Genomic DNA, 140064 nt, shown 5'->3' with positions numbered 1-140064 from the left:
AACCCTAACCCTAACCCTAACCCTAACCCTAACCCTAACCCTAACCCTAACCCTAACCCTAACCCTAACCCTAACCCTAACCCTAACCCTAACCCTAACCCTAACCCTAACCCTAACCCTAACCCTAACCCTAACCCTAACCCTAACCCTAACCCTAACCCTAACCCTAACCCTAACCCTAACCCTAACCCTAACCCTAACCCTAACCCTAACCCTAACCCTAACCCTAACCCTAACCCTAACCCTAACCCTAACCCTAACCCTAACCCTAACCCTAACCCTAACCCTAACCCTAACCCTAACCCTAACCCTAACCCTAACCCTAACCCTAACCCTAACCCTAACCCTAACCCTAACCCTAACCCTAACCCTAACCCTAACCCTAACCCTAACCCTAACCCTAACCCTAACCCTAACCCTAACCCTAACCCTAACCCTAACCCTAACCCTAACCCTAACCCTAACCCTAACCCTAACCCTAACCCTAACCCTAACCCTAACCCTAACCCTAACCCTAACCCTAACCCTAACCCTAACCCTAACCCTAACCCTAACCCTAACCCTAACCCTAACCCTAACCCTAACCCTAACCCTAACCCTAACCCTAACCCTAACCCTAACCCTAACCCTAACCCTAACCCTAACCCTAACCCTAACCCTAACCCTAACCCTAACCCTAACCCTAACCCTAACCCTAACCCTAACCCTAACCCTAACCCTAACCCTAACCCTAACCCTAACCCTAACCCTAACCCTAACCCTAACCCTAACCCTAACCCTAACCCTAACCCTAACCCTAACCCTAACCCTAACCCTAACCCTAACCCTAACCCTAACCCTAACCCTAACCCTAACCCTAACCCTAACCCTAACCCTAACCCTAACCCTAACCCTAACCCTAACCCTAACCCTAACCCTAACCCTAACCCTAACCCTAACCCTAACCCTAACCCTAACCCTAACCCTAACCCTAACCCTAACCCTAACCCTAACCCTAACCCTAACCCTAACCCTAACCCTAACCCTAACCCTAACCCTAACCCTAACCCTAACCCTAACCCTAACCCTAACCCTAACCCTAACCCTAACCCTAACCCTAACCCTAACCCTAACCCTAACCCTAACCCTAACCCTAACCCTAACCCTAACCCTAACCCTAACCCTAACCCTAACCCTAACCCTAACCCTAACCCTAACCCTAACCCTAACCCTAACCCTAACCCTAACCCTAACCCTAACCCTAACCCTAACCCTAACCCTAACCCTAACCCTAACCCTAACCCTAACCCTAACCCTAACCCTAACCCTAACCCTAACCCTAACCCTAACCCTAACCCTAACCCTAACCCTAACCCTAACCCTAACCCTAACCCTAACCCTAACCCTAACCCTAACCCTAACCCTAACCCTAACCCTAACCCTAACCCTAACCCTAACCCTAACCCTAACCCTAACCCTAACCCTAACCCTAACCCTAACCCTAACCCTAACCCTAACCCTAACCCTAACCCTAACCCTAACCCTAACCCTAACCCTAACCCTAACCCTAACCCTAACCCTAACCCTAACCCTAACCCTAACCCTAACCCTAACCCTAACCCTAACCCTAACCCTAACCCTAACCCTAACCCTAACCCTAACCCTAACCCTAACCCTAACCCTAACCCTAACCCTAACCCTAACCCTAACCCTAACCCTAACCCTAACCCTAACCCTAACCCTAACCCTAACCCTAACCCTAACCCTAACCCTAACCCTAACCCTAACCCTAACCCTAACCCTAACCCTAACCCTAACCCTAACCCTAACCCTAACCCTAACCCTAACCCTAACCCTAACCCTAACCCTAACCCTAACCCTAACCCTAACCCTAACCCTAACCCTAACCCTAACCCTAACCCTAACCCTAACCCTAACCCTAACCCTAACCCTAACCCTAACCCTAACCCTAACCCTAACCCTAACCCTAACCCTAACCCTAACCCTAACCCTAACCCTAACCCTAACCCTAACCCTAACCCTAACCCTAACCCTAACCCTAACCCTAACCCTAACCCTAACCCTAACCCTAACCCTAACCCTAACCCTAACCCTAACCCTAACCCTAACCCTAACCCTAACCCTAACCCTAACCCTAACCCTAACCCTAACCCTAACCCTAACCCTAACCCTAACCCTAACCCTAACCCTAACCCTAACCCTAACCCTAACCCTAACCCTAACCCTAACCCTAACCCTAACCCTAACCCTAACCCTAACCCTAACCCTAACCCTAACCCTAACCCTAACCCTAACCCTAACCCTAACCCTAACCCTAACCCTAACCCTAACCCTAACCCTAACCCTAACCCTAACCCTAACCCTAACCCTAACCCTAACCCTAACCCTAACCCTAACCCTAACCCTAACCCTAACCCTAACCCTAACCCTAACCCTAACCCTAACCCTAACCCTAACCCTAACCCTAACCCTAACCCTAACCCTAACCCTAACCCTAACCCTAACCCTAACCCTAACCCTAACCCTAACCCTAACCCTAACCCTAACCCTAACCCTAACCCTAACCCTAACCCTAACCCTAACCCTAACCCTAACCCTAACCCTAACCCTAACCCTAACCCTAACCCTAACCCTAACCCTAACCCTAACCCTAACCCTAACCCTAACCCTAACCCTAACCCTAACCCTAACCCTAACCCTAACCCTAACCCTAACCCTAACCCTAACCCTAACCCTAACCCTAACCCTAACCCTAACCCTAACCCTAACCCTAACCCTAACCCTAACCCTAACCCTAACCCTAACCCTAACCCTAACCCTAACCCTAACCCTAACCCTAACCCTAACCCTAACCCTAACCCTAACCCTAACCCTAACCCTAACCCTAACCCTAACCCTAACCCTAACCCTAACCCTAACCCTAACCCTAACCCTAACCCTAACCCTAACCCTAACCCTAACCCTAACCCTAACCCTAACCCTAACCCTAACCCTAACCCTAACCCTAACCCTAACCCTAACCCTAACCCTAACCCTAACCCTAACCCTAACCCTAACCCTAACCCTAACCCTAACCCTAACCCTAACCCTAACCCTAACCCTAACCCTAACCCTAACCCTAACCCTAACCCTAACCCTAACCCTAACCCTAACCCTAACCCTAACCCTAACCCTAACCCTAACCCTAACCCTAACCCTAACCCTAACCCTAACCCTAACCCTAACCCTAACCCTAACCCTAACCCTAACCCTAACCCTAACCCTAACCCTAACCCTAACCCTAACCCTAACCCTAACCCTAACCCTAACCCTAACCCTAACCCTAACCCTAACCCTAACCCTAACCCTAACCCTAACCCTAACCCTAACCCTAACCCTAACCCTAACCCTAACCCTAACCCTAACCCTAACCCTAACCCTAACCCTAACCCTAACCCTAACCCTAACCCTAACCCTAACCCTAACCCTAACCCTAACCCTAACCCTAACCCTAACCCTAACCCTAACCCTAACCCTAACCCTAACCCTAACCCTAACCCTAACCCTAACCCTAACCCTAACCCTAACCCTAACCCTAACCCTAACCCTAACCCTAACCCTAACCCTAACCCTAACCCTAACCCTAACCCTAACCCTAACCCTAACCCTAACCCTAACCCTAACCCTAACCCTAACCCTAACCCTAACCCTAACCCTAACCCTAACCCTAACCCTAACCCTAACCCTAACCCTAACCCTAACCCTAACCCTAACCCTAACCCTAACCCTAACCCTAACCCTAACCCTAACCCTAACCCTAACCCTAACCCTAACCCTAACCCTAACCCTAACCCTAACCCTAACCCTAACCCTAACCCTAACCCTAACCCTAACCCTAACCCTAACCCTAACCCTAACCCTAACCCTAACCCTAACCCTAACCCTAACCCTAACCCTAACCCTAACCCTAACCCTAACCCTAACCCTAACCCTAACCCTAACCCTAACCCTAACCCTAACCCTAACCCTAACCCTAACCCTAACCCTAACCCTAACCCTAACCCTAACCCTAACCCTAACCCTAACCCTAACCCTAACCCTAACCCTAACCCTAACCCTAACCCTAACCCTAACCCTAACCCTAACCCTAACCCTAACCCTAACCCTAACCCTAACCCTAACCCTAACCCTAACCCTAACCCTAACCCTAACCCTAACCCTAACCCTAACCCTAACCCTAACCCTAACCCTAACCCTAACCCTAACCCTAACCCTAACCCTAACCCTAACCCTAACCCTAACCCTAACCCTAACCCTAACCCTAACCCTAACCCTAACCCTAACCCTAACCCTAACCCTAACCCTAACCCTAACCCTAACCCTAACCCTAACCCTAACCCTAACCCTAACCCTAACCCTAACCCTAACCCTAACCCTAACCCTAACCCTAACCCTAACCCTAACCCTAACCCTAACCCTAACCCTAACCCTAACCCTAACCCTAACCCTAACCCTAACCCTACCCTAACCCTAACCCTAACCCTAACCCTAACCCTAACCCTAACCCTAACCCTAACCCTAACCCTAACCCTAACCCTAACCCTAACCCTAACCCTAACCCTAACCCTAACCCTAACCCTAACCCTAACCCTAACCCTAACCCTAACCCTAACCCTAACCCTAACCCTAACCCTAACCCTAACCCTAACCCTAACCCTAACCCTAACCCTAACCCTAACCCTAACCCTAACCCTAACCCTAACCCTAACCCTAACCCTAACCCTAACCCTAACCCTAACCCTAACCCTAACCCTAACCCTAACCCTAACCCTAACCCTAACCCTAACCCTAACCCTAACCCTAACCCTAACCCTAACCCTAACCCTAACCCTAACCCTAACCCTAACCCTAACCCTAACCCTAACCCTAACCCTAACCCTAACCCTAACCCTAACCCTAACCCTAACCCTAACCCTAACCCTAACCCTAACCCTAACCCTAACCCTAACCCTAACCCTAACCCTAACCCTAACCCTAACCCTAACCCTAACCCTAACCCTAACCCTAACCCTAACCCTAACCCTAACCCTAACCCTAACCCTAACCCTAACCCTAACCCTAACCCTAACCCTAACCCTAACCCTAACCCTAACCCTAACCCTAACCCTAACCCTAACCCTAACCCTAACCCTAACCCTAACCCTAACCCTAACCCTAACCCTAACCCTAACCCTAACCCTAACCCTAACCCTAACCCTAACCCTAACCCTAACCCTAACCCTAACCCTAACCCTAACCCTAACCCTAACCCTAACCCTAACCCTAACCCTAACCCTAACCCTAACCCTAACCCTAACCCTAACCCTAACCCTAACCCTAACCCTAACCCTAACCCTAACCCTAACCCTAACCCTAACCCTAACCCTAACCCTAACCCTAACCCTAACCCTAACCCTAACCCTAACCCTAACCCTAACCCTAACCCTAACCCTAACCCTAACCCTAACCCTAACCCTAACCCTAACCCTAACCCTAACCCTAACCCTAACCCTAACCCTAACCCTAACCCTAACCCTAACCCTAACCCTAACCCTAACCCTAACCCTAACCCTAACCCTAACCCTAACCCTAACCCTAACCCTAACCCTAACCCTAACCCTAACCCTAACCCTAACCCTAACCCTAACCCTAACCCTAACCCTAACCCTAACCCTAACCCTAACCCTAACCCTAACCCTAACCCTAACCCTAACCCTAACCCTAACCCTAACCCTAACCCTAACCCTAACCCTAACCCTAACCCTAACCCTAACCCTAACCCTAACCCTAACCCTAACCCTAACCCTAACCCTAACCCTAACCCTAACCCTAACCCTAACCCTAACCCTAACCCTAACCCTAACCCTAACCCTAACCCTAACCCTAACCCTAACCCTAACCCTAACCCTAACCCTAACCCTAACCCTAACCCTAACCCTAACCCTAACCCTAACCCTAACCCTAACCCTAACCCTAACCCTAACCCTAACCCTAACCCTAACCCTAACCCTAACCCTAACCCTAACCCTAACCCTAACCCTAACCCTAACCCTAACCCTAACCCTAACCCTAACCCTAACCCTAACCCTAACCCTAACCCTAACCCTAACCCTAACCCTAACCCTAACCCTAACCCTAACCCTAACCCTAACCCTAACCCTAACCCTAACCCTAACCCTAACCCTAACCCTAACCCTAACCCTAACCCTAACCCTAACCCTAACCCTAACCCTAACCCTAACCCTAACCCTAACCCTAACCCTAACCCTAACCCTAACCCTAACCCTAACCCTAACCCTAACCCTAACCCTAACCCTAACCCTAACCCTAACCCTAACCCTAACCCTAACCCTAACCCTAACCCTAACCCTAACCCTAACCCTAACCCTAACCCTAACCCTAACCCTAACCCTAACCCTAACCCTAACCCTAACCCTAACCCTAACCCTAACCCTAACCCTAACCCTAACCCTAACCCTAACCCTAACCCTAACCCTAACCCTAACCCTAACCCTAACCCTAACCCTAACCCTAACCCTAACCCTAACCCTAACCCTAACCCTAACCCTAACCCTAACCCTAACCCTAACCCTAACCCTAACCCTAACCCTAACCCTAACCCTAACCCTAACCCTAACCCTAACCCTAACCCTAACCCTAACCCTAACCCTAACCCTAACCCTAACCCTAACCCTAACCCTAACCCTAACCCTAACCCTAACCCTAACCCTAACCCTAACCCTAACCCTAACCCTAACCCTAACCCTAACCCTAACCCTAACCCTAACCCTAACCCTAACCCTAACCCTAACCCTAACCCTAACCCTAACCCTAACCCTAACCCTAACCCTAACCCTAACCCTAACCCTAACCCTAACCCTAACCCTAACCCTAACCCTAACCCTAACCCTAACCCTAACCCTAACCCTAACCCTAACCCTAACCCTAACCCTAACCCTAACCCTAACCCTAACCCTAACCCTAACCCTAACCCTAACCCTAACCCTAACCCTAACCCTAACCCTAACCCTAACCCTAACCCTAACCCTAACCCTAACCCTAACCCTAACCCTAACCCTAACCCTAACCCTAACCCTAACCCTAACCCTAACCCTAACCCTAACCCTAACCCTAACCCTAACCCTAACCCTAACCCTAACCCTAACCCTAACCCTAACCCTAACCCTAACCCTAACCCTAACCCTAACCCTAACCCTAACCCTAACCCTAACCCTAACCCTAACCCTAACCCTAACCCTAACCCTAACCCTAACCCTAACCCTAACCCTAACCCTAACCCTAACCCTAACCCTAACCCTAACCCTAACCCTAACCCTAACCCTAACCCTAACCCTAACCCTAACCCTAACCCTAACCCTAACCCTAACCCTAACCCTAACCCTAACCCTAACCCTAACCCTAACCCTAACCCTAACCCTAACCCTAACCCTAACCCTAACCCTAACCCTAACCCTAACCCTAACCCTAACCCTAACCCTAACCCTAACCCTAACCCTAACCCTAACCCTAACCCTAACCCTAACCCTAACCCTAACCCTAACCCTAACCCTAACCCTAACCCTAACCCTAACCCTAACCCTAACCCTAACCCTAACCCTAACCCTAACCCTAACCCTAACCCTAACCCTAACCCTAACCCTAACCCTAACCCTAACCCTAACCCTAACCCTAACCCTAACCCTAACCCTAACCCTAACCCTAACCCTAACCCTAACCCTAACCCTAACCCTAACCCTAACCCTAACCCTAACCCTAACCCTAACCCTAACCCTAACCCTAACCCTAACCCTAACCCTAACCCTAACCCTAACCCTAACCCTAACCCTAACCCTAACCCTAACCCTAACCCTAACCCTAACCCTAACCCTAACCCTAACCCTAACCCTAACCCTAACCCTAACCCTAACCCTAACCCTAACCCTAACCCTAACCCTAACCCTAACCCTAACCCTAACCCTAACCCTAACCCTAACCCTAACCCTAACCCTAACCCTAACCCTAACCCTAACCCTAACCCTAACCCTAACCCTAACCCTAACCCTAACCCTAACCCTAACCCTAACCCTAACCCTAACCCTAACCCTAACCCTAACCCTAACCCTAACCCTAACCCTAACCCTAACCCTAACCCTAACCCTAACCCTAACCCTAACCCTAACCCTAACCCTAACCCTAACCCTAACCCTAACCCTAACCCTAACCCTAACCCTAACCCTAACCCTAACCCTAACCCTAACCCTAACCCTAACCCTAACCCTAACCCTAACCCTAACCCTAACCCTAACCCTAACCCTAACCCTAACCCTAACCCTAACCCTAACCCTAACCCTAACCCTAACCCTAACCCTAACCCTAACCCTAACCCTAACCCTAACCCTAACCCTAACCCTAACCCTAACCCTAACCCTAACCCTAACCCTAACCCTAACCCTAACCCTAACCCTAACCCTAACCCTAACCCTAACCCTAACCCTAACCCTAACCCTAACCCTAACCCTAACCCTAACCCTAACCCTAACCCTAACCCTAACCCTAACCCTAACCCTAACCCTAACCCTAACCCTAACCCTAACCCTAACCCTAACCCTAACCCTAACCCTAACCCTAACCCTAACCCTAACCCTAACCCTAACCCTAACCCTAACCCTAACCCTAACCCTAACCCTAACCCTAACCCTAACCCTAACCCTAACCCTAACCCTAACCCTAACCCTAACCCTAACCCTAACCCTAACCCTAACCCTAACCCTAACCCTAACCCTAACCCTAACCCTAACCCTAACCCTAACCCTAACCCTAACCCTAACCCTAACCCTAACCCTAACCCTAACCCTAACCCTAACCCTAACCCTAACCCTAACCCTAACCCTAACCCTAACCCTAACCCTAACCCTAACCCTAACCCTAACCCTAACCCTAACCCTAACCCTAACCCTAACCCTAACCCTAACCCTAACCCTAACCCTAACCCTAACCCTAACCCTAACCCAAACCCTAACCCTAACCCTAACCCTAACCCTAACCCTAACCCTAACCCTAACCCTAACCCTAACCCTAACCCTAACCCTAACCCTAACCCTAACCCTAACCCTAGAAAATGGCGGCCGCCGTGACGTCGTGATGAGTCATCAAGATGGCGGCGCCCATACGGTCACATGGTACAGAGCCAAGATGGCGGCCCCCATAGAGTCATGTGACTCAGGACCAAGATGGCGGCGGTCATGTGACCGGGAACCAAGATGGTGGGCCCTGTGATGTCATCCAAGATGGCGGCGCCCAGTAGGTCATGTGACCATGGATCCAAGATGGCGGGGCCCGTGGAGTCATGTGACCCGGGACCAAGATGGCGGCGGTCACGTGATCGGAGAGATCAAGATGGCGGACCCTGTGATGTCATCCAAGATGGCGGCGCCAATGCAGTCACGTGATCGAGGTTCCAAGATGGCGGCGGTCACGTGATCGGGGAAACCAAGATGGCGGCCTCCTGGTGGTCACGTGGTGTTGTACAAGATGGCGGCCGCCAGGGGTCACGTGACCCGAGAGCCAAGATGGCGGCGAGTGCTCTGTGACGTCATTTACGGCAATATGGCGGCCGCGGGGTGACGTCATTTACGGCAAAATGGCGGCCGCCGGGGTGACGTCATTTACGGCGACAATATGGCGGCCGCGAGGGGGTCACGTGGTGCGGGGGACAACATGGCGGCCGCGGTGGGGGGTCACGTGGTACGGGGGACAAAATGGCGGCCGTGCCGGGTGACGTCATTTGGGACAAAATGGCGGCCGCCGGGACCGGGATTTTTTTTCTCGGTTTTGGGGGGGTTTTGTGGGGTTTTTGTAGGTTGTGTGTGGCCGGAATGGCGTTCCGGTTCGTGCGGGGTCGGCGGCGTCGCGCGCGGGGGTCTGGGGGGCGCGGGGTGGGTGGCGCCGTTTTGATCGGGCGACTGGTGTGGACGCCTGTGCACTGGGGTCCTTTTTGGTGCGGGTCGCGCTGATGACGTCATCGGGGTGCGCCGCGGGTGCAGTGTGGCGCTGGAGACGGCAGGGGGCGCTGTGCATGCAGTACCGGCCGGCAAACACCAGGTGGCGCTGTGCATGCAGTACCGGCCGGCAAACACCAGGTGGCGCTGTGCAGTGCAGTACCGGCCGGCAAACACCAGGTGGCGCTGTGCGTGCAGTACCGGCCGGCAAACACCAGGTGGCGCTGTGAGTGCAGTACCGGCCGGCAAACACCAGGTGGCGCTGTGAGTGCAGTACTCGTGAGCAAACGGCAGGGGGGGGCTCTGAGCGCACTGTCTATGGGTGGGTGGCATGGGGCTGGGGTGCTGGCTTGCAGGGGGCTGGGTCTGGGGAGGGGGGTGGCCACGGGGGCGGGGTTTGGCTGATGGCTACTGATTACTGGCACCTGGGGTGGGATCCCTATATAGTGTATATAGTAAAAAGAAGAAAAACTATATGTCCGGTGCAGCAGTAGGAAATTTCAGGCTCCCGGGGAGTAAATGGTTTGCTTTTTTAAATTAATTTTTTTTCTTTTACTCCCAGGGAGCCTGAAAGTTTCTACTGCTGCTTTTTTAAACTAAACTAAAGCTAGAAAGAGGAGAGAGAAAGAGAGAGAGAGAGAAGGAGAGAGAGAAAAGAGAGAGAGAGGAGGAGAGAGAAAGCAGAGAGAAGAGAGAGAGGAGAGAGAAAGAGAGAGAGAAGAGAGAGAAGGAGAGAGAAAGCAGAGAGAAAAGAGAGAGAAGGAGAGAGAAAGCAGAGAGAAAAGAGACAGAAGGAGAGAGAAAGCAGAGAGAAAAGAGAGAGAAGGAGAGAGAATACAGACAGAAAAGAGAGAAGCAGAGAGAAAAGAGAGAAGCAGAGAGAAAAGAGACAGAAGGAGAATACAGACAGAAAAGAGAGAAGCAGAGAGAAAAGAGAGAAGCAGAGAGAAAAGAGAGAGAAAAGAGAGAGAAGCAAAGAGAAAACACAGAGAGAAGCACAAAGAGAGAGAGAAGCAAGGAGAAAAGACAGAGAAACAAAGAAAAAAGGGAGAGAGAAAAGAGTTGGAAAACAGAGGGAGAGAAGAAAAGACAGAGAGAATAGAGGACAGAACAAGGACAAAGACAGAGAAAGAAGAGAAGAGGAGAGAACAGAGACAGAGGAGACAGCGTGAGACAGAGAGAGGGAGAAGAGACAGAGAGGAAAAGACAGAGAACTGACAAGAAGACGGAGAAGAAAATAAAACAGGAAGACAGAGTGAGACAGGAAAAGGAGGGTGGGAAAACTGAAGAAGGACAGGAGTTAGAGGGAAAAGAAAGTGGTTAGGATTAGAGTGAAAGTGAAAACTGAGGAGTGGGGTGAAAAAAGAAAAGACTAAGAGCAAAAAACACAATCCCAGGAAAAGGAGAACACAGAGAGAAAGAGAAGCGAGAAGACTGACATTGACAGTTACAAACAAAACAGAAACAAAGGGTTAGAGATAGATGGAGGTTAAGTTAGAAATAGAACAGTAAAGTGAGGAGCAAAAGGAAGAAATACAGTGGAAAGAAATGACAAAACCACACCAAAAAAAGGACAGGAGCCACGGTGGGGGAAGGAAGGGCAGGGGGTATCTTTATTAGGGGTGACTCAACTTTATTAAAATAATGTTTTTATTTATACATCAGCAAAATACATGGAAACAGTATATACAAATGCAAGTGCAGATACAATCCAAAGACGCACTGGTAAAAGTCTAGTTTACATACAGGGCAATGCAGCAGCTACAGCAAATGCAATGCAGCAAATGCAATGCAGCAAATGCAATGCAGCAAATGCAATGCAGCAAATGCAATGCAGCAAATGCAATGCAGCAAAATAATGCAAATGCAATACAGAGCAATACAACACATACTAACACAAGACGATAACCTTTTTCTATTTTCACTACAGGTTGATTCATTGTTACAGGACAGCCAAAGCAACAAAAGCACACAGAAAACAACACTCATCTACCATTAACACCCCCTTCACATTACACACAAACTCACCATCACTGCCATCACAACTGCTAAATTACACCCCAGCAATCATTGCTCCTCAGGAACATGGTTCCCGGGAGCCTCCAAAAATATCCTCCTGCCTGACGAAAACCCCGGTCCCTGGAGGGTCCGCGCCCAAACTTTGGCGATGAACGTCGCCTCGCAGACCGACCGGGACCGGGGAAAAAAAAACCCAGCCGGGGGGGAAAAAAAAAAAAAACCCCCCGGCTGGGGATTTTTTATTCTAAATTTAAAAATGAGTTGAAAAACCTGAAAAGCAAAAGTCATACAAGGTTACAACCCTAGAACCCTTCAACACACACACACTTCCTTCAGCTTACACACAAACCCACGCTAAATCACACCTCGACTGCTCTGCTAACCCTCGGCACACGCTCACGCCCCTCCTCGGGAACGTGGTTCCCGGGAGCCTCCAAAAAATCCTCCTGCCTGACAAAAACCCCGGTCCCTGGAGGGTCCGCGTCCAAACTTTGGCGATGAACGTCGCCTCGCAGACCGACCGGGACCGGGGAAAAAAAAAACCCAGCCGGGGGGGGAAAAAAAAAAAACCCCCCCGGCTGGGGATTTTTTATTCTAAATTTAAAAATGAGTTGAAAAACCTGAAAAGCAAAAGTCATACAAGGTTACAACCCTAGAACCTTTCAACACACACACACTTCCTTCAGCTTACACACAAACCCACGCTAAATCACACCTCGACTGCTCTGCTAACCCTCGGCACACGCTCACGCCCCTCCTCGGGAACGTGGTTCCCGGGAGCCTCCAAAAAATCCTCCTGCCTGACAAAAACCCCGGTCCCTGGAGGGTCCGCGTCCAAACTTTGGCGATGAACGTCGCCTCGCAGACCGACCGGGACCGGGGAAAAAAAAACCCAGCCGGGGGGAAAAAAAAAAAACCCCCCCGGCTGGGGATTTTTTATTCTAAATTTAAAAATGAGTTGAAAAACCTGAAAGGCAAAAGTCACACACACAAGGTTAAATCCAGTCAGCATGCACTCACACACACAGACAGACATATGCTGTCACTCACGCTCTTCCCGTTTACGTGCTTGGTGTGGCCCTTACTCGAGACGCTGAAGAACACGCTTCCAACGCTTCTTCTGGCTGCCGCTCCTCGACGTCAAATGGTAGATTCGGGGGAAATCGGTAGCCTCGGGGACCTGTGAGACGACAGGAAGCGGTCAATGAGTGGCTATCTGACAGCTAGGACTTGTCCCTGCTCTGACCGATAAATTTTCTACCCAAAACCCCATTAAAGACAGGTGACCAGTAAAGTTTTTAAAACTCTTCTACCTAACTGTGACTACATGCCAGGGCAGGGCAGCTCCAAGCATAAGTGGTACAGTGTAAGTACATACAGTATAAACCAGCATAGGCACACGCAATATAAGTACATACAGTATAAGCCACCATAGGTACACACAGTGTAAGTACATACAGTATAAGTACATACAGTATAAACCAGCATAGGCACATGCAATATAAGTACATACAGTATAAGCCACCATAGGTACACACAGTGTAAGTACATACAGTACAAGTACATACAGTATAAGCCAGCATAGGTACACACAGTGTAAGTACGTACAGTACAAGTACATACAGTATAAGCCAGCAGAGGCACACACAGTGTAAGTACATACAGTATAAGGACATACAGTATAAACCAGCATAGGCACACACAATATAAGTACATACAGTATAAGCCAACACAGGTACACAAAGTGTAAGTACATACAGTATAAGCCAACACAGGTACACACAGTGTAAGTACATACAGTATAAGCCAACATAGCTACATGCCATGTAAGCCAGGACTTGAGATAGCTCTCTGGAAGATTAATTCTTGAGCCCTATACCCCTCGGGAGGATGGAACCTATCGAACTCCTGCGGTCACGTGAGGAGGGTGTAAGACGCTCCCTCGGGAAGTCCAAGAGAACGGTGTGGAAAAAAAGGCACTACCAAAGCCGGTAGTGAGAAGGAAGACGGATGAGAACATTTTGTCCCTTTGAGGATCTTGTCCCTTCCTGTCTCAAAGAGTAAAGATGTAAAGATGCCGGAATAGGGGATATCCAGAAAGGAACGTGAGTAGAATATAGCCTATGTGGCACAGAATAGTGCCGATAAAGCATCGAGACGTAACAAGGACCTGTGACGTGGAAGATGACGGACACAGACTACATAACACAGACACGGACAACATAACATAGACACAGATGACACAACACAGAGACGAGTGGCAACTGCCTGGCACTGTCCCCTTAGGGACCCGAGATTCCTAGTGCAAGATGAGCCAGAGGCTGATGATGCCAAAGGAAAGGAAGCCCTATGACGATAGCACGTGATGATGAAATGTAACTCGTTAAAAGAAGTTAGTGCCAAAGCAGTTAAGAGGATGCTCGAGAGGCTCGGCGAGCCTAGAGAAGGAAGCCGACTGCCGGGTGACCGTGGCCGCAGCTCCGGAGGTGAAGGCGAGCTCCTCGGGGGAAAGATCCGTGACGACGTCGAGTCGAAGGAGGCGGACGACGCAAAGTACACGAAGATGTGGAGATGGGTCGGAACTGCCCTGCCCGGCAAAGGCTCTGGCGAGGCTGAGGGGAAACCCTCCCCCTTTACTTCCAGAGAGCCCGCCCCGCTTCAGACCTCTCCACTAAGCTGACATCAAATTGCCTCCTGTGAGAGTAAAGGCTATTCCCCTTCTCCCGGCCACTGGCCCCCGACACTTAGCTTTTGGAAGGGGAGCGGACAAAATCCATCCTCGGTTGGACGTGGACGTTGAGATGCTCTCCGTGTGTGCTTCGGTCCTGCCGTTTCCAAGCTTGGGCTACGAGCCTCCTCAGGGTACCTAAGGCAAAACAGAAAACCTGACTATTGCCCTCAAAAACAGTAATCCCCGGGACTCCTCCGCACCGCTGCCACGGCTCACCTCAAATCTTGATTTGACTCCGGAGGGTGCCCGGAAGATACCTGCAAAGAGAAAAGGGACACGCTTAGCATGCTGCTGTGTAACGCTCACCTAGGAGTCAGCCTGCCTAAACTCCGACTCACCTGCCCTCCTCTGATCCAGGGCGTGCCTAGGGCAGCGACAGCACCTGCAAAGAAACAAATCGGAAAAGCATGCTGAGATACTGTGAAAACACAACCTCCCAAATCTGACAAGGATGCCACACCGATACCTTAAGCTCTCACCCACCTGGCATAGGCGTGCTTGGCCAGGAGAGATGGCAAGTGGACCACCTAAAATAAAAAAAAAACAAGAGGAGATGCTTAGAGCTGAACCAAAACTGAGACCTCAGCAATAACAACTGCTTCTGTATGCTATTCAATGCTCACCTCGCCCACTCGGCCTTGACTGCTGCTCTCGGCCTTGACTTCCTAAAAAGAGAGACAAAGAACAATGCTGTAACGGCCACCATTTCTGCTTCCTCTGCAGAGACAAACGGTGACTGACCTGCTCGGGGCAATCCCCGCACCTGGGATGGGGGGCTCTGCCCTGGATTTTATCCTTCCGCATCTGAAAGAAAGTTAGGACAAGAGTCAAACTGTTGCAGGATAACTTAAGAGCTCCAGATATCCTGTGTCCATCTACAAATCCCACCTAGAGTCCAACTACAGCCCACATTACAAACTCCAAGTCCCCGGGACTTCTCCTATTGCACCGGGCTATGTGGCAGGACAGAGCAGCTTCGCCACAAATGTGTGCAGACACCCATGACACGGGACAGGACGTGACAGCCAACGGGGACACAACACAGACAGAAATCTCGAGACAAGAAGCATGACTGCAAGGAGCACAAGGACAGAAAATTAGATGACTGAGGTAAGACCGATGGCGAGCTGATGAGGCTCAGAGAAACCTGGAGGAAGAAGATGCTAAACTGAATGATTTACTCCAAAAACTCCAAAGCTGGATGCCCGAGAATCCTACGGCCAGAAGCCTCTACCTGCCCTCACGTTCTTTCGAGTCCTAGTCCGCCATAATGGATCCTGGCGGGGCAGAGCTGTCCACACAGCTCAGAACAAGACCTGAAAAGACAGCTGACCGGATGCTTCTAAAGAGACAAGAGAGGCTGATGCCTGTCTGAGCTCCTGAGGCAAAAGTTCTATGGCCTGGGTTCCAGGCCAAGAAATGCAGAGATCACAGATGCTAACAATGATGCCAGGGTTTCTGACAGGCCCCTCAAAGGCCTAAGGTAAAGGACATGACATATCCAAACAACACATAACACACAAAAGACAAGTGACACAATACACACCGGGACTGCTCTGCCCTGCGCACCTCAGCACTGTGATCCAAAGTCAGGCTTTGCTTTTATGGGGCCTAAGGGGTCGCCCCATGGACAACCCCCCACCTCCAAAGTGGACTGAAAAACCCCTCCCGGTAATTCCCAAACCAGCCCCCTGCTTTCATCCCCTCTCTGGGTCGTGGCCCTCTACTTATCTCTCGCACAGCTGGAGCTGTCAGTCTCAGGTGTGAAGAAAGGCCACCTCGTCAGCTGGGAAGGTCCTGCTGGCACCGGGCTGGTGTCTCTCAGACAGCTGTATTAAAGAAAACCAAACATCAGTGCCTGATCTTGGCAGCCCCTCGGCCAAAACCCCACAAGTCTGCTACTCACCGTGCTCCTAAGAACGCTCAGCTCCTCGGGCCGCACGCTTCGGGCACGCTCGGAGACCGAGGCCGTCGTCACAGGGGGTGCCTGGGTTAAGAGGAGATGAGGTGATTGGGCATGGCTAAAACCTGAGGGGACCCTCGCTCCTCCTCCCTACATCCCCGACTCACCGCAACTCCTTGGCAGCTGCTGAAGGCCACCTGGATGGCACCTTCAAATAGAAGAGTTCAGGGCTTCCTCACCAGATCCTGTAACGCATCCACAGGGCACACACGGGCAGGGAACCCAGTGCATCGGCTGGCTGGTGACGGGGGCTTGGCAGGCTCCCAGTGGATTGCCTAAAGCACAAAAAAGAGAATGGAAGCTTAGAGCAGCACCAGAAACTGAGACCTGAGCAATAACAGCTACTTCTCTCCACTGCTCACCTTGACTGCTGGTATCCAGATTTACTTCCTAAAAAGAAAGACAAAAAACAGAGCTGTAACAGAGTCACCACATACACTTCTGCTGCAGAGACAAATGGTGCCTCACCTGCTCGGGGGAAACCCCTCACCCGGGATGGGGCCCTCTGGCACACATTTAATCCATCTGAATCTGAAAAAAATGTCAGGACAAGAGTCAAACTGTTGCAGGATAACTTAAGAGCTCCAGATATCTTGTGTCCATCTAGAGTCCAACTACAGCCCACATTACAAACTTCAAGTCCCCGGGACTTCTCCTATTGCACCAGGCTATGCGGCAGGGCAGAGCAGCTCCGGCACAAATGTGTGTGCAGACACCCGTGACACGGGACAGACAGGACATGACAGACAACGGGGACACAACACAGACAGAAAGCTCCTGGCAAGGAAAGTGGCTGCGAGGACTCAGAGAATGCAAAAGGAGATGACCGAGGTGAGACCGACGGTGAGCTGATGAGGCTCAGAGAAACCTGGAGGAACAAGATGCTAACCGAACGATTTATTCCAAGAACTGCAAAGATGGATGCCCGAGAATCCTACGGCCAGAAGCCTCTACCTGCCCTCACGTTCTTTCGAGTCCTAGTCCGCCATAATGGATCCTGGCGGGGCAGAGCTGTCCACACAGCTCAGAACAAGACCTGAAAAGACAGCTGACCGGATGCTTCTAAAGAGACAAGAGAGTCTGATGCCTGTCTGAGCTCCTGAGGCAAAAGTTCTATGGCATTGGTGCCAGGCCGAGGAATGCAGAGAGCACAGATACTAACAATGATGCCAGGGTTGCTGACAGGCCCCTCAAAGGCCTAAGGTAAAGGACATGACATATCCAAACAACACATAACACACAAAAGACAAGTGACACGATACACACCGGGACTGCTCTGCCCTGCGCACCTCAGCACTGTGATCCAAAGTCAGGCTTTGCTTTTATGGGGCCTAAGGGGTCGCCCCATGGACACCCCCCCACCTCCAAAGTGGACTGAAAAACCCCTCCCGGTAATTCCCAAACCAGCCCCCTGCTTTCATCCCCTCTCTGGGTCGTGGCCCTCTACTTATCTCTCGCACAGCTGGAGCTGTCAGTCTCAGGTGTGAAGAAAGGCCACCTCGTCAGCTGGGAAGGTCCTGCTGGCACCGGGCTGGTGTCTCTCAGACAGCTGTATTAAAGAAAACCAAACATCAGTGCCTGATCTTGGCAGCCCCTCGGCCAAAACCCCACAAGTCTGCTACTCACCGTGCTCCTAAGAACGCTCAGCTCCTCGGGCCGCACGCTTCGGGCACGCTCGGAGACCGAGGCCGTCGTCACAGGGGGTGCCTGGGTTAAGAGGAGATGAGGTGATTGGGCATGGCTAAAACCTGAGGGGACCCTCGCTCCTCCTCCCTACTTCTCCGACTCACCGCAACTCCTTGGCAGCTGCTGAAGGCCACCTGGATGGCACCTTCAAATAGAAGAGTTCAGGGCTTCCTCACCAGATCCTGTAACGCATCCACAGGGCGCACACGGGCAGGGAACCCAGTGCATCGGCTGGCTGGTGACGGGGGCTTGGCAGGCTCCCAGTGGATTGCCTAAAGCACAAAAAAGAGAATGGAAGCTTAGAGCAGCACCAGAAACTGAGACCTGAGCAATAACAGCTACTTCTCTCCACTGCTCACCTTGACTGCTGGTATCCAGATTTACTTCCTAAAAAGAAAGACAAAAAACAGAGCTGTAACAGAGTCACCACATACACTTCTGCTGCAGAGACAAATGGTGCCTCACCTGCTCGGGGGAAACCCCTCACCTGGGATGGGGCCCTCTGGCACACATTTAATCCATCTGAATCTGAAAAAAAGTTAGGACAAGAGTCAAGCTGTTGTAGGATAACTTAAGAGCTCCAGATATCCTGTGTCCATCTACAAATCCCACCTAGAGTCCAACTACAGCCCACATTACGAACTTAAAGTCCCCGGGACTTCTCCTATTGCACCAGGCTATGCGGCAGGGCAGAGCAGCTCTGGCACAAATGTGTGTGCAGACACCCGTGACACGGGCAGGACGTGCCAGACAACGGGGACACAACACAGACAGAAAGCTCCTGGCAAGGAAAGTGGCTGCGGGGACTGAGAGAATGCAAAAGGAGATGACCGAGGTGAGACCGATGGTGAGCTGATGAGGCTCAGAGAAACCTGGTGGAACAAGATGCTAACCGAACGATTTATTCCAAGAACTGCAAAGATGGATGCCCGAGAATCCTACGGCCAGAAGCCTCTACCTGCCCTCATGTTCTTTCGAGTCCTAGTCCGCCATAATGGATCCTGGCGGGGCAGAGCTGTCCATACAGCTCAGATCAAGACCTGAAGAGACATCTGACCGGATGCTTCTAAAGAGACAAGAGAGTCTGATGCCTGTCTGAGCTCCTGAGGCAAAAGTTCTATGGCATTGGTGCCAGGCCGAGGAATGCAGAGATCGCAGATGCTAACAATGATGCCAGGGTTTCTGACAGGCCCCTCAAAGGCCTAAGGTAAAGGACATGACATATCCAAGCAACACATAACACAGAAAAGACAAGTGACACGATACACACCGGGACTGCTCTGCCCTGCGCACCTCAGCACTGTGATCACAAGTCAGGCTTTGCTTTTATGGGGCCTAAGGGGCCGCTTCATGGACGCCCCCATCTCCAAAAGAGACTCAAAAATCCCTCCCGGTGGGTCCCTACCCTGCACCCCACTTTCATCCCCTCTGTGGGTTGTAGCCCTCTACTTATCTCTCAGACATCTGGGGATGCAGGTCTGTGTCAGGTGCAACAGAAGGCTGCCTCAACATCTGGGAAGTTCCTGCTGGCACTGTTGTTCAACAACTTCCTGTTGTTTCTTAGTCAGCTACATGAAAGAAATGCAAATATTAATGCATGATCAATGCAGCACACTGGCCAAAACCCAACAATTCTGCCACTCACCGTTCTCCTAAGAATGCCCGGCTCCTGGGGCCGCACCCTTCGGCCGCCCTCCGAGGCTGATGCCATTGTCACGGGGTAAGCCTGGGGTAAAAGGAGACGAGGTGATGTGGAATTGCTGAAACCTGAGCAGACCCTAGCTCCGCCTCCCTACTTCCCCGACTCACTGCGACTCCTCATCCAGTGCCCAAGGCTACCCTGGTGACACTTTTAAATAGAAAAGGCAGAGGCTTCATCGACGAGTCCCATGATTCTTCCGCAGGGCTCGGGAGAGCGGCGCGCCCGGTGCGTAGGCCAGTGGGTGACGGGGGCTCGGCATACTCCAAGTGGATTGCCTAAAGCACAGAAACAGGAATGGATACTTAGAGTTGCACTGGAAAGTGAGACTGGAGCATTAACAACAAGGTGAGCTACTCAATGCTCACCTTGCCCACCTCATCTTGACTGCTGATATCCAGCTTTACCTCCTAAAAAGAAAAAGACCAGAGCTGTAACAAAGTCACACTTTACACTCCCCCTGCAGAGACAAACAGTGACTGACCTGCTCGGGGGAACCTCCTCACTCGAGATGGGTGGATGGATTTTGCCCTGGATTTTATCCTTCTGCGTCTGAAAGAAAGCGAGGAAAAAAGTCAAAGGGCTGCGGGATAACTTCACAGCTCCAAACATCTTGTGTCTATCTATGAATATCATCTAGAGTCTGGCAACACCCCACAAACTGCAACTCCCTGGGACTTGTCCTGTTGCAGCAGGCTATGCGGCAGGGCAGGGCAGAGCAGATCTGGCACAAATATGTGCGGACACCCGTGACACAGAACGTGACAAACAGGGGGACAACAAACACAACACATTATGCTTGTGGTGAGGGTCTTGAGGGGAAAAGGCAAAAGGGACCCCAAAGACACACTAGGTAACACGGTACGCCGGACAACACGACGGGGACCGGAACTGTTCTGTGCTGCCCGCCTGAAAGCTGCCATCAAAAGTAGAACCTCTCCCTTTAGCTGTCCTAAGAGGCCCCTTGGAGGAGATTGCTTTTCCCTCTGCTATTTTTTAAATCTGTCCCAGGAACTCCCAACCCACTACTCTCCCATTGTCCCAACTCCAGGCCATGGCCCTGACTTATCTTTTGGATGATCAGTGACGAGGATCCACGTTGCACCTGAAATGAGTCTGCCTCGGAGGGCCCTGTGATCGCCTGTTAGCCTCTCGGTCAGCTACAATAAAGAAAAACAAAACCAATGTATGAGTACAGAGTTATGTGGGCCAAATCCCAGCGAGTCAGCTACTTGCCCTCTCCTGAGTGTGCCCAGCTCCTTCAGACTCCAGCTTCATCCTGATTCCAAGGCTGCGGTCATTATTATGAGTGGCACCTAGGTTAGAGAAAGGCAAAGTTAAATGGCATTCCTGTGAGTGCAGTGGATGACCTTGTGTGCTGTAAGACGTGTGAATGTCTCTGCTAGGCTTCTGAAAAGTCTTGGGGGAGACCTCAAATAAACACCCTTTCTCACCCTGCTGCCTTCAAAACCACCCCCCCAACAATACCTCCTAACCAGATACCTGCTCAGCCTCCCTCTCCTAGTCACAATCCTCAACTCACCTGAAGCCTCAATCTCAAACACCATCTTGGACACTGGGCAGATCCCTCTTGTGACATGATGAATCTGCTGAAAAAAGTGTTGTAGCTGACACAACCTGGAGCCTCTGGAAGCTGCGCTCCTCCTAAAAAAGATACAAAGCAAAATAAGAACAAAACCAGAAATTACAAATGCACTTTACCACCCTTAAACACAAAACCCAGAATCACGAGCTTAAATACTCCCTGTATTCTATGCTGTTTTCTTCACAGTATCTTCAAAGCTTCTGTTGCTTTAGATGCCCAGAAACACCTGCTGAAAACAAGCTGAGATAAGCTGAAAGAGCCTCTTACCTGAAATCAGAGGAGAGCTCTGATCCCAGCACCTCCCAGAGGGGGAATGAAGGCCCTGAGCAAAGGCTGGGGTTAATATACCCCTGATGGTGCCCGCCTCTCGTTCCCGTGGCACCCGGGAAAACGGAGGGGGTGAATCCCACCGGGTATAAAAGCTTTCAGAACAGCTGAGGCTGTTTGGCTCCTCTGACTCAAATTCAAGGGGAGCAAAGGGCTTGTTATAGAAGAAAACTCTTCTGAAAAATAACAGCACTTTCGTTTTAGCAGCAACTTCTTGGAGTAAATGGGCAGAAAACTGGTAAGAAATAAAAGTTTCTGTTTAGGCAGCATAACTAGATAAACTGGCTAATTTGCTGTTAACTTACATAATTATTCCTTAGTGGCTACTAAGTAGTACTTCGCGTGTGACTAAGTCCAGTGGTGAAGAATGCTTATGATGTGACTTGTCTAAGTCTCCTTGGGACCTCTAATTAGGCCTAACTACTTTATAAGTAAAAATAAGAAAAATAAAAGCTTCCCAGGCAGTGTAAGGGTTAAGCGCGTGCCTGGCTTACCCTGCTCTGAGATACTTGGTCCTACGGCACAGAAAGAAGGGCCGTGAAATGTAGTTTTAAGCCCTTAAAATGCTGAAAAAAGCAGAGCTTCCTTCCAGTGAACCCCTTAAACAGAGGAAATGGGGCAGTTACCTCTACTGAAACTAATACAATAGCAAATAAATAGCTTCTGCCCTTTAATTTACTCTCCTTAAGTACTGGGAAAAGAGCAGTTTTCCTCACTTTAAATCTCTCCGGTGATGAAAAAAGAGGGATTCAAACTCTTAAGATGGAGGGTACAGCTGGGCTTCTCCCTCAATTTAGGCCTCAGGACAACAAAACGGGGGCAGCTACCCTTAGTTCAAACCCATAAGAAACATTGTCAAGATTTTCCCCTTCTACTTAAACTGGAAAATAATTGAAAATGAGGTCTCCCTGTCAATTAACACCCCGAACAGCATAGAATAGGCAGGGATTCTTTCAACTGAGACCATTAAAATTGCAGGGGAAGCAGAGTCCCTCCCAGTTTGAACACAAAAAATAAAGGAAAAGGAAGCTTTTTCCCTTTTTTCTAAACCCTTTTTCTCCTAATAACCCCTCTCCTTTCTGGGAGTACTGTGGAGGGTCTGGGGGCTCCGGGGAGGGACTGGCACAGTAAAAGGGGAAAGTTGAAAGCCCTCTCCTGGAACCCCAAACGCTGCCTGGCCTGCTCAGATGCTGCCCCTTGGCAAAAGGGCTCTTGCCTTGGCATTTTCTCAAAGTGTTGCTCCGTGCCCAGGTGGGTCCGGCTGCTCCCTAGTCCGTGCTGGATGCTCCGACTGTAGTTCCTGGAGGGACCCTTGGGATGCCCCCGTTAGCCCCTCTGGACTAGCAGCTCCCTGTGCAGGTGTGCCCGGGTAACCCTCTGAAAGCAGCTGGGCACACGGGGGGCTGCTAGACCTTGGAGTGGGCTTGAGGTGAAGAAAGGTCCTGTGAGGAGTTCCTTCCCCTGCACAGCCCTTCGTCTGCCCCTTAAACCATGGACTGCCAGACTTTCCTTTCTAAGGAAATTAACCTTTCCTCTTTGTGTACCCGTGGCCGAAACCTCCTCCAAAACAGCAGAGAACGATTTCTCACGGACCGCGGCTGCCGACGCCGAGAACTCTTGCCGCCCTTGGAGTGCCACGTGCCTTCTGCGAACGGACGTCGACGCGCAGCGGGGGTGAGTTTGGCTTTACGGGGAAGAGGGCCGGTGCAGGATTTCTCCGGGAGCAAAGCTGCCCCCGCCGAGAGCTCGGGCTGCCCTGGCAGTGCCGAGCACCTCCTGCAAACTGGCGTCGGGAAACGCGGGGGGTGAGTTTTTCTGTGCAGAAGTTCTCCCAGACCAAAGCTGACAGCATCTAACCCTAACCACAACAGCTTAGCCGGGGCTAAAACTTACAACCTTCGGACTGGCGGCGTGGGACCCGACCCGCTGTGCCACCGCTGGCCCCTTGCTCAAGCATTCCACTGCAGTCCTAAAACTCTGCCTTTTCAGAGGGTGTTTCCTCTGACCCTAACCGTAATCTTCCAAATATGCTAAAGACTCATAAAATGGCTTTGAAAAAGCCCCAACAATACCCTAAGTAGTCCCAGAAAAGTCCCTTCCAAAATCCCCTAAATACCTTTAAAAGTCCTGGAAAGAAACCTCACAAAGACATGCTCAGTCTCCGAACTCTACCTCTTGCTGTCTAGCCCACAGATGTCGTCCCTACCTTTTTGCAGTGGGTCTGTTGTCCTCTGAGGGTTCTGTCATTGTGCTGCTGTGTGAGGGTTGCTGTCTGGTCTCGCTGTTAGGGTTGCTGTGTTGTGCTGCTGTTGGGGGAAAAGGCTGTTTTTAGGGGGGCTGCTTAGGCTGAGGTTAGGGCTGGGGTGAGGGGTGGTACAGCTGTACCCTGTACCCCTGATCTCCACTGGACTGTCCAGCCCTCAAGCCCTCTCCCTTTACCCCTCAACCGGTCCCTCTGCCCCCCAGCCCTCAGCTCCTGTGTGTCACCCTTGACCCCTCTCCTTTGCCCCTCAGCTTCTCTGTGTCACCCTACAGCTGCCCCTGCCACCCTCAGCATCTCTGTGTGTCACCCGCTGTCCCCTCTCCCTCTTCCTCCCTCAACTCCCAGCCTCTGTCACTCTCAAGCCCCCACAGTGCCCCTCAAGCTGGCCCTCAGCCTCCGTGTGTTGTGCCATGAAAAACCCTAAAAAAACCTAAAAATTCCCTGAAAAACTCCTAATCTTCAAAATGTCCTAAAAACCCCATGAAAACCTATAAATAGCCTCAGAATGCTGTTAGAATACACTGGAAATACCCTACTATTAAAAAAACCCTAAAAATCCCCAAAGAACCTTTAGAAATCCCTAAATATACCCTAAATATTCCAAAAAGAGCTCTAAAAGTACCCCAACAATCCTTAAAATGCCCTGATAAGACCCTAAAAAAGCCTAAAAATTCCCTCAAAAACCCTAAAAATACCAAAGCCCTAAAAAGTCCTCCACATACCCTCAATAGTCCTAAAAAAACCCCAAGAACACCCAAATCCCCCCCCAAACAATTCTTAAAAGTACTAAGAAAGCCCTTAAAATACCCTAACAAAATCTCTTAAAAGCCCTGAAAAAGCATCCTAAATGTTCCAAGAAATTTCCTGTAAAACTCCTCCAAAAAAGCCCTAAAATATCCTTTTAAAGCCATGAGAAAAACCCTAAAAAAACCCCTAAAAAACTGCTCAGCCCCCAACTCCTACCTGTCACTCTCTAGACCACAAACATCATTGCTACCTTTTTATTAGGGCTGCTGTCTGCAGCTGCTGGGAGACTTCTGGGGCTGTCCCAGCATTGGGGTTATTGCCTTGTGCTGCTGTTGGGGAAAACTGGGGTCCTAGGGGTGCTCTTTAGGGTGACCTTGGGGTTGGGTTGAGGGCTGCTGCACCTGTACCCTAACCCTACCTGGTACCCTGTGTCTTTGTTGTACCCCTAACCCTCAGTGTGAGCTCTCCATCTGTCAAGCCTCCCCCTCCTTACCCCTCAGCCCGCAATGTCTGCGTGCCACCCCGAGACCTCTGACATTGTCCCTTGGCCCCCTGGCCTCCACCGTGCACTCTCCGCCTGGTTAGGGGTGGTTTTTAGGGTAAGGTTAGGGGCGGTGTGAGTGCTGGCTCACCTGTCACCCTCAAGCAGCCCCCACTTTGCCCCTCAAGGCATCTGCTCCCCCTCACCCTTTTCTTGTCACCCTCAAGTTCCCCACTCCCAGCATCTCTGTGCCACCCTGGAACCCCCCAGTTGCTCCTAACGCCCCCTTCTGCCTCTCAGCTCCCCCCATCCTCTGTGTCACTCTCCAGCCCCCTCCCCTCAGCCCGCAGCCCCTTGTGACACCCTGCAGCCCACAGACGTTGTCCCTGCCTGTCTCGCCTGGGTGTTGTCCTGCTGCGAGAGCTGCGCCGCCCTCCGAGGGTTCGGGCTCCTGCGTGCTGCTGGAGGGGACTCACGGGTGGGCGGTGGGTGAAGTAACAGATGGAGCGGGAAGTGTGGTGAGACGGGTTAAGGGCAGAGTGAGGGATGGAGCAAGGGCGGGCTGGAAAATGGAGTAGGGTTAGGGGCGGAGAAGGGGACACAGCAGCAGGGGGCTGAGGTGGGGAGGTGAGTGTTAGGAGGAGGCATAACTCCGTAACTCCAAGACCGAGTCTGCAGCCAACGAGAACTCTGAGTGACCTGGGAGTGCCGAACGTCTTCGGCAAACTGATGTAAGGAAACTGGGGTGATGAGTTTTGTTTCCTGTGGAAAAGGGGTGGCATTTGTGTCCGTGGGCCTGCACCCTGCCCAGGACCTTTGATCTCCAGTGGGCTGCCACCTCCTAAAATTCCAAACATCGCAGCTGAGACGGGGTCGCAAATTTTACTTGGGGTAGAAACCAATTTTGGATTTAGCTGAAGTCTGCTGGTGAAACTTGTGTAGTCTGTTAATTGGTGTGCTTACAAAAAGGCCTGCAGAGAGAACAAAGGAAGTTCGAGCATTCTGTGGGAAAAAGAGAATCTGGGTTACCACCGAGTGCACAGCCTCGTCCCTGTGTGATTAAAAGTTTGAGGTTTTGCCGGCAGTGCCGCCGAGTGCTATGGGGTCCCCTGGTCGATAGGGCAACTCGGGAGGGTTTGCTTCGGGCTTTGCTTGTGAAAGATGTGACAAAAGCAAGCAGCTCTGAAGCGGATGAGCCCCCTCTTGCCTGTTGAAGTGTTGGATAAATCAAAGATAAACCTCAAGGTCCCTTCCCACCCAAACCATCCCGTGATTCTTTGCCGTGGAGGCAAGGGTGCACCTGTCACCGCATTTCTCTTCACAGAGAAAAGCAAGGCACAATTCTCCCCAAGAATATTTCTGGGATTCACATTCTCTGAACCTCAGAGGAAGTAAAATCAATTCTTATCTCATTTACTGTGCCTGTGTTTGTGCCGAAGTAGAATGCAACATGGAGATTGTTTACCCAAAGTGATGGTGTTTTGTTTCCTTGGCCTGTCGGGGCCAAGTGTGTGTGTGTGTCAGGACCGTTGGGTGACAGTAACGAGTAGTGTGTGGTGTGTGCAGGGTTGAGTACTTGGCAGATTCAGTTTAGATGTAATGTAATATAGTATAATAAAGTAATTAGCCTTCTGATAAGGCAGAATGCAGATTGGAAATATTTGCACATATGATATTAAAGGACACATGAACCATCTTTCTGTGAGACAAAGACACAGGACTTGGCCCATCCCTAACTTAGGACACAGCTAAAAAATAATATATAATTTTTAATCTATTTTTGAATAATAACTCTCTTAAACTAATGGCAGATGATACAGCTATTTTATCTGGCAAGCTTCCGTGCAAAATTTCCTGCTGATGCTGGCTCAGACAGATGGAGATTTGGGAGGAGGGGGAAGAACAAAGTGCCACGGGGCTTTATTGGATAAGCCTTCAAAAGGTTTCTGCAAGCTTCTATTGCAAGGTTGATGAACCTTGTGTTTAACTTCAGTTTTGCTCAGTGTTTTAACCCTGCTTTATCTCCTGTGGTCCAGATGACACATTTACACATCGTTAGAAAATTCAGTGGGATGCTCTTCAAACATGTGACTTTGCAGCAGTGAGGGCAGAAACTTGATGGTTTTACCTCAATCTATAGTTTTTCAATATTGCTATAGAAAGTGCTTTTCTGTGAAATGTCTACTTTGGTTAGATCATGCAAATTGAGTGCTGGCTACTTCCATTAGTTGAAGAGTAAGAATAACTCAGGAATGTTTCATCATTTGTCTCTGCACTGGTCAGAAATGGTAATTTGAACTCCAATCTGTAGAAATTTAGCAAAAGAAGTTGGACACTCGGAGGATAAAAATAGAAAAAATGCTTTGGAAGGATTTTTCCGTGCTAGTGAGTGAGTTTCTAGCTGTAGGAGCATCGGGGGGTAGCACGGTCGGGACGGACGGAGACGAGAGATCTCTGAAGCCGGGTCGTGGAACTTGGGGTTTATTGCAAAGGGCCTGGGGGCAGGGGCCTTTTGGAACTTGGGGTTTATTGCAAAGGTTTATTGCCAGCCACAGCTCAGAGCAGGCCTGAGAGAAGAGAGGGGTTGAGAGGATGAGAGGGTAAGAGCATAAAAAGGTAAGAGAGCAAAAGCATAAGAGAGTAAAAAGGGATAAGCGAGTAAAAGGTCAAGAGAGTGAAGTTCCCATTACAATACAATAAATCATCTTCTGTGTTGAACATTCTACTTCTCACTAACCAATCTAGTACAATACACAAATCCTATAGTATTTCCATACGGCCTATAAGAATCACTACATTACCATGCTGTGTTACATTTTAAACCCTAAAAGCTCCTCTTTGGACCCCTTCTGCCAAGCTGGAAGGGTCTGCTCGGCCCCTTGGAGCTGTCTGCAGGCAGAGGGTGTTGTTTCATCAAAGGGGATTACCTTCAGCTGGCCACACCATTGTTTTCCTGTTGTTCAGTAACTGAGGGATCTCAAAGCTCGCTTTCATTTCAATCTTGCTTATAGAAATATTACCTCATCCATTCCCGTTTGTTCCCCCACTCGTTCGCGGCTGCCCCAGCCCCTGTGCCGGCTCCGGCCCGGTCCGTCTGGCCCGGTCCGTCTGGCCCGGTCCGTCTGGCCCGGTCCCGGCCGCCTGGCCCGCGGCCGCTCCGCTGGCCGTGCCGGCGGAAGGGGCGGGGGGTCCGTCCTGCCGTGTGCACCGTGGGTACCGCGCTGACCGCACCGAGGGGGGGTCCCGTCGGTCCCATCCCCGGCTGCCCTGACTCTGCTCGGCTCCCGCTGCTGCGGCCGGGGTCAGTCCCGGCTTTGTCTCTGCCGGATCAGCCGCCGTGAGCCATGTGGGGCCGATCCACGCTGCAGCTCGGTCTGCACCGGAACAGCCCCTGGGACGATCCCGGCTGCAGACCCCGCCTTTGGAGGACCGAGACCCTGAGCTGTGCCGAGCCCCTGGGACGATCCCGGCTGCAGACCCCGCCTTTGGAGGACCCAGACTCTGAGCTGTGCCGATGCCCTCGGACGATCCCGGCTGCAGACCCCGCCTTTGGAGACCGAGACTCTGAGCTGTGCCGAGCCCCTCGGGCGATCCCGGCTGCAGACCCCGCCTTTGGAGGATCCAGACCCTGAGCTGAGCCGAGTTTCCCCGTCCTGCCCTGAGCTCCGTTCCCTTGTTAACCACAGCTCCGGCTGCTCAGTGGAACTCTCTAAAGGAATCACCTTATCGAAACACTAAAAGTTCAGGCAAAAGAAAGCCCTCTCCTGATTCTTCCTAAAAATACGGGAGAAAAGCTATAGAAGATAAAAATCCAAAAAGAATGGGATAAAGGGATTGGTCTATTTCCATTAAAAGAGGCTCCCATAGGAGGGGGCGGACCAGGATTTGTAAATGCTCCTTTGACTTCGTCTGAGGTCTGAAATTTTAAGAAATAAATAAAAGGGATATTTGGAGGATCCCATAGGCATAGCTGAACAATTAGACCAATTTTTAGGTCCAAACATTTATATTTGAGAAGAGATGAGGTCTGTAATGAAAATAATATTTTTCTCAGGAAGAAAGGCAATTAATCAGAGCAGCTGAAATAAAAGCTTAGGAAAAAAGATAATCTGTGGGGACCCCCAGAGAAGACAAAATGCCAACTGTACCTCCTGAGTGGGGTAAAAATAATAAGGAGGGGAGTAAACATGTGAATAATTATTGTAATTACATAATCAAAGGAATAAATGAGACAGCATATCAAAGGCAAAATGCAGGGAAAAAAAAAGTTTTTAAGGGACAGCTTTTAGAGGGGAAAGAAGAAACTTCAGCTAAATAGATAAACAAACTTAAGAGAAATAGGAAAATGGTCCTAAGTAAGCGGAAGATCTAAAAATCGTTAAAGAGATGGGCACAGAGGAGGAATAGGGAGGTCATAAGCTCTAATTTTTTGGGGGGGACAAATACCATCTGGAGCCTGTGATAACTTTAAAAGTGGGTCCCCAAGAAGAAGAATTGGAATTTGTAATAGACACAGGGGCAGAGAGAACCTGCCTGTTAAATATTCCAAAAAGTGTGAGCAAACATATAGTGAAAGTAACAGGCAAAAAGAGAAAGTTTTACATTTCTGCTCATTAAAGATGTAGTAATTGAGGGAAGAAACTAGAATTTGGATGGGAGATGTCTTATTGGTCCCAGGGGCAGGTAGCAATTTATTGGGAAGAGTCTTACAAGTGCAATTAAGAATAGGATTTATATCAGAAAATGGGAAAATCACAGCTAGAGTTTTAAAATTAGGCCAAGAGGATGAAGAAAAAAAAATCAACAAAGAAGTTTGGGCTGGAGAAGGAAATAGGGGAGGATTAAATATTGACCCCATAAGGGTTACAATTGAGAGAGAAGATTGTCCCATAGGTGTACGTCAGTATCCTGTATCTTTAGAAGGACGGGAAGGTTTAAGCCGGTAATAGAAGGACTAATAAAGGATGGGGCATTAGAACCTTGTATGTCTCCTCATAATATCCCTTTTCCCCCAGTAAACTCTGATGGGAGTTATAGACTAGTATAAGATTAAAGGGAGGTTAATAAAAGAACTCAGACTCACTACCCAGTGGTAAAATATCTTAGACACTTAATAAATAAAAGTAGCTAGAAAACCAACCATGAGAAAATTGCAAGAATTTTATTCATTCTCCCTCCCTCTTCAAAGAGAGAGATCAGAAAATTACCTAGATTATTGAAATATTATAAATTATAGATTGAGGGGTACACACAAGTAGCAAAATTCATGTAGGAAAAAAATTGACAGAAGGAGATGATGTAAAACAGACCAAAGAAGATATTGTTAAATTAAAAGAGTTAAGTTAAAACTAGCCTAAGTACCAGCTTTAAGCTTACCTTTGTTAGAAAAATCCTTTATCATTTATACATAAATACAGAAAATGGAGTAGCTCATAAAATTTTAATTCAAGAGTAATGAAGAGTAAAAAAATATCTAGTAGCTTATATATCAAAGATGTTAGACTCAGTAAGCCACAGCTAGCCAGTAGGTATTTAACAGCTACTGCAATCCTAGTAAAAGAAAGTTGTAAGCCTACTTTTGGAAGTAATTTAGTTAGGTTCACCTTGTACCATCTGAGGTCTGTTGAATTAAAAAAAAAAAACAACACAAAAAAAAACAGGTAAGAAGAGAAGAAAGAGAGAACTTGAAGTAGGGAGGTGGTTAGCAAACTCTGAGATGTTAGAATGTGAAGTGATGACATCTTGGTGCTAGAAGAGAGCAGAAGTGTGAATGTGGGTTTTTTGCATGAAAGGCAGGGAAGTGTCTTAACACACGGTTGTTAGGAGGTTATTCAATGCCAAACTGAGCTCCAGAAAGGGTTTAGCAGAACGGGCCCTCCTTGAAGGGAAAAGAGGAGAAGTTGACTAGAGAAAGGAAAAGAATGTCAGGAGCACCTGGGGACGCCAGGTTTGGGGTTGTCAAGGTTGGGAGGTGTCTGACCGCTCCCTACGAGCGGTGGGGTCTCGGGGGCTGCGGCAGGCACCGATCCATGGAGGTGACCCAGCGGCGGTGCTGGCAGCAGAGGACACACGGGTTTGCCGGCCAGGAGCGGGGCTGGCTCTGCGGCGGAACTGCCAGGGGGGCTCCCAGGCTGCTGGGGTCCCGAGTCGAGGATGGCAGTGTTGGCCCCAGTAAGTGGGCCAAGAGAGAGAAGGAAAGAGAAAGAGAGAGAAGAAGAGAGAGAGAGGGCAAAAGGGACCCAAGGCTGCCCCCAGGGTCCCCATGCCCCTGGCTGTTCTCCCCTGCTCCGGCCCTGCAGCGAAGTGGCAGCACGGCATTGAGAGCAAGGCCGTGAAAAGAGCGGGAGGGGGGCTAGCACTAAAAGATAAAATCAAAGCAGAGATTGCTCACTCTCCAAACCTCACAAAGTGGTGTGTTTTTCTTAAGTAAGAAGGTTTTTGGTCTTTTCTTTTGTGTGTTTTGTTTGCTGTTAAAAAGAAGTTTTTTGTTTTTTGGTTTTTTTCCTGAAGAATGGGTTTGTAAGGCTAAAACAATTAAATGCTGCCCAAAAAGTAAAAAGCAATAGATGTGATACATCTCGTGTTAAAATTGGTCTAGCTTTTCTTATTTAACTAACTGTAACTCACAAAAAGAAGAATTTGCCTCTGCAGCTATTAGCACAGCTGGATAGAAGAAGAAGAGGCTGCTGTGGAAAAAGGTTTTAGCTAAACCCTGAAAGTTTGGAAGTAAAGTGAATGGTAAAAGTTAATGCAGTATTATCTTACTTTTATTACTATGCTATTAAGAAGTCCTATCCAGGTACTACTGAAGCAACAATCAGAATCACGGAAAGAGGGTGAATTCATGCCAGCAGAATCAAAGGACTATCACATTTAAACCGGGTGATACCAAACTGACTTTCCAATGGGGACTGAGTGGTAATAGTTTGGAAACAGCCAAATGATCCAAGAAATGTACAAAGAATAACACTGAATTCAGAAGTAAGACAATGCTTATACCACTGATTTCAAGCACTGCCTGAATAAAACATCTCCTTATGGGAGGAATACTCCAGATAGAAGGATCAAGACTGTTTTTGTGTTCTGACCTTAGCCTGAGAATTGTACAGGGGAGAAGGGGAATTACCATTTCCATCAGTAAACTTTATTCGATTCATTCCAATAATGGACATGCTAGCTGGGTTATAAGTAAATGCTTGAATTGTGAGAATAATTAGTATTGAAGTTCACAACATTTATGCTCTTATTGCAAAAAGTGTTAAAGTAATAACTTAGCTTTGTGGATGGGAATTATTACTGCCTGTTGAATTAGAGATACCTGAAGAATGGTAAGAGACCACAGTTAAAGGGTGTCCAAACCAATTTGCCTGGAAATTAGTTAAGAGAAAGTGACAAGGAAATAGAGGGCAAGACCAGATTGGCCTCTGTATTTTGCCACCGAGAAGATCAAATACACCTGCTGTGGATTGCAACCTCACAGGCCTGGGAGATGGGAGTATAAGGCATACTGGAGCTCTGTTATTCCTGTTTCTGGCACTCATTTGTTCTCTTTTCCCTTTCGGGATACCAGCAAGATTGTGTCACAAATGCTGCAGAAAGCATCACGTGGAAAGAAACCAAAGTTCCTCTTTAATTACACAAACCTATGTCAACAGCCACTGTTATAACCCATCCAAATTAAGAACCTGTAGGCAAAATGGAGTAAAGTATTGGATTACAAGAAACTTAGGAAAAAGTGGTAATAGATTTGGAATTGAATGTCCAAAAGGAGAGAGATGGATTTGTCTTACATTTAATCTTGAAGATATGGTTCGAGATTTGGTAAAAAACAAATAATAAAGGAAAAGGTAAAACCAGCACAGCAACTCAACTCTGTATTGACCCCAAATTATCTATTGAGTCGTATTACAAAACTCCAAGCAGCTATAGAAATGATAGCAAATGGAGCTGCCCAGGCATTGGAGTTAATATCAAGTCAGCTAAGCCAAACAAAAACTGTAGTGTATCAGAATAGGGTGGCTTTAGACTATTTATTGGCCAAAGAAGGGGGTGTTTTTTGGAAAGTTTAATATATCAAATTGTTGAAAATTGATGACCACAGAAAAGTGATTCTAGAAAAAGCAAAAGAAATCAAAGAAGAAAAAAATATATATGCATATAATAACCCAGGTACCGGCCCAAAAATTAGAAAACAATGGTAAAACCTAGCTGGTAGGGTAATGTATTAGAAGAAATTAAGGTCTTTCATTTTATGTGTTGCAACTATTTTTATATTTCTTGTGTAATCCCCTGTTTTATTTTGCCCGCATAGTCCAGAAGATGCAAGTAGATAAGAAATATTGCTCAAGCCAAAGGATTTACAAAGAATAAGAGTGGGGATTGTGAAAAATGCGTGTATTTTATGATTGGCTTTTTGGAAATATTAAAATGAATATTATATGTATTGTGTTAGAAAGGAATGCTGTATTAATTCTCTTAAGTAGTGTGTTAAATATAGTTTTAGGTTACAAAAACTTAAAATACAAATGATACTATGTAAGATACTTTTTTTAAAGAAAGGACTTGCAGTGAGATAGCAGCCACTGGACACCTGAATCTTTCAGAGAAAAAGAATTTATTGCCCTCTTATCAGAAGAAACAAACTTCTTCCTGTCTCCAAGGCACCATTAGGATTAGAAGGAAGAAGTGGATGATGACCAGACAGAATGCTGTATTTGAATGGAATTTATGCATCATGTATGAAGTGTATGACTATGCAACAGGCTATTGCTTTTAGAGGTTAATCCTTTGTTAACGGGCGTCCTTTTTTCGGGCTCATGCTGCCCAGAAAAAGGTACCCGGATGTCCGTAACTCTTTGTTTTGTTGTCTCATATTGTCCTAATTAAAATTGTCCAAATTATTATTATTCTAATTGTATTACTATTTTTATAACCATTTTATTACTATTAAACTTTCAAAAATTTTAAAAGCAAGTGATTGGCGTTTTTCACACCAGTCTGTTAGTTGAAAATTATCAAAAGATTTTTGTGATATGTATCTATTTTCTAATTTTGGTATTAATGCTGGCGAATTTTCAGGGTTTACTGTCTAATTTTGGGTCAAGAAATCTGTCCCAAACACTGAAGGGACTCTGGAGCTATTTGGGAACAGTTCTTTTTGAAATTCTTTTGTGTTGGGATCAAAGGGTTGGCATTTGCAGGGGCAAAATAATTCTCTCTCTGTCCTGTATTTATTAAAGCAGCTGTCATATTCCAACCTCCTCCTCCTCCTCCTCGTCGCACGGTTTGTGTGCATGGATGTGGCTGTGCAGACGAATCGTGACACAAAGTAGTCCCACTGGGTGCTAGGAGTGTGGAAGGCGAAAACGCGGAGGCACACCAGGTATCGGTTGTGCACGGTTACGCGCTGCGCTGCGGAGGGATCTCTCGGTGCCCGGCAGAAGGAGAGACGCGGAAGGATACGTGCAAGGCGCTGCAGTTTTCGCCTGCTGTGGTGCCGTGTACAGACGCAGTGGCGGCAGAAGTGGCGTGACAGGGCACAGGGATGCCGGCTGTGGCCGGACAGCGGCACGCAGCGGCTCGGAACCGGGACCAGGCTGTATCAAAGCTGCGGCGAAAGCAGTGGGGGGTGGCGGCGGGGCGGTGGGGCGGTGGAGATAGACCTGCGCATGCGTGCGGCTGATCCCGGAAGCAGCGCTGTGGTTCGATGAGTCGGCGCGGAGTGATATCACTGGTGCTGGGGTTGTAGCAACTGCGCATGCGTGGGTTCCGTCACTACTGCAGCGCGGGCAGTCATCATGGCGGCGGGCGGGCCGGGGGGTGCGGGAGGCGGCGGAGCTGCGGGAACGGGAACGGGGCTGCGGCTGAGTCCGTGGAAGGGAACGCCGGGACGTCCGTGGTTGCAGGAGGCGGCGGAGCCACGCCATCCAGCAGCTCTGAAGCGGGAGGGTGCGGTGGGGAAGGCGCGGCTCGGCCCGCCATGCAGCGGGGGTGGCTGGAGAGGGGAAGCGACCACGGGCGGCGCTGACGGGAGGCTGGGCTGGAGCGCCGCGGCGCCGGCACGGGGTGCCTTGGGTGGCTGGGGCGCCCCGGTAAGACAGTCATTAAAACACCCTAAAAATTATTTTAAAAGCCCTGAAAAAGCCCTAAAGGTATCCTAAACATTTCCAGAGAATTCCTAAAAAACTCCTGCAAAAAAACCCCTAAAATATCCCTAAAAATCCCTGAAAAATCACCTGAAAGACCCTAAAAAACTGTTTAACCCCTACCTGTAACACTGTGGCCTCCAAACATCATCTCTACCTATTAATCGGGGTAAATGCAAGACCCTCAAACACCACTACAATCACCAGCTTGAGTTGGTCTGGACAGAACCAAATAAAATAAAATAAAAAGCTTTATAAATAGAGAAATTAAAAATAAAAATTAAATAAAATAAAAAAAATAAATGCTTTAAAAATGGGAAAATAAAAAAAAAAATTAAAAAAAAAAAAGCTTTAAAACCAGAAAACTTAAAACTAAAAATTAAAAAAAAATTAAAAAAAAAAAGAAATGCTTTAAAAATAGAAAAATTAAAACTAAAAATGAAATAAAAATGAAATTAAAAAAATAAAATAAATGAAATAAAAATAAAAAAATCAAAACTAAAAATTAAATAAAAAATAAAATTAAAAATAAATGCTTTAAATATAAATCAAAACTAAAAATAAATAAAAAATAGAATTAAAAAAAATAAATAAAATAAATGTTTAAAAATAAAAAAATTAAAACTAAAAATTAAATAAAAAATAAAAAAAGCTTTAAAAATAGAAAGATCACAACTAAAAATTAAATAAAAAAGAAAATTAAAAAAATAAAATAAATGCTTTAAAAATAGAAAAAGCAAAAAATGAAAAGGAAATGAAATATAATATTTGAAAAATAAAATAAATAGTTCAAAAATAAAAAATTAAAACTAAAAATGAAATAAAAAATAAAATTAAAAAAATAAATGTTTAAAAATAAAAAAAATTAAAACTGAAAATTTAAAAAAAATTAAAAAAGCTTTAAAAATAGAAAGATCAAAAATAAAAATTAAATTAAAAAACATTAAAAAATGCTTTAAAAATAAAAAAATCAAAACTAAAAATTAAATAAAAAATAAAAGTAAAAAAATAAAATAAATGCATTAAAAATAGAAAAAGCAAAAAATAAAAATGAAATGAAATATAATATTTGAAAAATAAAATAAATAGTTCAAAAATAAAAAATTAAAACTAAAGATGAAATAAAAAATTAAATAAAAAAATTTAAAAAGCTTTAAAAATAGAAAGATCAAAAATAAAAATTACATATAAAATAAAAAAGCTTTAAAAATAAAAAAATAAAAAGTAAAAATTAAATAAATAATAAATTTTTTTAAAAGCATTAAAAATAGAAAAAGCAAAAAAAAGAAATAAAAAATAAAATTAAAAAAATAAATGATTTAAAAATAAAAAAATTAAAACAAAAAATTAAATAAAAATAAAATTAAAAAATAAAAAAAGCTTTAAAAATAGAAAAAGCAAAAAATAAAATTAAAAAAATAAAATAAATGCTTTAAAAATAAAAAAAATTAAAACAAAAAATTAAATAAAAAATAAAATTAAAAAATAAAAAAAAGCTTTAAAAATAGAAAAATAAAAAATAAAAATTAACTAAAAAGTAAAAAATAAAATAAATGCTTTAAAAATAAAAAAATAAAAACTAAAAATTAAATAAAAACTAAAAAAATAAAGCAAAAAAAAATATGAAATAAAAAATAAAATTTAAAATATAAAATAAATAGTTTAAAAATAAAAAATGAAAACTAAAAAATAAAAAATAAATTTAAAGAAATAAATGCTTTCAAAAAAATAAAACAAAAAAATTAAATTAAAAAAAATTTAAAATAAAATAAAAAGCTTTAAAAATAGATAAATCAAAAATAAAATTAAATAAAAAAAATTAAAAAAAGCTTTAAAAATCAAAAACTCAAAAGTAAAAATTAAAAAAAAAATAAAAATAAAAAAATTTAAAATATGCTTTCGAAATATAAAAATTAAAACTAAAAATTAAATAAAAAGGAAAATTTAAAAATAAAATAAATGCTTTAAAATATAAAAATTAAAACTAAAAAAAAGATTAAAAAAAGCTTTAAAAATCGGAAAATTAAAAAAATATGAAATAAAAATTAAATTTAAAAAATAGAATTAATTAAAAATAATTAAAAAACAAAATAAAATCCGTAAAGTGCTGTAAAGTACTGTAAAAGTTCCATAAAAGGTAGTGTCGTAAAGCGCGACTGTCGAAAAAACGCACCTTTTACAACAGTCGCGCTTTACGGCACCTTTTACGACAGTCGCGCTTTACGGCACCTTTTACGACAGTCGCGCTTTACGGCACCTTTTGCGACAGTCGCGCTTTACGGCAGTTTTACGACAGTCGCGCTTTACGGCAGCTTTTGCGACAGTCGCGCTTTACGGCACCTTTTACGACAGTCGCGCTTTACGGCAGTCTTGCGACAGTCGCGCTTTACGACACCTTTTTACGACAGTCGCGCTTTACGGCACCTTTTACGACAGTTTTGCGACAGTCGCACTTTACGGCAGCTTTTGCGACAGTCGCGCTTTACGGCACCTTTTACGACAGTCGCGCTTTACGGCACCTTTTACGACAGTCGCGCTTTACGGCCCCTTTTACGACAGTCGCGCTTTACGGCAGCTTTTACGACAGTTTTGCGACAGTCGCGCTTTACGGCAGCTTTTGCGACAGTCGCGCTTTACGGCAGCTTTTGCGACAGTCGCGCTTTGCGGCACCTTTTACGGCAGTCGCGCTTTACGGCAGCTTTTGCGACAGTCGCGCTTTACGGCAGCTTTTGCGACAGTCGCGCTTTACGGCACCTTTTACGACAGTTTTGCGACAGTCGCACTTTACGGCAGCTTTTGCGACAGTCGCGCTTTACGGCACCTTTTACGACAGTCGCGCTTTGCGGCACCTTTTACGACAGTCGCGCTTTACGGCCCCTTTTACGACAGTCGCGCTTTACGGCAGCTTTTACGACAGTTTTGCGACAGTCGCGCTTTACGGCAGCTTTTGCGACAGTCGCGCTTTACGGCAGCTTTTGCGACAGTCGCGCTTTGCGGCACCTTTTACGGCAGTCGCGCTTTACGGCACCTTTTACGACAGTCGCGCTTTACGGCACCTTTTACGACAGTTTTGCGACAGTCGCGCTTTACGGCAGCTTTTGCGACAGTCGCGCTTTACGGCACCTTTTACGACAGTTTTGCGACAGTCGCACTTTACGGCAGCTTTTGCGACAGTCGCGCTTTACGGCACCTTTTACGACAGTCGCGCTTTGCGGCACCTTTTACGACAGTCGCGCTTTACGGCCCCTTTTACGACAGTCGCGCTTTACGGCAGCTTTTACGACAGTTTTGCGACAGTCGCGCTTTACGGCAGCTTTTGCGACAGTCGCGCTTTACGGCAGCTTTTGCGACAGTCGCGCTTTGCGGCACCTTTTACGGCAGTCGCGCTTTACGGCACCTTTTACGACGTTTTATGAAAATTTTACGGCACTTTACAGCACTTTAGAGTTTTTATTTTTTTTTTCATGTATTTTTAATTAATTTTATTTTATTAATTTTGGGGTTTTTTTAATTTTTCTATTTTAAAGCTTTTTATTTTATTTTTTAATTTTTTTATTTGTTTTTTTAACTTTCCTATTTTTAAAGCTTTTTATTTTATTTTTAAAATATTTTTAAATTTAATTTTTAAATTTAATTTTTCTTTTTTTAAAGCATTTTTTTTTAATTTTGTTTTTTATTTAATTTTTATTTTTCTATTTTTAAGGCTTTTATTTTTTTAATTTTATTTTTTTATTTATTTTTATTTTTAAACCTTTTTATTTTTTAAATTTTTTTATTATTTTTTTTATTTTTAAAGCATTTATTTTATTTTTTTAAATATTTATCTTTCTTTTTAATTTTTCTATTATTAAAGGTTTTTATTTTTTAAATTTTATTTTTAATTTTTTAATTTTTCTCTTTTTAAAGTATTTTTTAAATTTTTTTTTTTAATTTTTCTATTTTTAAAGCTTTTTATTTTTTTAATTTTTATTTAATTTTTATATTTCATTTTTTTATTTTTAAAGCATTTATTATATTTTTTAATTTTGTTTTTTATTGATGGTTTATTTTTCTATTTTAAAAGCATTTATTTGATTTGTAAATTTTTTAATTTAATTTTTAATTTTTCTATTTTTAAAGCCTTTTTAAAATTTTTTAAATTCGTTTTTATTTTTAATTTTGCTATTTTAAAAGCTTTATATTTTATTAATTTTTTATTTAATTTTTATATTTAATTTTATTATTTTTAAAGCATTTATTATATTTTTTAATCTTGTTTTTTATTGAATGTTTATTTTTAATTTTTCTATTTTTAAAGCTTTTTATTTTTTTAATTTTATTTTAAATTTTTTTATTTTTAAGTTTTCTATTTTTAAAGCATTTTTTTTTTGTTTTTATTTAATTTTTATTTTTTAAATTTTCTATTTTCAAAGTTTTTGAATTTTTAAATTGTATTTTTTATTTATTTTTATTCTTAATTTTTTTATTTTTAAGTTTTCTATTTTTAAAGCATTTATTTTTTTAATTTTGTTTTTAATTTATTTTTCTATTTTTAAATTTTGTATTATTAAAGCATTTATTTTTTAATTTTGTTTTTTTCCTAATTTTTATATTTATTTTTTTCTATTTTTAAAGCATTTCTTTTTTAATTTTGTTTTTTATTTAATTTTTATTTTTTAAATTTTTTATTTTCAAAGTTTTTGAATTTTTAAATTTTATTTTTTATTTATTTTCATTCTTAATTTTTTTATTTTTAAAGCATTTATTTTTTTAATTTTATTTTTTATTTAATTTTTATTTTTAATTTTTCTATTTTCAAAGCTTTTTTATTGTTTAATTTTATTTTTTATTTAATTTTTATTTTTAATTTTATATTTTGAAACCTTTTATTTTTTAATTTAATTTTTTATTTCTATTTTTAATTTTTCTATTTTTTAACCTTTTAATTTTATTAATTTTGATTTAATTTTTATATTTAATTTTTATATTTTTAAAGCATTTATTATATTTTTTAATTTTGTTTTGTATTAAATTTTTATTTTTAATTTTTCTATTTTTAAAGCATTTATTTTATTTATTTAATTTTATTTTTATTTAATTGTTATTTTTAATTTTTCTATTTTTAAAGCATTTTTTAAATTTTCTTTTTTATTTAATTTTTATTTTTAATTTTTCTCTTTTTAAAGCATTTTATTTTTTTAATTTTCTTATTATTTTTTATTTCTAATTTTTCTATTTTTAAAGCATTTATTTTTTTAATTTTGTTTTTTATTTAATTTTTTTTTAATTTGTCTATTTTTAAAGCTTTTTATTTTATTTGGTGTTGCCCAGACCAATTTAAGCTGGTGATTGTGGTGGTGTTTGAGGGTCTTGCATTACGGCAGTACATTTTATGGAACTTGTACCGCACTTTACAGCACTTTACAGTTTGGTTTTTTTATTATTTATTTTTAATTAATTTTGGTTTTTTTTTTTAATTTTTCTATTTTTAAAGCATTTTATTTGGTGCTGCCCAAACCTGCTGTAGTGCATTTTTATACTTTGTAATACTTTGAAGTAATTTTTCCCAAATGGTTTATCCCAAACTGTACCCCCCTCCCTTTACCTGTGTTATCCCTCTCCCGGGATGAGATCATCCCCAAACCCCCACCCTGGCTCTCTGTCAATCACTCAGCCTCCCATCCCCCCCCATGCAGAAGTTTCAGTCCAAGTTGTCGAGTGATTAGCCAGAGGCTCGGGGTCAGCCCCCAAGCCTTGCCCCATACGCTGTCCTATATGTCTATCCCCCAGCATCCATCCCTTAGGGTCACTTAATGGTTGGTAGGATGTTATCTACTTTCGGTTTCCACCTCCCTTTAAATGTAACCTTGGCACATCTCCCAGGGCTCTTGGCAGGAGGCACCCTGAGGTGCAGGAGCTCCTTTGGGACTCCTAATAAAACTTTGGATTAACCCCTGCTAAGAGTCAGCCCTTTCTCTTCTACTGCTGTCTCTGGTGTCTCTTCTGCTGCAAAGGCGACCAGGCCAGGTGCCCTCAGCACCCTCGGGGCACACACAGAGCGTGTCTCCCCCCAGCCCAGGTGCCCTCAGTACCCTCGGGGCACAGAGAGTGTCTCCCTGCCAGCCCAGGTGCCCTCAGCACCCTCGGGGCACACACAGAGCGTGTCTCCCCCCAGCCCAGGTGCCCTCAGTACCCTCGGGGCACAGAGAGTGTCTCCCCCCAGCCCAGGTGCCCTCAGTACCCTCCGGGCACACACAGAGAGTGTCTCCCCCCAGCCCAGGTGCCCTCAGTACCCTCCGGGCACACACAGAGAGTGTCTCCCCCCAGCCCAGGTGCCCTCAGCACCCTCGGGGCACACACAGAGAGTGTCTCCCCCCAGCCCAGGTGCCCTCAGCACCCTCGGGGCACACACAGAGAGTGTCTCCCCCCAGCCCAGGTGCCCTCAGCACCCTCGGGGCACACACAGAGAGTGTCTCCCCCCAGCCCAGGTGCCCTCAGCACCCTCGGGGCACACACAGAGAGTGTCTCCCCCCAGCCCAGGTGCCCTCAGCACCCTCGGGGCACACACAGAGAGTGTCTCCCCCCAGCCCAGGTGCCCTCAGCACCCTCGGGGCACAGACAGTGTCTCCCTGCTGTTGGCCGTGTCGGGGCTGCCCCCCCGGTGTCTGCCAACTCGGGACCGGACGAGGGTTACTGAGAGGCTCGCACAAACCCGCTCGGCCGCTGATTGTGGTGGTGTTTGAGGGTCCTCCAGGACAAGGGAGGAGATGAGAATCTTGACTCCCCCTTTCAGAAGGCTGAAATATTATTTTATGATCTCTATTATATTAAAAGAAAATGAGATATTAGAACTACACTAAAAGAGCAAGGAGACATCAGAAAGCTGGAAAGGAATGAATAATAAAAACCTGGGACTGATCACAGCCCCGACACCGCTGGACCATGATTGGTCATCAAGTAGAAACAATGCACAGGAGACCAACCCAAGATGCCCCTGTTGCTAAACCATCTCCAGCCCACACTCCACAGCCAGCAGATTGTTATTGGTTCCATTTCTGTTCTGAGGCTTCTCAGGAGAAAAAACCCAGCAAAAGGATTTTCATCAAACACATCAGTGCCAGGTGATGGCACAGGCAACATGGGCTGGCAGAGGTCACTGTGTCATCCCTGCCAGCCCAGATGTCACAGCAAGGAGGCGAGAGTTCACCCTGTGCTCACACTGCAATACAGAGCAATACAACACAACACACACATTAACACAAGATTATAACCTTTTTCTATTTTCATTACTTGTGGATTTATTGTTACAGGACACCCAAAACAACAAAAGCACACAAAAAACAGCATTCATCTACCATTAACACCCCCTTCAAATGACACACAAACTCACCATCCCTCTCACCACAACTGCTAAATTACACCCCAGCAATCATTGGTCCTCGGGAACGTGGTTCCCTGGAGCCTCCAAAAATTCCTCCTGCCTGACGAAATACCCAGTCCCTGGACGGTGCGCGCCCAAACTTTGGCGATGAACGTCGCCTCACAGACCGACCGGGACCGGGGAAAAAAAACCCAGCCGGGGGGCAAAAAAAAAAGAAAAAAAAAAACCCAGCCGGGGGTGGCAGTGGGGAACCAGGCTAGGGATTTTTTACTCTAAATTTACAAATGAGTTGAAAAACCTGAAAAGCAAAACTCACACGGTTAAATCCAGTCAGCATGAGCTCACACACTCAGAGATGAGCAGACACAGACAGACACAGACACATGCTCACGCACTCCTCCCATTTAAACGTTCCCTGTGGCTCTTACTCGAGACGCTGAAGAACGCGCTTCCACGCTTCTTCTGGCTGCCGCTCCTCAACGGCAAATGGTAGATTCGGGGGAAATCGGCAGCCTCGGGGACCTGTGAGATGACAGGAAGCGGTCAACAAGTGGCTGACAGCTAGGACTTGTCCCCGCTCTGACCAATAAATTTTCTACCCTAAACCCCACTAAAGACAGATGAACAGTAAAGTTTTTATAACTCTGCTACCTAACTGTGACTACATGCCAGGGCAGGGCAGCTCCGACCATAAGTGGTACAACATGAGTACACACAATAAAAACAGACGCATACAGTGCAAGTGTGCATGGAGTGTAAGTCCATACAATATAAGCCAGCATAGGTACACACAATGTAAGTACATACAGTGTAAGCCAACATAGGTAAACGCAATGTAAGTACATACAGTATAAGTACATACAGTATAAACCAGCATAGGTACAAACAATGTAAGTACATACAGTATAAGCCAGGACTTGAGATAGCTCTCTGGAAGATTAATTCTTGAGCCCTGTACCCTTTGAGAAGATGGAACCTATAGAACTCCTGCAGTCACGTGAGGAGGGTGTAAGACGCTCCCTCGGGAAGTCCAAGAGAATGGCGTGGAAAAAAAGGCACTACCAAAGCTGGTAGTGAGAAGGAAGATGGATGAGAACATCTTGTCCCTTTGAGACATTCCTGTCTCAAAGAATAAAAATGTAAAGATGCCGGAATAAGGGATATCCAGAAAGGAACGTGAGTAGAATATGGCCTACGTGGCACGGAATAGTGCCGATAAAGCGTTGAGACGTAACAAAGGCCTGTGACATGTAAGACGATGGACACGGACGACATAACACGGACACGGACGACATAACACGGACACCGTAACACGGACACGGACGACATAACACGGAGATGAGTGACAACTGCCTGGCACTGTCCCCGTAGGGACCCGAGATTCCTAGTGCAAGGTGAGCCAGAGGCTGATGATGCCAAAGGAAAGGAAGCCCTAGGACGAGAGCACGTGATGATGAAACGGAACTCGTCAAAAGAAGTTAGTGCCGAAGCAGTTAAGAGGATGCTCGAGAGGGGCGGCGAGCCTAGAGAAGGAAGCGGACTGCCGGGTGACCGTGGCCGTAGCTCCGGAGGTGAAGGCGAGCTCCTCGGGGGAAAGATCCGTGACGACGTCAAGGCGAGGGAGGCGGACGACGCAAAGTACGCGAAGATGTGGAGATGGGTCAGAACTGCCCTGCCCGGCAAAGGCTCTGGCGAGGCTGAGGGGAAACCCTCTCCCTTTACTTCCAGAGAGCCTGCCCCGCTACAGACCTCTCCGCTAAGCTGACATCAAATTGCCTCCTGTGATAGTAAAGGCTATTCCCCTTCTCCCAACCGCTGGCCCCAACACTTAGCTTTTGGAAGATGAGAGGACAAAATCCATCCTCGGTCAGACGTGGATGTTGAAATGCTCTCCGTGTGTGCTTCGGTGCTGCCGTTTCCAAGCTTGGGCTACGAGCCTCCTCAGGGTACCTAAGACAAAACAGAAAACCTGACTATTGCCCTCAAAAACAGTAATTCCCGGGACTCCTCTGCACCACTGCCCCAGCTCACCTCAAATCTTGATTTGGCTCTGGAGGGTGCCCAGAAGATACCTGCAAAGAGAAAAGGGACACGCTTAGCATGCTGCTGTGTAACGCTCACCTATGGGTCAGCCTGCCTAAACTCCAACTCACCTGCCCTCCTCGGTTCCTTGGCATGCCTAGGGCAGCGACAGCACCTGCAATGAAACAAATCGGAAAAGCATGCTGAGATACTGTGAAAACACAACCTCCCTAATCTGACAAGGATGCCACACCGATACCTTAAGCTGCACACACCTGGCATAGGCGTGCTCGGCCAGGAGAGATGGCAAGTGGACCACCTAAAATAAAAAAACAAGAGGAGATGCTTAGAGCTGCACCAAAACTGAGACCTCAGCAATAACAACTGCTTCTGTACGCTATTCAATGCTCACCTTGCCCACTCAGCCTTGACTGCTGCTCTCGGCCTTGACCTCCTAAGAAGAGAGACAACGAACAATGCTGTAACGGCCACCATTTATGCTTCCTCTGCAGAAACAAACATGGACTCACATGCTCGGGGCAATCCCCACACGCGGGATGGGGGGCTCTGCCCTGGATTTTATCCTTCTGCATCTGAAAGAAAGTCAGGACAAAAGTCAAACTGTTGCAGGGTAACTTAATAGCTCCAGATATCTTGTGTCCAACTACACCCCACATTACAAACTTCAAGTCCCCGGGACTTCTCCTATTGCACCAGGCTATGCGGCAGGGCAGAGCAGCTCCGGCACAAATGTGTGTGCAGACACCTGTGACACAGGACAGACAGGACGTGACAGACAACGGGGACACAACACAGACAGAAAGCTCCTGGCAAGGAAAATGGCTGCGAGGACTGAGAGAATGCAAAAGGAGATGACCGAGGGGAGACCGATGGTGAGCTGATGAGGCTCAGAGAAACCTGGAGGAAGAAGATGCTAACCGAATTATTTATTCCAAGAACTGCAAAGATGGATGCCTGAGAATCCTACAGCCAGAAGCCTCTACCTGCCCTCACCTTCTCACAAGTCCTAGTCCGCCATAATGGATCCTGGCGGGGCAGAGCTGTCCATACAGCTCAGAACAAGACCTGAAAAGACATCCGACCGGATGCTTCTAAAGAGACAAGAGAGTCTGATGCCTGTCTGAGCTCCTGAGGCAAAAGTTCTATGGCATTGGTGCCAGGCCGAGGAATGCAGAGATCACAGATGCTAACAATGATGCCAGGGTTTCTGACAGGCCCCTCCAAGGCCTAAGATAAAAGACATGACATATCCAAACACACATAATACACAAAAGACAAGTGACACGATACACACCGGGACTGCTCTGCCCTGCGCACCTCAGCACTGTGATCCAAAGTCAGGCTTTGCTTTTCTGGGGCCTAAGGGTGTGCACTTCATGGACACCCCCATGTCCAAAGGAGACTCAAAAATCCCTCACGGTGGGTCCCTACCCTGCGCCCCGCTTTCATCCCCTCTGTGCGTTGTAGCCCTCTACTTATCTCTCGCACTGCTGGGGATGCAGATCCATATCAGGTGCAAAAGAAGGCAGCCTCAACATCTGGGAAGTTCCTGCTGGCACTGTTGTTCAACAACTTCCTGTTGTTTCTCAGTCAGCTACGTGAAAGAAATCCAAATATCAGTGCATGATCTCTGCAGCACACTGGCCAAAACCCAACAATTCTGCGACTCACCGTTCTCCTAAGAATGCCCGGCTCCTGGGGCCGCACCCTTCGGCCGCGCTCCGAGGCTGATGCCATTGTCACGGGGTAAGCCTGGGTTAAAAGGAGACGAGGTCATGTGGCATTGCTGAAACCTGAGCGGACCCTCGCTCCTCCTCCCTGCTTCCCCGACTCACCGCAACTCCTGGGCAGGTGCCCAAGGCCACCTGGATGGCACCTTTAAAGAGAAAAGTTCTGGGCTTCATCACCAGGTCCTGTAACGCGCCCACAGGGCTCGCACGTGCAGGGAACCCGGTGCATCGGCCGGCTGGTGACGGGGGCTTGGCAGGCTCCGAGTGGAACGCCTAAAGCACAAAAAAGAGAATGGAAGCTTAGAGCAGCACCAGAAACTGAGACTGGAGCAATAACAGCTACTTCCCTCCACTGCTCACCTTGACTGCTGGTATCCAGATTTACTTCCTAAAAAGAAAGACAAAGAACAGAGCTGTAACAGAGTCACCATATACACTTCTGCTGCAGAGACAAATGGTGCCTCACCTGCTCGGGGGAAACCACTCACCCGGGATGGGGGCCTCTGGCACACATTTAATCCATCTGAATCTGAAAAAAATGTCAGGACAAGAGTCAAGCTGTTGCAGGATAACTTAAGATCTCCAGATATCTTGTGTCCATCTACAAATCCCACCTAGAGTCCAACTACACCCCACATTACAAACTTCAAGTCCCCGGGACTTCTCCTATTGCACCAGGCTATGCGGCAGGGCAGAGCAGCTCCGGCACAAATGTGTGTGCAGACACCCGTGACACGGGACAGACAGGACGTGACAAACAACAGGGACACAACATGGACAGAAATCTCCTGGAAAGGAAAATGGCTGCGAGGACTCAGAGAATGCAAAAGGAGATGACCGAGGGGAGACCGATGGTGAGCTGATGAGGCTCAGAGAAACCTGGAGGAAGAAGATGCTAACCGAATTATTTATTCCAAAAACTGCAAAGATGGATGCCCGAGAATCCTACAGCCAGAAGCCTCTACCTGCCCTCACCTTCTCACAAGTCCTAGTCCGCCATAATGGATCCTGGCGGGGCAGAGCTGTCCATACAGCTCAGAACAAGACTTGAAAAGACATCCGACCGGATGCTTCTAAAGAGACAAGAGAGTCTGAGGCCTGTCTGAGCTCCTGAGTCCAAAGTTCCATGGCTTGGGTGCCAGGCCGAGGAATGCAGAGAGCACAGATGCTAACAATGATGCCAGGGTTTCTGACAGGCCCCTCCAAGGCCTAAGGTAAAGGACATGACATATCCAAACAACACATAATACACAAAAGACAAGTGACACAATACACACCGGGACTGCTCTGCCCTGCGCACCTCAGCACTGTGATCCAAAGTCAGGCTTTGATTTTATGGGGCCTAAGGGTGTGCACTTCATGGACACCCCCCCATGTCCAAAGGAGACTCAAAAACCCCTCCCAGTAATTCCCAAACCAGCACCCTGCTTGCATCCCCTCTGTGGGTCGTGGCCCTCTACTTATCTCTCGCACTCCTGGGGATGCCGGTCTCGGCTGCAAAGAAAGGCCACCTCGTCAGACGGGAAGGTCCTGCTGGCACCAGGCTGGTGTCTCTCAGACAGCTGTATTAAGGAAAATCAAACATCAGTGCCCAATCTTGGCAGCCCATCGGCCAAAACCCCACAAGTCTGCTACTCACCGTGCTCCTAAGAACGCTCAGCCGCTAGGGCCGCACGCTTCGGGCACGCTCGGAGACTGAGGCCGTCGTCACAGGGGGTGCCTGGGCTAAGAGGAGATGAGGTGATTTGGCATGGCTGAAACCTGAGGGGACCCTCGCTCCTCCTCCCTACTTCTCCGACTCACCGCAACTCCTTGGCAGCTGCTGAAGGCCACCTGGATGGCACCTTGAAATAGAAGAGTTCAGGGCTTCATCACCAGGTCCTGTAACGCATCCACAGGGCTCACACGGGCAGGAAACCCGGTGCATCGGCCGGCTGGTGACGGGTGCTTGGCAGGCTCCCAGTGGATTGCCTAAAGCACAAAAAAGAGAATGGAAGCTTAGAGCAGCACCTGAAACTGAGACCTGAGCAATAACAGCTACTTCTCTCCACTGCTCACCTTGACTGCTGGTATCCAGATTTACTTCCTAAAAAGAAAGACAAAGAACAGAGCTGTAACAGAGTCACCACATACACTTCTGCTGCAGAGACAAATGGTGCCTCACCTGCTTGGGGGAAACCACTCACCTGGGATCGGGGCCTCTGGCACACATTTAATCCATCTGAATCTGAAAAAAATGTCAGGACAAGAGTCAAGCTGTTGCAGGATAACTTAAGAGCTCCAGATATCTTGTGTCCATCTACAAATCCCACCTAGAGTCCAACTACACCCCACATTACAAACTTCAAGTCCCTGGGGCTTCTCCTATTGCACCAGGCTATGCGGCAGGGCAGAGCAGCTCCGGCACAAATGTGTGTGCAGACACCCGTGATACGGGACAGACAGGACGTGACAGACAACGGGGACACAACACGGACAGAAATCTCTGGGCAAGAAGGATGACTGCAAGGACTGAGAAGATGCCAAATGAGATGACCGAGGAGAGACTGATGGTGAGCTGATGAGGCTCAGAGAAACCTGGAGGAAGAAGATGCTAACCGAATGATTTATTCCAAAAACTGCAAAGATGGATGCCCGAGAATCCTACAGCCAGAAGCCTCTACCTGCCCTCACGTTCTTTCAAGTCCTAGTCCGCCATAATGGATCCTGGCGGGACATAGCTGTCCATACAGCGCAGAACAAGACCTGAAAAGACATCCGACCGGATGCTTCTAAAGAGACAAGAGAGTCTGATGCCTGTCTGAGCTCCTGAGGCAAAAGTTCTATGGCCTGGCTGCCAGGCCAAGGAATGCAGAGATCACAGATGCTAACAATGATGCCAGGGTTTCTGACAGGCCCCTCCAAGGCCTAAGGTAAAGGACATGACATATCCAAACAACACATAATACACAAAAGACAAGTGACATGATAAACACTGGGACTGCTCTGCGCACCTCAGCACTGTGATCCAAAGCCAGGCTTTGCTTTTATGGGGCCTAAGGGGCTGCTTCATGGACAGCCCCATCTGCAAAGGAGACTCAAAAACCCCTCCCAGTAATTCCCAAACCAGCACCCTGCTTGCATCCCCTCTGTGGGTCGTGGCCCTCTACTTATCTCTCGCACTCCTGGGGATGCCGGTCTCGGCTGCAAAGAAAGGCCACCTCGTCAGCCGGGAAGGTCCTGCTGGCACCGGGCTGTTGTCTCTCAGACAGCTGTATTAAAGAAAACCAAACATCAGTGCCCGATCTTGGCAGCCCCTCGGCCAAAACCCCACAAGTCTGCTACTCACCGTTCTCCTAAGAACACTCAGCTGCTCGGGTCGCACGCTTCGGGCACACTTGGAGACCGAGGCCGTCGTCACAGGGGGTGCCTGGGTTAAGAGGAGATGAGGTGATTTGGCATGGCTGAAACCTGAGGGGACCCTCGCTCCTCCTCCCTACTTCCCCGACTCACCGCAGCTCCTCGGCGGTTCCTGACCCGGAACTCAGGGCTGGCGAGAGCGGCAAACCCGGTCCATCGGCCGCTGGGGATGGGAGCTTGGCGTGCTCCGAGCGGATGGCCTAAGGCACAAAAACGGGAATGGAGACTGAGACGTGCCCCAGGAATTGAGAGCTCAGCAACAAGAAATGCTACTGATCACCTTGCTCTCCTGAACTTGATTTCTGGGATCCCGCGATACTTCCTAAAAATAAAGACAAAAAAAAAAAAAGCTGTAACAGGGCCACATTTGACACTCCCCCTGCAGAAACAAATGGTGACTGACCTGCTTGTGGGAACCCCCTCACCCAGGATAGGGGGCTCTGCCACGGGTGCAATGCATCTGCACCTGAAAGAAAGTCAGAACATGTGTCAAACACCTGCAGGATAACTCAAAACCTGCAAACACCTTAGGTCAATCTAGGAATGGCATCTAGAGTCCAACTACACCCCACAATACAAATTTCAACTTCCCGGGACTTGTCCTATTACACCAGGCTATGCGGCAGGGCAGAGCAGCTCCGGCACAAATATGTGCACACACCCGTGACACGGGACAGACAGGACATGACAGACAACAGAGACACAACACGGACAGAAATCTCTGGGCAAGAAGGATGACTGCAAGGAGCACAAGGACAGAAAATTAGATGACTGAGGTAAGATGGATGGTGAGCTGACGAGGCTCAGAGAAACCTGGAGGAAGAAGATGCTAAACTGAATGATTTAGTCCAAGAGCTGCAAAGATGGATGCCCGAGAATCCTACGGCCAGAAGCCTCTACCTGCCCTCACCTTCTCACAAGTCCTAGTCCACCATAATGGATCCTGGCGGGGCAGAGCTGTCCATACAGCTCAGAACAAGACCTGAAAAGACATCCGACCGGATGCTTCTAAAGAGACAAGAGAGGCTGATGCCTGTCTGAGCTCCTGAGGCAAAAGTTCTATGGCCTGGGTGCCAGGCCGAGGAATGCAGAGATCACAGATGCTAACAATGATGCCAGGGTTTCTGACAGGCCCCACAACGACCTAAGGTAAAAGACATGACATATCCAAACACACATAATACACAAAAGACAAGTGACACAATACACACCGGGACTGCTCTGCCCTGCGCACCTCAGCACTGTGATCCAAAGTCAGGCTTTGCTTTTCTGGGGCCTAAGGGGCAGCTTCATGGACACCCCCATCTCCAAAGGAGACTCAAAAACCCCTCCCGGTGGGTCCATACCCTGCGCCCCGCTTTCATCCCCTCTGTGCGTTGTAGCCCTCTACTTATCTCTCGGACACCTGGGGATGCAGGTCCATGTCAGGTGCAAAAGAAGGAAGCCTCAACATCTGGGAAGTTCCTGCTGGCACTGTTGTTCAACAACTCCCTGTTGTTTCTTAGTCAGCTACGTGAAAGAAATCCAAATATCAATGCATGATCTCTGCAGCACACTGGCCAAAACCCAACAATTCTGCGACTCACCGTTCTCCTAAGAATGCCCGGCTCCTGGGGCCGCACCCTTCGGCCGCGGTCCGAGGCTGATGCCATTGTCACGGGATAAGCCTGGGTTAAAGGAGACGAGGTGATTTGGCATTGCTGAAACCTGAGCGGACCCTCGCGCCTCCTCCCTGCTTCCCCGACTCACCGCAACTCCTTGGCAGGTGCCCAAGGTCACCTGGATGGCACCTTTAAATAGAAGAGTTCAGGGTTTCATCACCAGATCCTGTAATGCGTCCACAGGGCTCGCACGTGCAGGGAACCCGGTGCATCGGCCGTCTGGTGACGGGGGCTTGGCAGGCTCCGAGTGGATTGCCTAAAGCACAAAAAAGAGAATGGAAGCTTAGACTTGCCCCAGGAATTGAGAGCTCAGCAACAAAAACTGCTACTGATCACCTTGCTCTCCTGAACTTGACTGCTGAGATCCAGATTTACTTCCTAAAAAGAAAGACAAAAAACAGTGCTGTAACAGGGTCACCCTTGACACTCCCCCTGCACAGACAAATGGTGACTGACCTGCTTGTGGGAACCCCCTCACCCAGGATGGGAGGCTCTGCCATGGATGCAATGCATCTGCACCTGAAAGAGAGTTAGAACATATGTCAAACACCTGCAGGATAACTCAAAACCTGCAAACACCTTAGGTCAACCTAGGAATGGCATCTAGAGTCCAACTGCACCCCACATTACAAATTTCAACTCCCCAGGTCTTGTCCTATTACACCAGGCTATGCGGCAGGGCAGAGCAGCTCCGGCACAAATGTGTGCACACACCCGTGACACAGGACAGACAGGACGTGACAGACAACGGGGACACAACACGGACAGAAATCTCGAGACAAGAACCATGACTGCAAGGAGCACAAGGACAGAAAATTAGATGACTGAGGTAAGATGGATGGCGAGCTGATGAGGCTCAGAGAAACCTGGAGGAAGAAGATGCTAACCGAATTATTTATTCCAAAAACTGCAAAGATGGATGCCTGAGAATCCTACAGCCAGAAGCCTCTACCTGCCCTCACCTTCTCACAAGTCCTAGTCCACCATAATGGATCCTGGCGGGGCAGAGCTGTCCATACAGCTCAGAACAAGACCTGAAAAGACATCCGACCGGATGCTTCTAAAGAGACAAGAGAGGATGATGCCTGTCTGAGCTCCTGAGTCCAAAGTTCCATGGCCTGGGTGCCAGGCCGAGGAATGCAGAGAGCACAGATGCTAACAATGATGCCAGGGTTTCTGACAGGCCCCTCCAAGGCCTAAGGTAAAGGACATGACATATCCAAACAACACATAATACACAAAAGACAAGTGACACAATACACACCGGGACTGCTCTGCCCTGCGCACCTCAGCACTGTGATCCAAAGCCAGGCTTTGCTTTTATGGGGCCTAAGGGGCCGCTTCATGGACACCCCCCCATCTCCAAAGGGGACTGAAAAACCCCTCCCATTAATTCCCAAACCAGCCCCCCGCTTTCATCCCCTCTGTGGGTCATGGCCCTCTACTTATCTCTTGCACATCTGGGGATGCCGGTCTCAGGTGCTAAGAAAGGCCACCTCGTCAGCCGGGAAGGTCCTGCTGGCACCGGGCTGTTGTCTCTCAGACAGCTGTATTAAAGAAAACCAAACATCAGTGCCTGATCTTGGCAGCCCCTCGGCCAAAACCCCACAAGTCTGCTACTCACCGTCCTCCTAAGAACGCTCAGCTCCATCGCCGAGTCCCGTGATTCTTCCGCAGGGCTCGGGAGAGCGGCGTGCTCGGCGTGTCGGCGACTGGGGCTCAGCGTACTCCGAGTGGATTACCTAAAGCGCAGAAACAGGAACAGATGCTTAGAGTTGCACTGGAAAGCGAGACTGGAGCATTAACAACTGCTTCTGTACCCTACTCAATGCTCACCTTGCCCACCTCATCTTGACTGCCGATATCCAGCTTTACTTCCTAAAAAGAAAAAGAACAGAGCTGTAACAGAGTCACACTTTACACTCTCCCTGCAGAGACAAACGGTGACTGACCTGCTCGGGGGAACCTCCTCACCTGGGATGGGTGGATGGATTTTGCCCTGGATTTTATCCTTCTGCATCTGAAAGAAAGCGAGGACAAAAGTCAAAGGGCTGCGGGATAACTTCACAGCTCCAAACATCTTGTGTCTATCTATGAATATCATCTAGAGTCTGGCAACACCCCACAAACTGCAACTCCCTGGGACTTGTCCTGTTGCAGCAGGCTATGCGGCAGGGCAGGGCAGAGCGGCTCCGGCACAAATATGTGCGGACACCCGTGACACAGAACGTGACAAACAGGGGGACAACAAACACAACACATCATGCTTGTGGTGAGGGTCTCGAGGGGAAAAGGCAAAAGGGACCCCAAAGACACACTAGGTAACACAGTACACCGGACAACACGACGTGGACCGGAACTGCTCTGCGCTGCCCGCCTGAAAGCTGCCGTCAAAATTAGAGCCTCTCCCTTTAGCTGTCCTAAGAGGCCCCTTGGAGGAGATTGCTTTTCCCTCTGCTAATTTTTAAATCTGTCCCAGGAACTCCCAACCCGCTGCTCTCCCATTGTCCCATCTCCAGGCCGTGGCCCTGACTTATCTTTTGGATGATCGGTGATGAGGATCCACGTTGCACCTGAAATGAGTCTGCCTCGGAGGGCCCCGTGATCGCCTGTTAGCCTCTCGGTCAGCTACAATAAAGAAAAACAAAACCAAAGTATAAGCACAGAGTTATGTGGGCCAAATCCCAGCAAGTCAGCTACTTGCCCTCTCCTGAGTGTGCCCGGCTCCTTCAGGCTCCAGCTTCATCCTGATTCCAAGGCTGTGGCTGTTATTGTGAGTGGCACCTGGGTAAGAGAAAGGCAAAGTAAAATGGCATTCCTGTGAGTGCAGTGGATGACCTTGTGTGCTGCAAGACGTGTGAATGCCTCTGCTAGGCTTCTAAAAGGCCTTGGGTGGGGGGGGCCCTCAAATAAACACCCTGCTGCCTTCAAAACCACCTCCCCAACAATAACTCCTAACCGGATACCTGCTCACCCTCCCTCTCCTAGTCACAATCCTCAACTCACCTGAAGCCTCAATCTCAAACATCATCTTGGACACTGGGCAGATTCCTCTTGTGACACAATGAATCTGCTGAAAAAAGTGTTGTAGTTGACACAACCTGGAGTCTCTGGAAGCTGCGCTCCTCCTAAAAAAAATACAAAACAAAATAAGAACAAAACAGGAAATTACAAATGCACTTTACCACCCCTAAACACAAAACCCAAAACTGTGAACTTAAATACTCCCTGTATTCTATGCTGTTTTCTTCACAGTATCTTCAAAGCCTCTGTTGCTTTAGATGCCCACAAACACCTGCTGAAAACAAGCTGAGATAAGCTGAAAGAGCCTCTTACCTGAGAAGAGAGTGAAATGAGAGGAGAGCTCTGATCCTAGCACATCCCAGAGAGGGAATGAAGGCCCTGAGCAAAGGCTGGGGTTAATATACCCCTGATGGTGCCCGCCTCTCGTTCCCATGGCACCCAGGAAAAGGGAGGGGGGGTGAATCCCACCTGGTATGAAAGCCCTCAGAGCAGTTACAGCTGTTTGGCTCCTCTGACTCAAATTCAAGGGGAGCAAAGGGCTTGTTATAGAAGAAAACTCTTCTGAAAAATAACAGTGCTTTGTTTTTTGCAACAACTACTTGGAGTAAATGGGCAGGAAACTGGTAAGAAATAAAACTTTCTGTTTAGGCAGCATAACTAGATAAACTGGCTAATTTGCTGTTAACTTACATAATTATTCCTTAGTGGCTATTAAGTAGTACTTCATGTGTGACTGAGCCCGGTGGAGAAGAATGCTTATGATATGAATCGTCTAAGTCTCCTTGGGACCTCTAATTAGGCCTATCTACATTATAAGTAAAAATAAGAAAAATAAAAGCTTCCCAGGCAGTGTAAGGGTTAAGTGCATGCCAGGCTCACCCTGCTCTGAGATACTTGGTCCTATGGCACAGAAAGAAGGGCCCTGAAATGTATTTTTAAACCCTTAAAATGCTGAAAAAAGCAGAGCTTCCTTCCAGTGAACCCCTTAAAAAGAGGAAATGGGGCAGTTACCTCTACTGAAACGAATACAATGGCAAATAAATAGCTTCTGCCCTTTAATTTACTCTCCTTAATTATTGGGAAAAGAAGGGTTTTCTTCTCTCTTTAAATCTCTCCAGGGATGAAAAAAGAGGGATTTTTCCCTCAGTTCAACTCTTAAGATGGAGGGACAGCTGGGCTTCTCCCTCAGTTTAGGCCTCAGGACAATAAAAAGGGGGCGGCTACCCTTAATTCAAACCCATAAGAAACCTTGTCAAGATTTTCCCCTTCTATTTAAACTGGGGAATAATCGAAAATGAGGACTCGCTGTCAATTAACACCCCGAACAGCATAGAAAAGGCAGGGATTCTTTCAACTGAGACCACTAAAATTGCAGGGGAAGCAGAGTCCCTCCCAGTTTGAACACAAAAAATAAAGGAAAAGGAAGCTTTTTCCCTTTTTTCTAAACCCTTTTTCTCCTAATAACCCCTCTCCTTTCTGGGAGTGCTGTGGAGGGTCTGGGGGCTCTGGGGAGGGACTGGCACAGTAAAAGGGGAAAGTTGAAAGCCCTCTCCTGGAACCCCACACGCTGCCTGGCCTGCTCAGATGCTGCCCCTTGGCAAAAGGGCTCTTCCCTTGGCGTTTTCTCAAAGGGGACTGAGTGGTAATAGTTTCAAAAAAGGCAAATAATCCAAGAAATATACAAAGAACAACACAGAATTAAGAATTAAGACAACGCTTGTACCACTGATTTCAAACACTGCCTGGTTTTATTCTGGTCTTGCCTGAATAAAACATCTCCTTAGGGGAGGAATACTCCAGATAGAAGGATCAAGACTGTTTTTGTGTTCTGACCTTAGCCTGAGAATTGTACAGGGGAGAAGGAGAATTACCATTTCCATCAGTAAACTTTATTTGATTCATTCCAAGACTGGACATGCTAGCTGGGTTATAAGTAAATGCTTGAATTGTGAGAATAATTAGTATTGTAGTTCACAACATTTATGCTCTTATTGCAAAAAGTGTTAAAGTAATAACTTAGTTTTGTGGATGGGAATTACTAGTGCCTGGTGAATGAGAGATACCTGAAGAACGGTAAGAGACCACAGTTAAAGGGTGTCCAAACCAATTTGCCTGGAAATTAGTTAAGAGAAAGTGACAAGGAAATAGAGGGCACGATCAGATTGGCCTCTGTATTTTGCCACCGAGAAGATCAAATACACCTGCTGTGGGTTGCAACCTCACAGGCCTGGGAGGTGGGAGTATAAGGCATACTGGAGCTCTGTTATTCCTGTTTCTGGCACTCATTTGTTCTCTTTTCCCTTTCGGGATACCAGCAAGATCGTGTCACAAATGCTGCAGAAAGCATCACGTGGAAAGAAACCAAAGTTCCTCTTTAATTACACACACCTATGTCAACAGCCACTGTTATAACCCATCCAAATTAAGAACCTGTAGGCAAAATGGAGTAAAGTATTGGATTACAAGAAACTTAGGAAAAAGTGGTAATAGATTTGGAATTGAATGTCCAAAAGGAGAGAGAGGGATTTGTTTTACATTTAATCTTGACGGTTCGAGATTTGGTAAAAAAACAAATAATAAAGGAAAAGGTAAAACCAGCACAGCAACTTAACTCTGTATTGACCCCAAATTATCTATTGAGTCGTATTACAAGACTCCAAGCAGTTATAGAAATGATAGCAAATGGAGCTGCCCAGGCATTGGAGTTAATATCAAGTCAGCTAAGCCAAACAAAAACTGTAGTGTATCAGAATAGGTTGGCTTTACACTATTTATTGGCCAAAGAAGGGGGCGTTTGTGGAAAGTTTAATATATCAAATTGTTGAAAATTGATGACCACAGAAAAGTCATTCTAGAAAAAGCAAAAGAAATCAAAGAAGAAAAAAATATATATGCATATAATAACCCAGGTACCGGCCCAAAAATTAGAAAACAATGTTAAAACCTAGCTGGCAGGGTAATGTATTAGAAGAAATGAAGATCTTTCATTTTATGTGTTGCAACTATTTTTATATTTCTTCCTTGTGTAATCTCCTGTTTTATTTTGCCCGCATAGTCCAGAAGATGCAAGTAGATAAGAAATATTGCTCAAGCCAAAGGATTTACAAAGAATAAGAGTGGGGATTGTGACAAATGCAGGTATTTTATGATTGGCTTTTTTGAAATATTAAAATGAATATTATATGTGTTGTGTTAGAAAGGAATGCTGTATTAATTCTCTTAAGTAGTGTGTTAAATATAGTTTTAGGTTATAAAAACTGTTAAAATAGAAACAATGCTATGTAAGATACTTTTTTTAAAGAAAGGACTTGCAGCAAGATAGCGGCCACAGGACACCTGGATCTTTCAGAGAAAAAGAATTTTTATATATTGCCCTCTTATCAGAAGAAACAAACTTCTTCCTGTCTCCAAGGCACCATTAGGATTAGAAGGAAGAAGTGGATGATGACCAGACAGAATCCTGTATTTGAATGGAATTTATGCATCATGTATGAAGTGTATGACTATGCAACAGGCTATTGCTTTTAAGGGTTAATCCTTTGTTAACGGGGGTCCTTTTTTCGGGCTCATGCTGCCCAGAAAAAGGTACCCGGATGTCCGTAACTCTTTGTTTTGTTGTCTCATATTGTCCTAATTAAAATTGTCCAAATTATTATTATTCTAATTGTATTACTATTTTTATAACCATTTTATTACTATTAAACTTTCAAAAATTTTAATTGGCGTTTTTCACACCAGTCTGTTAGTTGAAAATTATCAAAAGATTTTTATGATATGTATCTATTTTCTAATTTTGGTATTAATGCTGGCGAATTTTCAGGGTTTACTGTCTAATTTTGGGTCGAGAAATCTGTCCCAAACACTGAAGGGACTCTGGAGCTATTTGGGAACAGTTCTTTTTTGAAATTCTTTTGTGTTGGGATCAAAGGGTTGGCATTTGCAAGGGCACAATAATTCTCTCTCTGTCCTGTATTTATTAAAGCAGCTGTCATATTCCAACCTCCTCCTCCTCCTCCTCCTCGTCGCACGGTTTGTGTGCATGGATGTGGCTGTGCAGACGAATCGTGACACAAAGTAGTCCCACTGGGTGCTAGGAGTGTGGAAGGCGAAAACGCGGAGGCACATCAGGTATCGGTTGTGCACGGTTACGCGCTGCGCTGCGGAGGGATCTCTCGGTGCCCGGCAGAAGGAGAGACGTGGAAGGATACGTGCAAGGCGCTGCAGTTTTCGCCTGCTGTGGTGCCGTGTACAGACGCAGTGGCGGCAGAAGTGGCGTGACAGGGCACAGGGATGCCGGCTGTGGCCGGACAGCGGCACGCAGCGGCTCGGAACCGGGACCAGGCTGTATCAAAGCTGCGGCGAAAGCAGTGGGGGGTGGCGGCGGGGCGGTGGAGATAGACCTGCGCATGCGTGCGGCTGATCCCGGAAGCAGCGCTGTGGTTCGATGAGTCGGCGCGGAGTGATATCACTGGTGCTGGGGTTGTAGCAACTGCGCATGCGTGGGTTCCGTCACTACTGCAGCGCGGGCAGTCGCATGGCGCCGGGCGGGCCGGGGTGTGCGGGAGGCGGCGGAGCTGCGGGAACGGGAATGGGGCTGCGGCTGTGGCCATGGAAGGGAATGCCGGGACGCCCATGGTTGCAGGAGGCGGCGGAGCCACGCCATCCAGCAGCTCTGAAGCGGGAGGGTGCGGTGGGGAAGGCGCAGCTCGGTCCGCCATGCAGCGGGGGCGGCAGGAGAGGGTAAGCGACCACGGGCGGCGCTGACGGGAGGCTGGGCTGGAGCGCCGCGGCGCCGGCACGGGGTGCCTTGGGTGGCTGGGGCGCCCCTGTAAAACAGTCATTAAAACACTCTAAAAATTATTTTAAAAGCCCTGAAAAAGCCCTAAAGGTATCCTAAACATTTCCAGAGAATTCCTAAAAAACTCCTGCAAAAAAACCCCTAAAATATCCTTAAAAATCCCTGAAAAATCACCTGAAAGACCCTAAAGAACTGTTGAACACCTGCCTGTAATACTGTGGCCTCCAAACATCATCTCTACCTATTAATCGGGGTAACTGCAAGACCCTCAAACACCACCAAAATCACCAGCTTGAGTTGGTCTGGCCAGCACCAAATAAAATAAAATAAAAAGCTCTATAAATAAAAAAATTTTAAAAAAAGCTTTAAAAATGGAAAAATTTAAAAAAAAATTAAATAAAAAATAAAATTAAAAAATAACAAAAAACGCTTTAAAAATAGAAAAATCAAAAATAAGAATTAAATAAAAAATAAAAAATAAAATAAATGCATTAAAAAGAAATTAAACTAAAAATTAAAAAATAAAATTAAAAAAATTTAAAAATTAAAAAAAAAATTAAAAAATAACAAAAAAAGCTTTAAAAATAGAAAAATAAAAAATAAAAATAAAATAAAAAATAAAATTAAAAAATTAAAATAAATGCTTTAAAAATAGAAAAATAAAAACTAAAAATTAAATAAAAAATTAAAAACTACAAATAAGAACAAGAGCTTTAAAAATAGAAAAATCAAAAATAAAAATTAAATAAAAAATAAAAAAAATAAAATAAATTCTTTAGAAATAGAAAAATTAAAACAAAAAAATAAAGATAAAATTAAAAAATAAAATAAAAAGCTTTAAAAATAGAAAAATCAAAACTAAAAATTAAATAAAAAATAAAATTAAAAAAAGAAATAAAAAATTAAAACTAAAAATTAAAGATAAAAAAATTTAAAAAATAAAAAAAGCTTTAAAAATAAAAAAATTAAAAATAAAAATTAAATAAAAAATAAAATTAAAAAATAAAATAAAAAGCTTTAAAAATAGAAAAATCAAAAATAAACATTAAATAAAAAAATAAAAGCTTTAAAAATAGAAAAATCACGACTAAAAATTAAATAAAAAATAAAATTAAAAAAAAGTAAAAATATTAAAACTAAAAATTAAATATAAAAATAAAATTTAAAAAATTAAAAATGCTTTAAAAATAGAAAAGTTAAAACTAAAAATTAAATAAAAAATAAAATTATAAAATAGAAGAAGTTCTTCTCATTGCCCACAGCCCCATTCACAGGTCTGGGACCATTTCCGTTTTCGTTCAAATCACAGCGCCACAGTCCACTTCCCACCCCCACAGAGATTTCAGCTCCAACCCAAAGAAGTTCCATCCCAGGCGCAAACAATATTCTACCATCGACAGGGTTTTCAATAACAAGAAAGAAGCTCCCTTTCCCACTCCACACATACTGTTCTACTTCTGCTCACAAGCCCTAGACCCTGCAGCCATGTCACAGGCCCACAGTGATTTCGACGCAAGAACACTAAAGTCTCCGTGCCAGCACTATGGTTTCTATGCCGTGTTCAGCCACCATCCCAGACCTGCAATGATGACAGCACCAGGCCCAGTGAATTCAGCTCTTTCAGCTCTTGACCCACAAGCTTTATTTTACTGCCAGCTCTCTTCTTGCAGCTCCAGCTCTGTGTTTCTCCAGCTTCTAAGGGCAGCATCTTGATCTTGGCTCCAACTCGGCAACAATTCAGCCCCCACACAAGCCTCTCGAAGCCCACTCCACCAGGAATGTCCCAGCCCAGTAGGGATTTCAGCTCCGCCTAACAATCCCTAGTCACTGTGCCAGCTCCTGCATAAGTTCATCTATTGCCCACAGCCCCATTCACAGGTCTAGGACCTTTTCTGTTTTCATTCAAATCACAGCCGAACAGTCCACTTCCCAGCCCCACATTGATTTCAGTTCCAACTCTAGAGGTTCCATCCCAGGCACAAACAATATTCTACCATCGACGAGGTTTTCAGGCGCAAGGCTGCAGCCCCCTTTCCTGCTCCACACGTTCTGTTCTAGTTTCAGTCACAATCCCCAGCCCCTGCAGCCACGTCACAGGCCTACAGGGATTTCGACGCAAAAACACTAAAGTCTCCGTGCCGGACCTATAGTTCTTATGCTGTGTTCAGCCCTGATTCCCCACCTGCAATGAAGACAGCACCAGACCCAGTGATTTCAGCTCTTTCAGCTCTTGACCCACAAGCTTTATTTTACCGTCTCTATGCCAGCCCTATGGTTTCTATGGCATGTTCAGCCCCCATCCCAGACCTGCAATGATGACAGCACCAAGCCCAGTGATTTCAGCTCTTGACCCACAAGCTTTATTTTACTGCCAGCTCTCTTCTTGCAGCTCCACCTCTGTGTTTCTCCAGCTTCTATGGGCAGCATCTTGATCTTGGCTCCAACTCGGCAACAATTCAGCTCCCGCACGAGCCTCTCACAACCCCCCCACCAGCAATATTCCAGCCCTGCAGTGATTTTACCTCCCGCCCAACAATCCCTTGTCACTGTGCCAGCTCCTGCATAAGTTCATCTCATTGCCCACCGCCCCATTCACAGGTCTAGGACCTTTTCTGTTTTCATTCAAATCACAGCCTTACAGTCCACTTCCCAGCCCCACATTGATTTCAGTTCCACCTCTAGAGGTTCCATCCCAGGCACAAACAATATTCTACCATCGACGGGGTTTTCAGGCGCAAGGCTGCAGTCCCCTTTCGACTCCACACGTTCTGTTCTAGTTTCAGTCACAATCCCCAGCCCCTGCAGCCATGTCACAGGCCTACAGGGATTTCGACGCAAGAACACTAAGGTCTCCGTGCCGGACCTATAGTTCTTACGCTGTGTTCAGCCCCGATTCCCCACCTGCAATGAAGACAGCACAAGCCCAGTGATTTCAGCTCTTTCAGCTCTTGACCCACAAGCTTTATTTTACCGTCTCCGTGCCAGCCCTATGGTTCTTATGCCATGTTCAGCCCCCATCCCACACCTGCAATGAAGACAGCACCAGGCCCAGTGATTGCAGCTCTTTCAGCTCTTGACCCACAAGCTTTATTTTACCGTCTCCGTGCCAGCCCTATGGTTCTTATGCCATGTTCAGCCCCCATCCCACACCTGCAATGATGACAGCACCAAGCCCAGTGATTTCAGCTCTTGACCCACAAGCTTTATTTTACTGCCAGCTCTCTTCTTGCAGCTCCAGCTCTGTGTTTCTCCAGCTTCTAAGGGCAGCATCTGGATCTTGGCTCCAGCTCGGCAACAATTCAGCTCCTGCACGAGCCTCTCACAACCCCCCCACCAGCAATATTCCAGCCCTGCAGTGATTTTACCTCCCGCCCAACAATCCCTTGTCACTGTGCCAGCTCCTGCATAAGTTCATCTCATTCCCCCAGCCCCATTCACAGGTCTAGGACCTTTTCTGTTTTCATTCAAATCACAGCCTTACAGTCCACTTCCCAGCCCCACATTGATTTCAGTTCCACCTCTAGAGGTTCCATCCCAGGCGCAAACAATATTCTACCATCGACGGGGTTTTCAGGCGCAAGGCTGCAGCCCCCTTTCCCGCTCCACACGTTCTGTACTAGTTTCAGTCACAATCCCCAGCCCCTGCAGCCATATCACAGGCCTACAGGGATTTTGACGCAAGAACACTAAGGTCTCCGTGCCGGACCTATAGTTCTTATGCTGTGTTCAGCCCTGATTCCCCACCTGCAATGAAGACAGTACCAGCCCAGTGATTTCAGCTCTTTCAGCTCTTGACCCAAAAGCTTTATTTTATCGTCTCCGTGCCAGCCCTATGGTTCTTATGCCATGTTCAGCCCCCATCCCACACCTGCAATTAAGACAGCACAAGCCCAGTGATTTCAGCTCTTTCAGCTCTTGACCCACAAGCTTTATTTTATCGTCTCCGTGCCAGCCCTATGGTTCTTATGCCATGTTCAGCCCCCATCCCACACCTGCAATGATGACAGCACCAGGCCTACAGTGATTTCAGCTCTTTCAGCTCTTGACCCACAAGCTTTATTTTACTGCCAGCTCTCTTCTTGCAGCTCCAGCTCTGTGTTTCTCCAGCTTCTAAGGGCAGCATCTTGATCTTGGCTCCAGCTCGGCAACAATTCAGCTCCTGCACGAGCCTCTCACAACCCCCCCACCAGCAATATTCCAGCCCTGCAGTGATTTTACCTCCCGCCCAACAATCCCTTGTCACTGTGCCAGCTCCTGCATAAGTTCATCTCATTCCCCCAGCCCCATTCACAGGTCTAGGACCTTTTCTGTTTTCATTCAAATCACAGCCGTACAGTCCACTTCCCAGCCCCACATTGATTTCAGTTCCACCTCTAGAGGTTCCATCCCAGGCGCAAACAATATTCTACCATCGACGGGGTTTTCAGGCGCAAGGCTGCAGTCCCCTTTCCCGCTCCACACGTTCTGTTCTAGTTTCAGTCACAATCCCCAGCCCCTGCAGCCTTGTCACAGGCCTACAGGGATTTTGACGCAAGAACACTAAGGTCTCCGTGCCGGACCTATAGTTCTTATGCTGTGTTCAGCCCTGATTCCCCACCTGCAATGAAGACAGCACCAGCCCAGTGATTTCATCTCTTTCAGCTCTTGACCCACAAGCTTTATTTTATCGTCTCCGTGCCAGCCCTATGGTTCTTATGCCATGTTCAGCCCCCATCCCACACCTGCAATGATGACAGCACCAGGCCCAGTGATTTCAGCTCTTTCAGCTCTTGACCCACAAGCTTTATTTTACTGCCAGCTCTCTTCTTGCAGCTCCACCTCTGTGTTTCTCCAGCTTCTATGGGCAGCATCTTGATCTTGGCTCCAACTCGGCAACAATTCAGCTCCCGCACGAGCCTCTCACAACCCCCCCACCAGCAATATTCCAGCCCTGCAGTGATTTTACCTCCCGCCCAACAATCCCTTGTCACTGTGCCAGCTCCTGCATAAGTTCATCTCATTGCCCACCGCCCCATTCACAGGTCTAGGACCTTTTCTGTTTTCATTCAAATCACAGCCTTACAGTCCACTTCCCAGCCCCACATTGATTTCAGTTCCACCTCTAGAGGTTCCATCCCAGGCACAAACAATATTCTACCATCGACGGGGTTTTCAGGCGCAAGGCTGCAGTCCCCTTTCCACTCCACACGTTCTGTTCTAGTTTCAGTCACAATCCCCAGCCCCTGCAGCCATGTCACAGGCCTACAGGGATTTCGAAGCAAGAACACTAAGGTCTCCGTGCCAGCCCTATGGTTCTTATGCCATGTTCAGCCCCCATCCCAGACCTGCAATGATGACAGAACCAGCCCAGTGATTTCAGCTCTTTCAGCTCTTGACCCAAAAGCTTTATTTTACAGTCTCCGTGCCAGCCCTATGGTTTCTATGCCATGTTCAGCCCCCATCCCACACCTGCAATGATGACAGCACCAAGCCCAGTGATTTCAGCTCTTGACCCACAAGCTTTATTTTACTGCCAGCTCTCTTCTTGCAGCTCCAGCTCTGTGTTTCTCCAGCTTCTAAGGGCAGCATCTTGATCTTGGCTCCAGCTTGGAAAAAATTCAGCCCCGGCACAAGCCTCTCACAACCCCCCCACCAGCAATATTCCAGCCCTGCAGTGATTTTACCTCCCGCCCAACAATCCCTTGTCACTGTGCCAGCTCCTTCATAAGTTCATCTCATTCCCCCAGCCCCATTTACAGGTCTAGGACCTTTTCTGTTTTCATTCAAATCACAGCCTTACAGTCCACTTCCCAGCCCCACATTGATTTCAGTTCCACCTCTAGAGGTTCCATCCCAGGCACAAACAATATTCTACCATCGACGGGGTTTTCAGGCGCAAGGCTGCAGTCCCCTTTCCCACTCCACACGTTCTGTTCTAGTTTCAGTCACAATCCCCAGCCCCTGCAGCCATGTCACAGGCCTACAGGGATTTCGACGCAAGAACACCAAGGTCTCCGTGCCGGACCTATAGTTCTTATGCTGTGTTCAGCCCTGATTCCCCACCTGCAATGAAGACAGAACCAGCCCAGTGATTTCATCTCTTTCAGCTCTTGACCCACAAGCTTTATTTTATCGTCTCCGTGCCAGCCCTATGGTTCTTATGCCATGTTCAGCCCCCATCCCACACCTGCAATGAAGACAGCACCAGGCCCAGTGATTGCAGCTCTTTCAGCTCTTGACCCACAAGCTTTATTTTACCGTCTCCGTGCCAGCCCTATGGTTCTTATGCCATGTTCAGCCCCCATCCCACACCTGCAATGATGACAGCACCAAGCCCAGTGATTTCAGCTCTTGACCCACAAGCTTTATTTTACTGCCAGCTCTCTTCTTGCAGCTCCAGCTCTGTGTTTCTCCAGCTTCTAAGGGCAGCATCTGGATCTTGGCTCCAGCTCGGCAACAATTCAGCTCCTGCACGAGCCTCTCACAACCCCCCCACCAGCAATATTCCAGCCCTGCAGTGATTTTACCTCCCGCCCAACAATCCCTTGTCACTGTGCCAGCTCCTGCATAAGTTCATCTCATTCCCCCAGCCCCATTCACAGGTCTAGGACCTTTTCTGTTTTCATTCAAATCACAGCCTTACAGTCCACTTCCCAGCCCCACATTGATTTCAGTTCCACCTCTAGAGGTTCCATCCCAGGCGCAAACAATATTCTACCATCGACGGGGTTTTCAGGCGCAAGGCTGCAGCCCCCTTTCCCGCTCCACACGTTCTGTACTAGTTTCAGTCACAATCCCCAGCCCCTGCAGCCATATCACAGGCCTACAGGGATTTTGACGCAAGAACACTAAGGTCTCCGTGCCGGACCTATAGTTCTTATGCTGTGTTCAGCCCTGATTCCCCACCTGCAATGAAGACAGTACCAGCCCAGTGATTTCAGCTCTTTCAGCTCTTGACCCAAAAGCTTTATTTTATCGTCTCCGTGCCAGCCCTATGGTTCTTATGCCATGTTCAGCCCCCATCCCACACCTGCAATTAAGACAGCACAAGCCCAGTGATTTCAGCTCTTTCAGCTCTTGACCCACAAGCTTTATTTTATCGTCTCCGTGCCAGCCCTATGGTTCTTATGCCATGTTCAGCCCCCATCCCACACCTGCAATGATGACAGCACCAGGCCTACAGTGATTTCAGCTCTTTCAGCTCTTGACCCACAAGCTTTATTTTACTGCCAGCTCTCTTCTTGCAGCTCCAGCTCTGTGTTTCTCCAGCTTCTAAGGGCAGCATCTTGATCTTGGCTCCAGCTCGGCAACAATTCAGCTCCTGCACGAGCCTCTCACAACCCCCCCACCAGCAATATTCCAGCCCTGCAGTGATTTTACCTCCCGCCCAACAATCCCTTGTCACTGTGCCAGCTCCTGCATAAGTTCATCTCATTCCCCCAGCCCCATTCACAGGTCTAGGACCTTTTCTGTTTTCATTCAAATCACAGCCGTACAGTCCACTTCCCAGCCCCACATTGATTTCAGTTCCACCTCTAGAGGTTCCATCCCAGGCGCAAACAATATTCTACCATCGACGGGGTTTTCAGGCGCAAGGCTGCAGTCCCCTTTCCCGCTCCACACGTTCTGTTCTAGTTTCAGTCACAATCCCCAGCCCCTGCAGCCTTGTCACAGGCCTACAGGGATTTTGACGCAAGAACACTAAGGTCTCCGTGCCGGACCTATAGTTCTTATGCTGTGTTCAGCCCTGATTCCCCACCTGCAATGAAGACAGCACCAGCCCAGTGATTTCATCTCTTTCAGCTCTTGACCCACAAGCTTTATTTTATCGTCTCCGTGCCAGCCCTATGGTTCTTATGCCATGTTCAGCCCCCATCCCACACCTGCAATGATGACAGCACCAGGCCCAGTGATTTCAGCTCTTTCAGCTCTTGACCCACAAGCTTTATTTTACTGCCAGCTCTCTTCTTGCAGCTCCACCTCTGTGTTTCTCCAGCTTCTATGGGCAGCATCTTGATCTTGGCTCCAACTCGGCAACAATTCAGCTCCCGCACGAGCCTCTCACAACCCCCCCACCAGCAATATTCCAGCCCTGCAGTGATTTTACCTCCCGCCCAACAATCCCTTGTCACTGTGCCAGCTCCTGCATAAGTTCATCTCATTGCCCACCGCCCCATTCACAGGTCTAGGACCTTTTCTGTTTTCATTCAAATCACAGCCTTACAGTCCACTTCCCAGCCCCACATTGATTTCAGTTCCACCTCTAGAGGTTCCATCCCAGGCACAAACAATATTCTACCATCGACGGGGTTTTCAGGCGCAAGGCTGCAGTCCCCTTTCCACTCCACACGTTCTGTTCTAGTTTCAGTCACAATCCCCAGCCCCTGCAGCCATGTCACAGGCCTACAGGGATTTCGAAGCAAGAACACTAAGGTCTCCGTGCCAGCCCTATGGTTCTTATGCCATGTTCAGCCCCCATCCCAGACCTGCAATGATGACAGAACCAGCCCAGTGATTTCAGCTCTTTCAGCTCTTGACCCAAAAGCTTTATTTTACAGTCTCCGTGCCAGCCCTATGGTTTCTATGCCATGTTCAGCCCCCATCCCACACCTGCAATGATGACAGCACCAAGCCCAGTGATTTCAGCTCTTGACCCACAAGCTTTATTTTACTGCCAGCTCTCTTCTTGCAGCTCCAGCTCTGTGTTTCTCCAGCTTCTAAGGGCAGCATCTTGATCTTGGCTCCAGCTTGGAAAAAATTCAGCCCCGGCACAAGCCTCTCACAACCCCCCCACCAGCAATATTCCAGCCCTGCAGTGATTTTACCTCCCGCCCAACAATCCCTTGTCACTGTGCCAGCTCCTTCATAAGTTCATCTCATTCCCCCAGCCCCATTTACAGGTCTAGGACCTTTTCTGTTTTCATTCAAATCACAGCCTTACAGTCCACTTCCCAGCCCCACATTGATTTCAGTTCCACCTCTAGAGGTTCCATCCCAGGCACAAACAATATTCTACCATCGACGGGGTTTTCAGGCGCAAGGCTGCAGTCCCCTTTCCCACTCCACACGTTCTGTTCTAGTTTCAGTCACAATCCCCAGCCCCTGCAGCCATGTCACAGGCCTACAGGGATTTCGACGCAAGAACACCAAGGTCTCCGTGCCGGACCTATAGTTCTTATGCTGTGTTCAGCCCTGATTCCCCACCTGCAATGAAGACAGAACCAGCCCAGTGATTTCATCTCTTTCAGCTCTTGACCCACAAGCTTTATTTTATCGTCTCCGTGCCAGCCCTATGGTTCTTATGCCATGTTCAGCCCCCATCCCACACCTGCAATGAAGACAGCACCAGGCCCAGTGATTTCAGCTCTTTCAGCTCTTGACCCACAAGCTTTATTTTACCGTCTCCGTGCCAGCCCTATGGTTCTTATGCCATGTTCAGCCCCCATCCCACACCTGCAATGATGACAGCACCAGGCCTACAGTGATTTCAGCTCTTTCAGCTCTTGACCCACAAGCTTTATTTTACTGCCAGCTCTCTTCTTGCAGCTCCAGCTCTGTGTTTCTCCAGCTTCTAAGGGCAGCATCTTGATCTTGGCTCCAGCTCGGCAACAATTCAGCTCCTGCACGAGCCTCTCACAACCCCCCCACCAGCAATATTCCAGCCCTGCAGTGATTTTACCTCCCGCCCAACAATCCCTTGTCACTGTGCCAGCTCCTGCATAAGTTCATCTCATTGCCCACCGCCCCATTCTCAGGTCTAGGACCTTTTCTGTTTTCATTCAAATCACAGCCTTACAGTCCACTTCCCAGCCCCACATTGATTTCAGTTCCACCTCTAGAGGTTCCATCCCAGGCGCAAACAATATTCTACCATCGACGGGGTTTTCAGGCGCAAGGCTGCAGCCCCCTTTCCCACTCCACACGTTCTGTTCTAGTTTCAGTCACAATCCCCAGCCCCTGCAGCCATGTCACAGGCCTACAGGGATTTTGACGCAAGAACACTAAGGTCTCCGTGCCGGACCTATAGTTCTTATGCTGTGTTCAGCCCTGATTCCCCACCTGCAATGAAGACAGCACCAGCCCATTGATTTCAGCTCTTTCAGCTCTTGACCCACAAGCTTTATTTTATCGTCTCCGTGCCAGCCCTATGGTTCTTATGCCATGTTCAGCCCCCATCCCACACCTGCAATTAAGACAGCACAAGCCCAGTGATTTCAGCTCTTTCAGCTCTTGACCCACAAGCTTTATTTTATCGTCTCCGTGCCAGCCCTATGGTTCTTATGCCATGTTCAGCCCCCATCCCACACCTGCAATGATGACAGCACCAGGCCCAGTGATTTCAGCTCTTTCAGCTCTTGACCCACAAGCTTTATTTTACTGCCAGCTCTCTTCTTGCAGCTCCAGCTCTGTGTTTCACCAGCTTCTATGGGCAGCATCTTGATCTTGGCTCCAACTCGGCAACAATTCAGCTCCCGCACGAGCCTCTCACAACCCCCCCACCAGCAATATTCCAGCCCTGCAGTGATTTTACCTCCCGCCCAACAATCCCTTGTCACTGTGCCAGCTCCTGCATAAGTTCATCTCATTGCCCACCGCCCCATTCACAGGTCTAGGACCTTTTCTGTTTTCATTCAAATCACAGCCTTACAGTCCACTTCCCAGCCCCACATTGATTTCAGTTCCACCTCTAGAGGTTCCATCCCAGGCGCAAACAATATTCTACCATCGACGGGGTTTTCAGGCGCAAGGCTGCAGCCCCCTTTCCCGCTCCACACGTTCTGTTCTAGTTTCAGTCACAATCCCCAGCCCCTGCAGCCATATCACAGGCCTACAGGGATTTCGACGCAAGAACACTAAGGTCTCCGTGCCGGACCTATAGTTCTTATGCTGTGTTCAGCCCTGATTCCCCACCTGCAATGAAGACAGCACCAGGCCTACAGTGATTTCAGCTCTTTCAGCTCATGACCCACAAGCTTTATTTTACTGCCAGCTCACTTCTTGCAGCTCCAGCTCTGTGTTTCTCCAGCTTCTAAGGGCAGCATCTTGATCTTGGCTCCAGCTCGGCAACAATTCAGCTCCTGCACGAGCCTCTCACAACCCCCCCACCAGCAATATTCCAGCCCTGCAGTGATTTTACCTCCCGCCCAACAATCCCTTGTCACTGTGCCAGCTCCTGCATAAGTTCATCTCATTCCCCCAGCCCCATTCACAGGTCTAGGACCTTTTCTGTTTTCATTCAAATCACAGCCGTACAGTCCACTTCCCAGCCCCACATTGATTTCAGTTCCACCTCTAGAGGTTCCATCCCAGGCGCAAACAATATTCTACCATCGACGGGGTTTTCAGGCGCAAGGCTGCAGTCCCCTTTCCCGCTCCACACGTTCTGTTCTAGTTTCAGTCACAATCCCCAGCCCCTGCAGCCTTGTCACAGGCCTACAGGGATTTTGACGCAAGAACACTAAGGTCTCCGTGCCGGACCTATAGTTCTTATGCTGTGTTCAGCCCTGATTCCCCACCTGCAATGAAGACAGCACCAGCCCAGTGATTTCAGCTCTTTCAGCTCTTGACCCACAAGCTTTATTTTATCGTCTCCGTGCCAGCCCTATGGTTCTTATGCCATGTTCAGCCCCCATTCCACACCTGCAATGATGACAGCACCAGGCCCAGTGATTTCAGCTCTTTCAGCTCTTGACCCACAAGCTTTATTTTACTGCCAGCTCTCTTCTTGCAGCTCCACCTCTGTGTTTCTCCAGCTTCTATGGGCAGCATCTTGATCTTTGCTCCAACTCGGCAACAATTCAGCTCCCGCACGAGCCTCTCACAACCCCCCCACCAGCAATATTCCAGCCCTGCAGTGATTTTACCTCCCGCCCAACAATCCCTTGTCACTGTGCCAGCTCCTGCATAAGTTCATCTCATTGCCCACCGCCCCATTCACAGGTCTAGGACCTTTTCTGTTTTCATTCAAATCACAGCCTTACAGTCCACTTCCCAGCCCCACATTGATTTCAGTTCCACCTCTAGAGGTTCCATCCCAGGCACAAACAATATTCTACCATCGACGGGGTTTTCAGGCGCAAGGCTGCAGTCCCCTTTCCACTCCACACGTTCTGTTCTAGTTTCAGTCACAATCCCCAGCCCCTGCAGCCATGTCACAGGCCTACAGGGATTTCGAAGCAAGAACACTAAGGTCTCCGTGCCAGCCCTATGGTTCTTATGCCATGTTCAGCCCCCATCCCAGACCTGCAATGATGACAGAACCAGCCCAGTGATTTCAGCTCTTTCAGCTCTTGACCCAAAAGCTTTATTTTACAGTCTCCGTGCCAGCCCTATGGTTTCTATGCCATGTTCAGCCCCCATCCCACACCTGCAATGATGACAGCACCAAGCCCAGTGATTTCAGCTCTTGACCCACAAGCTTTATTTTACTGCCAGCTCTCTTCTTGCAGCTCCAGCTCTGTGTTTCTCCAGCTTCTAAGGGCAGCATCTTGATCTTGGCTCCAGCTTGGAAAAAATTCAGCCCCGGCACAAGCCTCTCACAACCCCCCCACCAGCAATATTCCAGCCCTGCAGTGATTTTACCTCCCGCCCAACAATCCCTTGTCACTGTGCCAGCTCCTTCATAAGTTCATCTCATTCCCCCAGCCCCATTTACAGGTCTAGGACCTTTTCTGTTTTCATTCAAATCACAGCCTTACAGTCCACTTCCCAGCCCCACATTGATTTCAGTTCCACCTCTAGAGGTTCCATCCCAGGCACAAACAATATTCTACCATCGACGGGGTTTTCAGGCGCAAGGCTGCAGTCCCCTTTCCCACTCCACACGTTCTGTTCTAGTTTCAGTCACAATCCCCAGCCCCTGCAGCCATGTCACAGGCCTACAGGGATTTCGACGCAAGAACACCAAGGTCTCCGTGCCGGACCTATAGTTCTTATGCTGTGTTCAGCCCTGATTCCCCACCTGCAATGAAGACAGAACCAGCCCAGTGATTTCATCTCTTTCAGCTCTTGACCCACAAGCTTTATTTTATCGTCTCCGTGCCAGCCCTATGGTTCTTATGCCATGTTCAGCCCCCATCCCACACCTGCAATGAAGACAGCACCAGGCCCAGTGATTTCAGCTCTTTCAGCTCTTGACCCACAAGCTTTATTTTACCGTCTCCGTGCCAGCCCTATGGTTCTTATGCCATGTTCAGCCCCCATCCCAAACCTGCAATGATGACAGCACCAGGCCTACAGTGATTTCAGCTCTTTCAGCTCTTGACCCACAAGCTTTATTTTACTGCCAGCTCTCTTCTTGCAGCTCCAGCTCTGTGTTTCTCCAGCTTCTAAGGGCAGCATCTTGATCTTGGCTCCAGCTCGGCAACAATTCAGCTCCTGCACGAGCCTCTCACAACCCCCCCACCAGCAATATTCCAGCCCTGCAGTAATTTTACCTCCCGCCCAACAATCCCTTGTCACTGTGCCAGCTCCTGCATAAGTTCATCTCATTGCCCACCGCCCCATTCTCAGGTCTAGGACCTTTTCTGTTTTCATTCAAATCACAGCCTTACAGTCCACTTCCCAGCCCCACATTGATTTCAGTTCCACCTCTAGAGGTTCCATCCCAGGCGCAAACAATATTCTACCATCGACGGGGTTTTCAGGCGCAAGGCTGCAGCCCCATTTCCCGCTCCACACGTTCTGTTCTAGTTTCAGTCACAATCCCCAGCCCCTGCAGCCATATCACAGGCCTACAGGGATTTCGACGCAAGAACACTAAGGTCTCCGTGCCGGACCTATAGTTCTTATGCTGTGTTCAGCCCTGATTCCCCACCTGCAATGAAGACAGCACCAGACCCAGTGATTTCAGCTCTTTCAGCTCATGACCCACAAGCTTTATTTTACTGCCAGCTCACTTCTTGCAGCTCCAGCTCTGTGTTTCTCCAGCTTCTAAGGGCAGCATCTTGATCTTGGCTCCAGCTCGGCAACAATTCAGCTCCTGCACGAGCCTCTCACAACCCCCCCACCAGCAATATTCCAGCCCTGCAGTGATTTTACCTCCCGCCCAACAATCCCTTGTCACTGTGCCAGCTCCTGCATAAGTTCATCTCATTGCCCACCGCCCCATTCACAGGTCTAGGACCTTTTCTGTTTTCATTCAAATCACAGCCTTACAGTCCACTTCCCAGCCCCACATTGATTTCAGTTCCACCTCTAGAGGTTCCATCCCAGGCACAAACAATATTCTACCATCGACGGGGTTTTCAGGCGCAAGGCTGCAGTCCCCTTTCCACTCCACACGTTCTGTTCTAGTTTCAGTCACAATCCCCAGCCCCTGCAGCCATGTCACAGGCCTACAGGGATTTTGACGCAAGAACACTAAGGTCTCCGTGCCGGACCTATAGTTCTTATGCTGTGTTCAGCCCTGATTCCCCACCTGCAATGAAGACAGCACCAGCCCATTGATTTCAGCTCTTTCAGCTCTTGACCCACAAGCTTTATTTTATCGTCTCCGTGCCAGCCCTATGGTTCTTATGCCATGTTCAGCCCCCATCCCACACCTGCAATGATGACAGCACCAGGCCTACAGTGATTTCAGCTCTTTCAGCTCTTGACCCACAAGCTTTATTTTACTGCCAGCTCTCTTCTTGCAGCTCCAGCTCTGTGTTTCACCAGCTTCTATGGGCAGCATCTTGATCTTGGCTCCAACTCGGCAACAATTCAGCTCCCGCACGAGCCTCTCACAACCCCCCCACCAGCAATATTCCAGCCCTGCAGTGATTTTACCTCCCGCCCAACAATCCCTTGTCACTGTGCCAGCTCCTGCATAAGTTCATCTCATTGCCCACCGCCCCATTCACAGGTCTAGGACCTTTTCTGTTTTCATTCAAATCACAGCCTTACAGTCCACTTCCCAGCCCCACATTGATTTCAGTTCCACCTCTAGAGGTTCCATCCCAGGCACAAACAATATTCTACCATCGACGGGGTTTTCAGGCGCAAGGCTGCAGTCCCCTTTCCACTCCACACGTTCTGTTCTAGTTTCAGTCACAATCCCCAGCCCCTGCAGCCATGTCACAGGCCTACAGGGATTTCGAAGCAAGAACACTAAGGTATCCGTGCCAGCCCTATGGTTCTTATGCCATGTTCAGCCCCCATCCCAGACCTGCAATGATTACAGAACCAGCCCAGTGATTTCAGCTCTTTCAGCTCTTGACCCAAAAGCTTTATTTTACAGTCTCCGTGCCAGCCCTATGGTTTCTATGCCATGTTCAGCCCCCATCCCACACCTGCAATGATGACAGCACCAAGCCCAGTGATTTCAGCTCTTGACCCACAAGCTTTATTTTACTGCCAGCTCTCTTCTTGCAGCTCCAGCTCTGTGTTTCTCCAGCTTCTAAGGGCAGCATCTTGATCTTGGCTCCAGCTTGGAAAAAATTCAGCCCCGGCACAAGCCTCTCACAACCCCCCCACCAGCAATATTCCAGCCCTGCAGTGATTTTACCTCCCGCCCAACAATCCCTTGTCACTGTGCCAGCTCCTTCATAAGTTCATCTCATTCCCCCAGCCCCATTTACAGGTCTAGGACCTTTTCTGTTTTCATTCAAATCACAGCCTTACAGTCCACTTCCCAGCCCCACATTGATTTCAGTTCCACCTCTAGAGGTTCCATCCCAGGCACAAACAATATTCTACCATCGACGGGGTTTTCAGGCGCAAGGCTGCAGTCCCCTTTCCCACTCCACACGTTCTGTTCTAGTTTCAGTCACAATCCCCAGCCCCTGCAGCCATGTCACAGGCCTACAGGGATTTCGACGCAAGAACACCAAGGTCTCCGTGCCGGACCTATAGTTCTTATGCTGTGTTCAGCCCTGATTCCCCACCTGCAATGAAGACAGAACCAGCCCAGTGATTTCATCTCTTTCAGCTCTTGACCCACAAGCTTTATTTTATCGTCTCCGTGCCAGCCCTATGGTTCTTATGCCATGTTCAGCCCCCATCCCACACCTGCAATGAAGACAGCACCAGGCCCAGTGATTTCAGCTCTTTCAGCTCTTGACCCACAAGCTTTATTTTACTGTCTCCGTGCCAGCCCTATGGTTCTTATGCCATGTTCAGCCCCCATCCCACACCTGCAATGATGACAGCACCAGGCCTACAGTGATTTCAGCTCTTTCAGCTCTTGACCCACAAGCTTTATTTTACTGCCAGCTCTCTTCTTGCAGCTCCAGCTCTGTGTTTCTCCAGCTTCTAAGGGCAGCATCTTGATCTTGGCTCCAGCTCGGCAACAATTCAGCTCCTGCACGAGCCTCTCACAACCCCCCCACCAGCAATATTCCAGCCCTGCAGTAATTTTACCTCCCGCCCAACAATCCCTTGTCACTGTGCCAGCTCCTGCATAAGTTCATCTCATTGCCCACCGCCCCATTCTCAGGTCTAGGACCTTTTCTGTTTTCATTCAAATCACAGCCTTACAGTCCACTTCCCAGCCCCACATTGATTTCAGTTCCACCTCTAGAGGTTCCATCCCAGGCGCAAACAATATTCTACCATCGACGGGGTTTTCAGGCGCAAGGCTGCAGCCCCCTTTCCCGCTCCACACGTTCTGTTCTAGTTTCAGTCACAATCCCCAGCCCCTGCAGCCATATCACAGGCCTACAGGGATTTCGACGCAAGAACACTAAGGTCTCCGTGCCGGACCTATAGTTCTTATGCTGTGTTCAGCCCTGATTCCCCACCTGCAATGAAGACAGCACCAGACCCAGTGATTTCAGCTCTTTCAGCTCATGACCCACAAGCTTTATTTTACTGCCAGCTCACTTCTTGCAGCTCCAGCTCTGTGTTTCTCCAGCTTCTAAGGGCAGCATCTTGATCTTGGCTCCAGCTCGGCAACAATTCAGCTCCTGCACGAGCCTCTCACAACCCCCCCACCAGCAATATTCCAGCCCTGCAGTGATTTTACCTCCCGCCCAACAATCCCTTGTCACTGTACCAGCTCCTGCATAAGTTCATCTCATTGCCCACCGCCCCATTCACAGGTCTAGGACCTTTTCTGTTTTCATTCAAATCACAGCCTTACAGTCCACTTCCCAGCCCCACATTGATTTCAGTTCCACCTCTAGAAGTTCCATCCCAGGCACAAACAATATTCTACCATCGACGGGGTTTTCAGGCGCAAGGCTGCAGTCCCCTTTCCACTCCACACGTTCTGTTCTAGTTTCAGTCACAATCCCCAGCCCCTGCAGCCATGTCACAGGCCTACAGGGATTTTGACGCAAGAACACTAAGGTCTCCGTGCCGGACCTATAGTTCTTATGCTGTGTTCAGCCCTGATTCCCCACCTGCAATGAAGACAGCACCAGCCCATTGATTTCAGCTCTTTCAGCTCTTGACCCACAAGCTTTATTTTATCGTCTCCGTGCCAGCCCTATGGTTCTTATGCCATGTTCAGCCCCCATCCCACACCTGCAATGATGACAGCACCAGGCCCAGTGATTTCAGCTCTTTCAGCTCTTGACCCACAAGCTTTATTTTACTGCCAGCTCTCTTCTTGCAGCTCCAGCTCTGTGTTTCACCAGCTTCTATGGGCAGCATCTTGATCTTGGCTCCAACTCGGCAACAATTCAGCTCCCGCACGAGCCTCTCACAACCCCCCCACCAGCAATATTCCAGCCCTGCAGTGATTTTACCTCCCGCCCAACAATCCCTTGTCACTGTGCCAGCTCCTGCATAAGTTCATCTCATTGCCCACCGCCCCATTCACAGGTCTAGGACCTTTTCTGTTTTCATTCAAATCACAGCCTTACAGTCCACTTCCCAGCCCCACATTGATTTCAGTTCCACCTCTAGAGGTTCCATCCCAGGCACAAACAATATTCTACCATCGACGGGGTTTTCAGGCGCAAGGCTGCAGTCCCCTTTCCACTCCACACGTTCTGTTCTAGTTTCAGTCACAATCCCCAGCCCCTGCAGCCATGTCACAGGCCTACAGGGATTTCGAAGCAAGAACACTAAGGTATCCGTGCCAGCCCTATGGTTCTTATGCCATGTTCAGCCCCCATCCCAGACCTGCAATGATTACAGAACCAGCCCAGTGATTTCAGCTCTTTCAGCTCTTGACCCAAAAGCTTTATTTTACAGTCTCCGTGCCAGCCCTATGGTTTCTATGCCATGTTCAGCCCCCATCCCACACCTGCAATGATGACAGCACCAAGCCCAGTGATTTCAGCTCTTGACCCACAAGCTTTATTTTACTGCCAGCTCTCTTCTTGCAGCTCCAGCTCTGTGTTTCTCCAGCTTCTAAGGGCAGCATCTTGATCTTGGCTCCAGCTTGGAAAAAATTCAGCCCCGGCACAAGCCTCTCACAACCCCCCCACCAGCAATATTCCAGCCCTGCAGTGATTTTACCTCCCGCCCAACAATCCCTTGTCACTGTGCCAGCTCCTTCATAAGTTCATCTCATTCCCCCAGCCCCATTTACAGGTCTAGGACCTTTTCTGTTTTCATTCAAATCACAGCCTTACAGTCCACTTCCCAGCCCCACATTGATTTCAGTTCCACCTCTAGAGGTTCCATCCCAGGCACAAACAATATTCTACCATCGACGGGGTTTTCAGGCGCAAGGCTGCAGTCCCCTTTCCACTCCACACGTTCTGTTCTAGTTTCAGTCACAATCCCCAGCCCCTGCAGCCATGTCACAGGCCTACAGGGATTTCGACGCAAGAACACCAAGGTCTCCGTGCCGGACCTATAGTTCTTATGCTGTGTTCAGCCCTGATTCCCCACCTGCAATGAAGACAGAACCAGCCCAGTGATTTCATCTCTTTCAGCTCTTGACCCACAAGCTTTATTTTACTGCCAGCTCACTTCTTGCAGCTCCAGCTCTGTGTTTCTCCAGCTTCTAAGGGCAGCATCTTGATCTTGGCTCCAGCTCGGCAACAATTCAGCTCCTGCACGAGCCTCTCACAACCCCCCCACCAGCAATATTCCAGCCCTGCAGTGATTTTACCTCCCGCCCAACAATCCCTTGTCACTGTGCCAGCTCCTGCATAAGTTCATCTCATTGCCCACCGCCCCATTCACAGGTCTAGGACCTTTTCTGTTTTCATTCAAATCACAGCCTTACAGTCCACTTCCCAGCCCCACATTGATTTCAGTTCCACCTCTAGAGGTTCCATCCCAGGCACAAACAATATTCTACCATCGACGGGGTTTTCAGGCGCAAGGCTGCAGTCCCCTTTCCCACTCCACACGTTCTGTTCTAGTTTCAGTCACAATCCCCAGCCCCTGCAGCCATGTCACAGGCCTACAGGGATTTCGACGCAAGAACACCAAGGTCTCCGTGCCGGACCTATAGTTCTTATGCTGTGTTCAGCCCTGATTCCCCACCTGCAATGAAGACAGAACCAGCCCAGTGATTTCATCTCTTTCAGCTCTTGACCCACAAGCTTTATTTTATCGTCTCCGTGCCAGCCCTATGGTTCTTATGCCATGTTCAGCCCCCATCCCACACCTGCAATGAAGACAGCACCAGGCCCAGTGATTTCAGCTCTTTCAGCTCTTGACCCACAAGCTTTATTTTACTGTCTCCGTGCCAGCCCTATGGTTCTTATGCCATGTTCAGCCCCCATCCCACACCTGCAATGATGACAGCACCAGGCCTACAGTGATTTCAGCTCTTTCAGCTCTTGACCCACAAGCTTTATTTTACTGCCAGCTCTCTTCTTGCAGCTCCAGCTCTGTGTTTCTCCAGCTTCTAAGGGCAGCATCTTGATCTTGGCTCCAGCTCGGCAACAATTCAGCTCCTGCACGAGCCTCTCACAACCCCCCCACCAGCAATATTCCAGCCCTGCAGTAATTTTACCTCCCGCCCAACAATCCCTTGTCACTGTGCCAGCTCCTGCATAAGTTCATCTCATTGCCCACCGCCCCATTCTCAGGTCTAGGACCTTTTCTGTTTTCATTCAAATCACAGCCTTACAGTCCACTTCCCAGCCCCACATTGATTTCAGTTCCACCTCTAGAGGTTCCATCCCAGGCGCAAACAATATTCTACCATCGACGGGGTTTTCAGGCGCAAGGCTGCAGCCCCCTTTCCCGCTCCACACGTTCTGTTCTAGTTTCAGTCACAATCCCCAGCCCCTGCAGCCATATCACAGGCCTACAGGGATTTCGACGCAAGAACACTAAGGTCTCCGTGCCGGACCTATAGTTCTTATGCTGTGTTCAGCCCTGATTCCCCACCTGCAATGAAGACAGCACCAGACCCAGTGATTTCAGCTCTTTCAGCTCATGACCCACAAGCTTTATTTTACTGCCAGCTCACTTCTTGCAGCTCCAGCTCTGTGTTTCTCCAGCTTCTAAGGGCAGCATCTTGATCTTGGCTCCAGCTCGGCAACAATTCAGCTCCTGCACGAGCCTCTCACAACCCCCCCACCAGCAATATTCCAGCCCTGCAGTGATTTTACCTCCCGCCCAACAATCCCTTGTCACTGTACCAGCTCCTGCATAAGTTCATCTCATTGCCCACCGCCCCATTCACAGGTCTAGGACCTTTTCTGTTTTCATTCAAATCACAGCCTTACAGTCCACTTCCCAGCCCCACATTGATTTCAGTTCCACCTCTAGAGGTTCCATCCCAGGCACAAACAATATTCTACCATCGACGGGGTTTTCAGGCGCAAGGCTGCAGTCCCCTTTCCACTCCACACGTTCTGTTCTAGTTTCAGTCACAATCCCCAGCCCCTGCAGCCATGTCACAGGCCTACAGGGATTTCGACGCAAGAACACTAAGGTCTCCGTGCCGGACCTATAGTTCTTATGCTGTGTTCAGCCCTGATTCCCCACCTGCAATGAAGACAGCACCAGCCCATTGATTTCAGCTCTTTCAGCTCTTGACCCACAAGCTTTATTTTATCGTCTCCGTGCCAGCCCTATGGTTCTTATGCCATGTTCAGCCCCCATCCCACACCTGCAATGATGACAGCACCAGGCCCAGTGATTTCAGCTCTTTCAGCTCTTGACCCACAAGCTTTATTTTACTGCCAGCTCTCTTCTTGCAGCTCCAGCTCTGTGTTTCACCAGCTTCTATGGGCAGCATCTTGATCTTGGCTCCAACTCGGCAACAATTCAGCTCCCGCACGAGCCTCTCACAACCCCCCCACCAGCAATATTCCAGCCCTGCAGTGATTTTACCTCCCGCCCAACAATCCCTTGTCACTGTGCCAGCTCCTGCATAAGTTCATCTCATTGCCCACCGCCCCATTCACAGGTCTAGGACCTTTTCTGTTTTCATTCAAATCACAGCCTTACAGTCCACTTCCCAGCCCCACATTGATTTCAGTTCCACCTCTAGAGGTTCCATCCCAGGCACAAACAATATTCTACCATCGACGGGGTTTTCAGGCGCAAGGCTGCAGTCCCCTTTCCACTCCACACGTTCTGTTCTAGTTTCAGTCACAATCCCCAGCCCCTGCAGCCATGTCACAGGCCTACAGGGATTTCGAAGCAAGAACACTAAGGTATCCGTGCCAGCCCTATGGTTCTTATGCCATGTTCAGCCCCCATCCCAGACCTGCAATGATTACAGAACCAGCCCAGTGATTTCAGCTCTTTCAGCTCTTGACCCAAAAGCTTTATTTTACAGTCTCCGTGCCAGCCCTATGGTTTCTATGCCATGTTCAGCCCCCATCCCACACCTGCAATGATGACAGCACCAAGCCCAGTGATTTCAGCTCTTGACCCACAAGCTTTATTTTACTGCCAGCTCTCTTCTTGCAGCTCCAGCTCTGTGTTTCTCCAGCTTCTAAGGGCAGCATCTTGATCTTGGCTCCAGCTTGGAAAAAATTCAGCCCCGGCACAAGCCTCTCACAACCCCCCCACCAGCAATATTCCAGCCCTGCAGTGATTTTACCTCCCGCCCAACAATCCCTTGTCACTGTGCCAGCTCCTTCATAAGTTCATCTCATTCCCCCAGCCCCATTTACAGGTCTAGGACCTTTTCTGTTTTCATTCAAATCACAGCCTTACAGTCCACTTCCCAGCCCCACATTGATTTCAGTTCCACCTCTAGAGGTTCCATCCCAGGCACAAACAATATTCTACCATCGACGGGGTTTTCAGGCGCAAGGCTGCAGTCCCCTTTCCACTCCACACGTTCTGTTCTAGTTTCAGTCACAATCCCCAGCCCCTGCAGCCATGTCACAGGCCTACAGGGATTTCGACGCAAGAACACCAAGGTCTCCGTGCCGGACCTATAGTTCTTATGCTGTGTTCAGCCCTGATTCCCCACCTGCAATGAAGACAGCACCAGCCCAGTGATTTCATCTCTTTCAGCTCTTGACCCACAAGCTTTATTTTACTGCCAGCTCACTTCTTGCAGCTCCAGCTCTGTGTTTCTCCAGCTTCTAAGGGCAGCATCTTGATCTTGGCTCCAGCTCGGCAACAATTCAGCTCCTGCACGAGCCTCTCACAACCCCCCCACCAGCAATATTCCAGCCCTGCAGTGATTTTACCTCCCGCCCAACAATCCCTTGTCACTGTGCCAGCTCCTGCATAAGTTCATCTCATTGCCCACCGCCCCATTCACAGGTCTAGGACCTTTTCTGTTTTCATTCAAATCACAGCCTTACAGTCCACTTCCCAGCCCCACATTGATTTCAGTTCCACCTCTAGAGGTTCCATCCCAGGCACAAACAATATTCTACCATCGACGGGGTTTTCAGGCGCAAGGCTGCAGTCCCCTTTCCACTCCACACGTTCTGTTCTAGTTTCAGTCACAATCCCCAGCCCCTGCAGCCATGTCACAGGCCTACAGGGATTTTGACGCAAGAACACTAAGGTCTCCGTGCCGGACCTATAGTTCTTATGCTGTGTTCAGCCCTGATTCCCCACCTGCAATGAAGACAGTACCAGACCCAGTGATTTCAGCTCTTTCAGCTCTTGACCCACAAGCTTTATTTTATCGTCTCCGTGCCAGCCCTATGGTTCTTATGCCATGTTCAGCCCCCATCCCACACCTGCAATGAAGACAGCACCAGGCCCAGTGATTTCAGCTCTTTCAGCTCTTGACCCACAAGCTTTATTTTACCGTCTCCGTGCTAGCCCTATGGTTCTTATGCCATGTTCAGCCCCCATCCCACACCTGCAATGATGACAGCACCAGGCCTACAGTGATTTCAGCTCTTTCAGCTCTTGACCCACAAGCTTTATTTTACTGCCAGCTCTCTTCTTGCAGCTCCAGCTCTGTGTTTCTCCAGCTTCTAAGGGCAGCATCTTGATCTTGGCTCCAGCTCGGCAACAATTCAGCTCCTGCACGAGCCTCTCACAACCCCCCCACCAGCAATATTCCAGCCCTGCAGTAATTTTACCTCCCGCCCAACAATCCCTTGTCACTGTGCCAGCTCCTGCATAAGTTCATCTCATTGCCCACCGCCCCATTCTCAGGTCTAGGACCTTTTCTGTTTTCATTCAAATCACAGCCTTACAGTCCACTTCCCAGCCCCACATTGATTTCAGTTCCACCTCTAGAGGTTCCATCCCAGGCGCAAACAATATTCTACCATCGACGGGGTTTTCAGGCGCAAGGCTGCAGCCCCCTTTCCCGCTCCACACGTTCTGTTCTAGTTTCAGTCACAATCCCCAGCCCCTGCAGCCATATCACAGGCCTACAGGGATTTCGACGCAAGAACACTAAGGTCTCCGTGCCGGACCTATAGTTCTTATGCTGTGTTCAGCCCTGATTCCCCACCTGCAATGAAGACAGCACCAGACCCAGTGATTTCAGCTCTTTCAGCTCATGACCCACAAGCTTTATTTTACTGCCAGCTCACTTCTTGCAGCTCCAGCTCTGTGTTTCTCCAGCTTCTAAGGGCAGCATCTTGATCTTGGCTCCAGCTCGGCAACAATTCAGCTCCTGCACGAGCCTCTCACAACCCTCCCACCAGCAATATTCCAGCCCTGCAGTGATTTTACCTCCCGCCCAACAATCCCTTGTCACTGTGCCAGCTCCTGCATAAGTTCATCTCATTGCCCACCGCCCCATTCACAGGTCTAGGACCTTTTCTGTTTTCATTCAAATCACAGCCTTACAGTCCACTTCCCAGCCCCACATTGATTTCAGTTCCACCTCTAGAGGTTCCATCCCAGGCACAAACAATATTCTACCATCGACGGGGTTTTCAGGCGCAAGGCTGCAGTCCCCTTTCCACTCCACACGTTCTGTTCTAGTTTCAGTCACAATCCCCAGCCCCTGCAGCCATGTCACAGGCCTACAGGGATTTTGACGCAAGAACACTAAGGTCTCCGTGCCGGACCTATAGTTCTTATGCTGTGTTCAGCCCTGATTCCCCACCTGCAATGAAGACAGCACCAGCCCATTGATTTCAGCTCTTTCAGCTCTTGACCCACAAGCTTTATTTTATCGTCTCCGTGCCAGCCCTATGGTTCTTATGCCATGTTCAGCCCCCATCCCACACCTGCAATGATGACAGCACCAGGCCCAGTGATTTCAGCTCTTTCAGCTCTTGACCCACAAGCTTTATTTTACTGCCAGCTCTCTTCTTGCAGCTCCACCTCTGTGTTTCACCATCTTCTATGGGCAGCATCTTGATCTTGGCTCCAACTCGGCAACAATTCAGCTCCCGCACGAGCCTCTCACAACCCCCCCACCAGCAATATTCCAGCCCTGCAGTGATTTTACCTCCCGCCCAACAATCCCTTGTCACTGTGCCAGCTCCTGCATAAGTTCATCTCATTGCCCACCGCCCCATTCACAGGTCTAGGACCTTTTCTGTTTTCATTCAAATCACAGCCTTACAGTCCACTTCCCAGCCCCACATTGATTTCAGTTCCACCTCTAGAGGTTCCATCCCAGGCACAAACAATATTCTACCATCGACGGGGTTTTCAGGCGCAAGGCTGCAGTCCCCTTTCCACTCCACACGTTCTGTTCTAGTTTCAGTCACAATCCCCAGCCCCTGCAGCCATGTCACAGGCCTACAGGGATTTCGAAGCAAGAACACTAAGGTATCCGTGCCAGCCCTATGGTTCTTATGCCATGTTCAGCCCCCATCCCAGACCTGCAATGATTACAGAACCAGCCCAGTGATTTCAGCTCTTTCAGCTCTTGACCCAAAAGCTTTATTTTACAGTCTCCGTGCCAGCCCTATGGTTTCTATGCCATGTTCAGCCCCCATCCCACACCTGCAATGACAGCACCAAGCCCAGTGATTTCAGCTCTTGACCCACAAGCTTTATTTTACTGCCAGCTCTCTTCTTGCAGCTCCAGCTCTGTGTTTCTCCAGCTTCTAAGGGCAGCATCTTGATCTTGGCTCCAGCTTGGAAAAAATTCAGCCCCGGCACAAGCCTCTCACAACCCCCCCACCAGCAATATTCCAGCCCTGCAGTGATTTTACCTCCCGCCCAACAATCCCTTGTCACTGTGCCAGCTCCTTCATAAGTTCATCTCATTCCCCCAGCCCCATTTACAGGTCTAGGACCTTTTCTGTTTTCATTCAAATCACAGCCTTACAGTCCACTTCCCAGCCCCACATTGATTTCAGTTCCACCTCTAGAGGTTCCATCCCAGGCACAAACAATATTCTACCATCGACGGGGTTTTCAGGCGCAAGGCTGCAGTCCCCTTTCCCACTCCACACGTTCTGTTCTAGTTTCAGTCACAATCCCCAGCCCCTGCAGCCATGTCACAGGCCTACAGGGATTTCGACGCAAGAACACCAAGGTCTCCGTGCCGGACCTATAGTTCTTATGCTGTGTTCAGCCCTGATTCCCCACCTGCAATGAAGACAGAACCAGCCCAGTGATTTCATCTCTTTCAGCTCTTGACCCACAAGCTTTATTTTATCGTCTCCGTGCCAGCCCTATGGTTCTTATGCCATGTTCAGCCCCCATCCCACACCTGCAATGAAGACAGCACCAGGCCCAGTGATTTCAGCTCTTTCAGCTCTTGACCCACAAGCTTTATTTTACTGTCTCCGTGCCAGCCCTATGGTTCTTATGCCATGTTCAGCCCCCATCCCACACCTGCAATGATGACAGCACCAGGCCTACAGTGATTTCAGCTCTTTCAGCTCTTGACCCACAAGCTTTATTTTACTGCCAGCTCTCTTCTTGCAGCTCCAGCTCTGTGTTTCTCCAGCTTCTAAGGGCAGCATCTTGATCTTGGCTCCAGCTCGGCAACAATTCAGCTCCTGCACGAGCCTCTCACAACCCCCCCACCAGCAATATTCCAGCCCTGCAGTAATTTTACCTCCTGCCCAACAATCCCTTGTCACTGTGCCAGCTCCTGCATAAGTTCATCTCATTGCCCACCGCCCCATTCTCAGGTCTAGGACCTTTTCTGTTTTCATTCAAATCACAGCCTTACAGTCCACTTCCCAGCCCCACATTGATTTCAGTTCCACCTCTAGAGGTTCCATCCCAGGCGCAAACAATATTCTACCATCGACGGGGTTTTCAGGCGCAAGGCTGCAGCCCCCTTTCCCGCTCCACACGTTCTGTTCTAGTTTCAGTCACAATCCCCAGCCCCTGCAGCCATATCACAGGCCTACAGGGATTTCGACGCAAGAACACTAAGGTCTCCGTGCTGGACCTATAGTTCTTATGCTGTGTTCAGCCCTGATTCCCCACCTGCAATGAAGACAGCACCAGACCCAGTGATTTCAGCTCTTTCAGCTCATGACCCACAAGCTTTATTTTACTGCCAGCTCACTTCTTGCAGCTCCAGCTCTGTGTTTCTCCAGCTTCTAAGGGCAGCATCTTGATCTTGGCTCCAGCTCGGCAACAATTCAGCTCCTGCACGAGCCTCTCACAACCCTCCCACCAGCAATATTCCAGCCCTGCAGTGATTTTACCTCCCGCCCAACAATCCCTTGTCACTGTGCCAGCTCCTGCATAAGTTCATCTCATTGCCCACCGCCCCATTCACAGGTCTAGGACCTTTTCTGTTTTCATTCAAATCACAGCCTTACAGTCCACTTCCCAGCCCCACATTGATTTCAGTTCCACCTCTAGAGGTTCCATCCCAGGCACAAACAATATTCTACCATCGACGGGGTTTTCAGGCGCAAGGCTGCAGTCCCCTTTCCACTCCACACGTTCTGTTCTAGTTTCAGTCACAATCCCCAGCCCCTGCAGCCATGTCACAGGCCTACAGGGATTTTGACGCAAGAACACTAAGGTCTCCGTGCCGGACCTATAGTTCTTATGCTGTGTTCAGCCCTGATTCCCCACCTGCAATGAAGACAGCACCAGCCCATTGATTTCAGCTCTTTCAGCTCTTGACCCACAAGCTTTATTTTATCGTCTCCGTGCCAGCCCTATGGTTCTTATGCCATGTTCAGCCCCCATCCCACACCTGCAATGATGACAGCACCAGGCCCAGTGATTTCAGCTCTTTCAGCTCTTGACCCACAAGCTTTATTTTACTGCCAGCTCTCTTCTTGCAGCTCCACCTCTGTGTTTCACCATCTTCTATGGGCAGCATCTTGATCTTGGCTCCAACTCGGCAACAATTCAGCTCCCGCACGAGCCTCTCACAACCCCCCCACCAGCAATATTCCAGCCCTGCAGTGATTTTACCTCCCGCCCAACAATCCCTTGTCACTGTGCCAGCTCCTGCATAAGTTCATCTCATTGCCCACCGCCCCATTCACAGGTCTAGGACCTTTTCTGTTTTCATTCAAATCACAGCCTTACAGTCCACTTCCCAGCCCCACATTGATTTCAGTTCCACCTCTAGAGGTTCCATCCCAGGCACAAACAATATTCTACCATCGACGGGGTTTTCAGGCGCAAGGCTGCAGTCCCCTTTCCACTCCACACGTTCTGTTCTAGTTTCAGTCACAATCCCCAGCCCCTGCAGCCATGTCACAGGCCTACAGGGATTTCGAAGCAAGAACACTAAGGTATCCGTGCCAGCCCTATGGTTCTTATGCCATGTTCAGCCCCCATCCCAGACCTGCAATGATTACAGAACCAGCCCAGTGATTTCAGCTCTTTCAGCTCTTGACCCAAAAGCTTTATTTTACAGTCTCCGTGCCAGCCCTATGGTTTCTATGCCATGTTCAGCCCCCATCCCACACCTGCAATGACAGCACCAAGCCCAGTGATTTCAGCTCTTGACCCACAAGCTTTATTTTACTGCCAGCTCTCTTCTTGCAGCTCCAGCTCTGTGTTTCTCCAGCTTCTAAGGGCAGCATCTTGATCTTGGCTCCAGCTTGGAAAAAATTCAGCCCCGGCACAAGCCTCTCACAACCCCCCCACCAGCAATATTCCAGCCCTGCAGTGATTTTACCTCCCGCCCAACAATCCCTTGTCACTGTGCCAGCTCCTTCATAAGTTCATCTCATTCCCCCAGCCCCATTTACAGGTCTAGGACCTTTTCTGTTTTCATTCAAATCACAGCCTTACAGTCCACTTCCCAGCCCCACATTGATTTCAGTTCCACCTCTAGAGGTTCCATCCCAGGCACAAACAATATTCTACCATCGACGGGGTTTTCAGGCGCAAGGCTGCAGTCCCCTTTCCCACTCCACACGTTCTGTTCTAGTTTCAGTCACAATCCCCAGCCCCTGCAGCCATGTCACAGGCCTACAGGGATTTCGACGCAAGAACACCAAGGTCTCCGTGCCGGACCTATAGTTCTTATGCTGTGTTCAGCCCTGATTCCCCACCTGCAATGAAGACAGAACCAGCCCAGTGATTTCATCTCTTTCAGCTCTTGACCCACAAGCTTTATTTTATCGTCTCCGTGCCAGCCCTATGGTTCTTATGCCATGTTCAGCCCCCATCCCACACCTGCAATGAAGACAGCACCAGGCCCAGTGATTTCAGCTCTTTCAGCTCTTGACCCACAAGCTTTATTTTACTGTCTCCGTGCCAGCCCTATGGTTCTTATGCCATGTTCAGCCCCCATCCCACACCTGCAATGATGACAGCACCAGGCCTACAGTGATTTCAGCTCTTTCAGCTCTTGACCCACAAGCTTTATTTTACTGCCAGCTCTCTTCTTGCAGCTCCAGCTCTGTGTTTCTCCAGCTTCTAAGGGCAGCATCTTGATCTTGGCTCCAGCTCGGCAACAATTCAGCTCCTGCACGAGCCTCTCACAACCCCCCCACCAGCAATATTCCAGCCCTGCAGTAATTTTACCTCCCGCCCAACAATCCCTTGTCACTGTGCCAGCTCCTGCATAAGTTCATCTCATTGCCCACCGCCCCATTCTCAGGTCTAGGACCTTTTCTGTTTTCATTCAAATCACAGCCGTACAGTCCACTTCCCAGCCCCACATTGATTTCAGTTCCACCTCTAGAGGTTCCATCCCAGGCGCAAACAATATTCTACCATCGACGGGGTTTTCAGGCGCAAGGCTGCAGCCCCCTTTCCCGCTCCACACGTTCTGTTCTAGTTTCAGTCACAATCCCCAGCCCCTGCAGCCATATCACAGGCCTACAGGGATTTCGACGCAAGAACACTAAGGTCTCCGTGCTGGACCTATAGTTCTTATGCTGTGTTCAGCCCTGATTCCCCACCTGCAATGAAGACAGCACCAGACCCAGTGATTTCAGCTCTTTCAGCTCATGACCCACAAGCTTTATTTTACTGCCAGCTCACTTCTTGCAGCTCCAGCTCTGTGTTTCTCCAGCTTCTAAGGGCAGCATCTTGATCTTGGCTCCAGCTCGGCAACAATTCAGCTCCTGCACGAGCCTCTCACAACCCCCCCACCAGCAATATTGCAGCCCTGCAGTGATTTTACCTCCCGCCCAACAATCCCTTGTCACTGTGCCAGCTCCTGCATAAGTTCATCTCATTGCCCACCGCCCCATTCACAGGTCTAGGACCTTTTCTGTTTTCATTCAAATCACAGCCTTACAGTCCACTTCCCAGCCCCACATTGATTTCAGTTCCACCTCTAGAGGTTCCATCCCAGGCACAAACAATATTCTACCATCGACGGGGTTTTCAGGCGCAAGGCTGCAGTCCCCTTTCCACTCCACACGTTCTGTTCTAGTTTCAGTCACAATCCCCAGCCCCTGCAGCCATGTCACAGGCCTACAGGGATTTTGACGCAAGAACACTAAGGTCTCCGTGCCGGACCTATAGTTCTTATGCTGTGTTCAGCCCTGATTCCCCACCTGCAATGAAGACAGTACCAGACCCAGTGATTTCAGCTCTTTCAGCTCTTGACCCACAAGCTTTATTTTATCGTCTCCGTGCCAGCCCTATGGTTCTTATGCCACGTTCAGCCCCCATCCCACACCTGCAATGATGACAGCACCAGGCCTACAGTGATTTCAGCTCTTTCAGCTCTTGACCCACAAGCTTTATTTTACTGCCAGCTCTCTTCTTGCAGCTCCAGCTCTGTGTTTCTCCAGCTTCTAAGGGCAGCATCTTGATCTTGGCTCCAACTCAGCAACAATTCAGCTCCTGCACGAGCCTCTCACAACCCCCCCACCAGCAATATTCCAGCCCTGCAGTAATTTTACCTCCCGCCCAACAATCCCTTGTCACTGTGCCAGCTCCTGCATAAGTTCATCTCATTCCCCCAGCCCCATTCACAGGTCTAGGACCTTTTCTGTTTTCATTCAAATCACAGCCGTACAGTCCACTTCCCAGCCCCACATTGATTTCAGTTCCACCTCTAGAGGTTCCATCCCAGGCGCAAACAATATTCTACCATCGACGGGGTTTTCAGGCGCAAGGCTGCAGTCCCCTTTCCACTCCACACGTTCTGTTCTAGTTTCAGTCACAATCCCCAGCCCCTGCAGCCATGTCACAGGCCTACAGGGATTTCGACGCAAGAACACTAAGGTCTCCGTGCCGGACCTATAGTTCTTATGCTGTGTTCAGCCCTGATTCCCCACCTGCAATGAAGACAGCACAAGCCCAGTGATTTCATCTCTTTCAGCTCTTGACCCACAAGCTTTATTTTATCGTCTCCATGCCAGCCCTATGGTTCTTATGCCATGTTCAGCCCCCATTCCACACCTGCAATGATGACAGCACCAGGCCTGCAGTGATTTTTGCTCTTTCAGCTCTTGACCCACAAGCTTTATTTTACTGCCAGCTCTCTTCTTGCAGCTCCAGCTCTGTGTTTCTCCAGCTTCTAAGGGCAGCATCTTGATCTTGGCTCCATCTCGGCAACAATTCAGCCCCCACACAAGCCTCTCACAACCCCCCCACCAGCAATATTCCAGCCCTGCAGTGATTTTACCTCCCGCCCAACAATCCCTTGTCACTGTGCCAGCTCCTGCATAAGTTCATCTCATTGCCCACTGCCCCATTCACAGGTCTAGGACCTTTTCTGTTTTCATTCAAATCACAGCCTTACAGTCCACTCCCCAGCCCCACATTGATTTCAGTTCCACCTGTAGAGGTTCCATCCCAGGCACAAACAATATTCTACCATCGACGGGGTTTTCAGGCGCAAGGCTGCTGCCCCCTTTCCCGCTCCATACGTTCTGTTCTAGTTTCAGTCACAATCCCCAGCCCCTGCAGCCATAGCACAGGCCTACAGGGATTTCGATGCAAGAACACTAAGGTCTCCGTGCTAGCCCTATGGTTCTTATGCCATGTTCACCCCCCATCCCAGACCCGCAATGATGACAGCACCAGCCCAGTGATTTCAGCTCTTTCAGCTCTTGACCCACAAGCTTTATTTTACCGTCTCTACGCCAGCCCTATGGTTTCTATGCCATGTTCAGCCCCCATCCCACACCTGCAATGATGACAGCACCAGGCCTACAGTGATTTCAGCTCTTTCAGCTCTTGACCCACAAGCTTTATTTTACTGCCAGCTCTCTTCTCGCAGCTCCAGCTCTGTGTTTCTCCAGCTTCAAAGGACAGCATCTTGATCTTGGCTCCAGCTCAGCAACAATTCAGCCCCTGAACGATCCTCTCGAAGTCCACTCCACCAGCAGTACTCCAGGCCTTCAGGTATTTTAGCTCCCGCCCAATAATCTCCAGTCACTTTATCAGCCCCTGCATAAGTTCACCTCGATTCCCACAGCCCTGTTCACAGGTCTTGCACCTTTTGCACTTTCATTCAAATCCCCGCCCCACATTCCTTTCAGCTTCACCTCTAGAGGTTCCATCCCAGGCGCAAACAATATTCTACCACCAACCACGTTTTCAGGCGCAAGGTTGTAGCCCCCTTTCCCACTCCACACGTCCTCTTCTACTTTCAGTCACAATCCCCTGCCCCTGCATCCATGTCACAGGCCTACAGTGATTTCAGCACAAGAACACTTTTGTCACTGTGCCAGCCCCTGCATAAGTTCCCCTCAATGCTCACAGTCCCATTCTCAGCCTTAGTTTCTTATCCATTTTTCAACCACAATCCCAGCCCCACAGTGATTTCAGCTCGATCCCTAGAGATGCCATTACAAATCTCCGCAATATCATGGCATCAACGGGGCTTTCAGGCACAAGGTTGCAGTCCCCTTTTCCACTTCACATATCCTGTTCTACTTTCAGTCATAATACCCAGCCCCAGCATCCATATCACAGGCCTGCAGTGAGTTTAGCACATAAATCATACAGTCTCTATATCAGCCTTCCAGTTTCCATCCCATGTGCAGTCTCAATCCCAGCCCCACAGTTTCCCTTTCCCAGCCCCAGTGATTTCAGCTGTTGACACACAACCTTTATTTCACTGCCAGCTCTCTTCTTCCACCTCCAGCTCTGCTCTTTTCCAGCTCTGCCAGGCAAAGCTGCTCTCAGGTTGAAACAGGGTTTTGGTTTTGGCTGCAGTTTTGGGGTTTCACCTCCACGTTCAGTATCACCATTGCCACCCCATTTTGGCAGTTATTATTCTATTTCCAGCTTTTTCGTTTTGTGTCCCATTCTATGGTTATTCCTCAGATCTACAGTGAGTATCCCTTTGAGCAGTGATTGATGCTGCAGCACTGCAGTCCCCACCCTGGCCCCAGTGATTTCAGCTCCAGTCCCACAAGCTTTATTACACTGCCAGCTCTTCTGTTCCACTTCCTGCTCAACATCTTCACAGCAGTGCCACATAACGCTACTTCTGCTTCTCAGGGCAGGATCTTTGCTTTAGCTCTAGCTCTGTGTGGTTTGAGCTTAGATCACTGCCCTTACAGCAATTTCAACTCCAACCATGCAGCTCACCTCCCAGCTCCACATTCCTTATTCCCAGCCCCACAGGGGTTTTACCCCAAACCCTACCATATTTCTGTCTCCTCCAGCTCTGCTGCCTCAGCTCCAGCTCCTCAGCTTCCTACTGGCTGTAGCTAAAAGCTGCTCCTGCTTCTCACTGCAGCTTGGGGCTGTTGATAAGGTCACAAATCAGTTACTGCCATCATTTCAATATCTCTAGAAGTTGTCCCACCCACCCCTGTGGGATCCCAACTTTGGGGACACTTGAGGCCTGAAGCGTAACATCTACCTTCTCCCTCACTCTGGCCCTCAGCCCAGCACCTGCACAAAGGCCCCCTCACTTCCTCCCAGGCAGCTCCAGGGGCTGGGAATAGCCACCGGGCTCCTGCTCCCCCATCCCAAAAGGCACCCTTGGGCTAGTTCTTGGGCCCTGGAACCCCTCTGAGCCCCCACACCCTCAGCCTCTCTGCTTGGTACCACGGGGCAGGGGCTGGGAACCCCCAGGCATATCCTGCAGGCCCTGTGCTGCAGCTCTGTGCCCTTCTCCCATGGCATTTATCTAGCCCCAGCATTTCCACCGCTCCACATTGTTTTGGGCCTGACTCATGTCAAAATCATTATTCCACACCCTGGGGTTTTATATCCCCACTGATCTCACAAATAGTGTTTCAGCCCCAGTCCCACAACCCTTACTGAATTAACATCAGATATCTAGTAAAGAAAACAAATCAAACCAAAAAGATGTAATAAAACGAGCAATAATAACACAATAAAGAGAAAATAATTGTAAGTAGAAACAAAATAAAGTAATAAAAATGCAAAAAAAGCAACCTTTATTCCTCGTATTCTGAACAATACTTTAAATCCAGAAACCGCGAAACGGCTTCTTCCCGGCCCCCAGTGACAGCAGCGGGTTCCCCCCCCCGCGCCACACCAGGCCGCACACCAGCCGCCAGCTACCCGAGCCGCGCAGGGCGCGGCAGAAAGAACTGAACACGACCGGCTCCCAGATGCTGCCGCAGGCGTCGCGCCCGTGCTCACCAGCGCTCCCCAGATCAGCAGCCACTGGGGTCCCGTCCTGGCGCAGCGCCGCTCCTCAGATCGCGCATCCGCAGCTCCCATCGCTCCCACGGCGCCGCTCCTCCGATCGCGCAGCCACACCTCCCGTCGCTCCAGCTCCGCCGCCGAACTGACGCCTGCGCCGCCCCAACGCACGCTATTTATGCCCCAGGGCCGGACCAGCCAGCCAATCACAAGCCGAGGCAGCGCCTGCCGGCCCCACCAATCCCAGCCCGCCCATTCCCGCCGCGCTCGGCTCCGCGACCTCCCGCAGTTCCCTCAAGCGCTGCTCCCGCCGCCATTGCAGGGGCCGCGTCCGCCCGCTCCCCGCCGTCTGCCCGTTTCCCTGGACCAGAACCTGATCCCGACCAGGACCTGAACTGGAAGCTCCCGGCCGCCCTTCCCGGCCCCAACAGCGCCTGCCGAGGCAGCGGCAGCGGGAACACAGCTCCGCCGGCTCCCAAAGCGGCGGTGGCGGGAGCGGCGCCTCAGGCGTACGGGGGAGTGGGGCCAAGCTGAGGGGCCGGGCCGCGACTGAGCGGGCTGAGATTGGCGGCACCGCGCCCGGATTGAAAGGGCGGCTGTGATTGGACAGGGCGGACGGAGAAAGGCGGGCCGTGATTGGCAGGCTTGGGAGCCGTCAGGCTGCGGCCCGTGGGAGCGTGGGGTGGAGACCGGGCTGCTCGAAGGGCCCGGGGGTCCCGCTCGCGAGATCCCCCCCTGTCCCCTCCTCCGGCCCTCTCTCGTGCCCAGGTCCCGGCGAAAAAACCCCCGCAGAGCCCCTCGGGGCGGGGAGGGGTGTAGCCTGGGAGTGGTTCCGGGTCGTAAAGGCGGACTCTGCGACAGCAGCGCGCACCAGGGAGCGGCGGCAACAAGGTGAGGAGGGGGCTCGGCAGCGGGGAGAGCGTGCAGAGCCCGCTGCGGGCTCTGGGCGCCTCTTCTCCCGCACTCCTTCCGCTTCTGCGGAGACGTGGCCTGCCCCGACTGGCCGAGATCAGCACCCTGGCCGAAGTTAGGTGCCCCGCGTCCCCCTGCCCGCCCTCTGCCTGCTGCGAGCCCGCTGCTCACCCTCGTTTTCCCCCACAGTTGTCAGATGTTATAGATGATAAAACAATATTGGCTTTCACATTCATAGATTAGCTTTTTGCATCACAAGTATTCTGATATGGTACAACTTATACTTACTTTTAACTGCTTTGTATGGTGTAATATGCCAGTTTATGTATGCACTGTATATTTCATATGAATAGTAGTGTGATAAATATATTATATCGTAGGCTTTAACAAAATGTTAAAATAGAAACTAAAACACTGCTATGTAAATAACTCTGACAATGGTGCAAAGCAATTATTCTGTTTCTTATAACTCGAGACTGCCCCTACTAAGTGATAAGATAACAGTGACAAAAAGAGCTTAAGCATCCAGGAAGGATTTATCGACTCTTATCGGCATTATCAGGGAGTGTGAAGCAACAGGATAAAACTACAGGAAGAAATAAAATATGTAGACCTAATTTACAGAGTGTTCTGCAGACAAGTCAGCGGTTAAAACCAAACAAGAGAGTTCCTGGAACATCAAAAACTCAAAGGAATGTTTGAATAATGTGTAAGCTAATGAATATGCATGTAACCTCAGCAATGTATTATATAGCGAACATGATTTTAAGCTACCTCTCTGGTCTTCGGCTGTGTGCTAAAAGCATCCCAGTGCTGGATTATTTTGTCCTTTTATCCTTTATTAAATTTTAAAAATTTTACAGAGTGAACTCTGTTTATCACATCAGTGAAGCTTAAGCTGATCTGCATCCCAGTGCTTCGGGACGTGCTGGGGGAGGCCATCGAGGTAAGTGTGGGGCTACCGCAGTGGAGGCCAAGTAGTTCAACACCACAATAGCAGAATCAGCATCATTAATTAATTTTGTGTTCTTCATGCAAGCCTCAGCGTTAAGAACGCTACCAGCCTCTACTAGCATTAATAATATGCATAGTAAGTGTTATTAGTATTAATATTTGGGTAAGAATTGTTAGTGTTAACACTGGTAGTAAGTGCGTTAGCTGGTGTTTACTGTGAAGCTCTGCTCTCCCACAGTATGACAAGATCCTGAAGCTGTCCTCAGGTGCAAAGTTAGGTGAGCACTGCTGTCCTTACCACGATCCCCCGATAGAGCCATGCTCCAGAGATGGGCAGCAATGAATCTGCAGATGCCTTCCCAAGGTGACAGAGCTCGCCCTCCCTCCCGTCTGCAGTCAGGGGATGTGAAGGCAACCATTGCTGTCCTCAGCTTCATCCTCTCCAGTGTAGCCAAGCACAGTATAGACAGTGAGTCTCTGTCAAGTGAGCTGCAGTAGCTAGGACTGCCCGAAGACAGGGGAAACCCTCAGGGTGGCACCATGAGCCAGACCTGGTGGGATGTTGCTGACAGTTCCCAGCCCTGCCTTCTTCACACCCAGATGGAGGGCAGGCTGCCTGCTGTGCATCCCAAAGTTACCTGCCTCCAAGTTACAACAACCTCTCACTTGGCATGAGCCCTATACATTTTTTTGATTGTATCTTTGAAAGTGAAGTGAGAGGATTTTACACCAATCAGTAGCAAATATATGCATGAGTAGAGTCACTCAAGCTTCACCTAAATATAAAGAAATACTATAAAAGTAAGCCAAGAATGGAGAAAAAGTTAGTGAAGGCACCATCATAACTGCTGGGATCAGTCAATGGGCTGAGCCTGTCTTCTGCCCCATAGGAACACCTGTTGGGTTAGAAATGCACCCTGCCTGCTGAATATTTTTATTGGGGACTACAACTTGTCTGTATATTGCTTTGAGTAATTTTTTGCAGTTAAATACTATCACTGACAGATACCATCACCAACAATTCCTGAACCTTAACCTGTCACAATTTTATATTTATAATAAGAGTATAGTTCATAAACTGTTCCATAAAATTCCAAAGTGTGACTCCTTCATGGATGCTAGCAGTTGCCAGCAGCAGGTAACATATTCAAATAAGTCCTACTGAGGGGTCATAAAGTGGGAAGACCTGCTGAGGGATCTCCATTATGATCTTGGCCTATTTCCCTGAATGTCAGTCAAACTTCAATCCAGCCGGACTGCTCAACAAAGGGTCCCTGTAACAGGACACTGATAGACTGGTCAGGCACAAGGGTCTCAGCTTTCCTGGGGCACTGACAAACAAATTAAATACTAAGGGTCAAGGAAATCTTCCCTTTTCACATGACAGTTCTCCAACCATGAGGTTTTGATTCCTTGCAGAAGCTCTAAGACTGCAGACATGCACATGCCACTAGATCCTGGAGCATGAGCCTGCCTAGAAAACTGTTGGTAGCTACTCTAAACATGATCACTCACTCTTTCACACTCCAATGACAATATTTACTAAAACTCCCTTACTAAGTCTTCCCTTCAGTGAAAGCCTGCACATTTTGTTCAGAATACTACTGTGGTGGGTGGACCCTGGCTGGATGGCAGGTGCCCACCAGAGCCTCTCTATCAATCACTTCCCTCCTCAGCTGGATAAAATATAAAAAAGGTCATGAGCTGAGATAAGAACAGGGAGACGTCAGAGGGGAAAAAAGGGAGAAATTAATTGAATTAATTACCAATCAAAATCAGAGTAGGATAATAAGAAGTAAAATAAGTCTTTAAAACACCTTTCCCCCATCCCTTTCTCCTTCCCAGGTTTAACTTTATTCCCCATTCTCTCACTCCTCCCCACTAGTAGTGCAAGAAGATGAGAACAGAAGGTACAGTCAGTTCACGCCACTGCTTCCCCCTCAGGAAGAGGAGTCTTTGTGCTGCTGCAGCATGAGATCCCTCCTACAGGAGACAGTTCTCCATTAATTTCTCCAATATGGGTCCTTCTCATGGGCTGCAATTCTTTATGAGCTTCTCCTCCTAAACTCTTCATGAGTTGCATTCTTCCTAAAAAAAACCCCAAGAAAACCAGAAATTATAAAAGCATGTCACCAGCCCTGAACGCAATCCAAAATCATGAACTTAAATACTCCCTGTGTTCAATGCTATTCTCTGCACAGTATCTTCAAAGCATCTGTTGCTTTAGATGCCCAAAACCACCTGCTGAAAACAAGCTGAGATAAGCTGAAAGAGCCTCTTCACTGAAATAAGAGGAGAACTCTTATCCTAGCTGATCCCAGAGAGATAATGAAGGCCCTTAGCAAAGGCTGGGGTTAATATATCCCTGGTTGTGCTGCCTCTCATTTCCACAATACCCGGGAAAAGGGAGGGGGCAAATCCCACCAGCTATAAAAGCCCTCAGAGGAACTGCAACTGTTTGGCTCCTCTGACTAAATTCAAGGTGGGTAAAGGGCTTGATGAAGAAGATTTCTTCAAGGAAATGACAGTGCTTTGTTTCTTACTGCAACTGCACTAAGAAAAAGGGCATAAAACTGATAAGAAGGTTTGTGTTTTGGCAGTATAGCTAGATAAGTTTGATAATTTGTTGTTAACTTGCATAATTGTTCCCTAGTGATTACTCAGTAGTACTCCAGGTGTGACTAAGCAGGGTGGAGAAGAGTACTAATATGAATAGTGTAACTCACACTGGGACCTCTAATTTGGCCTATATACGTTATAAATAAAACCAAGAAAAAAAAATAGACTCCTGGGCAGTGGGAGACTAGACTGTGGGCAGTGCTAGGCCCACACTGATGTGACATTTGGTACTGGGACATGGGTAGGAGCACCCTGAAATGTAGATTTAAACCCTTAAAATGCTGAAAAAGAAGAAGCTTCCCTCAATTAAACCCCTTAAATTGAGGGAAAGGTGGGGCTTACGTCCACTTGAACTGATAAAATGGCAAATAAGCGGCTTCTTCCCTTTAATTTAATCCCCTAAACTACTGGAGAAAGGTGGGGTTTTCCCACTTTAAATATCTCTGGTGATGAGGAAAGGAGGATTTTCCCTCAGTTCAAACCCTTTAGAAGGAGGGACAACTGGGCTTCCCCCTCAATTTAAACCTTAAGATGATGAAAAGGAGGAAGCTACCCTTAATTCAAACCCATAAAATAGCATCATCAAGGTTTTTGCCTTCCATTTAAACTGGAAAATAATGGAAAATGGGGATTCCCTGATGATTAATACCCCCAGCACCACGGAAAAGGCAGGGTTTCCTTTAATTGAAACCATTAAAATTGCAGGGGAAGCAGATTCCTCTTCAATTTAGACACAGACAGTTACAGAAAAGGGAGCCTTTTCCTTTATTTTAAATTCCTTTTCTCCTAATGTCCTGTCTCTTTTCTGGGAGGGGGGGCGACTGACCAGATGAAAGGGGAAACTTGAAAGTTTCCCTCTGGGACCACACGTGCTGCTCTGCCTGCTCAGGTTCTGTCTCTTGGCATGAGGGCTTTTCCCTGGACTTTTTCTAGGAGTGATGCTCCATGCTCAGGTGCAGCTGGCTGCTCCCCAGCCCCCGATGGATCCTGTAACCACTGATCCTGGAGGGACTCTCGGGATGCCTGTGTTGCCCCCTCTCAACTCTCAGCTCCACGTGCAGGTGTGCCCGTGTAACCCTCTGAAAGCAGCCTCTGGCAAGAGCTGCCCCCTCCTCATCCTCACTGGTCACACCTGGGGATGCTGCACCTTCGAGTGGGGGGGGGAGGTGGAGAAAAGTCCCGGTCGTCGTTCCCTTCCCTACATGGCCCCTTGTCTGCCCCTGAAACACCAGAGTGCTGGGCTTTCCTTTCCGTGGAAAAGAACCAGCCTTCTCATCCTGGTGCCCGTGGCCAAAATTGTGGATTCTGCCTCCAAAATTCCGTATGTCCTAGCTTTGTAATTACCGAGGAAATTCTCCATGGACCGTAAGTGATTACTGGTAATTTTTCCTCTGTAATCATTACTTAACTGTGTTTCTGTCGAAGCGTTTGACACATCCCTTGAGGGGTCATGGGTTTGGCTGTGTTGTTTATGACTAATCCTGATGAACCTGAGCACCCCCATGCTGCTGTGCCCTGAATTTCAGTGAAATATATAAATGCTCCCTTTGCCTGCTCCGCAGTCTTTTGCTGTGCATCTGCAGGGAAAAGATTTACTCCGTCCTTTGATCCTGACCACAGCTCTCCGGCCCAAATGCCAGGTCTCACAGACACAAACTAAGCAGACAGCTACTACAAGTGTTTGCTTTTAAAGTAAAATTCTTATTGCATCTGGCTGTACAATTAGAATAAATACATGTATTGATGGTTACCAGAGGAAAGCTTTTCAGACAAGAAAATATCCATTTTGGTAGCACAGATTCCATTTTGACAATATTGCATTCTTTTAGGTTTGGAAATCCTGACCACATAAGAGATCTGAAAACTGGTATTTTGCAGTTTGATACTTTTAAATGAGGTAATTTTGATATTTTGGAACTTGATATTCTGGTATTTTGAAATGGAATTATTTTGCTATTTTGCAACTTGGTATTCTAGTGTTTTTAAACCATGTTATTTTGATATTTCTGAACTTGCTATTCTGGTATTTTGAAATTAGGTTGCTTTTGTATTTTGGAACTTGGGTTAGGTTAAAATTCTGGTATTTTAAATCTGTGATTTTGAAACCTGGTTTTCTATTATTTTGAAACTAGGGCTCAAAACTAGGGTTTTGAACAAAAATACACCTAGGATTGTGTTTTGGAACCTAGTTTTTTGTAGGGGGAGTTTTTGGTATTTTTGTAGGCAGGGGATTTGGTATTTTTGTACCTGAGTTTCAAATATTTTTGTAACCTGGGGTGGGGTTTTTTTGGCAACCTGTGATTGGCAGGGTTTTGGGGCATCCTAGTTGAGTGTCCTGGCTTAATTTGCCTTCTTTCACCACAATTAACTTGGCATGGGAACTGTTAAATCACAGACTATACAACGAGATGCTTCCTGAAACAGAAATAAATTTTAGCTGCAACAAGAAAACCAAGAAAAGACCATACAGGAAGTAATTCCATTTTAATAGGCTCCAATTCTCCAACATGTGAAAGGAAAAATAGAGTAAGTGTGGCAGTATACAGGCATTACCAATAGAAGCAGTGTTAGTCAGCTTCTCAACATTGCTTTTATATGTATTTTATGGGAAAAACATTTGGCCTAAAACTTCTTATGCATAAGTTGTTGGCGGTTATAGGAGATGGAACCTGACCCTTGGTACATTGCATGAGAACCGCAGCTTAAAGTTACTCGATGTCTTCTGGTCTCACAGGATGAGGCAGAGGTATAACTGATTTCTTCTCTGTATCTCTGGAAAGAGCTTTTCTCATATCTATAGCGACAGGAAAAAATGCTATTATAGTAATTCATTGCACAAAGCCATATTAAGTGAATTCTCCATTAAAATAAGATAATTTTTAATCAAGAAAATTTACTAGAATCATAAGACTACCTCAAGTTTGAAAGGACCCATAAGGGTGCAACTCCCTGCTCCACAAAGTACTACCTAAAATTATACTGTAGGATTAGGAGCATTGTGCAGATATTCCTTGAATTCTGATGAGCTTGGTGTCATGATTCTTTCCCTGGAGAGACCATTGCAGTTACCAACCACCCTCTCAGTGAAGAGCCTTCTAACGTGCACTCTGAACATTCCCTGACACAGCTTTGCTCCATCTCCTCATGTCCTGGTCACCGGAGGGAGGAGATCAACACCCTTCTCTGCTGTCCTCGGAAGTTATAGACTGTGACAAGGGCACGCATCAGCTTTCTCTTCTCCAAGTGGCACAAACTCATGGACATAAGCTGCTCCTCCTAAATCTTGCTCTTGAGACCTCTCACCATCTTGGTTGCTCTCCTCAGGACACACTGCTGTCCTTAAGGTTGCTCAATGGCAATGATATCAACTGATATAAAACACTGCATAAAACTCACCCAAATGGAAAGGAAATGACAAGCTAAAGAGACAAATATATGACTTAAGTCACATGCAGCAATGGTAGGTGTCTGTCTGTCTGTCTGAGCCCTTGTATTTTCGCAGTGCTCCTACGTATCAAATAAACAGTGCAAGAACAGAAACGATACACAGCCTAGCCATGTAACCCTTTGGGAGGATAATTTTAAAAAGGACCTAGAAAGAGGAAGCACTTGGTAGTTCACTTTTGTTAACCTAATTAACATTAACATACTTGAATTTCCATGTTCCTTCCCTTTTAAATTGAAAATGGTACCCAATTCTTTGCCGTTGCTGAACGCTGACAATTGTTAATTTATACATAGACATCTGAGAAAAACAAAGTTTCAAGTCCCTGTTATGGGATGAAAGGAAGAAAGCACTGACATTCCTTCTCATTTATTCTTGTTCTGTGGTTGATTTTGCCAGAGATGCTACAAAATGTGTAAGTGGCACGATTAAGTTTAGTAACTGATATAATCTTAATTAGGGAAAGTTACAAAAATACAAAATTCCTATTAATCAGCAACTATCTGAAATTGTTTATATAATTGTTTCAAATTGTTTCATGTTTTTTAATGTGTTTCATATAAAAAATAGTAACAGTCTTACAAACAATCCCAGCAACCTTTAACATGAGAATAGTTCCATTCAATTTGAGACCAAACAAGAACTTACCATAAGCATCTTCATCTGGCTCCCCACTGCTAGCTGAGTAGTACTCTAAGACTGTTCGGTACACACTGTAGCCTAGTTGCTTATACATATTTACAGCAACCTGATTTGATACTCTCACAAAGAGATCGACAAAAAATCCACCCTTTCTTTAGCAGGGGAAGAAAAGAAACAAACAAAACCACATTAAGGAATAGCAGGTAAATGTATTTCTAAATAACAACTCATAAATGGTAATGTAACACAAGCAAGTCCAATGTAGTATACTAATTAAACATCTTTCCCAATGTAATAACAGATACACTCATTTACCAAGGGAAAATTCAATCATAGACAAGGATTTAATTTTATTTTTATCACATGGCCATTTTTCACCAGTCAGTGGGTTCAGAAATTTGATCAGAAAGAACAAGAGAAGTTAAATGCCCCCACAGGCCTAAATCCAATTTAAAAAGTATCCACATTTTGGATTGCTTGGATTAGGAGAAGTGGAATCAGTCACAAAATTCAGTTGCCTAACAGGAGACGATAGACCCTTAATTCCACAAGGCAAATTTTTCAAAACATCATACTACTTTCCAGTCTTACCAACCATAGTGGGGTTGCCCTACTAGAATCAGTTAAGGACATTTCCCAGTGGGTTCATCTGACATTAAATTAAATTTTCTCAGGTACAAGTAACCAAGCAGGAGATGGCAAGTAAACTAAGATACTCTCTGCAGTACAAAATTTGTTCAGGATTGTGCCTGAGGGCATTGCACAAAGCCCACAGTTACTGAACAAGTATGTTGGAGGCCCTACAGGAAACAGTGCTGATGTTTCACAAAGCTCATTTTCTGTCAAGGAATGTTCTTTTATACACTGTCTCTACTGGAATTCAGGCTATTTCCTCCTCCCTCTGGCAAGTCAGCTTTCAGAGAAACCCTGAGATTTTAAACTGCTAAGCAACTTTCACAACTCTTTTTCTCCAACTATGAGGAATTTCAGAAAATCAGAACACCACGTAAAGCAAAATTTTGCCACGTAAAACAGGGACAGGTTTCTGTAGAAATACTACTTTTAAATGTTACTTTAAAAGATAAATTTAAAGATTAAATTTAAATTAAAATTAAAATTAAAGCCATACTACTCACTTTTCTGAAATTTCTTCCAGGAGTTCCATCAATTTAGCAGCCAAACCCAGCCGTCGAAATTCTGGTGCAACAGAGAGAGCAGTAACGTGTCCATGCCATTCTTCCCTAGCCACAGAGCCTTCGGCTTTGCCCATGACTGTGAATATACAGAGCATCAGCGCAGCAGCACCTTTGGAGTAATGCACTGCCTGCAACCAGACAACTTCACAAGAGGAATAAGCCATGGATAAACACATGATACAATGGTTGTGGTAAAGGCTAAAACAGGGATGTCTACCTTTTCACTCTATGATTCAGCAGCCACTAAAGATGTCATTTCACTCAAATATTACAGCAGTTTCTTGACTAGTGTAAAAAAAACACCAAACAAGTTTGCAAATTCCTTGCTTGAGGTGACTTCTAAATGCAAATTTTAAGCAATTCTCACAAGTCTCACTGAACCAAAATTTGAAATCTGACTGAAATAAAGGAGGAACAGAGGGCTAGAAACACAAAATTACCATCCCAGCAACTATTTGAGACTTTTGGAGATTATGAGGGAATAGAGCTTGGGATGCTTTGCCAGTCTGGCAATAGAAAGCTAAGGCCCTGCAAACACAATATGTTTAAGGGAAAAAAAAAAAGAAAAAAAAGTGGAGGTGGGGATGGTGTTTTGGGGGGCTTTTTCTAGTTTCTCTCCTTTCAATCCAATGTTAGTTTATTAATGAACATTCACACTTCCACCCTGTGCTTTTAATAGATATCGCAGTCACTGCTAATAAGCAACAAGTGTGGTGGATACAGAGAAATGATCTATACAGCACACATACTTTCTGCTTTAGTATGTCAAATACTTTTAGTTCCTGGGTCCCTGCAAAAACCATTACTCTGCCCCACCCCATCTCCTGGCAGTTCTCTTTGACATGATTTCTGAAAAACAAAAATATGCCACAGCAAATTAGCAAATGACATCCAGGCCCAGATGTAAAGAGCTTTCCTTTACAGGGCAATGCAAAACGCAAGCCCAGCACTTTTACTACCTGTGGGTAGGGACTTAATCTTCCAGAATACAGAAATAACCATTCGCCAAATACAGGTGGATGATACCACAGCCAAGGCTCCTCGCTGCGCTAGGAACATCAAACTGGAAGCTATGGCCATGAGTCCTGCATAATACCCCAAGACATTTAAGAAATGGGAAGATGCAACGCAAGGTTCCTCTTCCATGTTGGACATTTGGTCAACGCGAAGAGTAAGAAAAGCTCCCGCGTTATAATCCCCGAAAGAGGCAACGAAGGGAGACGTTACCGCCGGGACACCCAGCACTCACTGTAACCCATCAGCTCCCCGCCGGGCGCCTCGGCGACGATGAAATACTCGGGCCAGTGGGCGAGGTACTGCAAGTAGAAGGGAATCCCGTACTGGGCGCTTGGTTAAGGAGTAACTGCGGCCGCCAAGGCTGCGCCTCCCGCGCCCGACCCCGCGCCTCTGCCCCGGCGGGAAGGATACAGTCTCGGTCAGCGGGTCCAGATTGCTGTGGAGGAAGAGAGTGCGGCGCTCAGCACGGGCCAGGGCCCGTGCCCGCCCGGCCGGCGGGGCGCCGGGAGGACCCCGCGGGGTGGGGAAGCGCGCAGGGGCTCGGGGGCAGGAAGAGGGGACAGCCGGCGCTCACATGTTGTTGAATCGGAAGAGGTCGTCGCAGGTGAAGGCGCGGAGTGTTGTCATGATGATGGTGATCACGACGCTGAGCGTGACGGTGATGACGCTGCCCCGGAAACGCTCGCGCGCCCAAGGGCCACTCTCGCCGCGGAAAGGCGGCAGACGGGGCGCTCCCGCCCCCTAGGCAGCCCTGCCCCGCCCCGCAGAACCGCCCCGGCCCGCCCCGCGCCTGAGACCTGCGGCCGCGGGCCGTGCTGAGGAGGGGCAGGGCTGCGGAGGGGGCGGCCGCGGGATCCCTGACCGACAGCAGCGGGCGGGCGGGCGGCTGGCACGGCTGAGCCGAACCGTAGTGGAATGGGGCACGCTGGGGCGGGGCCCAGCGGGGCCGCAGTAGCCGGAGTGCTCTGAGCTTCTGCAGCTCCACCCCGAGCACTCACAGGCTAACGTAACACGGCGTGACCGTAGGATGCGAGACTACCATACGCAGAAAAAACAACTCTGCCTCTGGAAAGATGCCGCCGGAGGAGGCATCACACTGGAACTGCAACACCGATTTAACCGGGATGCTGCTGCCATCAGCAGTAGGTGCCTCTTCATGATTTGTAAAAACACAGGGCTGGAGGTATGCCAGCCAACACGGACCTCTTCCACAAAAATTCTGTCCTCAGTAGTGGACTATACTCCGCTCACCTGTTGCACGCCATCTCCTATGGCACCCAAAAAAACAAAGAAACAAGATGTCCACTACGCCCAAAGCATTCACCTACTCCACATGGCCTGCTGTGCCATTCCTCTCACTTCATTCAAATGCTGAGCTATTTCTGAAGAAAGTTACCACTGCAAGGGACCCAGATCCCTCTAGTTATTCTGAAGAAAGATTTGCCCAAAAGTTGGAGGCTATACTGTGGGTTTGATTTTTGTCCTTGAAAATTCTGCATAAGATGCAGTGAATGGAGTTTGCATACATGTTTTGGGACAATGAGAGAGGCTTTTCTTGACCTGGAATTTGGAATCAGGAGATGCTGGCAAGGCTACTCCAGACAGAGCACAGCCTGTCAGTTTCGAGATCTGTCAGATTTCTGATAATTTAAGGGTCAGCGTTTTGGTAGGAGAAGGTTGATTCAAGGTCTGTAGTTGTGGTGCAACAGTGATGTGGGATTTCAGAACTGCCAGACACAGGAAGAGACTACACTTTTCAGGACGGTGGTGGAGGTGTGAGGGGGGATATACATATATATATATATGTGTGTGTGTGTGTGTGTGTATGTGTGTGTATAAATAAACTTGGGAGATATATACATATATATATAAACTTGGGAGAAGGAATAGATGTTTTTAAGGCTGGTTCTTGATCCTTTGAGGTGTTAGGAAATGTATAGCTTTATAGCCCTCTTCCGCTTGAGGCACTCTTACTACAGAGCTACAAGAATGATATAATGACACACCCTTAAGAATAGAAAAAGCTCAACCGTTCACCTAACTGCTGTGACTTAAGGCACTCTCTCCAGCCAAATTGGACTTTGGACTGCTTTGCTGTACTCAAGATAAAGCCTTTGCTTCTGAAGTGCTAAAAAAGGCACTAAAAAGTGCAAAAAGGCACTTTTGTTACTGTGTCTGAACTTGGTTCAAAAGCTGGTCATGGCTAGAGTAGTCTTTACTGTTATCAAATTAATTCTCAATATTGTAGCCTAAGGAAATATTTTATATTCAGTGAGTTTGGGTTTTTATTTTAAATGACTACAAATCAACATACAGTTCTGCTAGTATGAAAACTGTGCAGGCCTAATCTTGGGTGGCTATCTCTGCAGAGTGAAGTACTGGTGAAACAACTTTAGGCCTTATTTAAACATAAGTATAGAGATTATCAAAAGACTTCCTGCCCTTCCCAATTACCTTTTACTGTATATTACAAGTGGAATGTCATTCAGCTAGGATGTGTGGAATGTAAATTAAGAGGCAATTTTAGCACTTCTATGAAGACAAAGAGGATTTCACCCTTCAGAGAACAAGTGTTTTCCACAGCTTATTTTATTTTCAACTACACCAAAATCAAGTGTTGACAATTAATGTCTTAAAAGCTACAAAATCAGGATTTCAACCCAGCAAGAGATTTAGCATCAACTCTATGTTCAATTACAAGTCACCATCCAACAGGGACCTTCTCTAGAATGTTTAATGTTAGCAAGTTTCACTCTACATACTCAAGGTGTGCTGTATCGCAAGTATCAGTGGAATTTTGTCTAAGGGACTGATCAATAAATGAAGACATTTGTATATTTAAAAGAACCATAATTATGGTACTACTAGTATCAATTACTGGGAGAAGAAGCAGCTGTTTCTCAGTATAGAAAAGTGATGGCAAATGTGAACAGGAATAATTAAATATGTAAGTGTGGTATTAAGTGCAGGCCTCAGGTAGGATTTTATTGGTTTGTTTGTTTTGGGCTTTTTTTTTGTTTTTTTAAAGTGCTTTGCATGATCCACCATCAAAAGAGGCCTGTATGAACACCAGTACTAGCATGGTTGATATTACAGGAATAGAAAAGTTAAGCATTCACACTGTCAAGCTCTGATTTGAAAATTATATTAAAAAAAAAAGAGCCAAGGCCCATAAATTTAGATACAGTCTTGAAATGTTTCTACACATCTTAGAATACAACAAAATAACATGTTACACTCAGATTAAGAGAACCAGCCTGTTCTGAAACAATTTATAAAGTGATAAAGTCCACAGCAAAGCTATTGCTTTACTTCCATAATGTAAACACATCTGAAAGAAGAATATTATGACAGTTTCACAGATGAGATTATAAATCAGTAAAACCAAAAAGCAATTGGTCGTACAAAGCTTTTGTCTTTTACAAGGCTTAGCTTACAAGCTCAGGCTGTACGTTTATTCTTCGAAGGACGTCTTCTGGCATACAAAAGACAGGATTGACAGCCTTAATTTGTTCTTCTCCCAATAAAGATAGTCCAGCAATACCAAATAAGGTGTGAAATGGATCCACCTGGAAGAAAAAAGAAAGCTTGTGTGTGTTTCCAAAAGTCTACTGTTTTTTCACTTGTATGGAATGAAATTTTCATTTGCCAGCAAGAGAACAGAAAATCTCCATGGCTTCTCTGGGGAAGACAATACAACTGAATAAATTTTCATTTGTGCTAACATGTGTTGACAGGCAAGAAATTTCCATAGCAGGCATTTACAATACTATGATTTACTCAGGCATGCTTGTCAATTATCTGCTGCTAAAGCGATTTTCTACTCCGAGTTAGACAGAAAGCACTCACATTTGTCTATTAGGCATGCAATATCACAGGGTGGTAGAAGCAAAGATAATTAATTACCTGTAGATGATCCAGTTTAAAAGTAAACTGGATCATCTACAGGTACCACTTCCATAAATTCCCCATTTGTTCTTCAGAAACATCATAATGCTCTTTACTGGTCTCCAAATACAGAGCTGAGGTGTAAAACCTTGAGAGGGAAGCAACCTATTTTGCTAGAAAACCTCCCAGAACTATAAATGAAAACAACCCCCCCCCCCCCAAACCTCTTCTCCTAAACCATATGACCACCACACCCCTTCTCCCCCCTACAAAACAAACAAATGAAAAAACAACCCAAACACAAAATACCCCAAAACAACAAGGTCTGTTAGGACTGAGTTTCTGCAAGAATAAAGCAAAAACCTGGGAGGCCAACATTTCTACAGGAGTAGAAATTTCTACACTTCAGCAATCAAAGACAGGTAAAAATAATATTAAATGACTGCTAATGTAACATAGAAAAGCTGTCCCAAAGGTGCTCTCCTTAGTTATAGAGTAAAGGCTCTTCAGAGATGCTCTTCCAAGAAGATACAAATATTTCATTACTCAAAGATAGAAAAGTATTTAAACTTCAAGTTCTGGGCTTTTCTTCAAGAATTCTGAAAATAGAAAAGGTCTTCCTGTAAGCTCCTTAGAAATGCAAAACTCTTCCTATTTTAAGAACAAAAAAAACCACTTTCCAAATGACAGATCGGAGTTAACAGATTTCTCCCCCAACTGGGAATAAAGTAGTTGCTTGCAAAAAAATAAAAAGTTACTTTATTTTTTAATGCATTTGTGGAGAAGGGAGCAGATATGGGCAGCTGCAATAAAAACAGCCAATGCCTTTCCAGACCATTAACAAATAAGCCAAGTGTTCAAAAGGAATGAAGTCTCACAATACTTTTTATTTTATCTGTCCAGCACTCTTGAAAGATAAAAACTTTATTTGCCATTTCACTGGGACAATATCAGTTACTTCCACTTAAAACCAAAGAGAACAGACTGGCTAAATTTTAACTGCTTTCTCAACAAGCAAAAAATCCATAGCACCAGCCTCTTGACGATGTTATCACAAAAGCTTCTTCCTCCCTCAGCTAGACAAATGTCAGCTACATGATTTATTCAGTGGCTGGGCTAGCAAAGAATGAAGGTTAGTGTATAGGGATTCTTGATTTAATTAGATCACACAAAACCACCATGAGAGTTGAAGACTATTTAACCTACACCAAACTTTAGCTTGCAGACCATTTCACAAAACAAAATAATAAACCCAAAGAACCCACACACGCACCAGGGCAAACCCACCACCAAACAGAGCGTTTTTACACACATCTTCCAAATGGTCTTGTGAGAAATGGTTTGTGTTGAGTGTGTTATGGGGGACCAAACTAGATTTTGTAAGGAATGGCAACTGACTTCACTGGGGGATGCATGTGCGTTATACAGAATGCGCTCCCCACGTACGCCTTCAATGGCAATTCTACACTATTCTTCCTTCAGAGTAAACTGCAGCCTCTGCAAAAGCCACCTAGACCATGAGTTGAGTTACACTCAAACAAAAGTTGATATTTCCAGTTGAAATTTTCATGTGTATTTTATTTAGAAAAAATATCACTTACCATATCTCCTGGTCTGTCAGCAAATCCTCCAGACTCCTCATCCTGGCATGCCAAAATAAAGCAGCGCAGTTTCTCTCTGTCAATCCACTGTATCCTACCAATCATCTTCAAAGAAGCTAGCACCCACCATGAATAACATACATCAGGTAACTGGCAAGCAGAGAAGCAGATTAAATATTTGCCTGGGTTTTAAACATAATGTTGCAAATTTTACTGGTAATTCTGCACATTATCAGGTGTGCTATCATAATACTCTTGCGGAGACATAACACTTAAGAGTGTCTTTGGAGTAAAAGAATTTCTTGACAGAGTCTCTTTTCAGCGGACTTCTGTTTTCAGGAAAGGAAACTATCTTTTTCAAACTTCTTCAAGAAACAAGACCACAAGAATGTGATTTTTAAAGACTTCACCTTCTGTGAGAGAGGCTGAAAAACCACAGCACTTCTTTGAAGAGGAAATACAGAGAAGTTCATATCAACTATTTGTATTTTGGGGGCAAGGGGGGAAGCAGGGGAATCTGTTGGATGATTATCTATTTGCCAGAGATTATTCTAGGTTACACAAATCTCTAGTGTGATGTGAAACACTATGACACTCAGGATTTACATCCAGTAGAACAGCAATTTTTCTACAAATCCTATAAAGATCATTCCCCAAGTCAGAAAATATTAAAGACCCAGTTTAACAGGATAATGGTTCAAGTGGTCAGCAAGACATCCTTCAGCATGTGTACGTTGCTGTACTGAGGATTCAAATGAAGCATAGCTAAGGCCTGCATAACAGGTGTTAGTAACAAAAGAAAGAATCAGGATGAAAGCCTGACTTCTTTGAAAAGTTTACTAAATGTTTTATAGAAGTCATAACATTTTGCAGTAGTTCAGCTTCAGAAAAAGCAATCTCTGTTGAGGTTTGAACAAAGAAAAGAAGCCACGAAATACCTTCTCTGGTCGTCCATTGAGACCTCCAGAAGGTAACTGACGTTCACAAAGCCACCAACCCAGCAAGTCAACATTTACTTGATGCAACTGGTCTGTTATAGCCAGAAATCCTGTGCAACAATAGATCTAAAATTACAGACATAAATTTTTTGTGTATTTAATAACTAAATATAGTTTAGCAGACTAAATGCAGGAAGATAGCAAACAAAGCAACAATACAGTCATATAAACAATGCAACATAAGCTCAAACACATTTCAACTTTTAGTTTCAAAGACTTTTCCTTTAGAAAACCGTGTTATTGTTATAGTTCCTTTTGTAAAAAGGTACCAGTAGCACAATTTGTAATACTTCACTAATATAAGACAGTAATGCAAGGTTTGGAACATAATCCTAGGAGATCCTGAGAGAGCCATATAATTTTATTTTAAAAACACAGACTCTCAAGACAGAGTAGTCAAACCAACTTCTGCAGGCTGGATATGGCCTTTATAAAAATTTTGCATCCAGTCTATGGTTTGTTCCTGTACCTGCCTTTTACCCTAATGCTTGCAAACAGTAAACAAAAGACCAAATGAACTCCCTAACAGAAACAGGCTAACTCAGATCATTAACTGTCTTGGCGATTCCCTATGTGTTCGGTCACGCTAACTTTCAAAGTGCCATGTAATGTATCTGCATTGATTAATCCCCTTTTAATTTTATTAATCCCCTAAATTAATTAGTTAATAGAATTAATTGATAAAATTAATTGTATTAATTTTGATTTAATCCCCTTTTAATAATAACTTTAAAATTAATAGTTTTTTCCGCGGAGATACATTTACGATGCAACAGCATACTCTGGTCACATTTTATGCAGTCACTAAGAAAGCAGCGAAGCACAAAAAGCCAAGAATCATAGAATCATTAAGGCTGGAAAAGGCCTCTAAAATCATGAAGTCCAACCCTTTAACTGAATACCACCAAATAACACTACACTGAATCAGGAAGTGCCACATCTACTCATTTTTTGAACACTTCCAGAGATGGAGACTCCACCACTTTCTTAGGGAGTCTGCTCCAATGCTTAACCACTCCTTCAGTGAAGAAATTCTTCCTAATATGCAACCTGAATCTCCTGCAGTGCAACTTGAGGTCATTCTCCCTTGTCCTGTAACTAAATGACTGTGAGAAGAGGCTGACCCCTCACCTTGCCACAACCTCCTTTCAGGTAGTTTCTCCTGACTAAACACTCCAGTACCCTCAGCTGCTGCTCACAGGCCTTATGTTCCAGACCCTTCTCCAGCTCTATTACCCTTCTCTAGACATGCTCCAGCACCATAATGTCCTTTTGGAAGTGATGGGCTCAAAACTGCCTGCAGGATTGGAGGTGCCCCAGCAGTGCCAGCACAAGGGACACCAACTGCCTTGGTCCAGTGACCACACTGTGGCTGGTACAGGTGCCAATGGCCTTCTTGCCCACCTGCGCACACCGGGGCTGATATACAGCTCCTGTCGACCAGCACCCCTGAGTCCTTTCCTGCTGGGCAGCCTTCCAGCCACTCTTGCCCAAACCTGGAGCATTCCACAGGGTTGTTGTGACACAAGTGCAGGACCCGGCACTTGGCCTTGTTGGATATCACATAGTTGGCCTTTGCCCATGGATCTAGGCTTTGCAGAGCCTTCTGCCCATGAATCAAAACTCCCACACAAACTGGTCCTTTCTGTGACTTACTGAGAATGCCCTTGATTCCTTTGTCCAGACCACATTTTGAGGATATCAAAAAGGACTGGTCCCAAAACTGAGCCCTGGAGAATCCCATTTTCACTAACTGGATTTAACATCATTCCCCAATACTCTCTGGGTCCGGCCATGCAGCCAAGACTGCACCTTGTCCAAACCATAGGCTGCAGCCCCTCCAGGAGCATTCTGTGGGATGCCTTTCTCTCATCTCCTAGGCAGGTCACCCGCTCATAAAAGGAGAGCAGGTTTGGCAACATTCCCAGAAAAATACTGAACTTTCATGGAGATGAAAGAGAGAGCTTTTTAAGGAGTATGTGAATAAGCACAATAGATCTAATCCTCACAGAAAATGCCAGCTGCAAGCAGAGTGGCTTCAGCTATGGAACTGACTTCCTCGAACACTAGAACATGGTCCAGCCATTTAGACTGTATGGGCAATGCTACTGTACATTAGAACTATATGGCAATTACAAGTGACAGATTTAACTTTTTTCTCTGATTTTAAACAAAGAAGGGGCAGGAAACCCAACACTTGTCAACAAAATGCCTTTAATATTTTCATGTGATGAGGTGAATCCTAGCTATGGCATTACTCATCCTAATTATGCAAAATTAACAGGTAACTACAACAGCATTAAAAGTTGATTTTTTTCACATATTCAGGTTAAGTGCACTAAACTTTTCCATGAAAAAAATTAGGAAAGGTAAATTTAAATTTAAAATTATTTCCATTATGTAAATTTCCTGTTGAAAGAAGTTATTTAGACTGTCTTCCTCGTGAGATCCCTTAATTTTTTCTAATTATACTACTGCATTTTCTTCTCAAGTACGTTTTATTGAGCTATTTTCAGAATTCACTGTCACCAGTAACAGTGTGTAACACTAGTGATTCTAGCTGAGAAATATGCCCATTACTAAGTTAGGTATGTAATCTAAAAACTGACTTTCCTCAAAAAATTAAGTAATTCTTGACAGGATTCATGTCTGGTTTTTATTTGGGTTCATTGGCTGATAAATTTCAGACAGACTATACAATTAATGTTTATGTCTCATTATGACTTCTGTCAGAAACAAGTGATAAATCTTGTTCACGGTCTCCATTGATAGCCATTTCAAATTCTCTAAAAATCCTCATGCTAGCAATTTCAAAATCACTATGTGAAGACTCAAATACAGTCCTAAAAGCTGTTCTATTACTGTCTTTTTTCCTACCTAAACTCTCAAGTCTTGACTCACCTTCCCAGATTAGGTTACTTATCTGTTCATTTATTTTAACTAAGACACTAGAATCAGGCATTTGGGAAACAAGAGGTACATCCATCATCATCACTGATACATGTTGTAAAGAAACATTTATAGGCAGTATGTGATGCTTGCTAATTTAAAGTATTTCCATATAAAGAGAAACTCACCTGTCCTGCATGTGATTCGGAACCTGGTCTACAACCAAATCCTCCATCGAAGTTCATACAAGACAAAACGAATTCAACTGCTTTTCCCACATCAATAGCATCCAGCTTTCCCTGCAAGTCAGAAAATAACTAATGCACTTGATCTCCTATCAAGCTGATCTTCTGCAGAATCTTCAGCAGTACCAAAGGGCAGTACCAATTGATTCTCTACTTATGCAAGTGGTGGTTTAGGACTTACCAGAAGTGCAAGAGTTGCTGCAGCACAGAAAGAGAACCTTGTATCTATTTCTCCTATAATGTGGGGGATAAGGAATGAAATCAATTATTTTTTCAACATACATTTAAACCACTACTGAAAATACAAAACAAAATGCTAAAATCCGAGGTTCTACATCAAAAAACAAAAATCAGCTAAAAAAATCCCCCATACAATTTAATTTTCCACCTTACCAATTATTTCCCCAGTAATTTAGAAAATATACATTACCATTTAAGTGATCTGTATGTTCTACTGTGCATAAAAGTCAACAACTCATTTAGAGCTGGACAGCTATATATCCAAATCAATTCAGCTAGCGGTAATTTACAAACAGCTGTTTAATTTTAGAGTTTTTCTGCAGTGCTCCACAGACAGTTGCAGAGCAATGGAAATAAAGCAAAAATAATCGGACAGCTCTTGCTTTGCCTTAAATCCAGCCAGAAGTAGAAGCCATTTCTTGTTTTAGGGGAAATCTAATTAAAGTTACAAGGCTTCGTTTGCATATTTGTACCTGGAAGAAAAACCTAAGCTCCTACACCTATAACAGAATGATTGCTTGTCAAGTCCAATATAACTCTTTTAGCACAAACTCTAGGCAATTAATACTTGAAGTCACAATTTAAAATTTAACTGAGCTGCAAACATTCTGTTTCTTGGTCAAACTTTTGCAAGACTTCTGTTCTTAAGAAATTCACAAGCTGAAACACAAAAACCAACTACCTGCTGCTCCATCCTACATCAGGGATCACACTCCCTCAGCTGCGCCTCTTGGAATACTTCAACAAAAAAGGGCGCAGCAAACTATGAACCAATTTAGCGCACAGCATATCGTCTACCTTTACAGTAGCATACATATACTGCTAAGATCTCAGTTGCTGAATTTTACCTGAACAAGAATGATACGCAATAGATTTTCTTAAAATTTAGGTCGTCCGTGGTGATAAATACCTTGAGAGTGACTAAATATTTATGCCACAGCTTAAAAATCTTGTATTTGTTCATAAAGAATTTATAAGCAGAAACAAAATCAGTATTAAGAGAAGTTAATGAGTACAAACCCAGTTTTTCTCACTCCCACAAAGTGAAAAATCCTTTCATATTTGACATGGATATGTCATTACTAACTACCATCAAATAGCAAGTATAAAATTCCTTTATGAAAGAGCGTATCTAGTATTTCAAAGTACTGTTATGTTAAAAATGCCCAAAAGTTTTCTTCGTCAAGACACTTTATTCTTAATACAAGAATGGAACTGAAGTTGAGAATATTTATAAAAGGAATGAAACATAATTCTGTCCTTCACAAACTCTTCTTTTCCATGACTCAGAAAATAAAAGTGTTCCCATATAATACATATGCAAAAAGACCATCCAAGGAAACTTAAGTTTACAGACTTACACAAGTCAACCTAGACACTACATTTAAAAGATCTAAAAATTACCCCATTCGTCTCCAGCAAACGATCCATCTTCTTTCTGCAAGCTCTGTATATATTCAACAATTTTATTTACATCAACTACATGGAGACTGTCATATAAAATAAGAATCTGGGAGGGGAAAAAAAAGGACACAGTAATAATCAAAGAGGAGCAACAACTTTAAAAATTTATTTCTTAACAAAAAAAAAAAAATCATGGATTTATAAAAGACATGATTTAATTAACTCTGAATACTATTTGGTAAGGTTTATTAAACGTTTTTCCCACTTTAGTAGTTAATCTCTGCACTGCAGATTATCTTTGCCTAAAACCTTTAAAACATTCTCAAAGGGAGATACAAACAATTCAAACTGAACTCTATCATGCTTTGTTACTTTCCAGTGTTGAGGTCTCCTTTCAAAAGCACAACCAGGTTTATTTATTTTGTTAGCAATACGTAGAACAGATATTTGATTATGGATGGTACAATGACACCTTAGATGCACCAATTTGTAGTTTTGCACTGCGACTACTTGGATATGTGTATGTTAAGTTACTAACTCCACTTACAGTCCAAACTTATCAACAATAACTTGTTTCAAATTATTAGAATTTTATTTAAATTAAAATTTTAAATTTAACAAATAGAACCAAAATGCAATAATTTAAGTATGAACAGTATGATTATACACCAACTGTACAGTGAATATATTCTGGAAGAAAAATGAAGATTATAGTAGGAAATACAATTTTCCAAACCAATTTCCAATTTCCACCGCTGATTTAAACCAACAAATCTGTATGACACAATATCATGTGAAAACAACAGTACTGTTCCTGAGCCCTATCTGACTTCATGTTTTTACTCATACCTTGCAAATCAGTAAAGACAGTAAATAAGAATTTATTATACAGCACAAAATGGAAAAAAACCCAGCTGAAACGAAGCAATATTATAGTACCAATCTGAAAAACACTAGACACTATGACTTTAAAATCTAGTTAGCTTCAATCTTTCAATTGTTAGATAAAATTGAAGTCAAATAAAATATGTCTTACGGAAAATTCCAAAAAAAGAACCTACAACTCCAACAGAAAATATGTAATCACAACATGCTCCCTAAATGCAAACCTGAACAAATTACTATTAAGTGAGATCACAAGAACATATGATGTCACCCTTTAAACATCCTGCATACGTAGACAGCACTAAACGGTGTTTGTTCACTAAGACCATGCATACTCATTAAGATAAGCTGGTTAGGTTTACCACAAAAACTTTACATCGGCATTTGTGAACACTTTTTCAGTTTGGATAGCTACAGCTCAATTTAGTTAACATGAAAATATCTCCTAGTAACATCAAGTACATATTTAAGAACTAACATATCTAATAGGTAAGGTAACAACCTCAAATTGTACACCCCCCTTATACTGAATTGGAATTTGTGAAAGGAGCTGGATTGGACAGTTTGGAAAAGTTCGGACATCACAGCCTGGAAAAACTTTAGTGTCCTGGTTCTCACAGTGTATTCAGAGTAATTCTAGTGCTAAAGTGGTAATAATGATCAACCTTAGAGCATCCTGTCCTACCTAAGGGGTTCAAACCCAATATCTTAAATCCAGCATAGCTTCTGCCTAGAAAAGAATGCCATTTTGGTTTTTTTGTAATGCCATTAAAATACTTCATCCATAAGACTGAATGAGAGACGCACCCTGCAAGCAATCAAGCTAATTGTTCAGAAGTGTTTGAGCCTTTTCAGTACTTTTTCACAAAATGGTTTGCATCAGCAGAGCAAACAAAAACAAAAACCAAAACAAAATAAAGGCATGAGCAATAGTGAGAAAACAAGTCTATAATGGAGATAGCTGCAGTTAAAAAATAAGATTGAGAGTTACTTCTTATCAGGGGGAGCATATGCACCAAACAAATTAAATGTTCAACAGACTAGTACAATTTTTAAATTACACACCCCCAAAAAACTCATATAAAAATAAAAAATTTTGCTCTTGATCTGGTCATACTTATCTGTCATCTCAACGTACACTAAGAAGAATTTATAAAATCAAAAATTATCTAGAAAATGCTCCAGCAAAACTTGTAGCTAAGGAGTATTCCAAGATAACTTACTAAACTGGCAACAATGCAGTAACCATTAATTGACCATTAAAACATTCCCAAATATGTCAATTTTTAGAAAGTAATACATCTAAATCCTACAGTTTTGTCCACTAGATTCTTTTTTTATTAAGATACCGAAATAATTTTTGTCATGGACCTCCAACAGTAACTGGTTCATAAATCTGCAATAATCAAAATCTTAATCACAAACACGTTTTTGTAAAATTACCCTCCTACATTTACCTGGACAGCACTGAGGGTATACAGAAGATGAGGATCATGACCTATGCTGGCACTTATTCCACCACACTCATGTTGACACGATTTGATGAATGACAGAATTTCTTCTTTGTTCATTCGGTGCAGCTGCCCCATGAGATCCATTGCTGTCAGTCCCCAGTACACACCACTCATCCTCAAATACTCCGACATACAGTATTCCTAAACAGTGCATTATTTTAGTTCTTGATCAGATAAGCACACCATCAATGTAGGGTAATGAAAATACGTTAGTTAACTTTCACAAATAGCTTCTAGTTAGTCAACTGTTTTCCAACCATTTGGCAACTACACATCAGCCACTCACAAGCTATTCTGTAGATCATGCACATGTGTATATACACATACATACGGGAAAATGTGCATGTAGATACCAACACGTACTACACTCCCTCCCTCCCTCCCTCTATTTTTCTAGTTCAAACCATCAAGCTCAATGTCAAATTAGCCACAAACAGTTGCGCACCAGTTCACTTCAGATCACTTACTGACATTCAAAGAAGCCCTCAAATTGCCACCCCAACTAGTCTCAAAAAATAGCAAGTCTATTTCCAAGTGCCAAAACTCTCACAATTTAAAGTCACACTAAGGAGTGAAATTTCATATTGAATTCTCTTACACTGATTACATCACCTGCACTACATAAACTTTTTCACATGCACTACAATTGAAAGCAACAGTGCTTGGCATGCTCTTGTGAACAGTAAAGGTAACCACAACTTTTCTTCACGTACGCAGTTATTGACAATTTTCACTTGCTGGAAGTGGAATCATATTGTTGTGGACTACATCCAACCACTTATGACTGTAAAATTGATGCAAGTTGTCCCATCAAAAGAGTAACATGCAAATACAACTCTACTTGTGCATTCTAGTGAATGAAGAAGCTAGTAGCTTGTTTCTCAGGTCTCAGAGTAATTATAGAGCTAAAATGATAATCTTCAAATTTATAGTCAGATAATACATGCCAAAACTCATCACAGACCTAGAGACATTAGCAAGGGCACCTTTACTTTATACTTTGGATTGCAGGGCAAAAAACAATTAGCTTTTTAACATGCATCTAACCCTTAGCTCTGAGCCAATAAATAAAGGTTATTACTGTTAACAAAACCACAGTTGTATTGTAACAAACTGATACCTACATAATCATCTTTCTTTGTTCCATATGAAGCTATATAGTCCGCATGTTTTTCTGAAAGTAATGTGCTTGGGGCATCGGGTTTTATTATAACATCCTTTTGCGGTGTCCCCTGTAAAAAGCACGAGTAAGTCAGTTGAAATGTCAGGTCAAAACGTTTTAGCAACTTGGTATAAAATAACCAACACCGGTGATTGTGACTCTGGGAAAAAACATCTCTCTAGCTATTTTGAGCCTATTCTGAGGTCAGGTTGCGCATCTCACGCCATCACTGTTCAGCCTGGCTAAACCCTTCCCCAGGAAAGGCTACGAACCGAACCTTGCAATACAGCTAAGAAATAACACCAACTCGCCAAGAATAACCTGAAGTGCCGGACGCAGGAGCCCTTCCCCGAGCCCAGCCGTGCCGCCCCGCGCACCCACGGCCCCGGCCCAGCCCGCGTGCTCCCGGGGTTGCTGGAAAGGCGAGCGCCACTCCCGACCCCCGAGCGGACCCAGTGCGACTCGCGTCTCTCCAGGGCCGATACAGCCACGCGCTAGAAAACAAAGCGTTCCCGCAGGCGAGATGAACCGCAACACCGACCCCTCTACCCACCATGTTCTCCGTACGCACAGGAAAAGGGGAAGAGGCAAAGCGGAAGGCGGTGGCCGGCGGGGCTTCGCTGCGCCCGCCCGGCCTCGCTCGGGCCCCGCCCGCCGGTGGCTGCGCAGAAGCGAGCGGCACTGCGCATTTCGGGCCCGCGGGGCTGCGCTGTGCCCTTCGGGCGCACGGCGGCGGCTGTGGTCTTCTGGCTTGCCGCAGATAAAGTCTACTCTGAAACAGGTAGTTTAAAGTACACTAACTCCAGCTGTGCACTTTCTTGCATCACATCAAATAAGACAGCGTTTAGAAATAACTTCGGTTTCCTTCCTCAGCTCTATGAAAAAGCAAATCCAAGAATTTAGTCGCAGGTAAAATGGGTAAAGATAACTGTCCTTTTGCTCAAAACCGTCTTTCTTGCTTCCTAATTAAAACGGCCTTGGGTGATTCTGTTTCTGATTACCAACTCTTGATTCCCCCTGAACTATACGAGGCAGGAACATCAAAGAAGTTGTAGTACGTATAATGTTGCATAGGACAGTCAAAAATAAGGTCTTACATATGTCAAATACTTACCAAAGATGTTGCATTATGACTCTTCCTGGAGGAAAGTCAGTACAGAGACTAAATGCTTTCTTTAAAGAACTGATTTTCCAGCTAGCTTACCCAAGAAATAAGGATTGCAGAGCTTATACCTGATGATAGTATTAGTACCATCCAGTAAATTCAGATGAGACATGAAAGATACCAGACACAGGCAAGGACATTTTGGAGTGAAATTGGAAATTACTTAATAGATTAATTGAGGTTTGAAGATACCTTTTGAAATCATGGAGCACAACCCACCTACACCAAGTAGGCTTTAGCTAGAGCAGGTTATTCGAGACCACTGCCTGTTGAGTTTTGAGTGTCAAATGGAGACTCCACCACCTCTGCCAGCATATGACATCCTTCACAGTAAAAAATAAGTTGTGTTCCAGTGGAATGTCATGTATTTTAATTTGTCCCCATTGCTTCTTATCTTGTTAATGGGTACTATGAGGCTGGCTCCCTCCTCTTCATTACATCCTATCAAGAATTAATGCACATAGATAAAATTACCCAAGCTTTCTCTTGTCCAGGCTAAACAGTTAGCCTCTTCTCACATGACAGATACTTCAGGTCCTTAATATTTTTGTGGCCATGTGCTAGACTCCCTCCTTTAAGTCCCCATCTTACACAGGGGAGCCTAGAACTGGATGCAGTATAGCCTCACGTATCCAGTAATTTGTCCAAGAACTCCAGGGAATGTCTATTCTGCCAGCATTGCCAAGAAAGGTCTATCCAAGTTAAAAAAAAATAAATCTCCTAATTCCTTCTTCTTGGCTGTTCTTGCTGCAAGCATAGTTAAGTATATGCATTGATGGAAAGGAATAATAGGTTTATATATATAAGAAAGACATTAAGCTATTAGACAGCATCCTAAGGAGGGCAGTGAAGATGGTGAAGGGCCTTGTGGGGAAGCTGTATGAGGAGCAGCAGAGGTCACTTGGTCTGTTCAACCTGAGGAAGAGTCAGAGGGGAGACTAATCACAGTCTACAACTTCCTTGTGAGGGGAAGAGGGACAGACACTGATCTCATCTCTCTGGTGCTCAGTAACAGAACCTGAAGGAATGGTTGGAGCTGAGTCAGGAGCTTTAGGTTTGGTATTATGGGAAGGTTTTCTCCCCCAGAGGATGGTCAGGCACTGAACAGGCTCACCAGGGCAGTGGTCACAGCTCCAAGGCTGTGAGAACTCAAGCAGCATTTGGACCATGCTCTTGGGCACAGAGTGGGATTTTTGTGCAGGTCCAGGAGTTGGACTTGATGGTCCTTGTGGGTCCCTCCCAACTCTGCATACTCTCTGATTCTGTGTTTAAATATACTGGATTTTAAATAAAAAAACATATTGTAAGTCATCGTTAACGGAAAGCTACACATTCTCACTTGAAGTGATTCATCCTCATTTAATATGTACATGCTTCAGAGTGTAAAGGCCAGAATCTGACTAGTACATAAATCCCCAGCACAGACACATGCAGACAAACGCAGGCTTACCTGCTGCTCAAATGGAATGGCTGTTCAGCTGCTTGGAGCAAGAGCATAGAGAAACTGAAATACAGCTATCAATGTACTTCAGAAATAGTATTTTGGGTTAGTTGTCCAATGAAAGTGATATGACAAGCAAAATTAATACAAACAAACCACACTTCTCTTAAAAATATTTTATTGAAATGCAGCATTGACTGTCAAAAATTATACTCTGATTATCTTATTTTATACTGAAAACAAAATCAGTGCTTAATAATGAATGGAATAAAAATATCATGAAGGAATTTTATCTCTTTTTAATTCTATTAAGAAACACACTAAAATCTTCTTCCATAAGAACGCAGAACACTACAGCAGCACCAGACACGCTTTATACATTTCTTTAAGCCTTAAATTTGCCAACATGTTCACGAGCTATGATCATCCTTTGAATCTGAGCAGTTCCCTCATAAATCTGAAAAGAAGAATTGCAATAATGTTACTGGTGATTTTTAAAAAGGTTTTAACAGGTATACATCTGTAAACCTGCAGGGCACTAATCCAGTGTAGATTAGGATGTGCAGGAAGACAGAAGAAAACAGAGGAAATTCCAGTGTGCTGGAGTAATTACAGTGGGCTAAATTAAATGTAAATCATACAAGATACTGAGAAAGTCTTGTTCTCTCAGGTGCTCCTATCTAAAGCCAGTAGGGCTCTCATGAAAATAGGTGACAACATTCCTCTTATTTAAGGAAGAAAATACATTATTTAGATTTTTCAAAGTAGGATCTGAAATCATGGGTAGAAGGGAAGAGATGACTTGTCCTTAAGTGTTTTCTTTAACTAGCCTTTCAAGGTCTGTTGTCTTTGATCCATTTATTTCCATTGCTTCTTGTTAACTAGTACTCTCTCCCACAGTTTTGTTTGTGGTTTTCTTTATTCTTGCATTTTCTTCTAGAAACAGCCTGCATCATCCCTCTCTTCTGTTTGTTTGCTGGCAGCAAAGTCAAAAATAGACAAAAAAGCACCTATGAAGTTCTAATGCCAAAGGAGGACATATGCTCCACAGGCATACTGCAGTGTAATGCAAGGGCTGAGGCAACATAGTCTAGAGATTTTAATGTTCCAGCTCCCAGTTCTGCCAAAACTTGGTTTGGCAAAATGCTGGAAATCATGCAAATTCACTTCTAGGAATTATCTTTCCAGGAACCTTAAAGAGCATTTTAAAAATAAGAATCCTATCACCTGTGTTCACATTAGTGTTCTGGTTCAGTGCTCTGTTGATTCCCAAGGTGAATTCTCTGCTGCTGCTTACCCTGTGTTGATCCAGTCCACAGAGCAGACTGTGTTTTGTGAGTACTAGGTGCCTTCTGAAACCAACTGAAAGAGAAGCTCTGCTTTCTCTCTATACTAAACATTCACCAATCCCTAGAAAAGCCATAATGGTACAAGCCTACATCTGGACCCTAACAGCTGGATGCCTGTCAGGGACATACATTCCAAGGGACAAAACAGGCTTGCTATGAACTCAGCCTGCTCAAACTGCTCAGAGTGTAGCTGTCAGAGTCTCAGCAGCTGTTCCTGCAGTCTACCAAACTGCTCCTATTGCACTGAATTTGCACTTGCTGATGAACATAGCCGTGGAAATCAATCAAAGATATCACAGCTCACAATCTCATTAAGTAATTACAGGAAAGGTTTTGGTTTGTAAGCTGATGGAAATAGTTTCAAGACTCTCTGACAATTAAAGAAAGGAAGTTTTCCAAATTTAAGAGTTTCCAAACCTAAGAGTTTCTACGAAAGTAGCCAAGATTTCTAGCCGGACAAAACTAGGGCACAGTAAGGACATGTAAAAATGTTATCAGTAAACACAATAAAAGGATTGTGTGGTACCAAAGAAGATCAAACATATGAAAGATAATTTGAAAAATCAAGATTTTCTGCATGCAATGTATGGCCAAAAGTGTATACCATCTGGAATTGAGCGGTAACACAGCAAAGCACAGTGAAGTGTAAGATATAATCAAGACACATGGACAAAATCATTGCAAGAAAAAACCCTTTCCTGAATTCTTTTGGGGATGAAATGGAACTGACAGTCATCAAAAATTTAATACAAAATCTGATTAATTACAAAAACAAACCTACTTAGCCATGCATTTGGATCACTGTAATGAAAAAACTATGTAATAATGGAATTTTGTCAAATCGGTCTCAATCAATCTGAGTTTCAACCCTTGCACCATCATTCTCTAAAAAAGCATGCAATTTGACAGGAAAAAAATCCCAATCGTAAATTTCAATTAGTCATTCATTTCCTCACTCACAGAAGTGAAGTTAGTTATAGGGACCTTTAGATACCAACATAGCAGTTGTCTTTCCTTAAACTGAGAAAAAAAAATTCTTGGCTAGTGGCAATATTAGTTTGCATTTTGAAGTCAGCTGTAAGACAAATATTAACTGCCTAGAATCTTGGACTGACAGCTGTTATAGCTAACAATCATTAGAGGTCATGGTCTATGTGCATTTCTTGAAATCATCTACTTTGGTATGTTTTATCTAGACACAATTAGTGTCAGTGTTAGATGTCAATGAAGATTACTGGTTTTGCTGAATGAAATTAAAATAGTCTTGCTGAATTAAGAACTGCAGCACAGTATATGCCAATATACTAGTTACAACATGACGTGGAATAATTTCTTGACAGTAACACTGCAGTAAAAACCTAGGGATTACAGCGAACTATGGGCTAAATATGAGTACAAAAGGGTCTTGTTAAAAAAGTGGATAATCACTCTAGTTTGTGTCACACTTCTGTTGATACAACACATGCAACGTAATCATTTTACATGTCATGGTACCAGCTAGGATAGGGTTAATAGCTTTTCTAGTAGCTATGTCCAGTGCTGTGTTTTGTGAGAATAGTGTTGGTAACACGTTCATGTTTCAGTTCTTGCTCTGTAGTGCTTACTGCAAATCCAGGACTTTCAGTTTCCTGTGATCTGCCAGTGAGGAGGTGCACAAAAAGCTGGAAGGGAGCATGGCCAGGAGTGCTGACCTGGAATGGCCAAAGGGGCATTTCATGTCAAAGAGAGTCACACCCAGTACATAAACTTAGGGGGAGTTGACCAGGAGGGTGCTGATTGCTGTGGGTGGATAGGGTAGGCATTGGTCACCAGGTGGTGAACAACTTTATTGTGCATCACTTGTTCTTCCTGGGTTCTATTCCTATCTGCCTCTCTCTTTTATTATTATAAGTTACTTTATTTCAATTATTAAACTTACTATTATTAAATTTATTTCAATTATTCTCAATGCATGAGATTTACCCTTTTTTTTTTTCCAAATTCTCTCCACCATCCCTCAGGAGCAGGGAGGAAGGAGAAGGGAGTGTGCAGCTTCCTTGTGTGGCAACTGTGTTGCCAACTGGGTTTAAACTACAACACCATGATACCCAATACTGTTGATACATCAGCCCCAGCATTCTACACAGTTTATAATACCAAAGTTTCAAACGGAAAGTTTAATGGAAAAGTAAAACAAAAACCCTAACCAAACAAAAAACACCTCTTCCCTCGTAAGTCGTTGGGGTAAGAAACTGCTTTAGTGTTCAGGCTAAGAAGACAGCTGAACTATAAAAAGACATCAGTCCGGGATACAGACAGATGGTCAAAAGTTTTGCATCTCTGGAGATTTTCAAGAATGGTATGATATGTAAACCACTTCTACTTACAGAATCCCAAAGCAAGCATTGGTATTTTGGTCAAGGTTTTCTCCCTAAGAGTTCAAAGACTTCAAAATTGACAGTCCAAGAATTGCAACGAGTTACCACATTGGGGAGGAAAAAAACCCAAAACCCACACAATATAATTTATTTCTCTTAAGCAGTTTCAGTTTTCATCAAGTGCAATGACTTTAGTATGAAGTAATTTCCTGATTTGAATCATTGTTTCTTTAAATTGAAGGATTACTGCTTTAATTCTCAAATTATTTTTTTAATATGTGCACATCATGATTTGAAGTAAGTAGCCATTACTTTATTCTGTATAAAATCTATGCTTTATCACTTTCTCTTTTACTTACCTGGTAGATTTTAGCATCTCTCATTAGTTTTTCTACAGGATATTCAGTATTAAATCCATTTCCTCCAAAAATCTGTACTGCATCTGTAGCTACTTGGTTTGCAATGTCACCAGCAAATGCCTTTGCAATGGAAGCATAGTAGGTATTCCTGCGACCGGCATCAACTTCCCAGGCAGCTCTCTGGTAAGCCATCCTAGCGAGTTCAACTTTCATTGCCATTTCAGCAAGCAAGAAAGACACTGCTTGGTGCTATGATGAAATAAACTAGGTTAATATTGCCTGCTTAAAATTCTATGACATGCAGGAAAGATAAAATCTTCTTAACGCAGTGATTTTTCTCAAAAAACTCAGTAAGTTGTACAAGAGAAGTTATACAGAACATGCATCACGCTTTCGTATAGGTATGTTGAATTATACTCTTAAGTTTTCGATATCCAAATCCATTTAGTCATAGGGATTAAATACTGATGAAACAACAGTTGAAGTTGTTCTTTCCTATTTATTGGTATTTATCTTGTTGTTTATTCATATTTTTTCAGAACTGGTAAGCAGCATGATGGGCAATGTATTCTATTGGTATTCTAATGTATTCTAATACTATATATCTTGTTTCACATACCTCAGATGTTTTCTTCTTTCCTGAAAATCCCTCTTTATTAGTGCTGAAGAACTTAAGTATGCCCAGTTGGTATGTAAGTTCTGAGCTTTGGGGCAGAGTTTTCTTTCTGCTTTTCCTACTATCATTGATAAATTACCAAAAACTCTTGAAGTTACCACATAGCTAAGTTTACTTATAGTGCAACCTATATACTTGGAAACCACAAAATGGCTGAGGTATAATATAAAAACTAAGGAAATACAAATATAAATATATAAATATATAAATATATAAATATATAAATATTAAGGAATAACCTTGAAAAATCAGTAGTAGTACATCTAGTGTGAAAACTTTTATGCATTGTCTGCCCCCACACTTACTTCAACAATTGGTTTCCCAAAGGTTTTTCTCTCCAAAGCGTATCTAGTAGCTTCATCGAGGGCTCTTTTTGCTAATCCAACAGCACCAGCTGCTACCTAAATTTAATACAGGGCAGAATAAAAAATCAGAAATGCCTGCTATATTTTATAACCTATTTTTTTTCTGATACTTACGGGTGGTCTGGTCTTATCAAAAGCTCCCATTGCGATTTTAAAGCCAGCTCCTTCAGCTATCAATACATTTTCTTTTGGGACTCTCACATCTTCAAAGACAATGCCTCTGGTATCTGAGCAGCGTTGACCCATATTCATTTCCTGAAGTGGGAAATTTACAGATGTGCTACTAATTTGGATTATTCAAAGGTACATTATGTTTTCATTTTTTTGTTGACTCAAAGCATAGTTTTTCTTCCCCAAAACACCTAATCTAAAAATTACCACGTGCAAGACAAATACTAGTTTTGTATTTGCAGACCAGCATGCCCTTAACTTGTCTAAGCTGGGCAGCTTACTTTCTCCTTAATATGAAATTAGTTCTGTTCTTCTAGTTCAACTATCTTTTAGATGCAAGTGGAAAAAGGAAAGAATCTAATATGCAGGAAGTACAGGTATACTACAAGTGAATAAATAAATGAGCTTTTCAAGTTTTCAGATTTCTTGACTAATGTTCCACCATTCAGTTTTACCTACTATTAAAAATAGTAATTTTTGTAAAGAGAGAAGTAGCATCAATATCTCTAAGGCCTCTTCTTTGACCAGCACTAGCTAAAATTAAAACTCACTAGGTATGTATTTGCGGTCAAAATTGTCCAGCTTGCTTCTTATTTTTTCAAGGCATACTACTTCTCATTTATTGGCACCTGCCAATATAGTCATTCTCAAAGACTCTTTGCAGACGTTCAAAGTAGTCATCTTACTTTAGACCACTCTGAATAATTCCTTTTCTGAATTAATAGCTTTAAAATAATGTTTCATGCATAGTTCCACTATGTTTTGAAATTTAAAAGATAAGCATACATAAGCACATAAGCATACATAAGTACATAAGCATATGAGACTGTTCAGTTGTGTAACAGTCTCTTTTCTTTAGTGGTACATTTGTTTTATTGTTGGTTTAGAACTGAACAACAGTTCCTGGCTTGTCAAACAAGAAATACAGTCTTCACCTTTCTTCCAATTTGTATCCCTGGGCTATCTGCTTCCACAATGAATCCAGTAAAGGCTTTGCTTGCAGGAGCTTTTGGATCTGGATTTGTACGTGCTAGCAAAAAATACCTAGTGTAAAACAAAGTAGATGGATGCAGTTTATCTTCACAATTAACAAGATATATTTATCTAGCACTTTAAACACTTTTATGTGCATTTCTACCATATAATAAATTTTGTCTGTGAGTTAACAGCCTTTCTTTCTCGCCCATCCTGAAAATAAAATAAGAGGGAGCAAGAAAGTAGAAGTTTTAAGATTCAATATTTCATAAAGTTACTCAGATCAACATGCAAATAAATATTCCCTACCTTTTCCATGTATTGTAAGTCTTTATGATATCAACAGCTTCCCATATAGTACAAAAGAAACCTATTCATAGCATGTACATAAAAATTAATGCTTAGGACATAATTTCTGGATGTAAAAGTTATAATCTGACTTCAAAGATCTTGATTTTATTTTTCTAAGTGTAAGTTGTAAATAAGTATTTCTCTTAAAAATTAAACAGCTGTAAATAATTTCTATGGTATTCAGTAAGGTCAAAAGAAATCTGATAGATTGTCTTTGGTGGGTCTGCCTGCAACAAGAAAATAACTAGAAAATTCCATTTTTGGTATATAAAGTTTCTTCCACTTGAATTCAGGGAAATTTCTGTGTTGTGAATCAGTGTGATGTAAGACATGATTTAAGAGGTTTACATTGTAAAAGCACGCTCCAGACAACACAAGCCATATCTGCAGTCTTTGACAGATGGAAAATGTCTGCTTTTCAGAGAATAAAAAGTAACACTACAATCTAACAGCATTGCTAGCTTCACTAGCAGTCAGAGGTGTTTCTAGAATAACATTTCAAATCACATTTAATTTTGATAGCCGAAAGATTCAAGAAGCTATTATTGAGTGTGGAGTCATAATGTCATCACTCATTTTTCTTTTTAGGCTTTGCATAGCACTCAAGACTGCATTTGTATATGCTATCCTGATAGCTATCCTCACAAACTGGGCAGAGATTAAAATGTAGTCTGCTGAAACACAGAGAACATTCAGATTTGTGTCTGAAGGATAGGTTTTTAAAGGATTGGTCTTTAAAGAATTTAACTGAGGTTGGAGGGGTGGGGTAAAGACACGGCATAGAACTATGACACCAGTTAACATACCAGTTTGCTTTCCCCCCATTTGTGATCCACATCTTCTGACCATTAATAACATATTCATCTCCTTTCTTCTCAGCCTTTGTTTTTATACCAGCCACATCAGAGCCTGCTCCAGGCTCTGTTACACAGTAAGCCTAAAAAAAATTAAGATGCAAATTCTTGCGGAATAAAAGTTCTATCTTTAGTCAACTGCAAATTCATGCAGATTATGTGCATCAAACTAACTGTCGAAGGTTTAAGTGAACTGCATGGTAATATCCAAACACCAAATAAACAAAACTCCCCAATAAAACCCCAAAACAACCCTACACATGGCCCCCTCCCCCCTGCAAACAGCTGGCTGAGTAAGGGTAAATTTTCTTTATAAATCCATATTAATACATAAAATTGGCTTTTAAACAAACAGAAACATTCTGTAATCCTTAAGTTACTACTTCCAGGATTCAAAAATTCTGATGTGAAAGCTGAGGATCTTTAAAGTCTGAAAATAGGAGCACTGAGTCGTTCAATGTAGGAGATTTAGTTGTAAATTGATATACATTGCACACGAATCTTTACTTCTTTCTACATAACAAGTACTATTAATGTAATATTTGAGATCACACATCAAGTGTCATTCGCATCCAAGTTGAGGGTCTCTTTACATAAACCTTGTATTTTTCTTAAACATCTACAACCCTTCTTGAAAGGGAAAAAACCCCTATTATTTTTGGTAAGTGACTTAGGATGAGGATCATTTAATATCTTCTGTTTACTTACTGGATGTATCTCATTAGGTATTTGCTACCTTTCAGTAAATGTCACTGTTTACATATAAATCAAAGAGGGTTAAGTTGTGAGTACATATAAGTGTTCAGGGGAAAAAAAATCGCAAAAAAAGGAATTTAAAAAAAAGGAGTAATACAATTAATGTGGTTTAGAAACATTCTGCATGTATAGCATTCTGCAGTATAGCAGTCATACTTACACACATCATTGGTTCTTCTGTCATTCTTCCTAAGTATTTTTTCTGCTGATGCTCATTTCCCGCAATGATAACTGGCATTTGCTGAAAAAAAAATATTTAGACCGTTAATCTGGCTCTTTCAAGGGCAGAGATTATAGTTTAAGGGATGCAAGAAAAGACAGAACTTACCCCTAGGGAGTTTGCTTCAATGGCGGTTTGAACCCCTGTACATCCGTAAGCTAACTCTTCTGTAATAAGGCACGCTTCAAAACTGCCAAGGCCAAGGCCACCTATGGTCGAAGTATTTAAGTTACTCAAGGGGATTTAAATTATAATGTATTCATACTAATGATTTACACAACATACTTATGGAAGTGTCATATTCCATATACATTTGATTGTGTACTGTGTTTGGTTAGGCATTCTCACACAAGCCTTTTAAATAAATCTTCATCAGAAGAGTAACGGGCGATTTGAAAATTACATGTCATGTGTCCAGAGTTATCGTTTGATTAATGTGGGACAACTTGCACAAAGTGGCAAGAATGTACCACTCACATTTTTTTACTACTGTACATTCAAGAATTAAGAGTTCCTAGGAAGCAGAGAAAGGGCCCGAGCCAAAAGCTTTTGGGAACAAAAAAGTGTCCATATTAGTAGACAACCAACACAGTAATCTGTTTCTGACAGAAGCCAACACTATGGGAAACTGGCCAACACTACAAGTACAATAACAACTACCTCAAAAATATTTTCCTGAACTTTCAGGTGACTTCCTCAGTCAAAGAAATAATTCTCTTTGGTATCTTTGTTATGCCAACCCCTGACAGACATCTGTTATATGAATTTATCCAGTGTCTATTTGAATCTATGTCAAATTTTAGCACGTATATCCTACAGGGGCAATAAGTTGCAAATTAACTCCACACTGCATGCAGAACCATTTCCTTTTACTTGTTTTGAATCTAGCATCTGCTGACATAATTTGATGCCTTCTAGTTATATTGAAAGGGACAGTATACCATCAATCCCTTTTCACACTCTCCCATGACACTAACATTTTAGTAATTTCTCCTATAGAGTTTACATCTCACATAGAAGATAAAACTTCTATATTCATTGTTACCCTGTTAGAAACCTTCTCCATTTCCCTAATACTCTCTTGAGATGGAAGGATCTGACTATATAATGAATTAAAGAAGCAAGTGCAATTTGCATTCAGGAGGCAGTGTAATTATGCCTTCTTCTTTTTAATTCATTCCCTTAAGAGTCCCTCTTGACCTTAGATTTTACAGTTTTGACCACTTCTGAGCATTATGCTCATGTTCACAGGATCCAAAGATGTCTTTTCTGAGAAGCAGTATCTAGTGCACAGCATACCTTTCCTCTGTGAAGTTCAGATTGATTCTTTCCCTTCACATGTGCATTGCCTTTTCTTTTTGGAATCACATTGCCATTTTAACTCTCATTCTCTTCTGTGACCTTTTCCCGCAGCTGTCTGAACCAGATCATCTTTTCTATGCCGAATAACTAAGTATTATCAGCAAACTCTATCACCTTTGCATTTATGCCCTTCTCTGTTTATTTATAGACATCCCAAATAGCACAAGACCTAGCAAGGCTGTGCTGCTAATTTTGCCAGTATGAAACCTGATGATCTTTAAAACTTATTTTGGAAGTTCAGGCATTCTCTATCCCCTGCTCACACATTTATTAGCTACTTCAGAGAACTTCAATGATTTTATGAGGCATGAGTTCCTTTCACTAAAACCCTTCTCTAGCATATCATGTTTGTCAGTATCACTCATACAGCTTATGAGTCAGGACTCTGCTGTACTGCACTTAATCTAAACTGAAAACTGTCCTTCTGGAATAAACTCTTAAATTGCTCCAGCCTGTGACAGAGACTAGAACAAAACATGACCTTCTAATTTCTCTGCCTAATCAGCTGACATTGCACCAGGGGAACATTAAGCAGCTGCAATCACAGTAGAAAAATCTGGTCATAAATTACTAAACCATAATCTGCCTAATTTGTCTCCTGATTACACCCACACCTAGTACCACTCTTGTAAGTGTCAACTTGCCTACTGATTAAATTTAGATTATTCAAGTATGCAACCAATAATGCGACAGTACAGAATCCATAATTACACATAGGAATCTCATCTAATGTCTTTTCATTGTTTCATTTTACAGATTAAAAAGAATGTTTACTTACCACAGCTTTCTGGTATGTGTGAATTCATAAGACCAAGCTCCCAAGCTCGCTTTATAAGTGGAACAGGATACTGAAACAGACATGGTAAAATCACCTTCTGATTCATCACAACCAAAACTTTAAATTTTATGCAGGTTAAGATAAAAGTCTGTTTTCCCCCAATTTTTACCTTACACTATGGTAGAATTTACCTCTCCAGTTTTGTCATATTGTGCAGCAACAGGAATAATTTCCTCCACAGCAAATTTACGAGCAGTAGCTTGAAACTCTTTCTGTTCATCAGTAAGTTCTATTTTAAAAAAGAGAAAAAGATCATAAATCCTCTGCTGTCTTTTATTTTGCCAATTGTCAAGACTATGATAAAAAAGAAAACAAGAGCATCCTTCCAGGATAACCCAAGCTACCACTATTTGGGGCTCTCCAGGAAGCAAAAATGTTCAGGTTCCTCTTCCTCCTGGGAGAAAACTTCTATTGTTCTCTGATCAACCCTTACATGCACTTACTTATTTCTGATGAAATTATCCACAAAATATTGAAAACGAAGCAGAGAGGACTGTGTAACATAAAATGTATTACCAAAAGAAATAAGAAGAATGCTGTGCTAATTAAAAGCATAAAAATACAGAGGTTGCCCAAAGATCCTGACTCTTCAATTTCAAACATCTAGCTCTGATCCTCTAAATTTGCTTGTATATATATATATATATATATATATATATATATATATATATATATATATTATATATAATATGCCAAGAAGAAGATAAATTTCTTTTTTTACATTTCTTGATAACCAAGTTCAACTATGACTACATTTAGGTAGTGTAACATTGAAAACAGCAATATGAGGTAAGTATTCAAAGCTAAAACACTCCGCAATAAAAAAAAAACTTATCATAGACATGAGTTAAAAAAAGAAGAAAATCTTAAGAACACTACAAACATATCTGCCTTGCCTCAGTTAAGGATAAAATTACTTTGTTTTTCAAACTATTTTTTTACTAGAAATATATTTAGAACAAACACCTTCATTTTAAAATCATGGTGAACTACAATACAGGATATGATTTCTTTTTAACTCTGCAATTTTCCCATTATTGTTACATTTCTTTCAAAAACGGTACTACTTACCAAAGCTAAAGCCAGCTCCAGGTTTGCCTACATGTAAGTTTTGAGCAGGTTTACTAGAATAGGACCTCCATCCATGCCCTGTGATGGTTTGAAGCATTTGCTAGAGAGGAAAAGAACATAAGGTGTAAGATCTTTAGAGCTCAAGCCTCCTAAAGCTACTAACCTATCTGCAGCCCAGCTTTGGACTCCCTCTCTAGAAACTGTGTCACATCAAGTAAAAACAATTACTACGGTGATAAAAGAATTACTGGCTACATTGTGTTTTCCTCCTGTGGCAAGCAGCACTTACATGAACTGGCACCTCTACCAAGAATCTCAGGCTTTAACAGGACGAAGGATGTGTGAACTGCTGCATGGACTTTTAAGTATTGTGCAACTGAGTATTTAAAAAATATTAAGTATAATTAAAATTTATGTTCACAGAGACACAACAATATATATTTCTTTCATTTATACACACACTCAAACTTCATTTTCTGGCCCTCTAGTGAATATCCTCTTACTCAATGCTTACCTACATTCAGAATTAGCAAGATTTTAAAAACAACCTACCTATTAGCCAATATATCAGAATATTTTGATAATATCCTACACTAATCTCTGCTTTCTTTTAATAGCTGCTGCCACTGACACTTGGTGATTATTATTGTCCTCCAACAGGAGAGACAGCTGACTATCTGAAGTTTATTTTTCCTCCTAATACTTACCACAAATTCATTCTTTTTCATTGTAAATACTTTCTCTGCTTTTTCAAGTTTAGAGCCCCAAATATTGTTGCTACAGGTATTTTCATAATGTCTTAATACTGTGCAAAAACATGTCTGAATTTGTTTTAAGAGGATGGTTTACTCTCTTCAAGAGCTATGAATCTCTGAAATGTTTGAAAACTAGTAAAAAATATGAAATTGGATAATTTTTTGGGATGACCCAAATCAATATTGCAAAACCAGATTTGCCTGAACACTAAGGAAAGGCTTCTTCTTGATTTTCTTCTGTGAAAATGTAGACTTCTTTTTTTTTAATTGTGATCAGAGCAGTCACTTACTTCCTAGCTTAAAAAAAAATAATTTCTGATAGTAATGCAAAAAATATCACAGAAATTTTACTGGGAACTCTAGAAGACAAGGACATTGCAGAAGGTTACACAGCTGGGGAGGCAACAAGTACCTTCAGAAAAGTTATAGTAGATAAACTGTGCTCTTAATAATAATGCTATATGATAGACGGTTATAACACAGCACAAGAAGCACGATGAATACTGCCAATAATAGGTATCAACACAGTGAAAAAAGTATTTCCAGAGGATACTGAAAACATCTATAAAGTTCAAAGGGGAAGAAATGCAGAAGGAACACTTCTAGGCAGGGAAGAGGGAGAGGCTATGACATATTTGCATACTGTGCTGGTAATGTCAATTTATTAATAATTCAGGATTGCATTTTGCTGTAGGCAATATATTATTAATTTCAAGTTTTTAGAAACAATAGACATTGCAAAAGAGTATCTTGCTAAGTTTTCTGTTACTGCTACCTCTCATATTAAAAGCCAAAACAATACCACAAAAATCTAGATAGACCTTGATTCTTCAGAATTATTTATGCCTTATTTTATCTGGAAAAAAGACAAGATGAGGTTGAAAAAAAGTTAGATGATTGAAATTTTTTTTCTTCTCTTTTTTTAAGGAGCAGCTCTTGATAGACTAATGCATAGTTTTGCCACCGAAAGGTTTTGTCTACACTTGGAAAAGTGGATTCAAACTAATGCTGAAAGTGATACCCTATATGAAAGAAGCTGTAAAATTTAAACCGGTGAAATTATGTCTATTGTGGTATAGTATGCAAGGTAACACTGAAGATTACTCTGGAAAAACTCAACAATACCCCCACAAAGAAATATGGACAGATGGGACTCATACCTGGAAGCTGCATGACTGATCAGATGACAAAGGATGAGGGTTTGCTACATGTAAAAATTTGGATAACCATCTGCCTGCTTGTCAACTTTCCCATTGCTTAACTCTGAGGAACAGTTGGATTCAGTGACAAACTACTGCTAGTGATGTTCAGATACAACTCCTACTGCATTTCCTTGCACTACTGTATAAATTCTGTCACAATTACAAATACGATCATCAGTGTAGCGAGACTAACACTGGAACAATGTGCTGCCGGGAAAAGGGTATGACAAGGCTACTCACAGAAGTGATGCAATCTCTTTATTACCTTGGTGACAAAAGAACTATAGAACCTGTTTGAAAAGATGCAGGTCACAGAAAACGGTGGGACAACAATAAGCTAAGGGTCGCTAACCTTGATTCTGCCTCATGTATCTCAGGGCAGAAAGGAAAAGAATTATCAAGAGCAGTTTGTTGCAGGGGTAACATGTCAGGAGGCTGAACTTGAAATAATAATTTCCTCCTTATGGGCTTCCTTTGCCTAAAACATTACTTTTGAGCCACAATATACCAACTTCAGATGGAGACTTCTTCCCTCACTGACTTCCCTCACTCTCACAGCAACACTTACGACCTGCAGCCAAGCTGCATCAATTTAGGGCAAACTAACACTGCTACTAGGAGGCTGTGAAGGGCCTTTCAAGTAATTCAGACTCATGAATGCCTCTGGAAATGAATTCCTTCTGGGAATCCAGAAAAAGGCATGTGCAATGCTAAATGAGTTTTGAATAGTTTTAATTTTCTAGTTTGAAGCTGTAAGGTTATTGGTGGTTCAATACAGTAGGAAGTTTGTACTTTAGAAAACCAACTATTATATTTCTCACATATTTTTTAAAATTAACATACGTAGCACAGCTACGTATGCTAAAGGAAATGCATTGGATAAAATACCCTGAACTCTAATCCCGGTGTTTTGAAGCCGTCTCCACCGTTAAATGGAGAGGTGCCAAACACACTTAGCACGACGCGGCCTTTGCCACATGAGGAACCCCAGTGCAGTATCACCACTGAAGAACATCAAATGGCAATACCCATTCGAACCGTGAGGATTACGGCCATAAACTCGGGTAATACTACGAGGCAGGAAAAGCAGCACAGCGGATGGATTCCAGCCCCGCCAGCTCGCCAGCTCTCCCCACCGGGGTAGCCCCTATGCCTGCAGCTGTCCGGACAGTCAAGGCGGGTGGAACGCGGGCTGGCCCTGCCTCTTCCGCCCTTCGCCCTCTGCGATCCCGCCGCCCTTCCCCGCCGCCCGGGCTCCCGGGGCCGCTAGCACCGGCAGCGCCTCGGTTCGCTCCGGTCCGGTCTGGTCTGGTCTGGTCCATTCCGTCCCGTGCCTCTCCCTGGGTCTTGCGTCCCCCGAGCGTTCACCCGCCCTGGCCGCTCACCCGCGTCGCCCTCAGCGCAGCCATCTCGGCGGGAGAGTCCGGCAGCCGCAGCAGCTTCGGCGGGGCGGTGCTCGGGCGGCCGGGGCGGTGCCACGCGGGCCCGCCCGTTGGGCCGAGGCGCTGGGGTAGCCCTGGACTCGACCGCCCCCCCTCGGCTTGCTCTGCTCCTGCGAGGAGAGTCTCTGGAGAGTTCCTGTTCCTCCCCTCGCTCGTGGGAGGAGCGCCGTGCCCCGTGACCGGGCCGCCCCGTCCGTTGGCCCGAGCACGGCTAGTGTTCGTGCCCCGGGTTGGGCTGCTTCGCTGCCTGTTTGCTGAGTGTCCTAGGCTGGTTCCAATCACCTACATCATTCACCTGTTAGCAGAAAAGCCCGCGTAAGCAGTTTTACTGTAATTTGTGCCTCAGGGAATCATAAACTCATATTTCGGAGGTGTGCCAGGAACTAGAGAGTGACTGGGCCTGGCGCACGGGAGTTTTAACTATCAACTGTGTTGATAGTTACATAAAATGTGCTTCTAAATGCTCTTAATTCCAGTTGTATTTTAAAGGAAAAGCAACGCTTTTGGAAATTACCTGTGGTGAATAAAATATATGGTCTTGAATAGTACTGTTTCACTGTTTCACAGCAGTGTTATTTAGGGGTTTATTAAAAAAAGGATACCAAGAAAAATGGAAGCCATTGATTTCTCTGTGACTTCCTTATTTGGTGTGAAATTTCAACAAAATTAACAAAATAAAGTATTTTTCTGGAAGCTGGATTTTTAATAACATTTTATTTTGCATAATAATACAAAATAGTATGCAACATATATTTTTGTGTCATTATTGCCTTTTTATATTTGGCTCTTAGTTGCTTGTTTTGTTTCTGACAGTTGACAGTATTGATTTTGTGGTTAATACAAAAGAAACAGTTTGATAGAAAACTAGCCATATAAAAGTTATTTACAGACATATTTATCAGTTGTCTGAAAGGAGATGATTGTAATGCTTTATAGACTTCATACTGTTGTGATTTCAGGTGATTACCTAAGGGAGGCAAGTGGACAGCTTTGATTCAGTGTATAGGCTGCTGCTTTTTCACTCTAATATCAGGAGATTTTTTTTCCCCTGTACTTTAAGGGCAATGGAGTAAAAGACATAAGCATAACTTAAAACTTTGTGTTAAGTATTTTTGAAGATTCTGTATGTTCCTGTTTCAAGTACACCATACCTTTGGAATGTAAAGCTGCAGTGGGGCTTTAAAATACCAGCACTCAAAGTCTGCATTTTGTGTTCCATTTTATGTAAGGTTCTCTTCCATAGATCATGGTTCTGAATATAGTGAGGGAATTTCATTACTGAGCAGTCCATTTTCCACCTATATATTATTTAACTATTTGTGTAGTTTGTGTGTACACAATATCTTTGTATTCTTTAGTTTATTTCTCATCGCAACACTATGTTGTGGTCATATATAAGGAAATAAGCTAATCTCATTTGAAAGCTTTAAAGTTTTAATTTTTGATTTCTGGCATGGATTATACTGTGCATATACTAAGATGGCACACATCAAAATCTAAAGATGCATAGATGGGTTCAGAGTATGTATAAAAAGCTGGTGTATGTAATACATCCTGTTATATGTAACAAGCGACTTCACCTGACTGATCATGATTAAACACCTGTAAGAATGCTATGTACTAAACATAGTTGCTAGCTGCAGGAAGTCCTTCAAATCCTACAGTGATCAGAAATGCAACATTAGATGCTTTTGAGATTCAGAGATTTTTGAGATGCTTTAGGATCCATAGCCCTTCAGTAGTGAATAAGGTCTTTTTTGAGGTGAAGAGACAGCTTTGAATGGGGTTGAGGACATCCCTAAGGCAGGGAGATTGAATACATCAGTACACTGAGGGAATGTTGACATCATGAAGTAATGCAAAACACTGCTATTTGGTTTATGCAGTGAAATGTTGTATTCAAGACCTCAAGAACATTTTGGAGTGTTTTTAATTCCAGCTTGACTGAATGTTCCCTAGTAAGGGGTTGGAACACTTTGGGTGCACTCCTAGACCATGTCTTTGAGTAAATTTCATCCAAAAATCAGTCCATGTGCTTTGAGATCTCTCTGTGAATCAAGTAAGACACCATAAGTAGGGACAATTTGGAAAAATGCAGACTTTGAGTGCTGGTATTTTTGAATGTCCCTTCACTCAAAACTACACTCCTCATCTGATCTGAACTGCTCATGTAGACAGAGACTGAGAAGGCTGTTGTCTGAAACTGTCAAATTGAAGAAATTGAGTCAGGAATATACAATAACATTTGATGTTGTCCTGGTTTGCCTTACACTAGAAGCATCTTTGCATGTGAAATTTGCTACTTGCTTCTGAAGACAGATGTCTGTACTTCCTGGAAGCAAGCTTCTGTAGTAAAAAGCTGCTAACCATCTGTGATCTCCTGCAGGGTTGTAGACGTTAAAGAAAAGAAATTGTTCCAGAAAAAGGAAGGAAAGAGTGCATAGAGCCAAGACAAAGGTATTCCAGGACATTTCCACTAAATGATAAGGTTAAGGTTCTAAAATCAGCTGCTCACTATGCAGCTTTCACTGATAAAGCTATACCTTTGCTTACCTTCCTTCTCTACTTCAAATTGGTTTTTTTTTTGCTACCTCTCTTCACATCTTCTTGGGTAAACCAATGAGAATTCTTTTGGCAATATGTTGTCAACATAGTTTTCCCAAGGCCAATCCGGAGGAGAAAATTCAAAACCCAGATGGTCTATTTCTACTAAGTGCTTGGGATTAGAGGGGTATGAAGGATGGCAAGGTTATTGTCAAAGCCTGAACTAGTAGAACTTTGAGGTTCAAACTTAGTTACAAAAGGAGTGAGAATAAATAAAAATTTCCACAAGATATAGTTAGATTTTTTTGCCTGTTTCTCTGAAGCAGGAAATAGAGCATCTGCCTTTCATTTTTCAAACACTT

At 45.5% G+C, this 140064-nt stretch overlaps 3 protein-coding genes, 1 long non-coding RNA gene and 1 other non-coding gene across 5 annotated transcripts; 1 reads left to right on the top strand and 4 right to left on the bottom strand.

Moving 5' to 3' along the window:
- Positions 1-59074: 59074 nt before the first annotated feature.
- On the top strand, positions 59075-107482 carry LOC118689446 (uncharacterized). The gene is made up of 5 exons (XR_004980624.2): positions 59075-59640; positions 93664-94729; positions 95614-95696; positions 100153-100220; positions 101451-107482. It is a non-coding gene; the product is annotated as an uncharacterized LOC118689446 (long non-coding RNA).
- NAA20 (N-alpha-acetyltransferase 20, NatB catalytic subunit) lies at positions 100789-105307 on the bottom strand. The gene is made up of 6 exons (XM_036387735.2): positions 105198-105307; positions 105035-105059; positions 104856-104946; positions 103547-103682; positions 102417-102562; positions 100789-101117 (listed from the first exon to the last, which is right to left on the bottom strand). The coding sequence occupies exons 1-6, from the start codon at positions 105248-105250 to the stop codon at positions 101032-101034; spliced, it is 537 nt and encodes a 178-aa protein (XP_036243628.1). The 5' UTR covers positions 105251-105307; the 3' UTR covers positions 100789-101031.
- RABGGTB (Rab geranylgeranyltransferase subunit beta) lies at positions 107195-120094 on the bottom strand. The gene is made up of 9 exons (XM_036387734.2): positions 120003-120094; positions 119412-119519; positions 118231-118428; positions 115889-115994; positions 114426-114478; positions 114188-114298; positions 111051-111176; positions 110113-110262; positions 107195-108192 (listed from the first exon to the last, which is right to left on the bottom strand). Exons 1-9 carry the CDS (start codon positions 120003-120005, stop codon positions 108052-108054), a joined length of 996 nt encoding a protein of 331 aa, XP_036243627.1. The 5' UTR covers positions 120006-120094; the 3' UTR covers positions 107195-108051.
- LOC118689875 (small nucleolar RNA SNORD45) lies at positions 119170-119252 on the bottom strand. The gene has a single exon (XR_004980699.1). It is a non-coding gene; the product is annotated as a small nucleolar RNA SNORD45 (small nucleolar RNA).
- Positions 120095-122216: 2122 nt separating the features above from the next.
- ACADM (acyl-CoA dehydrogenase medium chain) lies at positions 122217-137371 on the bottom strand. Its single transcript, XM_036388012.1, has 12 exons — positions 137102-137371; positions 133760-133859; positions 132820-132917; positions 132629-132698; positions 130597-130697; positions 130429-130509; positions 129465-129595; positions 128268-128376; positions 127276-127416; positions 127102-127197; positions 126121-126369; positions 122217-122512 (listed from the first exon to the last, which is right to left on the bottom strand). The coding sequence occupies exons 1-12, from the start codon at positions 137123-137125 to the stop codon at positions 122441-122443; spliced, it is 1272 nt and encodes a 423-aa protein (XP_036243905.1). The 5' UTR covers positions 137126-137371; the 3' UTR covers positions 122217-122440.
- Positions 137372-140064: the final 2693 nt, after the last annotated feature.

The sequence above is a fragment of the Molothrus ater genome, chromosome 9, assembly GCF_012460135.2.
Source record: "Molothrus ater isolate BHLD 08-10-18 breed brown headed cowbird chromosome 9, BPBGC_Mater_1.1, whole genome shotgun sequence".
Lineage (NCBI taxonomy): Eukaryota > Metazoa > Chordata > Aves > Passeriformes > Icteridae > Molothrus > Molothrus ater.
This window is presented reverse-complemented; position numbering and strand designations above follow the sequence as displayed.

Coding starts and splice junctions, on each gene's coding strand:
- NAA20 (XM_036387735.2), bottom strand. CDS start 105,250: ATGACAACACTCCGCGCCTTCACCTGCGACGACCTCTTCCGATTCAAC. Junction 105,060..105,197: donor CTCTTCCGATTCAACAACAT/GTGAGCGCCGGC, acceptor CTTCCTCCACAG/CAATCTGGACCCGCTGACCG. Junction 102,563..103,546: donor CTGGAAGAAATTTCAGAAAA/GTGAGTAGTATG, acceptor CCCCTGCTAAAG/AAAGGGTGGATTTTTTGTCG.
- RABGGTB (XM_036387734.2), bottom strand. Junction 114,479..115,888: donor GTTTGCTGGAGACGAATGGG/GTAATTTTTAGA, acceptor CCCACATTATAG/GAGAAATAGATACAAGGTTC. Junction 114,299..114,425: donor CAGCAACTCTTGCACTTCTG/GTAAGTCCTAAA, acceptor TCTGACTTGCAG/GGAAAGCTGGATGCTATTGA.
- ACADM (XM_036388012.1), bottom strand. CDS start 137,125: ATGGCTGCGCTGAGGGCGACGCGG. Junction 127,417..128,267: donor GGATACAAATTGGAAGAAAG/GTGAAGACTGTA, acceptor TTCCCACTTCAG/GAAATGAATATGGGTCAACG. Junction 126,370..127,101: donor TTGGGAAACCAATTGTTGAA/GTAAGTGTGGGG, acceptor ATTTCATCATAG/CACCAAGCAGTGTCTTTCTT.